This window comes from Alexandromys fortis, unplaced genomic scaffold (genome assembly GCF_014885135.2).
Source record: "Alexandromys fortis isolate MF-2015 unplaced genomic scaffold, M_Fortis_MF-2015_v1.1 scaffold_130, whole genome shotgun sequence".
NCBI lineage: Eukaryota > Metazoa > Chordata > Mammalia > Rodentia > Cricetidae > Alexandromys > Alexandromys fortis.
Window position 1 is genome coordinate 2,327,399 of NW_026068016.1, and position 116,916 is coordinate 2,444,314.

At 42.9% G+C, this 116,916-nt stretch overlaps 3 protein-coding genes and 1 non-coding gene across 5 annotated transcripts; 2 read left to right on the top strand and 2 right to left on the bottom strand.

Annotated features, from left to right (window-relative positions):
- Positions 1-36,735: 36,735 nt before the first annotated feature.
- Positions 36,736-73,704, bottom strand: Wdhd1 (WD repeat and HMG-box DNA binding protein 1). Its single transcript, XM_050162377.1, has 25 exons — positions 73,408-73,704; positions 68,790-68,901; positions 67,011-67,162; positions 66,131-66,242; positions 65,918-65,968; positions 64,971-65,066; positions 61,867-61,959; positions 59,975-60,081; positions 59,377-59,518; positions 57,025-57,235; positions 55,839-56,020; positions 54,347-54,531; positions 52,535-52,776; positions 51,487-51,624; positions 49,564-49,720; positions 46,512-46,626; positions 45,786-45,917; positions 43,237-43,454; positions 43,025-43,140; positions 42,630-42,683; positions 41,008-41,051; positions 40,539-40,709; positions 40,259-40,386; positions 39,133-39,271; positions 36,736-37,540 (listed from the first exon to the last, which is right to left on the bottom strand). Exons 1-25 carry the CDS (start codon positions 73,482-73,484, stop codon positions 37,349-37,351), a joined length of 3,366 nt encoding a protein of 1,121 aa, XP_050018334.1. The 5' UTR covers positions 73,485-73,704; the 3' UTR covers positions 36,736-37,348.
- On the bottom strand, positions 63,723-63,827 carry LOC126513872 (U6 spliceosomal RNA). Its single transcript, XR_007595455.1, has one exon. It is a non-coding gene; the product is annotated as a U6 spliceosomal RNA (small nuclear RNA).
- A 156-nt stretch (positions 73,705-73,860) lies between the features above and the next one.
- On the top strand, positions 73,861-91,935 carry Socs4 (suppressor of cytokine signaling 4). 2 transcript variants are annotated; one of them, XM_050162379.1, is made up of 3 exons: positions 73,861-74,076; positions 85,313-86,741; positions 89,457-91,935. In XM_050162379.1, exon 2 carries the CDS (start codon positions 85,406-85,408, stop codon positions 86,711-86,713), a length of 1,308 nt encoding a protein of 435 aa, XP_050018336.1. In that variant the 5' UTR covers positions 73,861-74,076; positions 85,313-85,405; the 3' UTR covers positions 86,714-86,741; positions 89,457-91,935. The 2 variants fall into 2 exon arrangements, with proteins under 2 accessions (XP_050018336.1, XP_050018335.1); XM_050162378.1 differs by lacking the exon at positions 89,457-91,935 and having other exon boundaries at positions 73,862-74,076; positions 85,313-88,766.
- A 2,856-nt stretch (positions 91,936-94,791) lies between these two features.
- On the top strand, positions 94,792-111,638 carry Mapk1ip1l (mitogen-activated protein kinase 1 interacting protein 1 like). The gene is made up of 4 exons (XM_050162376.1): positions 94,792-94,935; positions 101,222-101,244; positions 102,421-103,113; positions 109,016-111,638. The coding sequence occupies exons 2-4, from the start codon at positions 101,227-101,229 to the stop codon at positions 109,022-109,024; spliced, it is 720 nt and encodes a 239-aa protein (XP_050018333.1). The 5' UTR covers positions 94,792-94,935; positions 101,222-101,226; the 3' UTR covers positions 109,025-111,638.
- Positions 111,639-116,916: the final 5,278 nt, after the last annotated feature.

The window sequence follows — 116,916 nt, forward strand, 5'->3', positions numbered from 1 at the left end:
GTAAAGTGGGGAAAACTTACCTGTACCCCTCAAATACCATCTGACTGCATTCTTATTCCTTTAGTTGGTTTAGTGATGTCCGTAAACCTTCCAAAGGATGTACCTATATAGCTAGGGTTTCTATTGCTGTGAAGAGACACCATGACCACAGCAACTTTTATAAATGAGAACATTTAGCTGGATGGCTTACTACATTTCTGGATGTTTAGTCCGTTGTCATCATGGCGCACATGGCAGTACGCAGGCAGACGTGGTGCTGGAGAAGGAGCTATGAGACCTGCATCTTGACTTGCAGACAACGGAAGTGGTTTGTCTCACTGGGAGTAGTTAGGGCATAGGAGACCTCAAAGCCCACCCCACACAGTGACACACTTCTTCCAACAAGGCCACACCTACTCCAGCAAAGCCACACCTCCTAATCGTGCCATTCCCTTTGGGAGCCATTTTCTTGCAAACCACGGCAGTACCGGATAGTCATAAAGACGTGAAGGCACTCCCAGAGCAGGGAAATAAATGCGTATTAAAGATGGCCTGAAATAATTTGGCTCTGGACTTGGAACACCCCAGACATCCCAGTCTTGCAGTTCTGCTGAATCAGCCTTATAAAAGGCTCAGCACAAGGGGCAGCTCTTTGCAGGAACTTTCACTCACAGACTGGAGCTCAAAAAACACGAACAAAATCAATCTTTTCCCCATCACCTTCTCTCAGGTATTTTCCTCGGAGCAGTGCAAAGTGTGATTCATAAAACTTGTGGCTTGCGCTATCAACACACAGCTGATTTTTCAGAAACTCAGAGGAAGTTTTTTACTTTAGGCGAAACTCACCAACACGGCACTGCCAATGGCTAGCGGGAGGCCGTAACTGTGTGCCCGCGGAGCGCACTATGCCACTATTCTGAGTATGCAGCCTATGAAGAACTATGCAGCTTGATTCTGTATATAGAGCATCAACCATTCAGCTTCCTTACCTGATACCCTCCCCCACAAATCAGTCTCATAGACACTCCAATCCTCAGGGAGGTGGATTTGAGACTTGAGGCTTCCTTACCTGATACCCTTCCCCCACAAATCAGTCTCATAGACACTCCAGTCCTCAGGGAGGTGGATTTGAGACTTGAGGCTTCCTTACCTGATACCCTTCCCCCACAAATCAGTCTCATAGACACTCCAGTCCTTAGGGAGGTGGATTTGAGACTTGAGGCTCCCACCCCTTCACATTTGGCACCCCATGTATAACTCTCCTTTGCAAAACCAGTCATTTCAGTGATTGGTACACTGTTAGGTTTCTGAAGCAGCTTAAAGAGACAGGAGGCAGAAAAGAGACTAGAGACCAACCTCAACAGACTTGACTGTATTTCAAACAGCGAAGGGTAGACTCTCTCCCACAAGAAAGGGACGTCTGTGAAAGAGATAGGAGAGACTTGGAGTTTCTCTAGGAGGTTTGGGATACAACTGCTGGGGCTACGTCCAGGCTTGCTTTTCTCCCTCCTTGTATTGTCTGATCCATCGAGACTGGCTACCTTGGGAGACAGGCTGACCCACTGACTGCTGTTTGAGCAGGGCCAGCCAGCCTTGCCAGAATTCTGCTTTTACAACCGAGGCATCCTATCAAATACAACGAAGCAGGCAAAGCACCATTTGGTAACAGCAGTGCCTTTCTGACAGTGCCCAAAGACAATACGGGGAAGGAAGCTTTGACATCAGCAATATTATGTAACAGTTTTGTAGCAACATGTAAACCATGGACAGGGTTGGTTTTAAGTGGTAATGGGAGAAAATGGAGGCATAGACTAACTGAAGGTGTGTCCCACAGACTTCATTAGCACAAGGTAGTTCAGTACCAAGCTGTAAGCATTTATGTACAGGAATTGTAATGACAACAGTATTTCTAGCCCAGAAAGAGACCCAGCAACAGGTTCTACCCAGTCTAGTAATTTCTTTCTTCTAAAAGGCCAGGAACTTATTTCTTCCTATCATTTCTAGGGCACAGGGCAGAAGGAGGTAGATAAGAGAGAGACACGGTGTCAAAGGCTGATTGCGGCCAGACTCGGTAGACAACACAGTCAGCTGCCAAGCCAACAGACGAAGCGGCATTAGATACTGATGGTTAGAAACATGCAAATGTCTTCAGGTAAACTTGCTGAAGGAGCTATATTTGAAAGTCAAGCTTTGGGGGAGACTGCGGGTCACATTGGCAAGGTCCTGTGCTGGCTAGTTTTATGTCAATTTAACCCAAACTAGAGTCATTGGGGGAGAGGAAGCTCGAGTGAGAAAATGCCCCCATCAGATTGGCTGTTCTGCTTTTTCATGATTAAAATTGATGCATGAGGACCTATGAGGGCAGTGGCCCCTAGCAGCTGGTCTGGTATTCTAGAAGACAGCAGGTTAAACAAGTCACGAGGAACAAGCCAATTAGCAGCTCCTGTCCATGGTCTCTGCTTCAGTTCCTGCCTCCACATTCCTGCCTTGACTGCGCTGGATAATGGACTGCAGGCTGTCACATGAAAGAATGCTTTTTCTCCCGAAGTTTCTGTTAATATGGTGCCTTATCACAGCAGGAGAAATCCTAAGGTGTGTACAGGAGAAAGCCGGCCTTATTTCACCCTGACACCAGAAGCAGGACTGTGGAGTCAACAGGTCCTAAAATGCTAACCCATCATATGCAGGATTCAACTGAGGCCATATTCTCTTCCGAAGGAGAATGGAGCAACTTTGGGGGAGAATAGGAGAAAATAAAAGCTCTGAGTTAATGAAAGAGAAGACACATGGGCTCCATACTGAGTCAGGAGCCCATCAGAAGACTAACGATCCCTTCACAAGGGAAGAATAGACAAAATTCAAACATTGCCTATTCCAGGAGAAACACTTCTCGGAAGACATCTCGGAAGGATGATTAGCAACAAGGTTGCTATCTTTGGACTCCACCATAGCTAAACTCTGTCCTGACCTTCACAATCCCTCCTGGAAGAAAGGCTCAAGTGCTAATCTCTACCAGAGCCAGGAGGTAGGGATGGAAAATGTGAGCATGTCACTTTCAATAACATCAAAGCAATCAGGGGTTTATAAGTCGTTACCCAAACACGGACATAAGACAGGAAAATAGCAAGACAGCAGGATCAACATCCCGTTGTTGTTTATTTGCTGCTGCCTTTTAAGCTACAGTTATTCTAGTCAGCAACTGCGGCTCCGCCTCTGCCAGCAGCAGGTAGGCCACAAGAGCCGCAGCCAGAGAAAAGTCTGTTCCCTCAGGCACCAACTCTTTCAAAGCTACAACAGGAACATATCTACATCGCTATCCCTCTAAAGAACTCAAGATTCAAAGGTTGAGGTAGACTGCTGCTCCCCAGAGAGGCTGAAGAGCAAGCAGCTCACCTCTTCTAGTCCCCCAGGAAATTCTCAGTTTGTCTCCTTGCCCCTCTTTAAAAACCTTGCTCCACCTAGCTCCTCCCCACAACTTCCAACCAGCTAGTTTCTGACGCAACCTCCTGACTGCAGGTGGATGTTATTTAATTAAACACATCTTTTTTGCATCATTAAACAAATGTGCCAGAACATAAACAAAAAATAACACACTTTAAAATAATATTCTACAACAATATCTAATAGTCAAACAAAGCTAAACTAAGAAGTGAGCTTATTTAACTCGAGTGTCTTAAGTTTCTTTTTTTAAATTGATTATTATTGAGCTTTACATTTTTCTCTGCTCCCCTCCCTGCCTCCCCCCCCTCCCCTTTAACCCTCTCCTGAGGTCCCCATGCTCCAAATTTACTCAGGAGATCTTGTCTTTTTCTACTACCCATGTAGATTAGATCTATGTATGTCTCTCTTAGGATCCTTATTGTTGTCTAAGTTCTCTGGGATTGTGATTTGCAGGCTGGTTTTCTTTGCTTTATGTTTAAAAACCACTTATGAATACATGTGATAACTGTGTTTCTGGGTTACCTCACTCAAAATGATGTTTTCTAGCTCCAACCATTTGCCTGCAAAATTAAAGATGTCAGTTTTTTTGATTTTTGGGGTTTTTGGGGGGGGTTGTTTTGTTTTGTTTTTGCTGTGTAGTACTTCATTGTATAAATGTACCACACTTTCCTTATCCATTCTTTGGTTGAAGGGCATTTAGGTTGTTTCCAGGTTCTGGCTATGACAAACAATGCAGCTATGAACATAGTTGAGCACATGTCCTTGTGGTACGATTGATCATCCTTTGGATGTATACCCAAAAGAGTATTACTTGGTCTTGAGGAAGGTTGTTTCCTAATTTTCTGAGAAATTGCCACACTGACATCCTAAGGGGCTGTACCAGCTTGCATTCCCACCAATGCAGAAGTGTTCCCTTTTCCCCACAACCTCTCCAGCATAAGTTGTCATCAGTGTTTTTGATCTTGGCTGTTCTTACAGGTGTAAGATGAAATCTCAGAGTTGTTTTGAATTTCATTTCTCTGATGACTAAGGATGCTGAACATTTCCTTAAGTGTCTTTCAGCACGGTGATGGTGATCAAAAGCAACTTGGGGAAGAATGGGTTTACTTATCTTAGAGCTCTCAGGTCACACTCCCCCTGGAGGAAAGTTGGTCGGGAACGCAAGACCCTGGGGATAAGAACGGAAGCAGAACCATGGAGGGATGATGCTTACTGGCTTGCTCCTGGTAGCTTACTCAACCTACTTTCTTATACAAGTCAGAACCACTTGCCTAGGGTTGAAACCACCCACACTGACCTGGGTCCTCTCACATGAATCATTGACCAAGAAAATGCCGAGCAGGCTTGCCCACGGGCTAATATTTCAGAGGTATTTTCCTCAATTGAACCTCTCTTCCCAAATGACTCTAGCTTGGGTCAAGCTGACATAAGACTAAACAACACAGCTTGACACACAAACACAACACTTATCATAATCTTGTTTATTATTATACACAAGACCCCAAGACCTCAAGTTGATACTAAGATAATATCACCATGTAAAGCACAGGCAAACTTTTCTCTCAACTGTGGGCTACTATAAGATCAAAAACATACTAAATACTTTCTCACTCCGGGAGGGAAAAACCCAGGGCACAGTCACAATCAAAGCAAAACAAAACCAGATTTCAAAACATCAATGGCGTTAAACTTTCAGTGCTTGGCTTCTGGTACCCAGGCACAATCCCATGAGCTCCAACGGGTCTGAGCACCTTCTCTGGTTCTGCCATCCACAACATATACAGCCTGTCTCATAGGCTCAGACTGGCTCGACCCCTTAGCTGCTGCTGTCCTTGGTGGTCATTCCCTGGTATTGGTATCTCCAAAATGCTGGGGTCTTCACTGCAACTGAGGTTTCATCCTCACCAAAGGCCTCTCCCTGCCTCTCTTCAGGAATTCTGATCTTGCCACATAGTGCCAAGTCTCAGCTTCACTTCAAGACCCTTTTCCTCCTAAGGCTTCTACACCGGAGGCTGCACCTTTACCAACGGCCTCTCCTGGCCTCGCACAGGGCTGAGCCTCAGTCGCTCTCCATGACCTCTTCGTGCCTTCAAAACCGGTGCCATCTAGGAAACATTAACACATTGCCAAGTCCAGCTGCCCCTCTGGATTATAGCTTTTGTGTGCTAACCCTGAGGAAACACTTCCCAGAAAATTTCACCTCAGTAAAGCTGGCCTTCAGCCCGGGCAGACTCACACAGACTGTCTCAGCAAGGCAAAGGTTTCCCTCCATTGGGGTGAGTCTCTTGCTAATCACGGCTGATTCTTTGTCTTCAGATGACCAGAAACCACAGGTTCTTTTTGTGTTTTGTTTATTTTTCAAGACAGGGTTTCTCTGGGTAACCCTAGCTGTCCTGGAACTAGCTCTGTAGACCAGACTGGCCTTGAACTCATAGAGATTCACCTGCTTCTGCCTCCTGGATGCTGGGATTAAAGGTGTGTGCCACCACTGTCCAGATAAACCACAGATTCTTAACACACACAAAACAATCATACTTTGCCCTCTGAAACTTTACAAATCAGACCTCTATCATCTGCATTTCACTTAGCACTCTTATCTTCCAAGCTCCCATAGAATGGTTTATTTGGTTTTGGAAACTTGTGGAATATTATTTTAACTAGGCAAAGATGTGTTACATTTGTCTGTGCTGCAGAATATTAACTATTTGAAGGTGCATTGCACTTGTTTCTACTGCCTTTGTTACTGATATGCAGGTGTGTTACGTTTGTTTGTGCTGTATTTGTCTAACTATGGAAAAATGTGTTGCCTTACCTGCCTTAGGCACCTGATTGGTCTAATGAAAAGCTGAATGGCCAATAGCTAGGCAGGAGAGGGATAGGTAGGGCGGGTGGGCAGAGAGAATAAGTAGGAGGAGAAATCTAAGCTTGAGAGAGAAGAAAGAGGAGAGAATAAGGGAGAAAAAGAGGAAACATGCCCAGGTCCAGAGCCAGGCAGCAGACAGACAGACAGACAGACAGACAGACACAACACAAGAAGCAGTGAAAGTAAAATATACAGAAAGAAAGGTAAAAAGCCCGGAGGCCAAACATAGATGCAGGGAAACAGGTTAACTTATACGAGCTAGTGGAACAAGCACAAGATAAGGCCAGGCATTCATAACTAATAAGAAGTCTCCAAGTCATGGTTTGGGAGCTGGTTGGTGGCCTAAGAAAACCTGCTACAAATATTCAAAGTTTTCTCCTGCCGAAAGATCCAAAAATTTCTACGGTATTTCCCAAAAGAAGATAGTCAGGTCTGGCACAGAAATACCCCATGATCCTGGTACCAATTTCTCTCTTAGGTTTCTATTGCTGAGATAAAACACCATGATCAAAAGCAACTTGGGGAAGGAAAGGGTTGATTTTATCTTGTACTTCTCAAATCATACTCTCTCCCTCTGAAGGAAGTCAGGACTGGAACTCAAGGCAGAACTGAAGCAGAGATTATAAAAGTTTATTGACTTGTTTCTCATGGTTTGTTCAGCCTGCTTTCTTATGCTACTCAAGACCTCATACCTAGGTTTGGCAACTCCCACCATGGATTGGACCCTCTCACGTCAATCTTATCAAGAAGATGTCTAGCAGACTTGACTACAGGCTAATCCTGGGGCCTTGTTGTCTCCGTTGAGGTCCTTTTCCCAAATGATCCTGGCTTGCGTCAAGTTGACATAAGATTAATCACTGTATTAAATATCTCTCATCTGCAATAATTAGGGCAGAGGTGTTTCATAGTTCAGAGGTTGGGGGCTGGAAATACCTGCATGAGTTTCTCTGAGTTCTCTGTAAAAATCTGAAATCTGAGCAGCTGTGAAATCAAAAGCCAATGTCAAAAAGTCTCAGAGCACCTTGGACTTCAGAAAGATGAAATTGGACTCTCAGTACCATGAGTTTGGTTCTGTTTGATTTTGTTTGTTTGTTTGTTTTTTCTCTGTATCGTTCCAATTTTAGTATATGTGCTGCCGAAGCGAGCACGATTTTGTTTGTTTTTTAACACACTTAGTAAAATACCTGATTGAAGAAACAGGGAATTATATCTCAGAAGGTATAAATACATTTCACTGAATAACACTGACTACTAATGTCCATATACTACATTCCCAGGCAATGTGCAATTTAACAGTTGAACAAGAAAACTTGTCTAACTTATGTTTGATTAGGACAGTGGTCAGGATCTTGCCTGGGATGCAGTCATGAAGACAGAGGTGGACACCTATGTGTAAAAAGTGATGCCTCCAGCTAACCACTGGTAGTGAGGCCACACACACCTGACCTGGGGCTGCCTTCCACCCTCTGCCTGACCTGTCAATCAGACAGTGTCTGTTTGTGGAGAATCTCTGGTTTACCAAGAATAGAAGATTTATTTTCTAGTCAACAAATGCTTTCAAGTAGTAATTTAACTGTCGATGAAAAATAGAAAAGGTGCTGCAGGATTTTAGCGATTCCTGGAAGCTCTCTCGTTATTGAATGAAGCTTCCTCCCAGTTGCCTGGGGAACTGATTTTAATGTCACACATCAAGCAGTTCTTCCCTGAATATAATTGTAGTTTATCTGATGCCTTGTTTAAAGCTGTTCAAATGTTTGGCCCCTGGTAATTATTTTTGGCATCGCTCATGACAGTGATGGATCTGAAGTAATGTTAATACATTTTTTTCTAAATTCCTACTAATTTGTTGAATAACCAGAGAAAGAAACTTAAATAAATTGTAAATGTCTATATTACCAGCAGAACCAAAAAGGAGCCATATAAACTTGTGATAACCCAATAGCTTTTTCAGGAAAGCATCTTAATGTCCCATTCACTGACATCCCATCAGGGATGCTGAAGAGTGAGGTGGCCCTCTGCTTTGTGGGCGGCAATGCTAGATGCCCAATCAAATATTTTTTATTTTTTTCTTTTACTAAAAGATTTTCAATTTTGCTTCAAGAAGTCATGTTCCTGTCCTTGACTAAGAAAACAAACACCACCACCAACAACAAACCCTACACCTTACAGATCCCTTAAAGCTATGATGGTCGTGGACATAGTTCATCCTACAAGATATTATGTTGCCAGATGGTGACAGACAATACTGAGCTGATAAATTCAATCACAGCCTCACGGTCTTTCTCTGCACAGGAGTACAAAGGCTAGACTAGAAGTATATTAGCCTTTCTGTGCTCAGGAGACCACAAGCCCAAATTCAGGGTTACTGAGCAGAAAAACAGCGAGACCCCAATCCCCAAGAACAGCCCTGGGCATCTTCCTTGGAGGATTCCCATTCCTTCAGAAACATAAAAGCATTTACTGAGCCGGTGGTGTTCAGGCCCTTACCTTCAATATGCAGATGGTAAGGACAACATAAAGACTTTGCTGTGAACCAGAAATTTCACCCTGGAATACACTTTGTGATTGCCGTGTCTGTGGAGAATTGGCCCTTGGTCCCTCAGCCCTTACGAAGAGCATCACATCAGTCTGTCCCTGTGTGCCATGTTAATATCAGGGTGACAGAAAGAACAGTGCGAATGTAATAATTGTGAGGAGGCCTTTAGATGGTCCTCTCCCTCCAAAACGTGAAAACCCACACCAGAGTGAAGTCCTATGAATGCAAACAATGTGGGAAAGCCTTCAGCTGTCTCCAGTACATTGAGAGACATCCACTAAGGCACAGTAGAGATAGATCTCATAGAGATCACCCTGGAGAAACAGAGGTGAATGCAAGTAGAGAAGCAAAAGCTTCATTTATCTCCGGTGTGCCCAACTGCACACGGAGGTTAGCCTTTTCTCTTCCTAACCCTTTCGCTCATGCATGCAGCAACTCCCACTGTAGAGAAACACTATAAATGCAGCCCTATGCTAGTTTGTAACCCTTTTGTTTCTATGTAAAATCAAGGACACATTCACACTGCAGAGACGTCTAGTAAGTTTAAAGCATATCACAAGGTCACAACCTGGCTCAGCCTTGATGATCATGTAGTTTTCACCCTAAGGTGATATTTTGCTCACCAAAGATATCTCTCCTCTAAGAAGAATACTATATTAACTCAAATGAGCATTTCCTCTATGCTATATTACGTCAAAATCTCAAAGTTTCTTCTCGGTGGAGAATAAGACCAGAAAATAAAACCACTCTCACTCCCACTTAAAGCCAAATTCAAAGCAAGCTTTATTTAAATACTGGCCAAGTGGAAGAGCTCCGGTCAGGTCCATATCCAGATTCCTGAGAAATGGGCCCAAGTTACAGCTTAAAGCAGCTTAAGAAGGAAAACCCAATAATTCATTGCATTTCCCATCAGGTCCAATCAGGGGCAAGCATACATCCTGACACATTTCCTGCCTGTGAACCTCCCGCACATCCGGTGCAGATGGGTCACATAAGCTTACTTAGGGGAATGAACACATGTGGCTTGTTGTCTCTCATAAACAATAGCTCCAGCATTTCAGGAACTTTCTGTCCTTGGGCAAAGGGCTTGCAGATCAGAGGCATTTTTTTTGTTTCATGGATCTCTTAGGCATATTCATTAAAACTTAAAATGTAACTTTGGCTCTCACACTTTTAATATCTGTGGAAAAGTTTGACCCACAAAGGGAACTCCTAACCAAACTCCTGACATGCAGCTTGAGTTGACACAAAGCCCCAACAGCTTCTCTGTGCTTTAACTATACAGCACAAAATGTTTTCCTAAGTCTGAGGAATCTGCTAATTTATGCCAATGTGATACGTATTTGTTTAGAGTCATCTTGTTCTTAGAACGTGCAGGACTGCTCAGATATCTAATTCAAGTTTTCAAAAACGAACATAAAAAAGGGAAAGTATCTGATTTCTAAGATGGTAGTCATTTCTGGCTGGGAAACCTGGAAAAGACAATCCCAAACCTTGTGTCTTGTAGACATGGATCGCGAACACCCACTGAGGTGTTGACCAAGCTGTAGTAATAGGAGCAGCAGGGCTGCGTCCCCAGCATCCCAGCTGCTTGGCTAGCTTATTCCCGAAATAACAACACACAAACTGTATTCATTTAAACACCGCTTGGCCCATTTCTATCTATCCTCTTCTCGGCTAACTCTTGCACCTGGACTAGCCCATTTCTAGTAATGTTTATAGGCACCCCAAGGTGCGCTTACCGGGAAGATTCTAGCCTCCCTCCATCCTGGGTCGGAGCTGCCTGGGAGAGCGGAGCCTGGCGTCTCTGCTCCAGAGAGCAGAGCTGTCGAGTCTCTCTGGGAACAGAGCAGAGTCTGACCTCACTTCCTCTTCCGCCCAGCATCCTATTCTGTTTACTCCTCCCACCTATGTTCTAACCAATAAAATGGGCCAAGCCAATTTCTTTATTAGCCAATGACCTTCCTCCATCACCAAGTTGCACAGGAGATGGTCAGGCTTGCTGCAGCTATTGCATGCAGCAACCAGTTTGGGGTTGACCCATTATTCTGTACGGGTGCTGCTCCTCCAGCTGGGCTTGCCCGCCCCACCCCCACCTCCCTAGTGCCTGAGGGCTCAGGTATCCTATGGAGATGCAACTACAGGTATTATGCCCATGTCGTCATGGGCCCCACAAGCAAGACCACTACAGAGTAGAGGAAACCAGCCCCAAGGCTTCAGGGTAAGGGATTTTAAAGGGGAAACCGACAAGGCAGGGTGGCACAAGCCTTGGCGTTTCGGGATTGAGTAAAAATATACAACTTTCTGATTTGTTGGTTGGGGTATAGAAGAATTTCAAAACAGTGGTTAATCAGATACCTACAAGGACATTTGAAGCAAACAGATGTAAACAGATGTTGTTTGGATGTTGTTGAGGGGTCACTTTCACCAGGGCCGGCACAGTTTCTTGGGAACATTTATGACTTTGCTGGGGGGCATTCACCACCCCTAACCCCAACACCCCCCCCCACCTAAAATGGAGTTCTTTCTCAAAATGGAGTTTGTTCTGCTCCTTCACAGGTGAAGCATGTATTTGTTGCTATTGCAAAGTCATCCTGTTAAAATGGTGGACCTAAGCTCTGTGATGGCAGGATTGGTCCTGCTAGTGGCTCACCAATATGGTCTCTGTCCAGCTGTGTTTGGGTGAAGAGCGAAACCTGTGACTTGTAGAATTTACAAGGTATGTGCCTGGAGAGCTGGGTATGCCAGGAGTGTCTGCTAACAGTGCAAGGATCTCTGAAGGTGAGCCTCAGGGACTGTTACAACTGTCTGTGTCCCTAGGTGCTACCCAGCTGGGAGGTCAAGGCCACACACTTGGTTCAGGCCTAGCCAGGCTAGATGGTAAGGCCTTGTCCTGTGTGCTCCTGGACCCTCCTCCCATCTACTCTTCCTACAGCTCCCTAATTGGAATACAAGCTGCAAGTACAGGTACCTGCAGGGGTCTGTGTGGTATCTGGGTACTTCCTTCTTCCCATCTGACCACCTGTAGCTGTGATGGACAAGAGCTGACCCTGCGCCCATGAGGTCCATGGTGCAGGGCCAGCGGGGTCTTCTTGGGGAATGTCCCCATTACTGACTGGATACCATAAAGACTCTGTAGCTTTAAAAATATTTATTTATGCTGGGCGGAGGTGGTGCACGCCTTTAATCCCAGCACACGGGAAGCAGAAGGAGGTGGAGCGCTGTGAGTTCCAGGCCAGCCTGGTCTACAGAGAGAGTTCCAAGACAGGCTCCAAAGCTACAGAGAAACCCTGTCTCAAAAAAATATATACATACACACACACACACACACACACACACACACACACACATGCTGAGAGGTAATAGTGCATGCCTTTAATGTCAGCAGTTGGGAGGCAGAAGCCGGTGACTCTGAGTTTGAGGCTAGCCTGTTCTACAGAGCAAGTTTTAGGACAGCCAGGGCTACACAGAGAAACCCTTTCTTGACAAAACCAAAATCACAATTATTATTACTAATTATTAAATATGTAATCATATAAAATATATCTAATATACTTATTACACAATATCCCCATATGTTATATATATGCATATACATATATGTGTATATATGTGTGTGTATATGTATGTATGTATATATTCCCCATGTAGTCTCTGAACAGAGGCAATTTTGACATCCGTATAGAATGAGGTACCCCTTTGGTTCTAGCAGGACAGTCTGCTTCTAAATCCACTGAGACATGAGCAAGCTGCCTTGTACTTCTGCTGCTGCAGAATTGGGCCTCCCTTTCCACGGCGGACTGTATCCTGGGAGCTATAACACTGGCCTCCCTTGCCACAGCGGGCTGACTGTATCCTGGGACAGAGCTGTAGCATTGGCCTCCCCTGCCACAGAGGACTGCTTCCCTGGAACCATGAGCTAGGAGAAACCCTTCCCCACTAAGGTGCTTGGCAGAGTTTTGTCACGGAGATGAAAACAACGTGCACACAAGCAATCCCATTTTCTTGCTCTAACTTCTCTAACTAATGAACCTGCTTCCTCTTTGTTCTTCTACAATGTCAAAATTGGTTTTTACCTTTTATGACATGCACAGTATTAATTATATTGAAAGAACTAAAACCCAGGGCTGGAGAGATAGTTCAGTAGTTAAGAGTGAGTACTGATCTTACAGAGGATCAAATCCAACTCCCAAAACCCTATTACCTGTTGCCCCAGCCCTGGGGGACCCAATGCCTCTGGCACTCACATACGCATGTGCAAACACAGACACGCACTTATACACATAATTTAAAATATTTTTTAAACAAAGATGTGTAAACTTAGAATCCAGAAGAATGAAATTTAAGTAAGAACTGGGGCTTTGGTGTGAGGCTTGGAGGGTATGAGATCTGAGGAAGATCCATGGTAGCCTCCCAATGGTAGAAATGCAGAGAACAGTGATGAGAAGGGCTGGCCCTTTACAAGATAGCTGCAATCACCCCTCCGTGACTCTGGGGACATCAAGAAAGAGGGCCTGGAGGGATTCAGTAGTCAGAAGCTGGGGAGGAGTGAAACGACGCCATGGCCATTCTCTTCACAACATCACCGCAACTGTGGTTTCCTATCCAAACTTTCACCGCACCCGCCACCATTTAATCTTCATTCGTGGATGGTGGATGAAGGGCTTATGATGCCCCACCCCTCAATGAGAGACCATGGGCAGCTGAAGGATGCCATGAGAAGGTGTGCCACTTTCTTCAGTGGTATAGCCACTGACAAGTTGTCTGTATTCCAATTAATAAACCCCAACTCGTGCTCATTCAAGTCACACATTGAAACTCAGTGAGGAAAGGGGGCATCAAATAGTAGGGGCTTCCTAGGAAGGAGGAGGGTGATAAGAGAGGGCAGTAGGGGTGAAAATTCATTATATTCATGTATAAAATTGTCAAAGAATAAAACACTACAACTCTCTGCCTTTCTCCTCTCTTCCCTCTCATTTTCTCCCACTCTCTGAAACCATGGTGTGTGGCCAAGTAACCGGCCTGCCATGCATTTGGAAACCTGCTCTGGACTGGAAGAGCCCCTCTGGGTCACAGAAGCTCTTAGTTCATAAGGCTGAGTAAGAATTCCAGTTCAGAGAGCATGTGGAAGTGCTTGCCTTGCGAGAGCTGACTGGCTTGGCCAAAGAGCATTTCCTGTGTCCAACAGAGGGACTGAACAGCAAAGACCATTCTATGTTCCATCCACCCCAAAGCAGGCCTCTAACTCTCCACTCTGGTACATCACACACACACACACACACACACACACACACACACACACACAAAAAGAGAGAGAGAGAGAGAGAGAGAGAGAGAGAGAGAGAGAGAGAGAGAGAGAGAGATTTAACAAATAGGTATTGGGTATTGGAGTCTGGCTAAACTCAACTCAAAAACAGTGCGGATCTTAGCCCCAGATTGTGGAAGTTCAAATCTCTCAGACACACCTGCAATCTAGGTGTCCTAATCCTGCACAAAGGTGAAGCTCACTCAGCCTGGGAGAATCCCTCAAGGTCACATAACCACCAAGTGGGTGTGGCTGTTCCTGTCTCTGGGGTCTCCACACTGCCTCCCTTTGCAGTGTGTCAAGAGTACGTAATTGAAGTGTGCCGTCCACACACTTGAAACTTAAATGGAAGCACAAATATTTCCCATAAAATGTATCAGATAACTCCAGAAAACATTTTTCCTGGCAAACATACATCTGATCCCCGCCCCCTTCCCTGAAAAAAACTGGAATTCAAAGCCATGATCAACATCTTTCTGCCCAAAAGAGAATTTTCTCATATTTTATTTTATTTGAAAATATTTTCTTCTGGCTGGGGATATAGCTTAGCTGCTTGACAGGGATGAAGCACTGTGTTCAATCTCCAGTACTACAAAAAAAAAAAAAAAAAAAGGTTTTTCTTCTGCCTACAAAAATACGAACATTTGGCCACGGTAGTAAAGAGCCCAAAGCTGAGGTCAAGAGCTCAGACTGAAGCCCTGCAGACTGGGATTCCCAAGTCCTTCACTCTGTGGCCTTGGAGGAATGTCGTTTCTCTGCTCTGTGATATTCTCACTGGTAAAAAAAGAAAAACGACTTGTAAAATAAGAAATAACATCTACAAAAAGGCTCTGGTAAACGTGCCCGAGCAGTAACGGTTAGGATGCCCGCGACAAAGACACATCTTGTATTCTCCTCATCCTCTGTGGCATCTGTCGGCTTTATTACAGAGCGGCAGAAAACCTTTCGTCTAAGATCTTTAAAAACAAAACAAAAGGCTAACCGCTGTTTGTGCGGCTGCACCTGTCTGCACACTTACTTAGCGCCACCATATCCTGGAGATCAATGCGGTTGTTTGCCTCGGGACACAGTATCCCGGCAACACAGATTTAAACCAAGTCAGGCTCCTCCATCAAGTGGCTCTTTGCAAGCCTCCATAAATATTAGTATTATCCCTGCTTAAGGGAAATGAGCAAATGTTATGTTTACTCACTGCCTCTCTCCTGGGATTTTATAACGCTGAGCCAAGGGTCCTTCCTGAGCTGCCGTAGACCCTTGGAAGTGCAACAGTTTGCACCATGCAAATAGGGCAAGTGTTCAGATTTCCCCCACACACACCAGGAAGACATGCAGCCCTGTGAACCCTCAAACTCATTTGCTGATAGTCACAAAGGCCCCAGGAAGTCTTCCGGCTTTCCCGCACCAGGGTCTACCCTGATATTCTCTCTCTTTCCATCGGACAGACTGGCATGCAGCTTTAAGATAAAATAACACTCGGGTTATTGCCAAGACATTTAGCAAACAGTGTATAAGTTTTCCATGTTTTAAGTGTAAATATATTCTTCATCCTAGAATCCCTTTATCCTTTTCACATCTGATTGGAAAGGAAAGCAAGCATGTCTGCCCGAATCCCTCCAGACAGGACATTTACTCTGCTAGCCACTAAGTACGGGCTTTATTTGGGATTGATAAACAAGCTTACCATATTTTAATAATGGGGGGGGAGGGGAGAGAGAGAGAGAGAGAGAGAGAGAGAGAGAGAGAGAGAGAGAGAGAGAGGATAACATGTGAGAGTTGGTTCTCCCCTTCCACTGTACGGACTCCAGGGATTGAACTCTTTATCACATCTGGTGGTAGCCATCCATATCCGCTAAGCCATTCTCTGAGTCATTTCCCTGGCCCCTGATAAGAGGCTGTTATTAGAAAAATAACAATTATCTTAATAAGATTTAAATCTCCCATAATTTCACCTTTTACAATCATTTTACTGTACTTCTGTTTTCTCTATTCGTTTTTTAAGTTATTAAATTTTTTAGCGTGTGTTCATGTGTGACCTGAGGCAGAGGGCACATCGCCACAGCATGTGTGTGACGGTCTGGAGCGGCTTTGCTGAGCCAGGTCTTTCCTTTCTCCTTACATGGGTGCAGGAGGTTGAACTTAGGTCACCAGACAAGAGACAAGAGCCTTTACCCTGAATGCTCAGTCATCTGTGTCAGCCTAGTCTGGGGATTTTTGTTGTTGTTGTTGTTGAGGACAGGGTCTTCCTGTGTCACCCAGGCTGGCCTTGAATTCCTCAAACCGCGGCTTCACCCTGCAGAGTATTTCGATCACGGGTGTGTACCACAGCCCACCATGCCTCACATGCTCTAGTTCTCCTTAATGTTTTCCTATCTCCAGACATTTTCCCTTACTCTATCACCTTCCATTAATAATCTACATTTCATTTCACTGTTATATCTCCCATACCACAGCTAAGCTTTCTGTCTCGTTTCTATTTTATTTTTATTTTTGTAAATATTTCATAAGGCAGTCACTTTGCGTTTACACATTGCTTGTTTGACTGGTTGATAGGTTTTTGTTGTTGTTGTTTATCTTTGGAGACAGGGTCTTACTATGTAGTTTTGGCTGTCCTAGAACTTACTGTGTGGACCAGACTGGCCTCAGAAGCACAGAGATCCGCCTGCCTCTGCCTCCCAAGTGCTGGGATTAAAGATGTGCACCACTATGCCTGGTCTTATTATTAAATTCTAAATAAATTAAATTTATCCTCCAATATATAAAAACAAAGTTTGTACGTATCAAACAGGTAGAACATTTCAATGCTTGTGTACATTGTGTAACATTTAAACCATGTGAACAAGATGTCTTTGAATATTATTTCTTCCCCTTAGACATGTATTATTTCTCACTATGCAGCCCTGGCTGTCCTGGAACTCACTGTGCAGATCAGGCTGGCCTACAGCTCACAGAGGTCTGCTTGTCTCTGCATTGGGAATACTAGGATTGGAGGTGTGCACCACCACCACATCCGTCCATGTGTTATTCCTTTATAGTGAGAATTGTCGTAACTTTCTTAGAGCCTTTTAGGATCTATGGTCTGCAGCCACGCCACAGCCCTGAGGAACTTACCGTTGCCGTCCAGCTATAACCGACACTGCATCACTGAAGACCCGTGAAGAGGATGAACACTCTGGTCTGGGGGAATGCTAACATTCCAAGCTATCCAAAACAAGGTAATGCATCTGGGCAGGTCAGTCACCTGGCCAACAGAACACCCCCAGGAAGGCAGACCCACTTTAGATCAGCAGTTCTCAACCTGTGGGCGGCATCTCCTTTGGGGATCACATATCCTAATCCTTCCCAAACAGTTTCTCCAACTGTGGGCCAAGTATTCAAACACGAGCCTCTGGGGGCATTCTCGCTCAATCTCCACAATGGGTGAGGTCATGAGGGACTTGCTTCCTTTCTGTGTCTGGCTTATTTCACGTTACAGAATCATCCCCGGTTTCATACCTGTATCAAGTGGTAAGATTTCCTAATTTTCTAAAGACAAGATCTCCTGAGTAAATTGGGGCCATGGGGACCATGGGAGAGGGTAGAAGGGAGGGGAGCAGAGAAAAATATATAGCTCAATAAAAACATTTTTTAAAAAAGATTTCCTTATTTTCTAGAGGCAGATACTGTTCCTCTGTATATAGAGCCCACACGTTCTTTATGTAGTCAGTTTTTAAAAATGGCTTTTGTCAGTTTTGATGGTTCACACCTTTAAACCCAGCACTCAGGAGGCAGAGGCAGGTGCTTCTTTGGAAGTTCTAGACCAACCTGGTCTACATGACCTGTTCCAGGCCAGCCAAGGAAACACAGTGAGACTCTGTCTCCAAAGTAACGAAGAGCTTATTACTATTACCCAGATCATTTGGTAAAACACCATAGCCACAGAGACCAACATTTACTGTCACATTGGGACAATCGCTGAGACTACCCGAATTCTGAATGTGTACTACGTGTAGACAGACAGTTTAGTTTTTGCATTAAGACACATTCCCTTACTCTGTATTTATAAAAATCTAAGATAAAGAGAACATCATAAACGATTTGACCTTGAGAAAACTATGTAGCTTTCTAGTTTTTAAAAAGGGTAGTTTTAAACCAGGCAGTGGTGGCGCACATCTTTAATACCAGCACTAGGGAGGCAGGTGGATCTCTGTGAGTTCGAGGCCAGCCTGGCTTACAAAGGACTTCCAGGACAGCCAAGGCTACAACAGAGAAACCCTGTCTTGAAAAATCAAAAATAAAATAAGAGGGTAGTTTTGTTGTTGTTTTGTGCGTGTGTGTGTGTGTGTGTGTGTGTGTGTGTGTGCAGGTGCTGGTGGACACCAACCCTCTGGAGACAGATTTACAGGGAATTGTTAGCTATGTGTGCTGTGAATTCTGATCTTTCTGAAGAAAAGTACGTTTTTTGTTTTTGGGTTTTTTTTTTTTTTTGAGGGGGTATTGTTATTTCATTTTTTGTTTTTGCTTTACTGAAAATTTATTAGTCCAACAGTGTATTACTGTTTCTTTTCAACATCTTGTTCTGCAGCTTCCTGGCTCCCTCTATCCTTTTTGCTTGGATGCCAACGAGCTAGGCCCCAAAGCTAGCAAAAGCCTGAAATCCATCTCTCTCCCTCAACGCTGAGTCCGGTTTTCTCCCTTTGGAAGACATTCGGGACGGGCATCACAGGTCCTCTCAGCTGGCCTGGGTGGCCAGTGTGAGTTCTCTAGCAGAACTGCCTCCGTTCTTGGAGCAGAAGGCTTCCCCGGGAAATGTATGGACTTGGAGCCCTTCTCCTTCAGACAGGGCACATGGCCGGGAGTGATTCGGTGGGTTGGTTTCGGCTCCTTAGGTCTACAGAGCTGCCAGGGGTGCAAGCCACTTTCTTATGGATACCAGCCACCCTGAGTTTTTGCAGGCTAAAGCCCCTGCCCAGCTCGGACTTTGGGGTGGTATCTCACTGTAGGGCACCTCACTACAGGCCTGATGGGACAGGAGGCAGGGCAGGGGGCAATGTGGAACGCTTCTCTCGCCAGATCTTGCATTGGTTCATCTTGTGCACCGGGTATTTGAACCAAGTAGCTGCTTCCTTGAGGAAGTGGGGCCTCAGGATCCAGCCAATCCGGCTCGGCGCCGTGGCTGTCTCCTGTTAGGAAGCAAGAAACACTGTTCTCGCTGGCTTCCTTACAAATATCGTGGGCTTTGTGGGGCTGGGGATCAAACCCAGAGTCTTGCAAATTCCAGACAAGTGCTTTACCATTTAGCTATATGCCGGGCCTCGCCTTTTTAAGCAAACTCTTTATCTGAAAAATGATAATAATTTAATGGTTGCTTGGATTGAGGAAGTAGCTCATTTAGTAGAATGCTTGTCTAGCGTGCATAGATCCCTGAATTTGGTCCCCATCCTGTACAAACCAGATATAAACCAGAAACCAGGCACATGCCTGTAATCTCAACACTCAGTTGGTAGAGACAGGAGGATCAGAGTTTCCAGATCATCTTTGGAGTTAAACGGTGATTTTGAAGCTAGCCTGGGCTACATGAGACTCTAATATATAAGTACAAACACACATGCGCGCGCGCGCGCGCGCGCACACACACACACACACATACACACACACACTCCAATGGTTCCAGTGCCTCTCACTTGCTAAGCAGTCAGCAAATGCTACTGCTAATGGAGGAATTGCTTGGTCTTGGTTCAGTGGTGTTGAGGATCCATTGCTGGGGAAGGAAATGGTCACCAAACGCCACCCTCAGCCCTGCAATGTATAATGTTTTCAACAAGATTACTCACTGGTCAAAACAAGTGAGAAAGAAAGTATTGAACTTACACTAACAGCTATCAAATTAGCTTATACTATTAGGCAAAGGAAAGGGGCAGCCTGAAGAAATATGCCGAGCGCGATCAATAAAAAACATTATCTGCTGGCCAGTGGTGACAAGCTCGCCTCTGTCAGAAACTGCCAGCATCTCTTCGGAAGAGCTCCAGACAGGCGACAAACTGCCTCTGACCGCCCAGCTCACTCAGTGCCCCTGGGCAAGGCCTGAACTTCTCAGCCTCCAGGCAGTCTCAAGCTCTAGCAGACGACACCCGGGCAGGTCACTCAAAAAGCAGGACATCTGCTTTGTTAGTCCTAACATGTCTAAATACTGTTTCAAACATGATTTTGAAATGTAAATTGGCTCTAAGTTGTTTTTCACTTTATTTAGCCAAAAGGCAGTGAAGCAAGTTTTTAAATTTATTTTATTTACTATTCCCTGATATCTCTCTCCCACTCCTGACGAACTCCTTCCTTTCCCAGTAAGCCCTCCTCTCTATTTTTATGTCATTTCATCGTCTTCCGACCTGCAGAGTTGGTTGGTTAGTTTTTTTATTTTTTTTTTAAGATTTATTTTATGTGTCTGAGTGTTTTGCTTACACGTGTCTGTGTACCATACATGTCTGAGGCCTGAGGAAGCCAGAAAGGGGTGTCAGCTCCCTGGAGCTGGAGTTACAAAGGATTACGAGCCACTGTGTAGATGTGGGAACTGAATCAGGGTCCTCTGCAAGAGCAGCTGGTGCTCTTAACTGCTGAGCCATCTCTCCAGCCCTGATCTGCTGAGTTTATTTAGGGTGAGGAAGGTTATTTGCTGGAACATGGGAACTTAGGCTAGGCCAATGAAGAAAATGACTCCCTCTGTCCCACAACCATTTACCACCAATGGGATCCACAAAGAAGGGTGGAGCTTGTGAACCCCTTATGTAGTGGTTTGATTAGTAATAGCCCCCACAGATTCATATGTTTGAATGCTTGACCCATAGGGCGTGGCACTATTAGGAAGTGTGGTCTTGCTAGAGTAGGCGTGGCTTTCTTGCAAGAAGTGGCTTCCTGGGGTCTCAGAAGCTCAAGCCTGCCTAGTGGCTCTCAGTCTCCTGCTGCCTTCAGATCAAGATGCAGAACTCTCTGCTCCTTCTCCAGCACCGTGTCTGCCTACATCTCTCCCTGCCATGATGATAATGAACTAAATCTCTGAAACTGTAAGCCATTCCCAGTTAAATGTTTTCCTTTATAAGAGTTGTCACAGTCATGCCGTCTCTTCACGGCAATGGAAACCCTGACTAAGACCCCTTCTCTCGTTCCTCCCCACCCGCCAGCTCTTGCACTCTCCCCCCCCCTTCTCCACAATTCTCAGGGTCATGGGGAGGGTGAACTGGAGGTCTGCTCCAGGGCTGAGCACTCAACGGTCACTTGTTCCCAGCATTTTGGCCAGCTCTGAGTCTCTGGATTAACTGTTGTCCCTTGCAAAGAGAAACCTCTCTCACCAAAGCTGGGCTGGCACCAAGTGCCTGATCGCCAGCCCTCTCTTCCTGGCCTCGCCCAGCCACTGCCAGGCCTCAGCTGTGGGCAGCCCATTCTCCCCTCTGACTCTTCCTTTGCATGACCAGATTATTCTGGTTTTCAGAGATGGTAAAATGCTCAGTGCCGAAAGGGAAGAAGAACTAACATTTGTAACTTCAGATTTAAAGAAAACTTGAAAAAAAATTTCCACACACACTTGTAATGACATGCAGATTCTGCAAACATTAATGCTTGCTTCATTTATTTCTTGTAAGTCAATCAGTACTGTGTATAAATTTAATGTGTTTTTATTATTGACTTTTATTTATTATTTTGTGTGTATGTGTGTGTAGATATGTATGTGTGTATGTGTGTGTTGTGGTATGTGTGTTTGTGTATAGGTGTAGAGGGGTGTTGGATCCTGTATGTATATGTGTGTAGGTGTGTGCCTATGTGTATGGTTAGGTGAGTGTGGGGTGTCTGTATAGACATGTGTGTAGGTGTGTGAATATGTTGTGTAGGTGTATATATGTACATGTAGGAATGTGTGGGTGTATATATGTGTATGTGTGTAGGTATATGTGTGAATGGGTGTGTAGGGTGTGTGTAGGTATGTAGGTGTGTACATATGTGTATACAGATATATATGTATATATGTGTGTGCCTAGGTATGTGGTGTGGGTGTATGTAAGTGTGCATGCTATGAAGCACATGTGGAGAATTATGGGAAATGGGTTCACTCCATCCACCTTTATATAGGATTCAGGGTCAAACTCAGGTCCTGGGCTTGCACGGAAAGTGTTTGTACTACTGAGTGAGCTGTATCACCAGACCTCAATGTGTTTTCTCTTCATGGGAACTGAGATACTCCCTGCTCTACCAGTTCTCTCTAACTCACACCTCAGATATATTTTTAAATATGTACTCATGGATAGTTAGAATATATACTCATATAAAATGATATAAGCATGTTCACTACTACTCAGGTGATGCACACATGTGGTCAAGCATCAATGTGAGCATTGGTGTGAACAGTGAGCTTGTGACTGAAAGTCACAGTTCCAGTGTGAGCACCAGTGTGAACAATGAGCTTGTAACAGAAAGCCACAGTTCCAGTGTGTGTGAGCATCAGTGTGAACAGGGAGCTTGTAACGGAAAGCCACAGTTCCAGTGTGAGCACCAGTGTGAACAGTGAGCTTGTAATAGAAAGCCACAGTTCCAGTGTGAGCATCAGTGTGAACAGGGAGCTTGTGACAGAAAGCCACAGTTCCAGTGTGAGCGTTGGTGTGAACAGTGAGCTTGTAACGGAAAGCCACAGTTCCATTCCTTCTTCTGCTCCTCTAAAGCACCAGATCTTGTTTGCTTTTTAAAATAGTGTGTGTGTGTGTGTGTGTGTGTGTGTATTCATGTGTGTTTGAGTGTCCATTGAGACCAGAAGAGGGTGGTAGATCTCCAGTTACTGGAGTTCCAAGTAGCTGTAAGCCACCATGTCAGTGTTGAGACTGAACCCAGGTCCTCTCCAAGAGCAGCCAGTGTTGAGCATCATTCCAGCCACATAAGGTACCAGCTCTGAACTAGCGCTTCCTGTTTGGGCTTTCAGTGGTGACCACAATGTCTTTGCTCCCGCTTCTTACTAATTAACTTAGCACACTGACTTTTAACTTACTACTATGAACGATGGGAATTTAGCACACTTACTCACCTCTAACCTCTATACCAATACCACTTTTCTTAGCTCTTCTGAGGGCAAATATGTCAATCAACACATGAAGTCTTAACATTCCTCCAGTCACTGCAGGAAGCCAACTGATCTCCTGTTTTGTAAGTGAAGAATGTTAGCATTCAAATTCCTTGCCCTTCCCTTGCCACTTTACTTGGACACAGTCTGTTTAGACCAATTTCATTCTGACCCATTATCACAGGGAACTGAAGCTCTCTGAGGAAGCTGTAACTGGCTCTAGTGAGCTGGCTCAGGGGGTAAAGTCACTTGCTGCACAAGCCTGGTTGATCTGAGTTCAACATCTGAGAACACATACAAGTGGAAGGAGAGCATCTGCTCCATAAAGGTATCCTGTGGCCTCCACATGGGCAAGGGGCAGCGTGGCAGGCATGCCTGCACACAGACAGACACACAGTAGCAGCCAACTGAAACCTTTAAAGAGCAGGCAGGGTAGCTCTGCGGGTAAGCATGACTGCTAAGCCGGAGTTCGACTCCTAAGACCCACATAGGAAAGGGAGAGAACCGACTCCCACAAGTTATCCTCTGACCTCTACAGACACTGACATGTATGTGCCTCCCACACACAAAATAAATGGGTATACCTTTTTAAACTGTTTTAAATAAACGTAAGTACATCTACACTCAGGCTCCTGCAAAAAACTTGGCCTTGGCTTATTAGAACACGGCCGTTGTGGAAAGATGGCACAGCACAGGTCAGGTGCCAAAATTATCTTGGCTAATTGTCTTAGGCCCTTGAACTTTTGCATTTGACCCAACAGTCTCAGAACCAACAGAGCAGTTTCTTGGAAAGTGTTGCTAACTTTCTCTGCCAAGCCTAAAGCCAAGAATGCAGTGTGTGCAGCCGCAGCAGAGCCTTCCCTGCTTTGCTGCTTTGCTGCAAGCCCCCTGCCTTCTCTCCCTACGGGTGTTCTAGCACACCGCTGCAGTGTTGACAAATTATTCACTTAGGACTTTCATTCTGTGTCAAGAGACATTTGTGTCACCTCTCCGGATGGAACACGTCATTCAGGACAACTTGAATTCTAATGTCTGGGCCATAGTCACCCTTGTTTGACTCAGCATAAAATGCCTTCTTTAAAGCAGTCATTACTTTCCATTGGCAGTTTGGGCAGCCAGCATGGTGCCCAGAGACGACCATCCATTGGAATTTGCCTTCTGGCTCGAGTACCACCACAGGTCTTTTCTATCATTGTAACCTTATCTCATTTTGCATTGATGGTCCCTGAGCACCAGATCATGCATTCCCTCCAATCCGAGAGTTTGGGGGACCAGGGGGACTTCCCAGGGTGTACAGTGGCCTCACAGGAAAGTCCTGAAATAGCAGACCCAATTCCTGGATCAGAAGCAACCTTTTTGGCTCCTCTGGTAAGATATATGTAAAGCGTGCCCAGCAGTGTCTGGAACACACACATGTTCGCAAAGTCAATATGCAGGACCAACCCGAGAGGTAGGGTAACCAGCCTTGGGGTAAAACTGAGGAAGCTGCCTTCAAAATTCCTACCTAAATCAATCCAAAATCCATTCCATGAATTAGCATAGACATGGAAGCCCTGCGAACTTGAGAAAGAGCAATTCAAGAAGGAAGTATCTAGGAAAAATCCTTTGACGCTCCTGCTGGGTTCATGTTTGATAATTATGTTGTACCAACGTTCAGATACTCAGACACTGAGGTGATTTAGCTGGCAATAGCTGGGCTTTACAAGTTCCTTAATAGGGAACATTTGACAGTCCTAATCTCTTCTGTTTGTTGTTCTTCGAGACAGGGTTTCTCTGTGCAGCCCTGGCTGTCCTGGAACTCGCTCTGTAGACCAGACTGGCCTCAAACTCACAGAGATCCTCCTGCCTCTGCCACTCCAGTGCCAGGAGTAAAGGGGTAAGCCACCAATGCCCGGCCAGCTCAGTTTTTTTTTTAATTTTTTATATTTTTTTTAAATATTTATTTATTTTTTATGTATACAATAGTATATCTGTATGTATGTCTGCAGGCCAGAAGAGAGCACCAGACCTCATTACAGATGGTTGTGAGCCACTATGTGGTTGCTGGGAATTTAACTCAGGACCTTTGGAAGAGCAGGCAATGCTCTTAACCACTGAGCTATCTCTCCAGCCCCATCATTTTTTTTTTATACTTACATTTTGAGCTTCACTTTTAAACTGCCTTAGGCTGCACAGCCGGTGGCTGCACCTCCTGCTGCCAATTCCACAACTTGTAAACTGACAAATGAATTTAAATGAAAGCTGTGCCGTGTTTGTTTTCTGTTTTGGCATGTTTGTGTGTGCTGCACACTTATGTTTGTACATTATTTACACGGAACAAAACTGACTTAGAAACATTAGGCATTCCTAACCTAGAAGCAGGCGCTCGAGCAGGGCAGAGCAGACTGCTTGTGATTCCAGCACTCGAGAGGGTGGAGGCAGGCAGATCCAGACTTCAAACTCATCTTCAGTCACATAGGAAGAGCCAGCCCAGGAGTGCCTGAACGTGTTTTGTTGTTGTAGCTTTTTTTTTCTTTTGCTATGTAGCCCAGGCTGGACTTGGACTCACCATATTGTAACACAGGATGATCTTGTCTCAAAATCTCAAAATAACCCTTTGCCTTAGTCCTAAGATTATAGGCACAACCATCATACCTGGCAACTTGGGTGAAATCTTAGGTAGGTCGTGGCACATGCCTTAAATCTCAGCACTTGGGAGGCAGAGGCAGGAGGATCTCTGTGAGTTCAAGGTCAGCCAGATCTACAAGTGCTAGTTTCAGGACATAAAGCTGTGACACAGAGAAACCCTGTTTCAAAAAACAAACTAACTAAATAAATAAATAAATTTTTTAAAAAAAGATTCACTTAGTAATAGATCTGGAGAGATGGTTCAGCGGTTAAGAGCACTTGTTGTTCTTGCAAAAGACTTGAGTTTGGATCCCAGTAACTACTCTTAGTGGTTCACAGACACCAAAGGGATCTGATGCCTCTGACCTCCACAGGTACCACACTCATGTACACACACCCCGGCACAGAGATACATGCATGCACACACATGCATGACCTCCACAGGTACCTATATTTATGTACACATCCCAACACAGAGACTCATGTATGCACACACATGCATGACCTCCACAGGTACCTACACTCAGGTACATATACCCTGACACAGAGATACATGTATGCACATACTGTCCTAAATCTCTCCAGCCCCCAAACTCACCTCCCTGCCCCCAGCTTCTCTGATCCCTATATAATCTTAGCCATTATGGCTACCCTGCCTCTTGACTCTCTCAGTCTTTTGGCTCCTGGCTAGCTCCACTCCAGAATCTCTCGTGCTTTGCTTGCCGCCTCTCTTCTCTCTTGCCCGCTCCATTGCTGGGTTCAGTCTGCTGACCATGTTCAATCTGGACTCTTCCAGATGCCTCTGGCTGTTCTCTCCCTCATATCTACAGATATATAATAAACCTTTTCCTCAGTCATACCTAGGAGAGGTCACGTCCTCATTTTTTCATTCAAAAAGTAAGAGGTGGATAGTTGGGAAGAGGAAGGGACAGGAGGGGGCAGGGCAGGGGCTCCCCAAGGGATATGAACGTAATCACAACACATGATGTGTGTATGTATGAAAATACGATACTGGAGTAAGCTGTGGGCTACACTCGGGCTCACTGGTTAAGAGCATCATTGCTCTACTAGACTAGAGTTCAAACCCCAGCACCCACGTGAGGCTCACGGACGTCTGTAATTCCAGCTCTGAGAGACCCAATGGATCCTATGGCCTCTGTGGGCACCTGCACATGTATGTATGCATAAATACACACATAAATAAAATACTTTTGGAAAAAGCCATTATTATTTACAACTAATCTATTTAAATAAAAGTTTTTAAAACTGTGTGTGTACGTGCAGGTCGCGTGGGCGTGGCACATGGGTGATAAAGAGCCCCTGTGTCATCAGGCCAACAGGGCATCCACGCGCAACTTTACAGAGTCAAATAAAGATCGCTAAAAGATATATGGAGCAGGAAAAGGTGCTGCGTTAGAGTTACTGGTTTTGTTTAATGTTTCAACATGTACGACAAGCACCTCAGACAATTGCTAAGAATGTATAAACCGGGGAAAGATTGATGCCCAAATATTTATTCATTACACCTGGTGTCACGAACCTGTTGAAATCATAAAGCTATATAATACTAAATCTAGTAATAATTATTAAATGTCTAGGTTATTTCTAAAATTAAAAAACAAGCCAGGTGGTGGTGGCGCACACCTTTAATTCCAGCATTTGGGAGGCAGAGGCAGGCAGATCCCTAAGTTTGAGGCCAGCCTAGTCTACAGAGAGAGTTCCAGGACAATCAGGGCTACACAGAGGAACCCTGTATCAAACAAACAAACAAACAAGGAAAAAGTGTTATGTATGAGAAAGAACATGCTTCTATAAAAATTACCAATCTATACAATAACTAAGGGCTGATAACCACACCAAGCAGGAAGAAGAGGAACAGCTGTGTGGGGATATGACGCCTACTCTATTAGAGCACACAACGTGCTGAGGGGGAAAGCCCAGTTCAGCACTAAAGATGACAGTGTTTCTCAAAAGCATGTGAGGCCAAGGACTGGCACAGCCCGAGAACAGGCTGGGGAAGCATGGATAGGATTTTCAGATGGACCAGAACTTGTGAAAGACTGCAAGTGTGACCAACTTGGGGAAACTACTTACAGATTTTCTTATCCCCTGTGCACGAACAACAGCGTTCACAGAGCATCGCTCTGCTCTGCACAGGAATGTGTGAGTTTCTGGCACTTTCTATTGTCTAGAAAACAATGAGCCCATCTTTCTTGTGCTTTGTGCGTGCATGCGTGCGTGCGTGCGTGCGTGCGTGCGTGCGTGTGTGTGTGTGTGTGTGTGTGTAGCCCAGTCGTTAAAAGCACTGGCTGCTCTTCCAGAGGACTCTGGTTCAATTCCGAGCACCCCCACAATTCTCTGTAACTCTAATCCCCAGGGATCCAATGCCCTCTTCTGGCCTTTACAGGCACTGCATGTATGCAGTGCATCAACATGAGCCTATGGGGGTCACTGTCACTCAACCACCACACCAGGTGAATTGTTCATCATCAAAGGAAGTCAGGATAGGAATTCAAACATGGCAGGAACCTGGAGGCAGGAGGCGATGCAGAGGCCATGGAGAGGAGCTGCTTACTGACTTGCTCCTCATGGTTTGCTCAGACTCTTTTTCTCTCTCCCTTCCTCCTTCCCTTCCTCTTTCCCTCCTTTTATTTTATTTTTTTCTCCCTGAGACAGAGCTTGTCAGTATAATAGCCCCGACTGTCCTAGAACTCTCTGTAGACCAGGCTGGCCTCAAACTCAAGAGATCCGATCTGTCTGTCTCTGCCTCTGATTGCTAGGACTAGGCATGCGCCACCATGTCCATCTCAGCCTGCTTTCTTTTAGAATCCAGGACCACCAGCCCAGGGGTGGCACCACCCACAATGGTCTAGGCACTCGCCCACCAACCACTAAATAAGAAAATACCCCACAGCCCCATTTTAGGTAAGCACTTTCTTAGCTGAGGCTCCCTCCTCTCAGATGGCTCCAGCTTCTGTCAAATTGATATAAAACTAGCCAGTCTAAGCCCCTTGGTCAAATCCTCATGGTTCTTCAGATCCTCAAGACAAACTGGGCATCTGGCACCTGCAAATGTGTCACCTCAGCTTGCTCCCTCCTCCTCAATGCTGTGAGCAGACAGAAACCCAGGAGCGTCAGAATGCAGCTCTGGTTCTCCCTAGGAAAATCTGCTTGTCTTTAACACAGAAGCCTTCCGTCTGCTGCCAAAAATAAGACAAAGTCGGGGTGCTTCGCAGAAAGTTTAGATTTTTTTAAATTAAGAATGAATAACTCTGAACCTGATTTCTACAAAGCAGATTTGTGGCAACTTTGTCACTTCTGTGTCCTGTGTGCTTGTGTGAACGGGTTTTCAGACCCCACATCAGAGCTGCTATGAATCTCCATGGCTCCAGCCCCTCTACCCTAGCCCCATCGTAGCCTCACTCCCTCCTCTCTGCCTTTAGTCCCTCTCAGGTTCCAGAAGCAGACCACGCTTGTAGCCTGCTGACCACGACAATTCTGGTGGTGTCACCTGCAAGGAGCTAGCCACGGGGCTCTCTTGCCCCAGCCTAGACTGACTCAGTCACAATCTGCATTTTGTACCAACATTAGGGACTGATCCAGACTGCTAGAGTTAGGAGGCCTTGCTCACTGGCTCTGGTTTGCTTGTCTCCCTAAGTTTACTGAATTCTAGACAAGGCTACCTTCCCACTCCTCCCTGCTTTTTTTTTACACTTCTTTATTAATTATGTAGGTTTCCTTGTAAGTTTTTATTTGTTTCCAATTGCTTGATGGGGCCTCTAGAGGGGCCGAAGGAAAAGTTGTGACTGGGCAGCAACTCAGCAAGAGATTCGAGTTTTCAGTCAAATCAGAAACACTGGAATGACAAACAGTTCTTATGGTTGTTTGTTGGCTGCTTGATTGGTTGGTTTTGGGGACAAGGTTTCTCTGTGTAGCTCTGGCTGTCCTGAAACTCACTCTGTAGAGCAGGCTGGCCTCAAACTCACCTGCCTCTGCCTCCTGAGTGCTGGGATTTAAGGCGTGCGCCAGCACCGCCTGGCCAAGTCTGCTTGTTTCTCTGTTGTTTGCAATGATCCTCTAAGTGCAGAAGTGAAAAACCATGGCAGATGTTTCAGAAGCTAATGGAGCAGGTCCTCACGCCGGTATCTCTTGGTGGTTTGATTGGTTGCCCAACATTTGGAAAGGACAGACGCCGCTGCCTCTGAGTCCGAGGGCCAGCATCCTGCCAGAAACACTGCCACTCACAAGGCAAATGAGAAGCTCCAGCAAGGCAGAGGACCAAACTGTGTCTCTGCGTTATTCTGGCTGGTTCTAATTTTAGCATTGCAACTTTGCTGTACATTTGTCCCAGTCAGCCATCCAAGAATTGTGGAAATTAATGTCAATGTTATGAAAGTTCCACAGATGGCTGAACCAAAGCCGATGGGGAAATGAGCTGGTTCTGATCTTTCCAATTCTCAAAGGCCCAACGTTCTCTCTCTCTCTTAAAATAAATGTCCTCAGTAAGATGCTATCCCAGGTAATCTTTTTCCCTGCTAGAAACTGGATACTCATTAAATTCGGCTTAAATCAATGGTTCTCATAGCTAGATGCACACGAGAACCCCAGGAAATCTGCCTCTCTGCTGGAGAGATCTGATTCCATTTGTGGGAGGCTGGGGCATGCAGCAAGTCTCCTGCTCTGCAGTGCCGAGTGTCAATGCTTGAACCATGTACCCTGGACATGGCGCTGTAAGAGTGGCTTGGGCACTCAGGCTTTGAGCTCTTAGCAAATTTGCCCATCATCATCCTCAGACTGTTGCCAGTGTCTCCACTCTCTCACTCAGATGACTGCTGTAATTCTGGGGATTAAAAAAAATCAGTGAAGGAAGTGAAATCAAAATCACTTCTCTTTCAGCTGGCAAAATGGTTCAGTGGATAAAGGTGCCTGCTGCCAAGCTCGATGGCCTGAGTTGGATCCCTGGAAGGAATCCATATGGTGGTAAGGAGAGAACCAATTCCTAGAAGTTGTGTCTTTCCTAAACATATTCCAAGTCACACATAAACACACACACACACAACATGCACACACACAAACTTGAGAATGAGTGAGTGACAGAGTGAATAAATGTAGGGGCTGGAGAGATGGTTCAGCAGTTAAGAGCACTTGTTGCTCTTGCAGAGAACCTGGGTTCAATTCCCAGCACCTACATGCAGTTTACAGCCATTCCAAAGTCCTCTTCTGACACCAAACATGTAAGTGGTGCACACATATGCAAACAGGTAAAACACTCATGCATATAAAATAAATCTAAAAAATTAAAATTAAATTTAAAATGTTTTTGTTTGTTTGGTTGGTTGGTTTTTTGAGACAGGGTTTCCCTTTGTAACAGCACTGGATGTTCTGGAACTAGCTCTGAGGACCAGGCTGGTCTGGAACTCACAGAGATCCACTGGCCTCTGCCTCCCAAGTGCTGGGATTAAAGGCATAATTTCTTTTTTTTTTTTAAGAATCTAACTTTCAGTCAGGCGATGGTGTTGCATGCCTTTAATCCCAGCACTCGGGAGGCAGAGACAGGCAGATCTCTGTGAGTTTGAGGCCAGCCTGGTCTATAGAGCAAGTTTCAGGACAGGCTCCAAAGCTACAGAGAAACCCTGTCTCAAAAAAACAAAAACAAAGAATCTCACTTTCCTTCCCTAGGCTAAAAGAGCCACATTAGGGCTTCTTATCATTGGATGTAGGACATTCCCAGCAATTCTCTCCCTACCAGGCTTCCTCAGCATTAATCTTCAACAGCTATAGCACAATATCAAAACCAAAAAAGTACCTGCTACAAACCATCGAACCCCCATTTTACCAGCGTAGACTCCTTTGTGTCTGTGCAGGGTGTGTCTGTGTGCAGTTCTACATGTGCAGCCTCTTGCAGCCACCCTCCTAATCAAAAGAACCCCACTCTACTACTGCTATGGTTTCAGTGGGGATGGAAAATGGGGTCCCCAGCTGGGGGTACTATTCTGTGATTTTCAAAAAGTGTTTTTAGATTTACAGGTATGAATGTTTTGCCTGCATGTATGCACACACATCATATGTGTGCCTCATGTCCCCAGAGGTAAGAAGAGGTATCCCGTCCTTTGAAATTACAGATGGTTGTAACCCATCATATGGGTGCTGGAAACTCAACTAGGGTCCTCTGCAAGAAGCTCTAAACTGCTGAGCCATCTCTCCAGCCCCATTTTGTAATTTTTTTTTTTAGGAGGTGAGGCCTAGTGGAAGACAAGGGCCACTAGAAACTTGACCTTAGGGTCATAGCTCATCCTACGGTCCTCTCTCTGCTGTTCATCTCTGTTCATCATTACTGATATTCTGCTCCCACATGGGGCAAAGAAAGTTTGAATTGAGCCCTTTGAAACCGCAATGTAGTGTTAGGAGCGGCGAGGCTGCGTCCCCGGTACCCGGCCGCCTGCATGGCTAGCTTATGCCCTGAAATAATTACACAGAAACTGTATTCTTTTAAACACTGCCTGGCCCGTTATCTGTAGCCTCTTATTGGCTAGCTCTTACATATTAATCTAACCCATTTCTAATAATCTGTGTAGCCCATGAGCTGGCTTACCAGGAAAGATCTTAACCTGCGTCTGGAGTGGGAGAATCATGGCGACTCCTTGACTCAGCTTCTTTCTCCCAGCATTCTGTTCTGTTTACTCCACCCATCTAAGGGTTGGCCTATCAAGGGGCCTAGGCAGTTTCTTTGTTAGTAAGAAATCACTCCCACATCACCACAAGCAAAATAAATCTAAGTGGCTTTGGTTATTTAGGTCAATGCTACTCAGTAAAAACTAATCCAGCGTCGTCACAGGGTCCCCCTTGTTGCTCCTTCACCCCATCTCATCCTCACTCTTTAACCATTTTGGTTTTTTTTTGTGCCTGTGTTGTTTTTATTTGTGTGTTTATGTCCGTGCGAACATAAGACACGCATGTACAGGTACCCAAAGAATCCAGAAGACTGTATGAGGAGTTACAGGCAGTTGTGAGCCACCCTACATGAACCCTGGGAACTGAACTCAGGACCTCTGAAAGAGCATTGTGTTCTTCACTACTGAGCCATCTCTATAAGAATGCTGGGTTGTTTTGAATTGTTATATTGCATATATCCTTTGAGACTGGGATTGTCACACAGTATAATATTCTTGTGGTTATACAAGGCATTGATAGTACAGAGTTTGTTGTAGTTAGTTGCACGGTATCCTCCTGCATGCAAACACCATCATGTTTAAATAGTCACCCACTGAGGGATGTTTGCATAGTGCCTGAGTGTGCTTCCTGCTGCTGTGATCAAACGCTGGCTAAAAGCAAGTTGGTGGAGGAAAGGCTCTGAGTGGCTTACAAGTTACTGTCTATCATCAAGGGAGTCAAGTGAGGAACTCAAGGTAGAAATCTGGAGGCAGGAGCTGAAGCAGAGAACATGGAGAAAAACTGTTTACTGGTTTCCTTCTCTGGTTTGCCCAGCTACTTTCTTACATAGCTGTGGTTTGAATGAGAATAGCCCCCATTGGCTCATATGTTTGAATACTTGGGCTCCAGTTGGTGGAACTGTTTGGGAAGGATTAGGAGGTGTGACACTGGGGCTGGGCTTTGAACTTTCAAGACTCCCAGTTAGCTCTCTGCACTGGTTACAGATTAAGGTGTGAGCTCTCAACCTCTGCCCTAGCGCCATGCCTGCCTGCCTGCTGCCATGATCCCTGGCATGGCGGTCAAAGATTCTAGCCCTCTGAAACTGTTAGCCCCCGATAAATTGTTTCCTCTATGAAGTTGCTTTGGTCACAGTGTCTCGTTACAGCAACAGAAAAGCAACTAAGATGATAGCCAAGACCCTTCTGCCTCAGAATGGCACTGCAGTGAGTTGGGCCCTACTACAACAATAAGATTCCACCGACATGCCCACAGGCTAATCAATATGGGGTAGGCAATCCACAACTGAGGTACCTTCACTCAGATGACTAGTATCAAAAAGCATGAGTAGATTACAGGTTTTGGACTATCAGAATTTATAAATTAAAATTAATTTCTCTGGGGTAAATTCAGAAGATGCTAAGTTACACAGCAAGCTCACTTTAGTAGGGTTCTGTATCGTTGTTTGCTTGTTTTTGATCTGTTTCTACCTCGAAAGGGCTGGGATTACAGGTGTGTACCACACCTGGTTCTATGTGGTGTTGGGGATTGAACCCAGGACAAGGCACATATCCTTTGGTCATTTTATTTTTTCCAAAGCGGGTTTCTCTGTGTAATAGCCCTATCATGGAATAAGCTCTGTAGACCAGGCTGATCTCGAACTCACAGATGCACCTGCCTCTGCTGGGATTAAAGGCTACCACCACCCAGCTGTCATTTTCTAATTGGGAAGAAAGTTCTTTCAATGACTGTAAAAAACAGTCTGCCTTTCAACCACTTTCAATATAGACAGATAATAGATTTAAATCCATTAAAGTAAGAAAGCTTGTTTAACAAACAAAAAAACCCTAGCTCTGAAATCACCTTTTAGACACTGAAAGGTTGGTAATGGCACATCTTTCAGTTTAAGATAGAGATGGGATGGATCTATTGTAAGGAAGAACTGGTTCTATGCAAAGGGGTTGCAGCCCAGGTCTGAACCTGAGTCCACAGGACAGCTCTTCCAGTAGAGCAGGCTCGAGATAGTGGGCATGAGATGATGTTCTTGGTGACCCAGCCAGCCCCTTCCATTTTCTAGAACATTCTCCCTTATACAGTCTCTTAATTATTGGCTTTAAACGTGCTCCATGAACAACACAGATTGGCATTTGAATACCACTTGTAGCCTTGCCAAGTTGACACATAAATTGAGCATCACCGGTCCCATATCTGTACCATTTATAGCTAATAATTTCCTTTTTCAGTCACAGATTTTTTATTTGTATTTCTCCTTTTCTATTTCTTGTCATTTTCACCAGGGATTTTTCTAAAGTATTGTTTTTTCTGGCTGTTTTATACTATTGTCTACTTTCTGTCTATGTTCTCTCTCTGTAGACTATCATCAAAGATTAAGGAAAAATTAGATCAGCCACACCTTCTGCCTTTTGTGGCAATGACACACGTTGAGTTTCAGGCTTGTGTTGTTTCAAAATGACTACTTGTTTTTGTCATTTCCTATATGGAACATGAGTTTATACTAAACACTGTGAGGCCAGTTAGTTTCTTACTACAGGATCATGTATCAAAGAATAAATCCCCCTGGAGCTGGAGAGATGGCTCAGTGGTTAAGAGCACTACAGCACTACTGCTCTTCAAGAGGACCAGGGTTCGATTCCCAGCACCCACATGGCAGCTCACAGCTGTCTGTAACTCAGTCCCAGGGATCCAACACCCTCATACAGACAAAACAGGCAAAACACAAATGTACATAAAATAGAAACAATTTTTAAAAAAGAGATACCCCCAATTATGTTTGAGATCGAGTTGTCCACAAAGTTTGTGTGGGGATGGGAGAGGCAGAAGATGGGAAAGCAACATACATACTTTGGATTTGATTTTTTTCTTTTTTTCTTCTATTTTGTTTGTTGAGACAGGGGCTTACTATGCAGTCCTGGGAGTTTTTCGAAATAGGGTCTCGCTATATAGCTCTGAACGGCCTCATACACAGATTCCCCGGGCTTCGCAGCGCTGAGGTTAAAGGCATGCACCACCATGCTTGACCATACAGCTCAGCATTCACTCCATGAGGCCATGTAAACTGTAGCTCTCTCAATGAGCTCCAGTCCTGCAGGTGTGACCTGGCTGGTTTTTGCTGTCTTACCATTACAGCAGGTACAGTTCCCCGCACAAAACCCTCACAAGCCTGGGCCACTGACATTCCCGCATGAAAGCGGGGTAGGTCTCAGGGCTCAGCAAGTGAGTGCCTCTGCCCAGGGTATGTGTCCTCTTTAGTTTCTTGTCAACTCGACACAAGTTAGATCACCTGCAAAAAGGAATCTCGATTGAAAAGGTGCCTTTCAAATTGGTCTGTAAGCAAGTCTGTGAGGTATTTTCTGATGATGTGACTGATGTGAGCGGGACCAAGCCGCTGTGGGCAGAGAGTCCTGGGTGACATAAGAAAACACGCTGAAGTCATGGGGGGTAAGCAGGTAAGTTTAATGGTCTGTTTCAGTTCCTGCCTCTAGGCTCCTGCCTTGAGTTTCTTCATCATCTTCTCTTCAAGGTCTACTATAAGGTGTAAAACCAAATACACCCTTCTGTCCCAAGTTGCTTTTGGTCATAATCTTTATCATGTCCTTGAGCTGCAGTGAGTCCTTCCTAACCTTGGTCACTGTGGGATAAGAACCATCCTTTGGCTCCTGTACATCTGAATTTTCAATTTATTTGATCCTTTCCACCTATTCCTACCCCGATTGTGAGTCTTCTCACCTTATAATCTGCACTCACACTTTAGCTGTGTGTTCTGGTTCATGCTAATCTCTGCTTAGAACAAAGTGAGGGGCCGAGGAGACGGCTGAGGTCCCCAGAACCCACGTGCAGCTGAGCACAGCACACATCTGCAGTCCCAGGGCTCCTAGTGAGATGAGAGCAGAGATAGGAGAATCCCCAGCTGCTCACGGGGCCACTGCAGAATCCATGCAAAGCCGAGGCTATGACTGAAACCTAAGGTACGACACCTTAACCTGCACTCACACATCAAACACATGCACGTACCACCCCAAATGTACAGAATAAACTGCCTGTTTAAAAGAGCAGTTAGACACTTCCCTTTTCTCTAACACCTTATCGAGCTTCCAAAGACTCAGCAGAGCCCTGCTGCTGCTGATAAGAAAGCAGCACCCAGCAGCACGGATGCTTACACAGCCACAATCTCTGAGTAAGGCCTTCAGCCTTTCTCAGCCGAGCAAATGCTGTGGCAGAAGGTGGGACACGGAAAGACGATGTAAACACCACTGTGCAAATGAGAAGGTTTTATTTATTTAACAGACCCAGGCTGTACAAACAACAGAAAGCCATACATTAAAAAAGTTCCTAGGCACACAAATTAACATACCTCATTTACAAATTATTTACACTTTTGGGGCCCATATTAAAAACCACAGTCCCCAGGTAAGGCTGACAAGAAAGTAATCCATAATAACTCACTTGGGAAGCCGATGACCATGGCACTTCTACTACGAAACATAATGGAGGAAGGAAACCCTGGAAGGTTCTGTAATGCACAGAGGTCTTAAGATGGAGACTTTTAATGATTTTTAAAGAAACAGTAAAAATGGCTTGCCCGGGGACATGATGGCATCCCCGGCAGAAACTGCAATCATGACATTTCTGTCTGGGGAAGGCAAGTGATCTACACAGACAGCTCTTACGCTCTTACCGTTTGGTTTTTGCGGCACTAAGAATGGAACCCAGGGCCTTGCGCCTGCTAGACAAGCACTCCAACTCCGAGCTGAGCCCCCGCCCACTGCACTGTCTCTAGACACACAGGATAATAACACGTTCCCTGAAGACTGAAACAAGTCCAGGGTCCACCAAAAGCCAGAGCCAAGTTTGAGTATTTCCTGACTCTTCCATTCCTTATTCCTGCTTGAATGCAAAAGCTGACAGTTTCTGGTTGGCAGAAAGATCTAACGCTTTTTGCTTTTTAGACAGATCCAGATTCTCCTTGGCTGCTTCCTCCTGGTTTTCTGCCTCGCAGATCTCACGTTTTCGCTTCTTTGCTTCAGCTCCATCACTGGCAACCTCTCCCTTGGCCTTGTTGGTCCATGCCTTTGTAAAACATTTGGGTGAAGAGATTTTTATGCACGAAGGAAAAAAATAGAATGAAAATGGTCTATTTACTTCCATGAGTAATGTTCTTGTATACAGAACAGTAATTAGCACTGAATTTTTAAGTTTATCATTAAAGGTTCTAATTGTTGACGGATTTAAATTTCTTATTCTGTGGGAGAAGATATTTGCAAACTAACCATCTGAACAAGGGTTATGTATCCATAATATTTTAGCAACTTTGAAAACTCAATAGCAAAACTCCAAACAGTCAGGTTAAAAATACACAATAGATTCTATGCAAATATTCTCAAGATACACAGAAATGGCCAACGGGCACACAAAAAGGCTCAGCCTATCTAATCATCAGGGTCCAAATCACAACTCACTGAGGTAATGTCCACACAGGTGTGATTCTAGACACTTGTAATTCTGGACACTTGGGGGGCTGCTGAGACAGGACTGTCAGGAACTCAAGGGAGTCTAGGATAATTAATTAGATACTGGCTCAACAAACAACAACCATATATACTCGGGGGTTGGAGACCAAAGAAAAATGTATTTTCCTTGGGCACTAAGGACAAACATATACATGTGTGTGTGTATATACATATACATACATACATACATACATACATACATACATATATACACACACACACATATATATATATATACATACAGGCAAATATACATACATGTACTTTTTAAAAAACAATTAAAACAAAATGTAATCAGCAACTAGGTTCAACAATGTAATCTCAGTACATGGGGAATGGGAGCAACAGAGGCAGAAGGACTGCCCAGAATGTGAGGCTGGTCTTACTTTAAGTTCCAGGGCAGTCAGAGCTACAGAGCAGCCCTGTCACAAAACCAAATAATGCCCAAAGCCACAATCATGGGATGAAAATGTAGTTCCGTGGACGAGTGCTTACCTAACATTCACAAAGCTCTACATTCTATACACAGAAAAACTCCCCAAATTAAAAAACAAATACACAATCACAAATTTTGTCAAGTCTCTTCCTCTTTTCATTCATGTCAATCTGTACAGGAAAACAGCAATGCTAAGAAGGTTGTAAATGCAGCTAGAAATGCTGTTTTCTAGCGTCTGGACCATGCGATACCCATCACCCACAAACCCACTCAGTACCCAGTGCCTACACTGCACACCGCCTCCCCGAGGAAGGAAAGCCTAAGGTTTAAGCCTAAGGCACACCACCCACATTCCAGCCTAATTTTTGTGGGAAAGCTGGACCAGAGCACCAAAATTTTCCAACAAAAGGAAGTATTCTCATGTGAGCAGATAGCATTACAATTTTTCTACTTTAATGGGCTTGAAAGTAGTTTAAAGTTTAAATTAAATTCATTTTTGCTTACTAATCCTTTTGTTTTCAGTTCATAACTAAAGCATCTTTTGGGGAGAGTAGGTCCCTAACTAAGGACACACATTTACAGAGGTAACTTCTAAAATTATCCATGGGTACTCAGTAACAACAAGTCTATTTGTCAAAATTCACCCACATCTAATTTCTTCTCCTTTCAAACCTGGAAAGTCCACCGAGCTTTCATCTCAGCACAATAGCCCTTACCTTCCTCTCTTCAGCAGACAATACTCTAAATCGAATCATTCCCTCTTTTATTATGTCCGCTTCATCTGAAAAGTCAGGGTTGTCACTCAAAATATGACTTCTGTTTTCTTCCAGCCACATCTGGAACCCGGTCTTTGGCCTAAAATAATAATTATAGGAAAAAAATTATAGGAAATATACTGTGTAAAGTGTCTCATGATCTTTGAAACTAGTAACTAACCAGCCACTCACGACTCACATAAAGTAAGGGAGACACACTATATTAGTCAATAATATCCATATTTCTTTCAACAGCCTAGGCACTGCAGGATCATTAGTGAAGAAGCCTTTGTATGGTCAAGTCATCTGTCAGAGCAGAAACACGGACTCTGCATTTTCAGTTCTTGTGTGTTTATAGGTTCAAGGTTTCCAAACTCTCTGAGCTTCCTGAGGCCGCGTGGCCTGAGAACTCCTCCAGCTGTCATTCATAGGCTTGTTACTCGGCAAAGCAGCAATCTGAAACCCTGCTGACTTCTCAGCCTTCCCATCTCCACACCCGCTCACCACTGACCTGGGTTCTTCCTGCACCATCTTTAGGGAAAGCACCGACAAAGCACACTTGTAAATTTAACTGAATTCTATTACACTTTTTGTATGCTTAAACGGTTTAGGTCATCAGAAGGTTTAATGGAAATATTTAAGTTTCTGAGCACTTGGTGTCATGCATCCTAAATGCTTTATGTGCATTGCTTTAAAGCAAAACCCTATGATTCAGAAATAATTAGTATCCCAACTGATAAACCAGGCAACTGAGACTTAGAGCGATCACAGAATAAGAGTAGGACCCGATACCAAACAGTTAAGCACTCTGACAGCAGAACCCCTATATTTAGTCCATCTGTTAGCTCCACTGTTTCTCACTAAATAATTAGCCTGAATGACAAAGACTTACAACTAAAATTTTTATTTTTAATTAATTAATGTTGAAACAAAGTAGCTCTGGCTGTCCTAGAACTTGCTTTGTAGACCTGCCTGGCCTTGAACTCATAGAGGTCTGCTTGCCCGGCCTCCCAAGTGCTGGGATTAAAGGGATGTGCCACCACACCCGGCTGGGGCCCAGCGTCTTCACGCTCCTCTGTACACTGACCTTTGGTTTTCAGAGTCTTGAGGGCATGCAGCTGGAGTTTCAGATGATAAATTTTTAGGATTTTCTTTTACTTCCTCAGTCTTATCGCCCTGTGAAGCTCTTTTCTGGAAATAGGAAGCTGCAGATGCCTATGAAACAAACAGATGTGTGAGTCTAGGGACACACACACCAACATTCAAGAAGATTGTGGGGCTAACCCAGAACGGAACACATTCCCTAGCCACACAGTGATAAACCACAGGCCTCTACTCCAGAGTGCACAAGGCCACCAAAGCAGTACCTGCTTAGACTTTGGCTTGAGCACAAGAGGCTTTATAACTGGAGATTTTTCATTATTTGCTGCTCGATTGAGAGGGATGGGCTTCCTGGACGATTTGTTCATATTGTCTAAAATATTAGTTGAACGTGTTGAATTCATTGATACAGCTGGCTCTTTGGAATTGACTAGCACCTGAAGAGGAAAGAGCATACTGTAGTTGAAAAAGAAAATAACCCCATTATAGTATGATTTTTGGAAATGAATTCATGGAGTAAACCCAGATTAAGACTGAAGCATATTGTCTCAAATACCACACCCTAAAGACAAACAGGGAGCAGCTGTCAACATCATGAGCACTCAGCACAGGGGATGAACACCTAGCAGCTAGCTGTAGACTGTAGTGATATGCCTTTGATCCCCCAGAGCCTAAGGAGGTTATTTGGAAATACCTTTTAATGATATTATTCAAACAGAAAACATCATTGGTTACCTTGAAGGGGTTTACCCGTCCTTGGCTGCTAGAGAAAACTGCACCTGTTATAAGAAGAAAACTCTCAATAGTGTTTGGTTTTTGTTTTTTGTTTTTTTTTTTTTAAATAACCTTTGATTTTCACAATACTAAATAGAATATTTTAATCTGTATTATACTGAAAACAGAGGTACTGTGTAACTCCTTTTCTTTTCTTTTTTTCTTTTGTTTTTTTAAAGGCAAGAGTCTCTCTAAGTCTGAGTGACTGGCCTAGAACTATTTATTATGTAAACCTGACTGGCCTCAAACTTACAGCAATCTCCAGTCTCTGTCTCTCTAGTGCTCGTATTGAAAGTGTGTGCTGCCACACCCAGTCCACATGGAACTTTAACAAACACAGACCTCTTTCCTTCTACTAACTAACAAACACAGACCTCTTTCCTTCTTCCAAGACAAAATAACATTAGATGGGAACTATCCCGATTTGCTGCTGTGAGACACACTGTGACCATGTAACATGGCGTTTAGGTTAGTAATCCCTTGAATGTGGACACCCACGTCCACTACCAAGGAACAACCTACTGATGCCTCTTTCCCCATCTTCTGACATTTACCCCTTCATCTGCCTCTCTCAAGAACAAAACAAACTCTTTACACTTCCAACTACCATCTTCTCTTACAATCCCACTAACATCGCCTCCTTGCCCATACATCCTCCACAGGTCCAGCCCTCCTACACGACAGCTAAAGCCCCAACCCATTTCTATGTGACCAAATGTGGTGGCTACTGCCTGCCTTTATTTGACCTCTCAATGCTTTCTATAGACTGGATTCTCCCTTCAGTATTTCCTCCCATCGACTCTTTAGACACTCCATCCCAGACCTGGCCCTTTCTCTCTGGACCAGTGGTCTCCCTCTCAGTGCTTCCTCTCCTCTCTCCTGTACTTGATGCTTAAAGGCTAGAAAGTCGCTCGACTGAGGCTCCTGGTTCTTGCTTTACAAACTCCCTAGTGTGTGCTCACCTATGTCTAAGGTATACACTGCTCTACTTTTGCCAGTGGTTTCAGATTTATTCCAAGAGTCTTTGAAGCAAACGCCTAACCCTGTGACCTACTTAGCTAATGTTAACACACCAGCTTCCCCTATAAACCTGTTTTCTTCTCCAGTGTTTCTGATGCTATACTGTTCTTCACTTTAGAAACACCTCAACTACGCTAGCTTTTCTTTCTAGCACCACCGCTTGCCCAAGCCAAACTACTCAGTCTCACTCGGCTGCTCCAGCAGTCTTATGTCCGCCCCACATCATCGTCGTGTGCGATGGTTCTGCTGGGCTTAGAGCTACCGTCTCCCAGGGGCTGCACAAGGAAGACCGAGATTCTTAACACCATCTAGAAAATCTTTAACATTTGCCTGCTGCCTATCCCTACAAGGCCCTACTGAACTGTTCTTTTTACCTTTTTCCTATATCCTTTTTCTGCACTCTTCAGAAGTACTGTTTCCTCTGCCCCTGCTGCCACCCACAAAAATCTCCATCTGGGGCAAGTCTGCCGTCAGCGTTCTCTGAGAACGTTCTCTGGTACCTAGCCTCTTCTGACTGGATTACAGCCATTGTTATATGCTCCAAGTTTACATAGATTTCTCACCTGATTTAAGAGCTGGCATATCAGGTGAATTTGCACTTTGGAATAAGTTCTGTCCTATAATTAAACAATATAATGTCAGTGAGGAAAATGAAGTCATCCTTGATATTCAACACCTAGACAGCAGAGATACTTTGAAAAAACATGGACATTTAATTTACCTTAGTCAACCATGGAAAAGCCAATGCTCACGATGCCTTTCGTCTTTTATTTATTTAATTTATTGTTGTTGTGGAAGGCACTCTGCACATAGAGGGCAGAAGACAACTTTCTACAGGCAGTTCTATCTGCCTTTTGGTGTGCTCTGGAGGTGGCACTCAGGTGGCCAGCATGGCACGGCAAGCGCCATCACCTGCTGAGCCCCCTTAGCTTTCATTACTTGAAAAAAAATGTCTCACCGTGGTTGTGTGGCTCTGGCCTTTCTTCTGGAACAGTCTCTTCTCTTTCTTCAGTGTCTTCTTCAGCTTGATTTCTGGCCCGTGGCTGACTCCATTCTGTAGTGGTATGACTGTAACTGAAGAGTAATAGAATGATTCCATAAGCGACAAACACAAGACCAATTCATACGCAGGACAGTAAAAGAAAAATCAAATAGCTGTTGTTCTTTTACCCAGCATTCAGTTTCTTTCTGAAATCCTCTTCTTTCTCCTCTTCTGTCTGGGTTTCTGCCAACTCAGCTGCCTTCTCTGCAGCGAGCTCACTAAGTTTTTGAGCCAATATTAATTTCCGAGAGCGAGAAGCATACTTAATGGCTAAGTTCACAGCATTTTGAGTCATTAGATTGGCCAGCTCCACACAGCGAAATTCTCGTTCCAGTTTACAAGAAAGCTAATGGGGAGAATCACAATCAAATCATGGTTAAGTAGAACTCAGGAAAACAAAAAGCTGGCAGGACTGGCAGACAGAATGTCTTCTGAGTGCACTGCCTCACTGCCTCACGTCCACAAAACTGAAAAGCGTCTTGTATTCACGGTGGGCTGGCCTGACGCCCACAGCATTTCTCAGTGGCGTAAATAAATAAAATAGTAGTGCATTTACCACAGCAGCTTAGACGCACCGAGACACGACACATTTCAGGTGTTAGCTATACTGGATGGCAGCTGTCCTTCAAAATTCAAATGTAGTTCTCCTGCACCATCAATCCCAATAGGGCAGGGAATTTTGAAGAGCGAATTAAAACAAAGACCGGTTATTACTTTGCTCAGAACTAGCAAACAGATGCTTCCACGTGAATTTGGATGGGAGAAGTAGGCATCCTTAAGATTTCATGTATGTCTACGATCTTCAGCCACCAGAAACAGCCATACAACCTCTAAATTAATATGTGCAATTCTTATGCCTTTTATACAAACAGGGGGATGGCTCAGTGGTTACGAATAAAGAGCTTCAGTAGGCCTGCACATGGCAAACACAGCTGTCAGGCCTTGCCCTTTCCCCTTTCCTCCTCCTCACTAAACCACAGATTATATTTCTGAAGCTAGTCACCAAGGTCTAGCCCCTTATTTTGCCACTTCCTCTTCCTGAGCCTAACTACCAAGGTACAGCTATCAATGTATTGAAGGTTAGCAATCAAAAGCCCACCTTTTGGCTACCCTAATTAACATGCTCAATTAAAATAAACCAACTCACCCTAACACAGGGCTTCCCTTTTTTCACTGATAAACTTATATTTGACTATGAGTCACGACTGTCTCCTTCTATCCAGAGGTGGTCCTTTGTCCCACCAGGACAAATATACCTTCCCCTCTCTCTCATCCTCTGTCTCCTGTCTTTGTCTCTTATTCCTTGCCCTTTGACCCTCTGGGGCAAATAAATCTCCTAGGTGATGAGAATTTGGTCTTGGGGTATCCTGTGTCAATTCCAGTTCTTTCAAAGAACACTTGCTGCTCTTAAACGAATGTTCCTCCTCTTCCTCCTCCTCCTCCTTCTCCTCCTCCTCCTCCTCCTCCTCCTCCTCAGGCCTTTATGATCACCAGGCACTCACACGGTGGTACACATGCACACATGCAGACAAGTACTCGTTCGCATAAAATAAAAATAAACATTAAAAAGGAAGACAAGGAGGAAGAACAACAACATTCATGTAATACATCTTAGAAAATACCAGTTCTTCTTTTTGGTTTGAATTCTGAAAATTCAGCACATGACAACCCAAGCTCAAAATGAGCTCCTGACACTCTGAAGGACACTAGAAGTCTTGGAACTCACGGTGCACGAGCATTTTATGATTTACACCCCTGACCTATGAGCATGAAGCTCTACATATTCACCTGAGCCTCCCCAAGAGTGCTGGTACATAAGCCCAGAGTAGTACTTCTAGTCAAGGTGGAACTCTGACTCAGAGGGCAGTGCAGTTCTCCCTCAAAGGTCAGCAGTGCACATCCAGTGGAAAGACATGGATTACATACATGGCCATCCAGTGGAAAGACATGGATTACATACATGGACATCCAGTGGAAAGACATGGATTACATACATGGACATCCAGTGGAAAGACATGGGATTACACACATGGCCATCCAGTGGAAAGACATGGGATTACATACACGGACATCCTGTGGAAAGACATGGGATTACATACACGGACATCCTGTGGAAAGACATGGGATTACATACATGGACATCCAGTGGAAAGACATGGGATTACATACATGGCTATCCAGTGGAAAGACATGGGATGTCCAACCCTGGAGATCTAGAACAGACCACACCTAAAGTTGTGTTGTGGCGCAGACAAGCAGGAGTCACAATGGCTCTCAGGCTGTGAGTCATGGGGAGCACCTGCTGGAGCACAGCACCAGGAAAGGCTACTCTCCACCTATGGCCTTAGCTACAGGGCAACATTTCAAATATTTCAACTGTGCCATCAAGAGAGAGATGAAACTTTAAGGAAAAAATAAAATCTATGAATCCTGGAGGATAAATTTAGTGTTTATCTAAGTATCTTTAAGAAATATTACCTAGGGCTGGGCATGGTGATATACCTTTGCTCACTCGGGAGGCAGAGACAGGCGGGTCTCTGTGAGTTTGAGGCCAGGTTGGTCTACAGAGCGAGTTCCAGGACAGCCAGGGCTACACAGAGAAACACCCTGTCTTAAAGTATAAAAAGATCTCAAGCTAAGAAAATAATTAAATTTTGTTTCGGCATATTTCACTCACCGCAAGCATTTTCATCAGCAGTTCCTGCTGCTCTTTTACCGCCTGATGTTTAGTGCTCTCCTCATACTCATAACCATGTTTAGCCAGGTAGTCGAGGTAGTTGTGAAACAGGGCCGAATGCCAAAACTGTTCCTGTAACACAGATCCAAGTGCATCAAACCACCATTCCCTTAGCACTCAACCCACCCCTCAAGGATCAGGTCCATCTTAAGATAGTGGTTTTAAAATATTTTCTGAAAAACTCCTTTGTATATATACTTATTTTACAACTCTAATTTCAATGTGCATTGTAGCTTAGCTTTATGGTCTAGTTTTTATTTTTTTAAAAAAAGGTGTCTATGTGTGTATGTGTATAAGACTGTGATTTCTTATATTAGTACTCAGAGAACTTGGAAAACTAGTTCCTAGACGACTTGCTTTCTAACTCGAATGACTAACTGCGAGGTTTCAAGTCTTTTACGACAACGGGCTAGGTCTAGAGTCCGATGAGTTTACGGTCAGAGTGCAGCAGGCTTACCTGACCCTAGTGGGAAGGTCCCCCCAGTCATAACCCAGGCCTTAGCAGAGAGCCCTGGAAGCTGTGGCAGCAACCACAGGTGGCCGTGGGATCACAAGCAGTGCCCTACTGCATTATTTAGTTAGTCAACACTGGCCACTGTGATGACTTAAATCTCCTCTGTCACAGGCATTAACTATCACATGTAGAGTATTAAGGCATCCACATACCTCCATTTGGCCTTTCTCTGTGGCAGTCTGACAGTAAGGAAGCTTAAAGGATAATATGGCCACGGCGGGACGTGGAAGGGTGGGAGGGAACCGAGAACCTTTACAAGGGATGCACCTGTCAGTGAAAAAAGTTCCACCTTAAAGACGTTCTACAGTATCACAAAATCCGCTAAACTAAAAACTTTTCAGGAATTTGGAACTATGAGCAGTAATACTATTCTAATAGGCCTGGAGATTTCAAATGTCTTATAAACAATTCTAGTACTACTAAAAGTCCACCGGAGAAATAAGAAGCAGCCACACTCACAAATGTGTTAATTTACACGATCTATGCCCCTTTGCCACAAGATGTCATGATATATGCACACAAGATGTGTGACAGTCGGTACAAAAGAAACACAAATTTGAGCCAGGTGGTGGTGGTGCAGGCCTTTAATCCCAGCACTCGGGAGGCAGAGGCAGGTGGAACTCTGTTTAGTTCAAGGCCAATCTGATCTACAGAGTTAGTTCCAGGACAGCAAGAACTACACTGTCTACAATATCTCAAAACAAAAAATAAAAAAACACAAACTAATTTTTATCCACTAACAGTCAATGGACACTACTCACTGGTGACATGGACTGGTCTATGTGCACAAAACCATCTCATCTTCCCAGCAATTCTGGGATGGGCACTTTCTGTCTGAGAGCTGAGGGGAAATGCCTAAGTCTGACAGTGTGACCTGGCTACACGGCAGGCAGGCGGCATGACTCATGACTCAGAGACTGAGCTGTGGACCTTGACACCACACTGCCCTTCCAGAGTAACAACCCACACCTTCTTTACCACAAACACCAAGAGCAAACCGAAGCCCTGAGAAGTTTTAGTGAATCTTTCTGGTACAAGGGCAGTTAAGTTTCCTTAAATACAGCAGGAGACTACCGCAGAAAGAAAGCTGTAGGATTTCTTCTCCGGTCTGCAGTTATCTCCAGCCACACAGAGGGAAACAATCACCTCTAATGAGTGTAAATGAACAGACAGGATGGTGGCACACAGTTATCCTCTCAGCACTTGGGAGCCCGAGGCACAAAGACCACGAGTTTGAAGCCAGTCAGTCTCAAATCCTTACGAGGCTCTCAAAAAAGAAGAGGGGAAGAGGAAGCAGCAGCAGCTATGACTGAGGAGCAGTATCCAACCTCTGATAAAACCAAGGAAAGTATGAAAAGAGCCTGTCTCAATGCACAAAACTAAATACAATTTCACTTTCTTCTTTCCTTTCTATTCTTGAGCCACAGTCACAAACACATAGCCCAGGCTGACCCTGAAGTCCCAATTCTCCAACTCCACCATGCTTGTAGAAATACATTTTTCATAAGCAAACTTTTCATTGCTGGGATTAAAGGTGTGCACAGCCACCACCTGGAGTGTTTGTTTTTTTAAGCTGTATTTATTTTGTGTGTATGAGTATTATGTACACCACCTTCATGTCCATGGAGTTCAGAAGAGGGTCTCCTGGAACTGGAGTATGGATGGTTGTGAGCCACCATATGAATGAGCACTGGAAATCCAAGAGTCCAGGTTCCCTGTAAGAGAACTCTCAATGGCGGAGCCACTTCTCCAGCCCCCAAAGGCAGACTTCTTAGCACCTCAGTGTTTCAGATGTGTACGACTATCCTACATGTGGGAGCAGACCTGCAGTTCTAGCACTCGGCGCAGTGGAAAGCAGGAGTTCAAGGCTATCCATGATTACAAGGTGATCCAAGCTCCGTTTGGGCTACGTGAGATTCAATTTCAAGAAAACCACAATCATTGCTAAATTCAAAATTTTTATTCTAAATTGCGAGTATGGCCGAGTGTGAATTTGTGCAAATGTGTAAGGTGCCCAAGGAGGCTAGAAGACTGCATTGGATCCCCTGGAGCTACAGCTACAGTTGCGAACAGCACATCTTCAATCTTAGCACGTTAGAGGCAAAACAGGTGCTCTCTGGGTTCTGGGCCAGCCTGGTCTACACTGCCCCAAATAATAAGATGAAACATTCAATAACAAAATGAGTCACCTTAACTTTAGTAACTAGAGAGGCTAGCAAAATCCCTCATGGGTTCAAATCATAAGCTCCTGTTAATAGCTTTATGTCCAGAAATGGAAACATAAGAAATTTTCAAGGACAACCACACATCCTAACACCAATTAAAAAGTTAACTAATGCAGTCTCAAAAACACAACAAAACACAGCGTCTCATTACGTAACCCTGACGACCTGCAACTTGCTTCGAAGACCAGATTGATTCAAACTCAGAGATCCAGCAGCTTCTGCCTCCTGAGTGCTGTGCCACCACACCCAGATTTTTCTTTAAAAAAAATAGCATTTTTCCCTGTACTGAAGATGAAATTCGGGGTGTCTCCTACATGTTAAGCAAGTATTACTACTAAATCATATCTCCAGCCAACTAGTATAGCTTATAATACTAAGTATATCAACAATGGAATTCTGAAGATTCTAGGCAAATATGGAAATAAGCACTGAAACCTTTATGGTTTTCTATTAAATTCAATTTTGCATTGTCTGAAAAGACTGTATTTTATCTTCTCAAATCCCCATAATGTGGACTACACCCCACCTCAAACACTCCTGTTTTTGTCTCATGATCTGCCTAGAGATGCCAGGAATAGAATATAGGGACTCCTGTCTCTAGAGATACCTTATTCTGGATATTTTGCAAGTGGAATCAAACAATATATAGTCCTTTAAGACCATAATGTTTCCCAGGTTCATTTACATTATAAGTATGTATCAGTAATTTATAACTTTCTACAGCCTGATAATATAGATAGACCACATCTTAATTTTCCCTTCAGCAGTTAGCAAATGAAAAGCAAATAAATACACTGGTAGATGTGCTTGCTTCGGCAGCACATACACTACAAATACATGTATAGAGTCTCATACAAAGAGGAAGCTGGAGCCAGGCACAGGCCTGTAAGTGTGGATCCCAGCACTCAGGAGACAGAGGTGGGAGGACTGCCTGAGCCAGAGGCCAGACTCAGTTTCTCTACACTCTGTGATAGCCCACCTCAGCTGCTGGGGATGCTCATGGATCCCCACCACCCAGTAGTGATCAGATTTCCCTTTGCAGTGCTCTCGTATGTTACAGACGGGAGTCCACGTGTTCCCAAGCCCTCTGTTAAGCATTCGAACACAGCCTTCGGAATCCACGTAACAGGGGGTACCTAAACAACCAACAACAAAGAAATCACTTGAAAACACAGCTATGCACTGTTAAATAAACCTCCAAAAATACACACCAAGGATTCAACTTTCATTTCAAAAGCAAAGGTGGAGGAGATAATTCAGGGTTGCTTTCTGCAAGATTTTCATTACCACACAGACCCAACTGAAGAGAAATCCCGACTCTGACTAAAATTTATTTTAAAAAACAAAAACAAAAAACAACAGTTTCAGTGAAAACTATGCCCCTGCTGGAATATAATAGTAATTATTAGTATTATTATTTTTTTTTTTTTGGTTTTTCGAGACAGGGTTTCTTTGTGGTTTTGGCTGTCCTGGAACTAGCTCTTGTAGACCAGGCTGGTCTCGAACTCACAGAGATCCGCCTGCCTCTGCCTCCCGAGTGCTGGGATTAAAGGTGTGCGCCACCACCGCCCGGCCAACAGTAATTATTTTTAAGTCAATTCAACTTTTTAAGAAGTTCAAACATACATCTGAAACTCCTGGTTACGAAAGATACAATAATCAGCACTTGCTCTAAGGTGATGCTTTGGTTCTGTTTTTATGCCTCTTTTCTCTAACGGTCTAACTACTGTTCTGTCAAAAGCTCCCAGGTACGTGGTTCTTAGGAAGAGAGAACATCACTGTTGCCCACCTACTGTTGCTCCTCAGAACGTATGTACCCCTTTTGTTATCTTCAATCATTTCCATAGGTGCTAGACCCAGTTGGCACTTGGGGAAAGGAAAAGCTAAAGAAATGGAGGCTACTTGGAGCAGTATTATTCCGGCATAAATAAACAATAACATTCCAACAGAAACGGCTGATAAGTTAAAGATGAACCAAGGTTTTCAAGTAAACCAAATGGCCAATGAAGGACATACATCCCTAGTAAGCTATATTTAAGTCCTTGAGAGAGCTAGCAGATGCTTAAATAAGGCACCTGTCATAAACCACTGAAACAGGTCAGTAATAGAACTCCAAGAGAAATATCATGTGATCCATTAATGTAACTTTTAATCATATATAGTACTTGTTTGTTTTTGTTTTTCGAGACAGGGTTTCTCTGTGTAACAGCCCTAGCTGTCCTAGAACTAGCTCTTGTAAACCAGGCTGGCCTTGAACTCACAGAGATCTGCCCGCCTCTGCCTCCCAAGTGCTCGGATTAAAGGTATGCACCACCATCACCCAGCTTTATGTAATACTTTTAAACAAAAAATTTTAGCATTTAATCATATATGGCCAAAATATTATGACTTAACATGTATGTAGTCAATGTAAATGAAATACTCAGTTTTTTAATATTCCCTTTTTTAATACTAGTCTTTAAAATTCAGTATTCTATATCTATATCTCAATTCAGACTGGCCACATTTCAAGTGTTCAAGAGCCACACATAGATTAAACACAATTGTTGAAACTTTCTAACTTATGTATAGAATTTATTGGAAAAGACATAATTTTATTAATGATCTGTATCTTCTACTTGCTATGTAACAAATAAATACTAGGAAACATAATTTTCCAGAGTCGAAGAAATGGCTGACTGGGTACGAGCACTAGCTGCTCTTACAGAGGACCACAGTTTGGTTCTCAGGGCACACAGAGGTGGCGCACAACCACCTCTAACTATTGCTCCTCTGGATTCCATGGGCACACACATACACATAATTAAATTTTAATATAAACAGTATTTTAAGTAAACACTAAAATAATAAAGTTATTTTCTTCTTGAAATGTCTTTATTATAAAGAAAGGAAACGCTCTTGCCTTCAGCAGAAAACCCCAGCCACGCAAGGTGGGACTTCCTTGTAAGAGGAAGAGGGTCGCCATGCAGAACCTGTTTTTTCTTTTGCCCCAACTCTAGCAGCTGAACTCCAAGGCACTGATCTCCATCAAACCCTGTACCTAGAGAAATGCACCAGAGGTTATTCAGCCATAGTCAAGTCTAAATTATATTCTGGAACTAACTTACAACACATTCTTAAAACAGCACTATCTTTATAGTTAACCCACATGAGGAATCGTTCTGATACATTAGAAACAGATTAATAACTACACTGACTGTGTATGACGTGGTACTCGCTCACTCAAGAACATCTGTGGAGAACATAATCGGTACCATTCCCTGGTCACGATCTTGGGCTATATAATGTAGAAAGGAAACTGAGCAGCACGCGTCCATCACTTTCTGCTTCCTGACTACGGATATAAGGTAACCAGGGAATATAACACCCTTTACACCCCACCATGACGGACTGTGCCAGAGGAAACCCTTTCTCCCCCGAGTTGCTTATATCACGTGCTCTATACCATTATCATCATTATCATTATTATTATTGGTTTTTCAAGACAGGGTTTCTCTGTGTAGCCCTGCTATCCTGGGGTTCTCTGTTGACCAGGCTGGCCTCGAACTCAGAGATCCACCTGCCTCTCTGTCTCCCGAGTGCTGAGATCAAAGGCATGTGCCACCACCGCCCCACTCAGGTACTGTATCACAGCAACAGGAAAAGAAACTAAAACAGGGCCATTCAGAAATAGTTGGATACTCTGTCCCAAAACTCCTATCAGACCAGGCTGGCCTTGGCTCTTAGAGATCCCCTGCCTCTGCTCCCAAGTGCTGGGACTAAGCATGCCCCACCCCTGCCCGGCTTCATTCACCACTTTTTACAAGACTAAGATAGCAAGTTTTACAGTCAAGCATCCTGACACAGTCTAACCAAAGACACTTATTTGAGGAAGGAAACAAAAGGCGATCAGCTCAAGTAGCTTCCATTTTACTCAAGCTATATTACCATATAAGACAAGGAAAACCTACCTCTATGGTAAACAATGCAAAGCTGTTCTCCGTGTCCTGCCATTGACACCACGGGTCCAGGAAGGCAGAAGATTTCTTTCTGAACGCCTCCAATAGTAAACAATCGAAGGAGCAAGGCAGTAGTAGCAGCAGCAGCCCACCCTTGACCAAGACATATGGCTTCAATATCTTCACTCTGAGGCATATCTACTATCCACTCCTTGCTTGAGTCCCAAGAACTGAAGTGCAGGCAATGAAGCTTGCTAAAAAAATAAAACAAGCCAGAAACAACTAAATTTTTATATTCTTTTACTTCCTGAAACAGGATTTGTCTATGTAGCCCTGACTATTCTACAACTAGTTCTGTAGACCAGGCTGGCTTCGAACTCACAGAGACCCGCCTACCTCTGCCTCTTGAGTGCTGGGATAAAGGTGTGCAGCTATGTGCTATTTTTATATATAACTAACCATGATGCCTAAGTTTATTTTTCTTATCTTATTACTACAATTAATTTTAAAGAAAATAATCATGAAGTTCATTTGGGGGAGGGGAGTGTGCACATGTGCATGTCTGGTGCCAGGGATACAACCACTGCCCTGAAGGTGATAAACACTCTGTGACTGTGTTTGCACCCCAAACTCATGAGATAAGCTTAAAATAATTTACATTAAATCTGTTGACTCATATTTTGAAGGATATTTAAAGACAGAAGAACATATTTATAAGATATTAGATGTAAAATATGAGGTAAGGGCCATCAAGTGTTTCTGTTCCATAAGGTGCACACAGAACAACAACTAAGACTTTAAACAAGTTAGAAAGTATCAAAACTTTTTAAGCAACAGTTCTCATTAAAACAAGAATTAACATGTATGACCAAAGAAAGAGAAAGAAAAAAGCAATCAGATATCACCAGTAAAACTATTAACACTGCTAAAAGCTGATATACTTCCTGTCTCTTCTCTCTATGCATTCGGAATGCAGGCAGCACCCAAATTTGATATCAGAAGAAATATTGATTCTCTGAATACTAATTTTAAAACAAAAAGGAAATATATAGAGCTGTGATATCTGTCTATCAAATCACGTAAACTAGTTAACAATCCATTAAACAAAAAGAAAAACTTGCTAAATACTACATTTTATTTATTTATTTATTAAAGATTTGTCTCTTCCCCACCGCCGCCTCCCCTTCCCCTCCCCCTCCCCCATAAATACTACATTTTGATGTCATCTTCCTTTTAAAAAATTATTTTTCAAAGAAAGATTTCAAATCTAATCTATGACAAAGCAAACAAAATACTGAGGCCAGCAATAATCCAAGACTAGGACTGAATTAATTATAAGAAATATAAAAAAATTTTCAGATAATAAAAAATAATCTATACTCTGAAGTAGTAGTTACTCACAAGTATATACCAATCTGTCAACTCATCAACCTGAAGTATGGTTACATTTTCTTGTATATAAATTATTGAAAAGGAGGGTTCATATAAAACGAGGTCAAGAATACACACCATATTATTAATTCTAGGAGAATTCTAAAGGGAATTCAGGGGAACTAAGGGAACTGTCATTTTCTGAATGTTCTACAAATGTTACATTATTAATAGTAATAGCAATAACAACATAAAACATAATCTCATCTCTCTTGTATTAGAAGTCACACCCTATCATTTTCATATGCAGAAGATGCAACGAGGAGATAACTAAGAGCAAAACATATTCTGAGCTGTACTGGTGCTTACACCCAAGCCGAGTTTCTGGTATTCCGTAGTATAAAAGACACAACTTGATCTAGCAGTTCAGCAATGCCAGCTTCTCCCCCATACCTTGCCAATTCATCAGTGCTTTCACATGCCAACAGAACAGCTTCATGGGAAAGAGTTCCCATGGTGTAGTTGAAAGCGTTCGATAGGTGTGTTGCATGATGGATGGAGGTGTCGTGGAATTCCACATCTATGGCACTGTCCTGATCATCATTATAGCAACGAATAATCCCAACAGAGTTCCAAACCTACGAGTACATAAGACCAGTTAAGAAAAGCAAACTCCTAAGGCCATGTTACAAGAGCACTGACCAAGGACTATAGCTCAATCTGTATCCAGAGTTACCACACTTTATCTAACTCAGCACAGCTTCAGAAAACAGTGGTAATTTCGGAGCTATAATGACTAATTATTCTTTCCTTTATAAAAAGTCACATAATCAATTAGCAAATGGAACACTTAACATTTTAAGAATTACATAACACAATTGAAAAAGCACTTATCCAAACCATTAAATTCTTAAAAATAAATACCTCAAACTTTGAGTTTCTACACAAATAAAGATATAAATGCAACATTTCTTTTTCTATTCAAATAACTGGTTACAGAATAAATATACAAACTGTAAAACAACATAAACTGGTACCATTTGGAAAGTTTATCTTCTACTGATGTACACTACAGGCTCACATTTGGTCCTGTCAGTCTTTCTTTTTAATGTATTTGAGTGTTCTTCCTACATGTATGTATATGCACCATGTTCATGTCTGGTGCCACCAAGGCCAGAAGAGCATGTTAACATAGCTATAAATAAAATATTGACACTAAGATGTATTGCTTGATGATAATTATTAACAAAGTTTTATGATGAAATACCTCCTTTTGTATTTATACTAAAATGTAAGCCAAGACCAGGTCTTTGATAAAAACATCTAACAACATTTGCAGAAAGAAAAACATCAAATAAATAACAAATAACATCCTGAACTTTCAAGCTCTCAAACTTGAAGCAAATGCTAATATTTTCATTAATCAATTCAAGAAACATCTTAATGCTCACTGTGTTATACCTTGTTTTAAATACTAAGATATTAGGTTCTCTATTCTAATTTTTAAAAATTTAAAAAGTTTTATGTGTGTGGGTTTTTAATCTGCGTGTAATGTCTGTGTACCACTGTAGAGGTCAGAAGAAGATATTCAATTCCCCGAGACTGGAATTACAGACAGTTGTGAGCTGCCACTTTGGCTGGGCAATTGAATCTAGCCAGCACTCATAACTACTGAGCCCCTAAGATACTAACTAGTTTTAAAAAAGAATAAGCTCACTGGGCGGCAGTGGTAGTGGTGGTCACACCTTTAATTCCAGCACACAGGAGGCAGACGCAGGTGGATCTCTGCAAATTTGAGGCTAGCCTGGTCTACAGAGTGAGTCTAGGACAGCCAGGATTGTTACACAGAGAAACCCTGTCTCAAAAAACCAAAAAAGAAAAAAAAACTGTAGGGGAAACAATGCTTGAAGAATTACTTGAAAGTCAGGTGTAGCTGAAAGCTTACCATGAATCTGTGAGAGAGATGCAAGGGTGTAGAACCGGGCTGGAATGGCTTCTGTCGAGGTGTTGGCATGGGCCCATCATAGAATGGCCTTTGGGATTTTGTAAGGGGGAGATTATGAATACTGCCTGCCTGGTCGTCTTCCCCTTCCTCTTTGTGAAGACCAGTGTTTAGCATTGTTGCATCTACAGAACAAAGAAGTATAAGACAATCATAATTAACAACCTAGAAAAGGAAAAGCGTTATGAAGAGCAGAGGGCGTTCCTACATTTCTCAGGCATGGCTGACACACTACTCGCCTCTTCCAGCACATTAAGAAATGGAGCAACGATGCAAACGTCCAGGGAGACAGAACACACGGTGCCTTACGTCAGTCTAGGCAACGACACCAAACTCTGTTAATAGTCTCTGCATTGCTAGCTACCATCCAGTTACAGTAAAAATACTCATTTTGCCAATTCTTGATTTCTATAAATCAGTTTCTATTTCTTTTTTAAGATGTTCTGGGTGGACCAGCAAGATGACTAAGCAATTAAAGCTTCTTGCTGTGCAAACCTGGTAACCTGACTTTGATTCTGAGAATCCACAGAAAGGTAGAGGGAGAGAACCAACTCCATGCATGCTGTGACATGCACACACACGAATCATAATTTTCTTTAAAGTCTGGGGCTGTAGAGACGGTTTGGTGGTAAAAGTGTTTGCCGCATATTTGTGGGTCTCAGAGACTGAACCCAGACTGTTAGCCTTAATAGGAAGGCACTTATACCCAATAAGCCATCTTGCTGGACCAGGTTTGTAATTTAGTTGTGTGTGTCTTTGAGTGCAAATACACATATGGCATGACGCGTGTGGAGGTCAGAGGATAACACTGGGAAGTGAGTTCTCTCCTGCTGTCTTGTGGGACCTCAGGTGGTGAGGTCAGGCATAACAGCCTCTATCCTTAGAGCTAGTCTTCTCTCTAACTTTATTGTTGTCAATGTCATTGAGTTCATCTCTATTATTTCCTATTTGTTTGGAGTATAACTTATCTTATAGTTTGTTAGAAAGACTTAGAGGGCTGATTTGAAATTTTTTTAACATAGGATTTAGAATGCAGTTCTAAACACTAATTAAGCCATCTGATAGTTTTAATAACATCTGGAAAACTAATAGCAAGGGGATTATCACACGCGCAAAGTCAAATTCATACCAGCTGAGTTTTCATCATCTCCCAGGACATGACTTCTCCGTCTGAGACGATCCGCAGCCAGCATGAGGTCATCGTCCTCATCCTCATCATTTATAATTCCTTTTGAAAAAGAAGGCATCTCAACCGCATTGTCATTTAGAAAATCGCCAGCGCTACTTGTATCGTCTCCATCAAAAAGATCATTGTAATCCTTTTCCACTCTACTAGACACCTTGAAAAATCAAATTAGAACATATTAGTAAATGACGTAGAAAAACACAATCAGGCAAAAGGAGGCTCTTTTTCTTTTGCTGTTAATGTGGTGCCAGAGATAAACCCAGTTCCTTGCACATAAACGTACAGCCTTGATTTCCAGAGGCAATCTCTTTGTGATTTTGGGTTTTTGAAACACTGTCCCATATATCCCATGTTGGCCTCAAACTCACTATGCCACTGAGTGATCTTGCTGCCTCTACCTGGCAAGTGCTGGGACTGCAGACAACCAAACACACCTGGCTCCTAAAGACATGTTCAAACTCTTTCAAGCACGTTCCTATGATTTAAAGTGACTAGCCAATACACTTATTCTAGGTGCTGTGTTCTCTGGGGACAGGCCAGGTGTAGGGACAGTCAGCAAACACCATTCGCAGGAAGCCTCCTGAAGAGCTATCACCATGCAGCACTGCTAAGTCGGCCTGCTCACCCTGCACCTCTTTTCCAGACACTGCTGAAGGACGAGGTCCTTCCCCTGACACTCCGGCTCGCTTGGCTGCTCTCCAGACCCCCAACCACCGTCACAACCTCCCATAGCTGCCTGCTGACCTCCATGCCGAATTTAAAGGCCTGACTCTCTTCTACATCTCCCTCAAGGTTCCCAGCAACTGCTGGGAGTTCCCACTATTGTTTTCCTTTCTAACTCTAATAAGATAGTCCTCAAACTTCCTTCTAAGTCCATCTTAATTTGTTTTATTAATAAAACTAAGAACCCACAAAAGGGAACCTCAATTTCCTCAATAACATGTAGAGCCCATGAAAGGACATGGAGTCCACGAGATCGCCTGTGGTAAAGGAGGGCTAGAGGGGCAGAAAAGGGGAACATGTTTTGAAGTTCAGCACTGACAGCACCCACCCTGCAGAAGAAAGCTGGAATCTGGGAGAAGAGCTGTGACACTGGGAGGAACAAGAGCGAGGCCACTCCAAACGCACTGGAAATATTCCACCACACTATCAAGGGAATTCTTCCTATGAATTCACATCACAGTCCACTCTGTGAAACCTCAGAATGTTCTCTCAAAGTGTAACATTTTCAATGCAAAATGAATCTTTAAGTGGGCAGGGTCCACATGTGATTCAATGAGGACCCTGAATTTTTGTTGTTTTGTTTTTGTTTTTTGAGACATGGTTTCTCTGTGTAGCCCTGGCTGTCCTGGAACTCGTTCTGTAGACCAGGCTGGCCTCGAACTCACAAAGATCCACCTGCCTCTGTCTCTGAGAGCTGGGACTAACAGTGTGTGCTGCCAAGCTGCCTAGCCGAGGGCTTGAATTTTAAACTGTGCTTTCTTTGAATGTTCTTATAGGATGCAGTTCTTTTTAAGTATAGGGTAAAAGAGACAACTGGACCAGGAAACCAACCAATCACTGAGCACCCTGACTCTGAACCCAGAGTCAGAGAAAGAAACACCCCCTGTATTTGAGACCTGGGCCAGGGAGAGAAACATCTTTACCCTTGAACCCGGGGTCACCAGCTCAGAGCAGGCTGGGAGCTCAGAGGACCAAGCAGAGAAGCCAGGTGAAGCTTGAAGAGCAGAGCTAATTCCAGGCAGAAAAGGTTGATAAGCCAGTTGAGACCTGTCTCGGTAATTAAATCTTATTTTTTATTTATTTGTTTGTTGTTTTTCGAAACAGGGTTTCTCTGCCTATCTCTGGCTGTCCTAGAACTCACTCTGTAGCCCAGGCTGGTGTCAAACTCAGAGATCCGCCTGCCTCTGCCTCCCTGAGTGCTGGGATTAAAGGCATGCACCACCACCATCAAGCTCAGTTATTAAATCTTAAGTCTTAGTTCTAAAACATTTAACAATTCTCATACAAAATGCAAAAGTAGTATTTTACAAAAAATTACAAAGTAATAAAAAAGAAAAAAACAAGAAAATCATTTAGAAAAGCATTCAATGGAGCAAGCAAAGCTTCCTTGTGAAATATGTGAGAAATTTAGGTTGAACAGATGTAAATAGCTTTATTACAGATGATTACTGAACATCTAAGATAGAAACAAAAGCTGTAATTTCACAAGAAAATAAGGCAGTTTACTCTGTTTCCTAAATCCACACCACTGCAGAAACAGTGGAAAAACTGTTCCAGCACAATACACATTACCTTGCTGCTCGACACCTTGCCACTGAGGTCGCAAACATTCTCCAGGATCCCAAGGTTCCCTTCTATATCAGTGTAACAGATTCGACCACAGGTAGGATGCCAGGCCAGGCCACAAACTGCATAACCTTTCTCATGTTTCACCCTAAAAGTGAAAAAGGAGGCTCTTTTAAAGTCACAGTCACTGGACTGGAGAATGTGATTCAGTAGTAGAGTCCTTGCCTAGAAGCATTCAATCTTCAGCACCATCCAAAACCAAATCAAAACTACATTTCTTTACTTTCTAGGTAAATTTGAACATAAAGAAATTACACAGTACTGGAGATGGCTTGGTGTGTAAGGACTCTTGTCACTAAGCCTGAGTTTGACCTCCAGAACCCTCACGATGCAAGAACCGACTCATGCAATGTCTTCTGAGCTCTACAGTACACTGCAACACGCATGCTCTCTCCAGTGCGCGCGCACACACACACACACACACAATGAGTAAATAAATACTTAAAAAACTAAATGGTTTTCATCATCTAAGAGCTATTTTCATTTTGATTAACAGTCAAAATGGGCAAATATTTTCTAATAAAACAAAAACAATAAATTGTACCTTTCCATGCAGTCTTTGGTTTCCACATTCCAAACTACAATTAAGCCATTAATAGTACCTGCAGCCAAATACTGCCCACAGGGAGACCAGGTAACTATATTGAGTGTCTACAAAGAAACAGTTAATAATAATGTATATTTAGAAACTACCCACTTTATTACCCCCAAATAGCTTTAATTCTCTAGTCTATATTATTCTAATTACATTTTAAATGGCAATAAAGTGTACTTATTTTTAACCTTGTAAATAATCTTCAGCTATTAGCATATGTTGTTTTGCTAGCCAAGAAGAAATTAGTACCTGCCTAATTCTTAACAATGAAATATAACAGTATAAAACAATGTTAACATCCTGAAGAGAAAAAAAAAGAATCCCCTCTAAGATTCACCACCAAATGAAGACACCAGTAAATGAGGTGAACTTTAGCAAGTCACTGTTGCTACCCTAAAGCCTTGAACCGCAAAAACATACATAAGTATAAATAGTGAATGAATATACATCAGTAATTTTTGACCTAAAATTTGATAGAAATGAGGAAATGAAAGACAGAGACAGAATAAGAAAAATGACAAGGTGTTAGAGAGGTGGTTCAGTGGTTAGGAGCACTGGCTGCTTTAGAAGAGGACCAGGCTTGGCTCTCAGCACCCACATGGCAGCTTACAACCATCCAGAACTCCAGTGCCAGGGGTTCACAGCCCTCTTCTGGTCTCCTCAGGCACCAGGCAAATACACAGCCCACTTATACATAGGCAAAAAAATAACAAAAACAAAAAACAAAAACATTCACTTAAAGATTAAATTTAGCCAGGCATGGTGGCAGACATTTCTAATCCCAATGAGGCTGAGGCAGGTGGATTTCTTTTCTTTTTCTTTTTTTCTTTTTTCTTTTTCGTTTGTTTTGAGACAGGTTTCTCTGTAGCTTTGGAACCTGTCCTGGAACTAGCTCTTATAGACCAAGCTGGCTTCAAACTCACAGAGATCCACCTGCGTCTGCCTCTTGAGTGCTGGGATTAATGGCATGCGCCACCACCGCCTGGCAAGGTGGGTAGATTTCTATAAATTAAATGCCAGCCTGGTCTGCACAGAGAACTCAAGGCAGAAAGGGCTATGTGGTGAGACCCTGGGGCGGTTTTAAAGAAACAACCCCCAAAGCAAGTGGCACTATTGGGTTTGGTCTTGTTAGAGGAAGTGTGTCACTGTGGAGGCGGGCTTTGCGGTCTCAAATATACTCAAGCCACGCCCAGTAAGACAGACCCCTTCCTGCGAGTTGAGATGTAGGACTCTCAGTTACTTCTGCACAGTGTCTCCTGCACGCCACCATGCCACACCAGGATGGTAATAGACTAAACTGAAAATGTGGGCCACCCCAAGTAAATGTTTTCCTTTACAAGAGTGGCTGTGGTCATGGTCTCTTCACAGCAACAAAAACCGTAAGACAGGTCCTGCCTAAAAATAAATAAATCTAAAAAAAAAAAAACCAACAATCTCTCATCAACTAAAATTCTAGAGACTAGATTCACAAGTCTTATTGAAACGTAAAATAAAAATTCAAGAATAATTTAGTCTAATATCAAGCTAAGGGTAACTTTACTTTCTATAAATTTATTTATATGCCCATTTATTTTTACATGTATGGCGATTTTGCCTGAATGTTTGCCTGTGTACCACAAGAGGGCATCAGATACCCTGAAACTACAGTTTCTTATGGTTGTGAGCTGCCATGTATGTAGGTGCTGGGAATCAAGCCTGGGTTCTCTGAAAGCAGTCAGTGATCTTAAGCCCTGAGTCATCTCTCCAGCCCACATGCTTCCTCTGACAACTGTTTTAGTAGAGCATGCATTCAATTCTTGCTATAGTTACTGTTCCACGACATAGTCAACTTACAAACCCACCTGAGAGATAGAACTATCTGAAAGATCAAATGGATTAGTCCAAGTTTCTCTTTTGTACAGCTTTACAGATTTGTCCACAGGAACTGCTAATAACTATTGGGAAAGACAGACAAAGTTACATAAATTCAATTTGCAGAGCTAATTGCAAAGCTAATCTAGGTAAACTCACAAGACATAAGAGCAAATTTGAATTTCAATTCCTATTAATAAAACTCAAAATAAATCACATGATTTGAAATTTTGATAAGAAAAAATAAAAATGAGTGACCATCCATCTATTACTTTCAATGAAAAACAAAGCACTAGCATAGTAGCTACTACATATAATAAATAACATGCTTGTATGAGAGAGAGAGCAAGCCACCTCGGCGCACACAGAGAGGCCAGAGGACAACCTGTAGGAGTCTGTTCTCCTCTTCCACCGACTTAGGTTCTGTGGTTCAAACTCAGGCTGTCAGGCTTGCCAGCATAAAGACATCCCACCGGCCTCTGCCTCCTGAGTGTTGGAATTAAAGATGTGTGCCACCACAGGGGGAAACAAAGCTAGTCTATTTCTAAAGACTAACTTTCTTGTATTTTTAAAGATTTATTTAATTTTATTGTATGTGCACTTTATCTATTTGCATGTCTGTGCCACTCGCATGCCTGACGCCCATGGAGGCCAGAGGCGAGGGTCGGATGCCTGTTAACCACTTTGTAATTGCCGGGAATTGAAGCTGGGTCCTCTGAGAGAGCAGGTAGTGTTCTAAATTGCTGAGCCATCTCTCCCGCCTCAGAATCTACCCTTCTTATATCTAAAAATCCATCTCATTTGTTGCTAGGAAATAAAGTCAGAGTCCTCAATTTTTTTTAACTTTTAAAATTACATTTACTTTTATTAATTTATTTTGTGTGTGTGCATGTGCAGCAGTTGGTCTTCTCCCAGGTGTGTCTAGAGGATCAAATTCAGGTAGTCAAACCTGGCAGCAAGAACCTTTACCTGTTGAGCATCTCACTGGCTCTATAAAACTTTTAATGTCTTGAGAAGAAAATGAAACCAACTTCTTGTTTGGTCTATTCTTCCAAGAAACAGGTAAATAGAAAAAATAAAACCATGGAAGGTCTGGGAGATAGCTGAGTGGAAGAATGTGCTTTAACTACACAAGGTCCAGGGCTTAGGAAGAAAAGCAACCACAAAAAAACAGCACTATCAGAACACTGAAAAAACAAAAAGTGTACTAGGCAGGTGGTAGCGCACACCTTTAATCCCAACACTCGGGAGGCAGAGGCCAGTGGATATCTGTGAGTTCAAGGCCAACCTGGTCCACAGAGTGAGTTCCAGGACAGGCTCCAAAGCTATACAGAGAAATCCTGTCTCAACACCCCCTCCAAGAAAAAAAAAAAGACCCAAGCATTTTTTTCCATATTTAAAAAAAGGTTAATAGAGTGAGACTGAACTGGGCAGTGGTGGTGCACGCCCTTAATCCCAGCACTTGGGAGCCGGGGACCGGAGGATCTCTGTGATTTCGAGGACAGCCTGTTTACAGAGTGAATTCTGGGACCACCAAGGCTATGCAGAGAAAACCTGTCTTGAAAAAAAATTAAAATAAAAGTAAAAAATATAAAAAAGTGGGGCTGAAGAGAGAGTGCAGCAGTTGAGGGTACTGGCTGCTCTTGCTGAGCCTGGGTTTGATTCCCAAAAGTTCACAGCAATCTGTAACTCCAGCCCAAAGGGATTCAGTGCCCTTTTCTGGTCCACTCAATCACCAGGCATGCAAATAAAACATGCAAACAAAGAAATTAATTAATTAAAAATCTAATAACATATTTTACTTTTAAGTAGTATAGAAGATATCATCATGGAATTATTTTTTAAAAAATACATAGAATGCTTCATAAGTATGCATGTCATTCTTGCATAAGGACCATCCTAAAGTTCTCTGTACCATCCCAATTTTAGTAAATATGCTACCAAAGTGAATTTACACTCTTAAGTGTTCACTCAACTCATGGAGGCTAAGTGTGGTTAGCATGGAGGCCAGCATTCAGAAAGAGGCAGGAGACTTCTGACTACATAGCCCTGTGTCAAAGGAAAAATATCTTCAAGATTCAAAAGGAAGGGTCTGTCCTGAAAGTCTCTCCAAATCAGAACCAGTTCTACCCATCATGGCAAATAGAAGCAGACTATAAAATTCATGAGCCGGCTGCATGTGAGCCTGTAATCCTAATACTCAGACGCAGAAGCATGAGTTTAAGGTCTTCCCTAGCTACACAGCAGCTTGATCATGAGCCCCTTCCCAAAATAAAACAAAAAATGCATAAATATATATGCATGTGTGTGAATATATATAAGTATACATGTATAGTGATGTCTTTATTAATAAGCATTAACAGTCTAGCTATAGTTACTACTTTGTAGTTTGATAGTTTGTACTTAATACATTTTAAAGTCTGTTTCATAAGAACACGGAAGATAGTCCTCATTCTAATCGTTAGAGAGAATCTAACTTTCAGGACTACCAACATTTATCTAACCAGTTGCCTAAAAATAAATCCCTAAGATATTTGCAATCTCATTGGACGGTATAATTTTTGTTATACATATACTGTAGTGCACAGGTATAAGTATACTTATAGAATATGCCTAAAAGCAGCACTGAGTCATTATTCTGAGAAAGACTTCCATATCTCTTCAACCCTGCAAATAATCCTGTTTCAGAATTGTTCCATTAAGTGTTAATGAATAGGAAAACATAGGAATAATTCATGTAAACATATAACTTCAAAAGATCTATCCTTTCACTTTTACGAGATTCCAAGGGAGTATTCATACTCGTGGCAAGTGTTATTGCTCGTAGAGCCATCGTGCCAATCTACACCCCAACTTTTCATATTCTTTTTAAAAATTGTCCGCTGTCCTCTCTGCAAGCATGTTATGGCATGCATGCATACACCCAAACATCACATTCATACACACAATAAAATTTTTAAAAGTTAAAACATTTCTTGAAGCACTTCAGTATTATTTGACTTAGAGTTCTAAATGATATAATACAAATAAAATTATAATAAAAAAACCGAACTTCTCACATTAAAAATTAACAAGGACTGAAAGTGTTGCTTACTTTCCCGGCTCCGGGCTGCCACGCGAGTCTGCAGATGGACCTGGCATTCACAACATCATTGCACTTTTGTAGGATTGGCCAACTAATAGCACATGTCTGTTTTTTAAAAAAGAAAATTTACTCCTCTTCATCAAAATTTCTCTCAAAACAGGTAAAACAGACTTAACAGGTGGTTTCTTCCATTTGTTATGTCTTGAGAATATGCAACTTAATACACTTTAACTGTCACAACTAATTACCTATTCTGTTTTAAGTCCTTCAGATACACAAAGAGTACAAACTTACACAGGAGCACTCTCTATGAGCATTAAACAAACACAACTCTCACAAATCAAAAAGCCCAGAAAGGCCTTCAATAAATTAAACATGTCAACAAAAATAAATAAATCTTGAAAGGTCTGCCATAAAACAGTAAGACATCAAAGTTATCAAAGTCAGAACTACTTCCTTCAAGACTTCAGGCAGAAACTGTGGCTACTGAGGCCTACCTGTGAAGGATATTTCCCTTATCAGCCATAGTATGTGTATGGTCACAAACCCACTGACTGCCTCAGGGAGACCACACTGTTCCTTCTGCCCAACCAGACAGTGTTTTAAAAAACGTGTACCAGGCGTGGTTCTATGTCACTCTCCAAGTCAAGTGTGGCTTCTGTCTTATTTATTTCTCTATCAGCAACATCTAATACAAGGCCCCAGGCAGAGTAGCTATCCTCTAAATATATAATGACCTAATTGCCCCTTTTACTATGAGTTAGTGTAAAAGAAATTACTGTTCAACATATTTATGTATATATAAGATTATCCTGGAATAATGAAAGCAATGTTTAATGCTACTCATAGGGAACAGATTACAAAGATAAATAATTACTTGGATCAATAAGATACTATAACACCAAAAATACCATAGAAATGGGCAAAATGCTTTAAATGTAAATTTTCTAATTTACCTGATCAGAAACATTCCATACTCTTACAGTTCCATCACAACTAGATGATGCCTGCAGAAATAAACAATGTATTTCTCTATAATTAGTCATACCACATAGAAACTGGTTCAAATGATTTAAAACAAGCCTTTGACCAAAAGGGTAAATATTTCTACCAATTCTCCCATAGCTTTAAACACATTGAAGAAAATGAAAAGGGAATGAAAGGCTTACCAGAAAGATATCCTTAGGATCAAAAGACAGACTTAAAACAGGGGCATCATGTCCTCTAAATGCTTGCTGCTGGCTGTTATCCATCACGTCCACAACTTTGACCAGAAAATCACTACAAACAGTTAAGAGGAATCACATGAGTAAACACAAAAGTGTCTCGTACGGCGTGGCTTGAGCATTTCAGAACAAGAGTGAATGCTGGAACAGTGTTATAACAACAGAGTGTCACCCACATTCAGTAACTTGACCTTTCATTTCATTCAATAAAAATGCTGAAAATACAGTCAAAACTTCTTACCTTGTTAAAATAAAAGCACTGCCTACGTGGCTTCTCTAAATACTTCTAAGGTATTATTGTAATCTAATTAACAGTTGCAACCATTTTAGAAAGTTCTATCACATCCCATCTCAGCAATCCAACAAGTTGGGTTTTTTTCCCCCTATAAGGAGAATTAAAAGATTCTTCAGAAACCAGGTATGGTATGGTGGTACATACCTTTAAACCCAGTAGAGGCCAGCCTGGTCTACAGAGGGAATTGGATTGCAAGGGAGAAGCCGTGTCTCAACAAACAAAGATATAGAGATAGAGATAGAGATAGAGATAGAGATAGAGATAGAGATAGAGAGAGAGAGAGAGGGAGAGAGAGAGAGAGGATTGACTCTGCAGAAATCTGGATTTTGGTTCTACCTAAAATAATTTTTTAAATTTCTAACAAGTTATCACCTTCCTCTGATCTTTTTCAGCACTAGAGGCAATATATATATATATTAAATCACAAGTTTTATTAAATGCTTTATTAAAGACTTGGCAACAACAATAAAGGTGGACAGTATCCTGTAACTCTCACCCTTAGGAACCCTGTGTGAGAGCTGAACTTACCTGGACCCAGCAGCAATTTTAGTGCCGTCTCTATTGAAGACCACGTGGTTTGCATTTGTAGTGAAACGTGTTAATATGCCATCCGGAACTCCTTCAGGGAACGTGTAGACTTGGACAGTGTTGTTAGAAACTGCAGTGACCAACTTTCCGTTCTTAAAGAAAAATAAAAGTTAGCCATGCTGGCATAAGAAATTCAAATCAGTTAACAGTATCTTCATAATGAAAAATCCTGTAAAAACCGCAAAGCCTTATAAATGTAGTTCGTGCTGAGAGAGAACTCATCAGCATACTATTTGCCTAAAGTAAACACTAGTAAGAAAAATCTCCTAGCTTTAGAAAACTTAATTCTATCTTCACCAGCCAATCTTTAGCCTGTACTTTTTTAATATGGTAAGAAAAAGTTATATTTTAAAGGATGCCATGTATCATAAACACGAGGAGACCCAAAAGAGGTTATCAGAGAAAACAGTTTCCGTGCAGAAGATGACATCAAAAGACAAAGCTGCTGCAGCAGCCCCGCGGCCTTTGGGACAGAATAAAGCCTCACAGACCCACGGCTGAGACGGAGGGACATGGAAACATGGATGGAGTCAGACAATGACAGCTGGAAGGCAGGCAGATAAGGAACTACTTCCTTTAGAGACCAGCAGGAGTCAACTGTGCTGCCACCTTAAATCTCAGGCTCCTGCCTCCAGGATTGTGAAGCAACAGTGTTCTAGGTTTTAAGCCACCAAGTTTGTGGTACAATGTTACACAAGGGCTAGCAAACTAATATATAATCCTCATTTTGTTTTCCTTCCTTATACACTTTTAATAACACAATGCGTGATTATTACTGGAGAAAAAAAAACACAATATAAAAGTGCCCTGGGCAAAAAGTTTGCTACTCGTATAAAGTAATCTCTATTAATATTCAGGTTATGTCATTTTAACTTTTTCCTAAACCCATGAAATACATTTGTATATTTAAAACCCTTAAGCATCACACTACACAGATATTTCTACAACTTTTCCTATTTTTCACTTATTACAAACATCTTTTCTGATGCAGATATACAAAAGCTATCCTGTTTTAATAGTTGCATATCTATTTTATGGCTCTATCAAATTATAAAACAAATTCTCTGAGAATTTCCTCAATTGCTTCCAACTTTTGCTATTACAGTGGTCCTGGGCTGTACATTTCAGTTGGTAGGATGCTCTCTGGCGTGCACAAAGCCCTGGCTTTGATCCCCAGCGCTACATAAACCCAGCATGGTGCTGCAGCCCTATGATCCAACCACTTGATAGATGCAAACAGTTCAGGTTCCAAAGAACAGGAGTTCAAGGTCACCCTTGGCTAAGTGAGTCTGAGGCCAGTCTTAGCTGAAGAAGACCCTCTCTCAAGAAACAAATCATAGAAATGGGGGGTTGGGAGGTAAAGAAAGATGCATGCAATATAGTCAAAACTTCTTTAAGAAACATTCTCATTCTTGGACTTAGCAGTTAAGAGCAGTTACTGCTCTTCCAGAGAACCTGAATGTTCAGGGTTCCCAGCATGCAAGGCGGCTTACAACCACCTGTAACTTTAGCCCCAAGGGAAGTGGTGCCCTCTGCTAGATTCGATGTGCAAGTGCAAACACATACATAATTTAAAAATAAATTTTTTTTAAATAAAAAACTAAGTGCTTCCCCTAAAGATATAGTACAGAGTAAGGGAAATTAATATTTTTCTATAATCTTTCACCCAAACATAAAAGTCACACGCCAGCATTACTTCCCATCGAGTGAGTTAAGTACCTTCAAAGCACATGAAAATGCCTTTTCTCCAACATTGATAGACTTGGGATCATCATCGTCCAAATCTTCCCACATCCTCACATCACCATCACTTCCACAAGTCACAATGAAACTGTGAAGGACAAACAGCATGAAAATGTCACCCAGTTTCAGGAATACTTTTTATGGAATGCTACTTTTATATATTCTGAAACAAAATCAAGACATTAGTGAATATTTTTCTCATTTTTTTCAGATAAACATCAATAAAAGACTACTAACTTCTCATTCTATAAAATTAAGATAAGTTTGATGTTCTCTACAGTTCTTCCTGGCATAAAATTATTCCTTGTAATAATGAAGAGACTATTTCCACACTGATCCATCATATATATCCCCAGGACCAATCAACATATGACACAAACTATAGCAAATGTCTGTTGAATAAAAATATGAGCTCGACTACCCCAAAATAATTATTCAAATAAATAACTAGATGCATCTGTTATAGCTTGTTTTTCAAACTTCTCATCTCCCCAGAGCATTTATCTATCTATCTATCTATCTATCTATCTATCTATCTATCTATCTATCTATCTATCTATTGTGTATGCAGTGTTCTGCCTGCATATAAGTCTGTAGGCCAGAAGAGGGCACCAGATCTCATTACAGATGGTTGTGAGCCACCATGTGGTTGCTGGGAATTGAACTCAGGACCTCTAGAAGAACAGTCAAGTGCTCTTAACCACTAAGCCATCTCTCCAGCCCCATTTTTTTTTTAATGTCCTACCTGGCTACATATAAAACTGCAAATTAGCCAGGCAGTGGTTATGCATGCCTTTATTCCCAGCATTCAGGAGGCAGAGCAGGTGGATCTCCATGAGTTCAAGGCCAGCCTGGTCTACAAAGCGAGTTCCAGGACAGCTAAAACTACAGAGAGAAACCCTGTTTCAAAAAACAAAAACAGGGCTGGAGAGATGGCTCAGAGGTTAAGAGCATTGCCTGCTCTTCCAAAGGTCCTGAGTTCAATTCCCAGCAACCACATTGTGGCTCACAACCATCTGTAATGGGGTCTGGTGCCCTCTTCTGGCCTGCAGGGATACACACAGACAGAATATTATACACATAATAAATAAATAAATAAATAAATAAATAAATAAATAAATAAATAAATAAATAAAAAACAAAAACCAGCAAATTAAATAAAAACAATATAGGGCAAATGGCCAAAAAATTTATAAATTAAAAAAAGAGGAAGGGAGAGAAAGGGGAAAAAGGAAAGAAATAAAGAAGGTGAATGTTTAGGAGAAAAGAATGATTAATTCCTAAACAGAAAAATCAGAAGGGGTTCATAAGAGTGTTTAGCCGGGGTAATAGCACTGACTATAATCTCAGTGTTTGGGAGGCAGAGTCGGTCTCAGCTACATATTAAGTCTGAGACCAGCCTGTGCTATATGACTTGTGTGGACATATGTGGCATGGCAGTTATGGGGGTAACCAAGTGCTGTTTGGATTGAAGGCCTATTCCACAAAGGGGAACCCACTCGTGGTACAGTAAAGCCTTTCAGAAGTCCATACCGTGCCTACCATAGTTTGTGTTTTTCAATTCAATATGATGAAACTTCTTCCTGACACACCAGCTATGACCCTGCCATCTACCTCACACTTCCATGGTCACAAGCTTAGACTGTCTAACCTCTACAATATCGAAACTGATTCATAATTTCAACTTCCACTGTCCTAATCACTTAATATTTTACCTTATTACCCTTAGCATTCTAACTCAAACAAGTAAAAAAATGTTTTATATGATGTGTATGAGTCTTTTGTCTGCATATGTAGTCTGCGTACCATATGCCTGCCTGGTGTCCAAAGACCAGAAAAGGGCATCAAATCCCAGAGTTGCAGATGGCTGTCAGCTGTCATGTGGGTGCTGGGAAATAGATCCAAGTCCTCTGGCTACTAACCACTGAGACACCACTCTAGCCCCTCATACAATTTGTATTGTACTGAAAAACAGAACTATTTATTTGCTTGTTTATCTATTTTTGAGACAGACTCTTATCATGTAACTCTGGTTGACCTGGAACTTACTATGTAGACCAAGTTGGCCTCAAGCTCACAAACATCTGCCTGACTTTGCCCCAGCGCTGGATCAAAAGCATACACCATCATGCCCAGCCCAGAACCCAATGTATTGAGACAACCTTCTCTTTCTCACTTCCTTAAATTCTCAAATCCCTTCTAATCTATCTTAGATCCCCACGGTCTGTCACTAATATCTGTCTTCTTCTCATTGACCTCTGGCCCTCCATCGCTCTGGTACCCACGACGACACTCCCAGGTTTGGTTAACCCGTCTATTTTCAAGTTTGCACTGTTAGAGCAGTTGAAGAATGCACATCCAGATTGTCTGTTCTCACTTCAAGCCCAGGGAAGTGTTAGTGCTGCCCTCAATCCAGCTACGTTTCCCTAGTCCATCCAACAACTCTCCCTCTCCCTAGACTCACGCCAACTCCTCTTCTTTCAAACAACTGCTTCCAGCTTTACTCAAGACAGCAAAAGAATCTATTGTTGAGCGCATTTACTCTCCATCCTACCTGCACTTCACTTGTGAATCTGACCACGACATTCATTCCTCTCTAGGTGACGTCATGTAAACTAATGCAGCAGATATATCTGTACATAGGCTGACAAATCCATTCATGTTCCCAGTCAAGACTTTAGTCCTCAATACTGACAGACATCAAGCAAAGATACATCTATTTCTATCCCTAGTTCATTTTTCTGATTTCCAAATGTTCTCTTTACAGTTCTAGTTGGACATCTGAAAGAAATCCTGTACTAACCTTGTCCAAAAGATAATTCATAATCTCTACTCCCTGCCCCCTCTAAACCACGCTCTTCTTCAAGTGACAAGTATTTCCAGCACCTACAAATAACAGCCTAAGTCCCTCAACTGTAACATCCAGATATGCAGACATGATCAGACGTCCTTCTCTCTGTCCTCAGCCACTGATCACCTGTTTTCTCCAGGCCGACCTCCACTCTAGTGCTCACTTCTGCTAGTCAGCTAATAAAAGCGCCTCCTACTAAGTCATCCTCCATTCATCTTCTCTACGAATAGCTGCACTGTTTCAAACATAGTGCCTTCCCACTGTGAGGACAAAAACCAGGTTCTTATGTGTGGACATGCAAGCGTGTATGTATATTGTTTGTACGCCTGTGTTTATGTGTGTTCACATGTGTGTGTGTGTGTTCATGTGCAGGCACAAGCATATGAAGGCAGATGTTTTCTTCTATAGCTCTTAAACACTGAGGCAGGGTCTCTCCTGAACCCGGAATTCATGAATTCAGCTAATCTAGCTAGCCTGCTTGCTCTGAGAATCCCCTGCTTCCACCTCCTAATCACTGGTATTGCAGGCCCCTCTGAATTCTGGTTGGTCATCTCCCCATCTCCAAACAAGATTAAAAGCAGAAGGCCTTGCATAGACACCCCATCTACCTTCGCATATCCATCTCACGAATCTCCACATTACTTTACAGTATAGCACAGATAACTTTTAATTTTTAAGCAAGCAGGGCGTCTGGGTCCACTGGCCTTTTGAATATACTCAGAATGCCAACATTACCACTCTACTGCCATGCCCCCAACTCTTTAGACTTCTTGTTTCTTTCTTTATCATGTGGCTGGAGACTGTATTACCACTACGCTATATCCCTGGCCTATCTTTATTATTGCTTAATACCCACTCAACCTTCAGGTCTCACTTCAAGACACTCCCTTAAGAGACACTTTCTGTCCTTTAACCTACATCGCCTTCCTGCCCATATGCTCATCACTTAGTAGTGCTAAGTATACGTCTAAATATACATTTATTTCGTAATTAATTTGTGCCTGATGCCTATTAATCCCAGAAGACCTTAACTTCAATAAAGGGAACGGTCATGGCTTGTTGTCATTATCTCTAGCCCCCAGAAAAGTAGGCTCACAAATTTTTTTTTATGGACCAACAGAGAGGGGTGGCATTGGAAGCCACACAACTTAACAGTACTTGACAGGAATGGCATTCAGAAAGATAAAAGGGAAGAAAAGGCTGCAGAGATGGCTCACAACTATGAGCGCTGACTGCTCTTTCAGAGGACCCGGGTTCGGTTCCCAGCACCCACAGGGCAGCTCAACAAAAGACACGAACTAAAGAAAATAAATAGACCTTTTTTTTCCTAAGGAGAAGGGCTCGCCCTAGTAAAATAACAGTTTAAGAAAGAAACAGAAGAAAGTCAGTTCGAAGTCAGCAAGTTAAAAAGAAAAGGGAAAGAAAGAGAACAAAGAGAAATAACATTACTAAGGCCAAAAGAGGCTACCATTGCCGACGGGATGAGCGATTTGACAAGCAGTATGCAGTGAGCGAGCTCAAAAACTGAACGTGACACCGAATGAAACTGTGGGTGGCGAGAAGACGCTCCTCTGGGGAAAGGATTTTTAACTTTCCTGAGATTTGGAACTACCACGACAGTTGAAAACAAACAAGTCTCAGGAAACCGACGCTCCTGTTATCCCTGCCTCTCCCTCCGCCTGGGTCATCTCGGTTGACATTCACACCTGGCTAGTTCTTTTTTTTATTTCCCGAGACGCTTACCTTCCAGAATCATCAAAACAGACGTCGGTGTGTCCTTCCGTGTGCCCGTACCTCATGGGCTTCTGTGTGGCCGGCATCTTTCCCTTTGCCTACCTGAACCGTTTTGTAAGAACTGGTATTTTCGTGCGCTCCACGCAGTCCTATTTCCCTCACCCGAGGAGCAACGGCACGTCACGGCGGAGAGTCTGTCACACCACCCGCCGGGGAGGTGACAAGCTTCTCCTCTGCAGGCTCAGGCAACGCGGGCAAGCAGCAGCGGGGTGCAACAGCTTCGGGGCTGAGGAAGGAGCAGTCCGCAGCGAGCAGCTTCCCGCGCTCGGGCGCGCTCGCCCTGTGCGCATGCGCGGCCCGCCGCCCAGCGCAGGTCCCGGCTGAGGTCGCCGGATGCTGGCGTCAGCGGCGCGGCGCCGCAAAGCCAAGAGCGGTGGCTAGGGCGGTGCTGAACCCGGAAGTGGTGGCGGTCCCCGGAGAGCAGGCGGAGACAGAGGCGAGTCGGACGCCGGGCTGACTGAGCGGGGCGGGGGCTGACAGAGAGCATCCGCCTCGCGGGAGCTGCGTGAGGTGCGGGAGTGGCCGGGCCTGCCTTCCGCGCTTGAGCGAGTGCCCAGTGATGGCGATGGTGATGGCGGCAGTTGCTCGGACAGCCCCAGTGAAGCTGCGCCCGGAGAGGTGAGAGGCGGGGAGGGTGGCCGTGAGGGCTGGGGTCTGGCGCCCACCCTTCCAGGCTCTCCTCCCAGGCAACCACATTCGGCTCCTCGAACCGATCGAGCTCCCCGGGGCAGGGTTAGAAACGGACCTTGTCGAGCCTTATTCTTCGTGCCCTCACTTTGTCATCTCTGTCGTGATGAAGGATGGAGTCGTTCTTGTTTCTTGTAAATCTAGCTAAATAATGCTTAAGAGAGCTAACTCGGATTTCCTATTTAGTTCTCACCCAAAGTTTACTACAGTGCATTTAGATCTGAAAGAGACTTCTCATTTATATTGTTGGACGCTTCTTTTCATCCTTGCAGCCCATAACGCATCCTGTGCTAAGTAAGGTCTTGAGCCCGTCAAGTTTATGCTTTTCTTGTTTCTTCATGGTCTCCATGTTAGTAAATTGGTCTCTGTTGAAAACTATGATTTTGTGGGGAGGGGGATTAAGATTTATCTTACGGAATTTCTCAGAGTTTTTGTGGTACCCACCATACAGTTTCAATCACTTACTTTTATCACCTGAGACATTTTTCCGTTGTAGCAGTATATTTCCCGGTTCTTCGGTCCGGATTCATTCCGAAAATTTACAAGCTTAGTTAATTCACGCCGTGATATTCTTGCTCTGGTAACATTTTGTAAAAATTAGGGTTCCAAGTAGACACCCAGGTTTGTATAGGCATAAAAAGAAAGAGTGGTTGGCTCAAAAAGAACCTGAGATTCTTTTGAAAATCCCAATTGTACCAGTTGTACCACAAGAATGCAGGTATCTGAGATGGTGGTTTCTGAGTAACTTAGTTTTATTTTGAAATTATTCAGTTTTTAGATGGACCAATTTATAATTCTTTTGCCCAAGTAACCGGGCACTAAAAATTGTTAGGTATAGTGTGAGATTCAAGTTGAGCTGATGCTCATTTAGATATTGTCTGTATCAGAGTGGGATTTCGAGTAATGCTATTCAGACCTCAACACTCAGAAAACTGCAAAGAGGAGCAAGAGTTATAGTTGTAAATGCTTTATAGTATCTGTAATACCGTTTGATTTAAAACTGTGAACGGTGTCAGCATACCTGCCCATTCTCTCTGCCCCAGCAATCAAGCCATTATTCACAGGTTAAGACAATATTTCCTTTGCTGCTCTCACAAGGATGAATAAGCTTAAGCCTGAGGATTAGACAGCTCTAGTTTTTAATTTTATCTCTAACCTATTGTATGGCCTTGAGTGTGAGTGTGTCTTTCCTGAATGTCAGATTTCTCACCTCCAGGATGGATTTGATACTTAGTTCCATCAAATTATGGAAGGGCAGAGAAGTTAATTACTCATGGAGGTCTAAAACTGTTAAGACCTCACGTTATTTATTAGTTAGGCACTTTAGGTATTTAGTGGTTTTCTTTAAAGTGGGGATTAGCCTGTAAAACCTTCACATGCCAGATGCCTCCAAAACTGAATCCTACCTTCAGCAGGTTCATGGCAGATTGAGGACAGTAGATCTTCAAGCAATATGTACAGAATATAATGCAGTAATGAAATTTGCATAACTAAAGTACTGGATTGCAAAATCGTCAGGCTATCTAAAAATCATAACTTAAAAAAATAAATCAGTGTACCTATAATTCTGATATGAGTACCAAAATTTCCCAAATGAATTATTTATTACCAGTGCATATCTCATTTGAGTGGGTATCTGAATGAACTCGCTGAAAACAATGCCAAGATTGGAGATCCAGTTTCACTGAAGGTTAGTTTGCCCTACTGTGACCATTTTAATATCCTGAGGTTCACAAATAGTGTTGATCTCAAGGGCAATAGGATGAGAGAACATAGATATATACCAAAGGTAATATCTATATAAATAATGTTATATAATCCTACACAGTTATCCAACAGACAGTAGCAGAATTGCCTACATAAGATTTTTTAAGATTTTATTTTTAATTGTAAAATGTGGGGGGAGATGTGCTTGTGTGTGTGTGTGTGTGTGTGTGTGTGTGTGTGTGTGTGTGTGTATGGGAGAGAGAGAGCATCAAGTCCCCTGGAGAGCAACAGGCAATTGTGAGCTGCAAGATATGGGTTCTGGGATCTGAATTTGGGTCCCTTCCAAGCACAACCAGTATTTATAGCTACTGAACCATCTCTCCAGTCCAGCCCCTAAAATTTCTTTTTAATAGAATACTTTTTTTTTTGTTTTTGTTTTTCTAGACAGGGTTTCTCTGTATCTTTGTAGCCTGACCTGGAACTAGTTCTTGTAGACCAGGCTGGCCTCGAACTCACAAAGATCTGCCTGCCTCTGCCTCCCAATAGAATACTTAATTAATATAAAAATCATCATTACTATGGAAGATGAGGCTGGAAGAGATGACAATAGCTGAGAACTAAATATTAGAGAAAAAAAACAAAATTTTTTTCATCTCTCTAAATGTATTATGAATGAATGTTAATAACATTTATTCTGGGAATAAATAATACTTGTAGAAACCCAATAAGATATAAAAGAGAATATAGTCAAAGTCCCTCTGCTTTTAGCCACCTACTTCCTCTAGCTGAAAACAGCAGGTATTTGATTCTTATAATACCTTGGCAGTACTAGATTGATTTTTCTCATAGCAAGACAGATAAATTTTTAATATAATTTTATTCTTTGAGAATTTCACACATTATACTTTGATCTCATATTCACCACCACCTCAGTGTTCCCCCAACTCCTCCCAAATCCACCCCTACTTCCCCACCCTCTTTCAACTTGGTGTCCTTGACCCACTTTAATAACCTACCATTGGGGGGGGGCTGGAGAAATGGCTCAGTGGTTAAGGGCATTGCCTGCTCTTCCAAAGGTCCTGAGTTCAATTCCCAGCAACCACATGGTGGCTCACAACCATCTGTAATGAGGTCTGGTGCCCTCTTCTGGCCTGCAGATATACACACAGACAGAATATTGTATACATAATAAATAAATAAATATTTTAAAAAAATAACCTACCATTGCCTAATGCGTTACTCATATAATTATGAGTATAGGACCATCCACTGGAACATGGTTGCCACACACAGATCCAGAAGATCTGAAACCCTCTTCTGGCTTCTGGGGGTACCTCCACACACATGCCTGTACTCAGTCACAGACACATGAGTAAATCTTAAGAAGAAGCAGAGGAGAAGAAAGAAGCAGCAGCTGTGTAAAGGAGCATGTTTAATTAAATAGTAATGTGCTTTATGTATGTACATATAATTATGATATTTTAGAAATACTGGAGCTTTTTCAATCTCAGATTTATTTATTTGGTGTTTTGTTTTGTGATGTCAGGCTCTTGCATAGCTCAGCTGATCTTGAACTCCTGCTATTCTTGCATTCACCTCCCAAGTGCTATGATGTGGGAGTGATTTCTTATTAATAAAGAAACTGCCTAGGCCCCTTGATAGGCCAACCCTTAGGTGGGTGGAGTAAACAGAACAGAATGCTGGGAGAAAGAAGCTGAGTCAGGGAGTCGCCATGGTTCTCCCACTCCAGACAGATGCAGGTTAAGATCTTCCCTAGTAAGCCACCTCGTGGGCTACACAGAATATTAGAAATGGGTTAGAACAATATGTAAGAGCTAGCCAATAAGAGGCTGGAACTAATGGGTCAGGCAGTGTTTAAAAGAATACAATTTGTGTGTTGTTATTTCGGGGCATAAGCTAGCCAGGCGGCCGGGGTGCTGGGGACGCAGCCCCGCCGCTCCTATCACAACGGTGCTAGCATTTCAAACACATGCCACAGTGTCTAGTATATGCTCAGCTTTTCGTGATATATTTTTGGGCAGTTTCTAGCCTTAAATACATATCTATTGGTGCCTCTCCTTCCTTTTTTACCTTCAATTTTGCCACTTTTTCATCTTTCATTTTTAGAAAAGTTCTCAGTTATCCTTATTTTTGTTAATCTCTTTGAATGTTGCTTTCATGTACGTTAATGACAACCGTGTAAAGATGTGTCCTGATTTACAAGTGAGAAAACCAAGTTAGAGTTATACTTTCTGGAGCTTTGCAGTGTTGGAGATTGAACATGGAGCCTGATGCATGCTAGTCCAGTTCTCTACCCGGGATCTGTAGCTCCTTTCTGTTCTGAAGCTTATTGAATGTTCCATATGTTAGTCAATACACACCGTTTTATAATTGGAAATTACAAATTGGAGGAAAATACATCAATTTATTCCATAAAGTGTTTTAATAAGATATCTTAAATATTCTGGTTTCTAAGATTCTGTTGTTCTTCTTTCCACTTCGGGGAGGCCAGGTTTTGTGTGGTGGTCAGGGGCTGAGGGCCAGAGTCCTCATTCTTGGCCCCTTCTTCAAGGAATTGAAATAGAAGCTCCCATATATTTGCAAAAGTAGCAAGGAAACTTTACTTAAACAAAGCAATATAAAAGATGCATTGTTAGGAAGCAGTGGGCTTCATGAACCAAGGTACTCAAGAGCCACCGTTATCATTTGGGGTTTTTTTCTATGGGTTCAAGAGAAAAGGGGATTTTTGTTAAAAGGGGGCACGATGAGGATGGTTTCCTATTTTGATTGATAGATTAGGTCATATAATCATTTTTCTACGATACATGTTTCTTCCCATAATGCATCTGACTTTAATCATATGCACATCCAGTTATGCACAGGCATAATTAGATAGTAAATAGGGGTTCTCTAAAAATTAACACAGCTTTTTCTTTACTGCACATGTACCTAAAGTCAGTTTACACTGGATCAGGACTAGGAAGTATTGTGAATATATTTGGATAAAAACTGTTCCTTGGTCCATATGGGAAGAGACACCTGCATAGCTGACTGAAAAAGGTTGTAAGCGTAGCTTGATGCTGGTGGGGGCCCTGTATTGCTAGCAGGTTGTAGGTGCATTGTTCAGAGAAGGGTATGTTCATAGCTCTGACGATAAGGGGGCCCAAACTACCAAGCACATTATTAGAAGATAGGGGTGTGTAACACAAACCCAAGAAAAGTCCCAGGTTGCTAAACTATTTATTCCCTGGGCTTGCCTGCATCCATGGACTCCAGCCATTAGTTCTCTGCTTGCCCTTTATATAGAGTAGCTGGCTTCAGTTGATAAATATTTAGATATATCTCTTTATCTTTGGTTCATAAGCTCATGGAGTATACATTCATTTTAATGTTTCCCAAATTCTGTGATCAGTGATTTGTGGTCAGTGCAGAAATCTGTGCCTTAAGCAGATTTCTTTACTGAAGGGCCTTTGAAGAACTTTGTTTATGGGGGTGTAGTCTGCCAGCAAGCACTTCTCAAACTTGTTTGACAAAGGGTCCCACCTTTTTCCCCCAGAATAAGTATTTGTATTCTTTTATTTTGACAAATAGTAATTTCATGTTATTTATGGAGTACGATATGATTTTGATGGATGTAGACATAATGAAATGATCCCTATAAGTTAACATTTGTAGTAAGAAGGTTAAAAAGTCTATCTGAGCATTTTGTAAATATACATTAACAGTGCTCACATGCAGTCTAATAAAGTACTGTACTGACTCCTCCCACACAGAATTTTAGGGCTTTTGTTTAGTGCAATATAGATTAAAGAGTCTAGCATGACCAAGCCATGATCAGAAAGGAAGAAGAAGGAAGTGAGGGAAATGGCAAATGAAAGTAATAGTATTAAGATAATGATTTATTTGGGCTTTTCCTTTTTGTTTATTTGCTTGTTTTTTAATTGTCATCCAGTTCAGCTTTGTGAGTCCTGACTGGCTAACTCTTTAAAGGATATGCTTTTAAATACTTACTAGAAAATAAATACAATTTTTTTCTAGAACAAAAAAAATTACTAGGGAAAGGATAATTAAAGAATAACTTTTTAATCTCAAAATTTTTTTTCTCATATACAACCCGTTTTCATTTTTTTGATCTACTATTCCGAGGAATTCCTCTGTTGTCCACTAGCCAACTTGTGAAGCCTAAATGTTTATTTAGCATCCAACTTAAATATCAAGCTCTAATCTGAATGCTCTGGGGACTGGGGTGGGTGCTGTGGGGAAACTTGCAGTCACAAAACTTGCAGGAAAGATCATAGGACTGAATTGCTGTCATGGTTATAATGCATTTGTGAATTAGATAGTATGTTGAATTACTCTTTGGATCATCAAACTTACTTTTGGTTAGTATTAGAAATTAGAATTCTAGCCTTAAATGTATGTCAGGATTGTAGGCATAAGTAGTTCAATGAATAATGTACATTCACAGATATAAAATATACTCTATTATCCAGCAATATAAAGACTACAAATTCGTTTTCCAGATGTTTAACCCTGTGATTAACTTTTATTTCCTATAAAACTCTTGAGTTAAAATTACTTTCCTAGCCTTACTCAATAGAAATATTAGTTCCATCTTTCTCATTAGTGAAGTTAGCATGTGGACATTGATTTTTACATCATGTCATGCCAGGTGAATCTGGAAACTTGCTTTCTTAAAGTAACGCTTACACAAACTTGTTTTTAAACATTTGCCTCTTGCTTATTAAGAAAGAAAAACTGTCACTGTTCATTTCCCAAGGCTGTGGGTCACATGGCTCCATTCATAAAAAATAGTACTGGATCAAGAGCCAAAGCAGCTTCTCCCGAATGAGGCTTTTCTCTTCTTGAAAAAGGAAGAGGGAGGGGAGTTTCTCCACAGCCCTGTCTGAACTGCCGTAGAGCCACCCAGCCATTCCGTAACTCCTCTTTCTCTAGACAAAGCTGGGTAAATTCCAAAGATCAGCTTGGGGTAGAGCACTTATCCAGCATGCATGGAGCCTGGGTTCTAACCCCAGCCTTGTAAAGAGTAATAATCATGACAAGAGAGGAAATTTTCAAGAGCTAATGACTGGCTATTTGGAGCTGTGTTAGTCAGTGTTCCATTGCTGTGAACAGACGCCATGACCACAGCAACTCCTAAAAAAGAAAGCATTTAATTGGGGGCTGGCTTACAGTTTAGATGTTTAGTCCATCTTGGCAGGAAGCATGGTGGCATGTAAGCAGACACGGTGCTGGACAGATAGCTGAGTTCTACATCTGGATCTGCTGGCTGCAGGAAGAGAGACACTGGGACGTGGCTTGGACTTTTGAGCCCTCAACGCCTGTCCCCAGTGACACGCTTCCTCCATCAAGGCCATTCCTCCTAATCCTTTTAAATAATGCCACTCTTTGTTGATTTGGCATTTAAATATAGGAGCCATGGGGGGCATTCTTACTCAAACGACCCCAGAAGCCATGTTAGTTTTATTGAAAACAGTATGATTGAGTTTTTATATTTTTAAGAATTTGGAGCCAGGCATAGTAACACACAACTTTAATTCTATCATTTGGTAGGCAGAGGCAGGCAGATCTCTGAGAGTTCAAGACTAACTTGATCTGAATAGTGAGTTCCAGGCTAGCCAAAGCTATATAGTGAAACTGTACTCAAAAATAAATAATTTTTAATGAATTTGGAGTGCTAGAGATGTACTTCATTAAAAGAGCATATGTGAAACCTAGGTTTGATCCCAAGCACCACAAGTCTATTGAGACTTGTGAACAATATTAGAAAAATCCCTCCCAGGTCTTTAAGTGGGAAGATACAAGAGGGTTTTTTGTTGCTATTGTTTTAACATGGATTGTTTGGTTTGACTGTTTAAGACAGGTTCTTATGCAGCACTGGCTGGCTTCAAATTCACTATGTACCCAAAGATAAGCTTCAAGTCCTGATCCTCCTGTCCCTACATTTGTGTCACCATGCACAGGTCACATGATGGATTGTTATTCTTTCTATACAGTGGAGGACATTCTGAATACAACATGATCTGGGCATCTCACCGTCTTTTTTCCAATATGATTTTACTGCAGCAAAGGGCTTTTCTAGTAATTGTTAAGAGGTTACCTATGCTATGGAGTAAACTATTAAAAATCTGCTGAGTAGTTTTGGAGAGTCACTTGTTAGCTCAGCAAAAGTGAAATTAAAATACTTGCTATTTTATGAAAGAAGAAAATTTGATTTGGATTCTTCTTAAAAATTTAACTTACTTATTTTAAAAATATTTTAAACTTTTATTTGTGTATATGTGTGAGAGAGACACAGATGCAAGAAGAGGGCGTCAGATGCCCTGGAGCCAGAGGTGAGGGCATCAGATACCCTGGAGCCAGAGGTGAGGCAGTTGTGAGCCACCTGATGAGCTTGCTGCCTGATTCTCGTCATCTGGAAGAGTAGCAAGTGCCCTTAACCACTGTGCTGTCTCACCAGCCCCCAAAGCTCAACTAATTTATAAATACTGTTTCTTGAGATAACTTGTAACCCTGGAGTTTAACAAAATTTTCATAGTCATATCTCAATATAACAAAGATTCTTTTACTTCAAATATTACAGTTCAAAAAACCATCCCCTTGTCATAGACACATGCAGTGCACTACACTAAGTGAATAGACATGGAGCGGGCAGGCCTGACTCCAGCATGTTAGGACTCCCGCTTTCCCCTGCAGGGTAGCATCAAGGTTACAGATGACAGTGAGTTATGAAAGCTTTGTCAGCCGTATAATCAATTTCATACATTTTAATTTTTAGGAAAACAGACAATGCAAGGTAAATTTTTTTTCTTTTTTGAAAACTGTAACAATTACATGATACTCTGGTCCACACATTGATATAACAAAAATCACTAATTATAAAATTAGGGTTCCTTAGTCTACAATGATCCTATAATCTTAGCATTCGGGAGGCAGGGGGATTGAGAGGTGGATCCCACCTGGGCTGCATAGTACAAGAGAGCTGGGGGTGTAGTGCAGTGGTAGAGCTTTCCAATCAGGAACAAAGCATTGATCTTTGACCTTGGCATTGTCTGTACTGTGTGTCAGGAGACATCTGTCCTTCTGTCTGTTCCCAGAGTCCCCTCTCGTGACTGCGTGTCTTTCTGGTTTAGACTTACATCCCACTTTTAGAAAATATCCTATCCATGATTCAAGTAAGATTGTTGATAAATAGAAGGGTTTATTTTCTCCTCTCTCTAATGCTTTGGCTCATTTTCCTTCAAAGTAAGAAAGTTACCTTTATTTCCCAGTGGTGTTGAGAACCATTTTTATCTGTAGTCTTTTGTAAAGCTTTCCTTCTCGGGGTTACTTCAGTTTCTTTTATCTGATATTCTTGGGACCATAAGCATTTTTATTTTTTATTTATTTTTTTAAATATTTATTTATTATGTATACAATATTCTGTCTGTGTGTATGCCTGCTGGCCAGAAGAGGGCACTAGACCCCATTATAGATGGTTGTGAGTCACCATGTGGTTGCTGGGAATTGAACTCAGGACCTTTGGTAGAGCAGGCAATGCTCTTAACCTCTGAGCCATCTCTCCAGCACCAGAAGCATTTTTAAATGTTGTTTATTTTCCCAGATTTTGGAATTTTTACATATATGTAATGAGATCTCGTGGAAGAGCCCAAGTCTAAAACCATTCATTCAGGTTTTATGTATATCTTATTCACATAGCCTGATAGTAATTTTACACGCATTTTTAATTTGCCTGTGTTTTGCCTGCAGCCCACCACGTAGTCAAGTGTAGAATCTTCCACTGGTGACACCATGCTGACCCTTTAAAAGTTTGACACTTTTGGAGCATTTCAGATTTTACATTAAGGAGTCCTCAAACTATCTTCATTACTTCTAGGAGTCTAAGGTTTTAGAATGATGTACTATTTAGCACACTCGTTGACTATGGAAACTCATCCCTCTGTTCTGAGGGGGAAAATACTGTTGAAGATAAAGACAGCACGTGGTATGGTGTTGCTTGGAAAGTTAGGAACAATTAGGATTTTATTTCTAAATGTATTAGTCTCTAACCAAACCACTTGATTGTTGCGGTTTTTAATATTCTGAAATTAAGAAACTTAGTCATAATTAGCATGTTGTGTGACTGATTTTTTGATACAAAGTCCAGCTTTCAGGTGAAAATATTTAGAAAAATAGGACCCTGCCTCTCAATTCCTGGCTTAACTTTTGCTTCACTTACAAACACTTAGGTAGGCTGGAGAGATGCCCAGAAGTTAAGAGGATTTATTGGTTTTGCAGCAGACCTACATTTGGTTCCCAGCAGGCTCACAACCACCTATGGCTGCAGTTTCAGGAGACCTGATACTCTCCAGCGTCCTCGGGTACCTGCATGCTCATGGCACACAATTCAAAATGACTAAAAACATGTTTTAGAAATACTTGCATAAATTCATTAAGAATTCTAGTATGTGTAGCCAATGAAATTTACCTGCTTGTTTTCAAATGATCAAGAATGTTAGAGTAGATCTGGAGAGATGGCTCACTGGTTAAGAGCGCTGACTGCTCTTCCAGAAGTCTTGAGTTCAATTCCCAGCATCCACATGGTGGCTCACAACCAACCATCTATAATGAGATCTGGTGCCCTCTTCTGGCTTGCAGGCAAAACCCTGTATACATAATGAATAAATCTTTTTTTAAAAAGAATGTATGAAGAGAATACCTCTAAAAACTGCAAAGTCTGATAATGATATCACTACTTACTGGAATTACTAGACAAAACTCATTTAGAAGTATGTACTTGGCATTCCTATTGCTCCGTGGTAATTGTTTACTTAATAGATTCTAAAAACTTTCAACTTGAAATTGTTGATATTTTAATCAGTAGAAATGGAAACAAGACAAGAAATAATACAGGTTATTAGTTCTAACTACTAGCTCATAGATTTGTAACTATCTCTTCTCACACAGAATTTATGAGAAATAAATTGTGTTGTGAAATAAGAAAAAGAAACTGAAAGTCAGATGTGATGACACATGACTTTAATTCTAGCATACAATTGGGGGAAGAGGGAATGCTGTAAGGTTAAGGCCAGCCTGGGCCGTACAGAGCTTTCCGGTCGGCCAAGGCTACATTGCAAGACTTTGTCTCAGGAAACCAGTAAAAGAAAAATAGGGGACGGATAAATAAGCACAGGTATACTGCAAAACTGTGAACTATTCCTATCCAAGCATTATTATGGCTGAGAGAGGACATACTGAAATTCCGCTATGAGAAAGGAATCCATTATGTTGCCTCCTTGGTATGAGGAAATATATCCCAATGTGGTGGAGCAATGCATTAACGTGGGCACAGGACACCTGGGGCTGCCTGGCAGTATGCATCCCTCCTTCATACTGACTGCTTTCACCTTGTGTCCAATAGGTGAGCAGGTTACTAATGACTTCCTTCTTTCTTTCTTAGATTCATCCAGAAAGCACCCAGAAGAATCTTCCTGTCAGAAAAGCTAAAAATGCGGTATTTATAACACTGGGAGTTGTAAGTAATTTGTTTAAAATGGCTGAAAACAATAGTAAAAACGTAGATGTCCGGCCTAAAACAGGCCGCAGTAGAAGCGCTGACCGAAAGGATGGCTATGTGTGGAGTGGAAGGAAGCTGTCCTGGTCCGGAAAGACAGAGAGCTGTTCTGAGTGGGAGACCATAGATCCTGAAGAGAAAGCCAGAGCTCCTCGAAGGAGCCAAGAAAGGGACAGCTGCTCGCCCATTGACTTGGACTTAGACAATTCCTGTGGGCATAGATTTTTAGGCCGGTCCCTTAAACAGAAGCTGCAGGATGCTGTGGGGCAGTGTTTTCCAATAAAGAACTGTAGTGGTCGGCACTCTACAGGGCTTCCGTCTAAAAGGAAAATTCATATCGGTGAGCTCATGCTAGACAAGTGCCCGTTCCCACCTCCATCAGATTTAGCCTTTAGGTGGCATTTTATTAAACGACATACTGGTCCTGTAAGTCCAAAATCAGATGAATGGGTGAGCACAGACTTACCTGGGAGTAAACTGAGGGGTGCTCAGCTAAAACGAAGAAACATGGAAGAAGACATGCCCTGTTTTTCACATACTAGTGTTCAGCCTTGTGTCATAACTACCAACAGTGCTTCGTGTAGAGATGGTCACATAACTGGCTCTTTGATGAACTTGGTCACAAATGACAGCATAGAAGATAGTGATATGGATTCAGAAGATGAGATCATAACACTGTGCACAAGCTCCAGAAAAAGAAACAAGCCCAGGTGGGAAATGGATGACGAAATCCTACAGTTGGAGGCACCTCCCAAGCACCACCCCCAGCTGGAATACGTTCACTGCCTTGTACCAGACCTCCTTCAGATCAGCAACAACCCGTGCTACTGGGGCGTTATGGACAAATACGCGGCCGAAGCTCTGCTGGAAGGAAAGCCAGAGGGCACCTTTTTACTTCGAGACTCAGCACAGGAAGATTACCTATTCTCCGTTAGTTTTAGACGCTATAGTCGTTCTCTTCATGCTAGAATTGAACAGTGGAATCACAACTTTAGCTTCGATGCCCACGATCCATGTGTCTTCCATTCTCCTGACATTACCGGGCTCCTAGAGCATTATAAGGACCCAAGTGCCTGTATGTTCTTTGAACCACTCTTATCCACTCCGCTAATCCGGACTTTCCCCTTCTCCTTGCAGCATATCTGCAGAACAGTTATTTGTAATTGTACAACTTACGATGGCATCGATGCCCTTCCAATTCCTTCTCCTATGAAACTGTATCTGAAGGAATACCATTACAAGTCCAAAGTTAGGTTACTCAGGATTGGTGTGCCCGAGCAGCACTGACGGAAAGGCTAGGAGTGTGGACTTGCAGGTGGATTTTCATTTATTCTTATTTTTCTTATGCCTCTTTGAATTTTTCTACAAAGGCAGTTAGAATCCAAAATAAAACTACCCTAAATTTTAATTCCAGATTAGTTTATTTTCTTATGATACACTTGTTATATATTTTTAAGCGAGTTTTTTTTTTACTGTGTAAATTGTATATTTTCTCCTTAATTTACATATGGTCTGGGCATATTGAAATTTCAAGGCATTGCAAATGCATTTAAATATTGTGATTTTTTTTTTTAAAATAATCTTCTGCTCTTCCCTGCATGTGAAATGCTTTGCTAATCTATGCTATCGGTATTCTTGTATGACAGAATAGTTACCTTTCCCACTTTGATTTTAAAATTCCTCAGTAAAGATGAATGTTGTAGTCCGTCCATGACAATGTAATGGCAAATAGGAGTGGTAGGCAACAAAATGGTTTAAGATGAAACTTAATGTGTCTCCTTTTTAAATACTACCTAGAACAGGTTGTTTGTTTTTTAATTTGGCCAATGGAAAGAGAGAATGTTATGTTCTAGAAGTGCATTTGTTCTGCACTTCATCAGCAGGATCATCAATAAATCCAAACACAGCAGCCACTCAGCCTGGAAGAGGTGACTGATATAATGTAGCTTGTGTTCCTTTCTTACGGAAGCTTTACAAATAAAATAGCATTATTAGAAACTTGGAGTTGCCAAGGCAGCTAGAGTTTTTCTGTATTAATTTGTGGGCTGTCACATCTACTTAGCTCTTTCCTAGGAACTCTGGTTCCTATGGGAAATACCGTTTCTAAACAGCTCCCATATCCACCAGTAACAAAGAGACCTGAATAGTTTCTCATTATTTGAAACTGACCTTAAGTACAAATGCAAGCAAAAAACATGGTTCAATATTTAGGAAGTTTAATATTCATTTTGGTCTTCACAACCTAAATAATGATTTCTGTCTTCAGACCTAACATGTATTTTACGTGGCTTCAAAAGGGGGAAGACATGGCAATAGCTTCACGACATAACGTACTGGACAGGAGGGCAAAATAATATTTCACATTTACTATCGTAAGGGCAGCACAGCATTTTAGGACCATCACTGGCCTGAAGTAACCAGTAAGAAAGACAAGCAGTCTGTGCCCTATTTATCTACTTGGTGACAGACCTACACAGATCGCCCAGAGGTCCTTGTGGTAGGCTGTTGGAATACTGTGTTATTTATTTCGTGTGTGTGTGTGTGTGTGTGTGTGTGTGTGTGTGTGTGTGTCTGAGTGAGAGTGACAGTATCTCTCCATTAGCCTAGGCTGACCTCCGATTGGGGACTGACAGCCTGAGTTTTACAGGTTTCTTTTTCTTGCTTTCCAGTTCCTTATTTCCTTTCTCTTTTTTTTTTTTTGTTGTTGCTTTTTTAAATGTTTTGGTTTTTGTTGTTGTGTAGATTATTTTATTTTTGTTTGTTTAAAATAGAGCTTCTCTGTGTAGCCCTGGCTGACCTGTAGCTTGTTGCATAGACCAGGCTGCCCTTGAACTCACAGAGATCCTCCAGCCTCTGCCTCACAAGCACTGGGATTAAAGATATGCATGACTTCGCCTGGCTAGTAATTGATTTTTTTGATGCTAGTTCTGCTGGATTAGAAAACTTGCTTCAGGCTGTATTGAAAGAACATTGACTCCTAAATTCCAAGTCAGAACAAATGTTTCTTGCTGGTATACCACCTCTAATCCCAGCACTTAAGAACCAGAGGGATGAATATTGCTGCAAATGTAAGCCAGTTAGAGCTGTATGGGGAGAATTTGTCTCAAAAAATTTTTTTTCCTTAATTCTTGTTGTATAATATGTTAAAGAAACTTTTTCTGATCTTGAAGGACTGTTAATGTAAAGAAAACATTCTTCGGTATTGTTTTATTGGTCATGGTAGTTCATCCCTGTATTCCCAGAACTTGGAAGACTGAGGCAGGAGGATTCCCATGTGTTCTGGAACAACCTAGGCTACAGAGTGAGACCCTGTTTCAATACCCCCCCCCCAAAAAAAACCCAACCTAATAGCTTCAAATTTTTCAACCATTACAAAATTCATGTGTGGGAAATCTGTTACCATTCTCTTCTAGAATTTTTTTCCTTAGCGGTCTAAAGATGGTCTGGATCTATGAGAGGTAGCCACTCAAGACATGCCTCTTACAGATGTAATGAGCCTCAGGCTGTGGACACTTGTGGGGTGACTGCATACCCTCTAAAGATGCTGCCCTTCCTAGAAGTGGAGTCTCCGACTACCTCACCTTTGCTATGGCACTTTTGTAGTTGCTGAGATGATGCTCCTCTTACTAACTGGTGTAGCATTTCCTAAGTCTCCTTCTCTGGTGGCAGAATCTATAGTGTGGGAAGACTCCACTCACGCTCACAGCTCCTTATCAGAATCTATAGTGTGGGAAGACTCCACTCACGCTCACAGCTCCTTATCAGAATTTGTAGACCTGTTGCTGTGAAACAATTATTTTTAATATTTTTCTTCTAAAAGTAACTTTTTATCAGTACAGAACTATCTAAGGGATGACTAGCTTATTCTGTTAAAAGGTAGTTTTATAAAGAAAAGTAAAATATAATCATGTCTTTTATAGTGGTAAAATTAGTGTTTATATGAAAGTCAAGATTTGATTATCTTTTAATATACTTCAGACTGATTGCTTATGATATATTTTCTCTGACTTCTATTCTTTTCAATTTCAAGGTATTAACAGCTGTCAATATTTTCAAAATACTGCCATATGTGTAGCTTTGAAGTGTGTATTAATTGAGGACAGGAGAGACTCCTGTTCTCTGAAATGTTTTGTGTTTCCTTTGGCACTACAACGAAAAGAAACTGGACAGCAGAGACACGGAAGGACTTGAGAACTGTCTCCTGTGAAGGAAAGAAGAGTGACAAGAAAAACAGGGAGCCGGGGTCTAGAGAAATGACCCACTTTCCCGTGTTTGTAAAGAACAGCAGAACTTAGAAACTAACTCATGACAAAGGTTAAAATGTATTTACGACTTAAATAGCTAAAAATGAATAAATTTTATGAAGTACCCAAAGAAGTCTAAATTAAATGGAAATGTAACTCTTAACTTGACTTTTGAAACATTCGAATAGTGTCAGTTATAGCCGAAAAAGTGTCCAGTGCAGGACTTGATGCGCACACCTTTGATCCCAGCACTCAGGAGACAGAGGCAGGCAGGTCCCTGAGAGCTGAGTAACAACCTGGTCGACATAGTGAGTTCCAGGCCAGCCAGGCTACATAGTGAGACCGCCTTAAAACAAAAAGGAAAAAGAAAGAAAGGCAGTCGGTATGGTGGAAATGTGTAGTTTATTTGTGAGAGAAGATGGAACTAAAAGAAACAACAAAATATTAAAATTAAAAATGTAGGCATTATCTCAGGGAAACGCCTTGCCAGTGAAAGGGAACTACTTTCTCACTAATAGCTCTCTGGACCAGACGCCACTACCTTGGGAATCATCTTGCACAACCAGAAGGTGAACTTGACTTTTCCATCTCTCTTGAGGCTTTTCAGGACAGACCCATCTGCTCGTTGTTTAAACTACATCTTGAGTCATGCTGTGATTCCTGCAATAATGCTGAATGCATTCTTTTTAGTTTCCCTGGGTGTTTTTCCATGAAGAGTTATATGTTTATATGTGATCTTTCTGATACATAACCATGTTATTGGCCTAAATAATTATATGGCGAGAATATTAATTTAAAGAGGACCGGATAGGAATATTAGAGGAAGCTTTTAGTCAGCCTGTGGCTAGATTTATTGATTTGGTGAACAAGCCTGTATTCTTTGCTGACTTTCAGCTAATGGTGAACTGTGGTCAAAGAGTGGCTTTCACTTAATGTTTTGACTTATTACAAAGAAGATAAAGAATGTTTTAGTGATTAGAAATCCTTTAAAACGTAGAACAAATGTGCAAATAAGACTCATCATCTTTTTATAAGAAAAACACATAAGCCTTTATCATTTATTCATGAGCTAAAGCCATTAAGCTAAATCAAATTATCAACTTCCTGTCTCTGGAGTTTGGTCGTTTTATAGATCCACATAGCAGAGCACTTCTTTCCTGTGAGACAGATGTTTTGAGATCTCTTACTCTCTTTCATTAAAAGTATTTGTCACTTTTAACTATAATCAGAATCCAGGAGACAAGCATATTTTTATTTTGGCAGGGCAAATTTCACAAACTATAGACTTAATTATAAGACAATTCTGAAAACAAAACAATGATAAAAAAAATTTTTAAAAAAAAGCTCATTTAGCCAGGTGTGGTGGTGCCCACCTTCTTCAGTCCCAGCATTTGGGAGGCAGAGGCAGGTGGATCTCTGTGAGTTCCAGGCCAGGGCTACCTTGTGAGAGCCTGACTCAACAAAAAAGGAAAGAAAAGAAAAAGAGAAAGGAAAGAAAAGGAAAGGAAAGGAAAGGAAAGGAAAGGAAAGAAAAAAAGTAATAGTTATCCAAAGGAAAGGGCCTGTGACAAAACTAACCCTGAGATAGTGTTTCTAGTTATAGTTGTGAAGGGATTAGTCAATCCTAAGTCCTCTTTTGTCTTACTGTCCTGTGAAATGTAGGTAATGGTCCTATCCCTTGGTTTCCTGAACGTTCATTCAGTAAGAGGTGTCCCTTGGAGCATAGTTGAAAATAATTGCAAGTAGCTATTCAGTACTAATCGAGAATGATCAGTTCTCAAAATAGCACCTTTGTGGAGCATACAAAAATCATTCACTGAATCTGTAATAGGTCTTCTTGACTTGATCTGACAGTGGAAATAACAGAACAATTTGGGTCTATGGTTCAAACTCTACATTTAGATGATTGCAATTTCCTCCTGCCTTTCATAAGGTCTGTGTAAACGGATGTTCGCCTTATTTGATTACATTTGCAGGAATAAAGATAATTTTTGCCATGGCTATAAATCAAATCTAAGCTTTCAGACTTGAGCCATGGTGTAAAACTCTGATCAGTTTTGTATTAGCCAAGTATGAACTATATATACTTGAATATACAGAGCCTAATGATTTAATAAAGCTATGTTGTCAGTCATGATGTATGACCCATACTAGCTCCACTTTCTAATCTTGACAAACATTTGTGTGTGAGTTTAAAATTTTTAATCTAAATAAAATTTTGCTTAATTAAATCTTCATATATAAAATCCAAAAGTGTTGTTCTTGTTTTTTTTTTTTTTTTTTTTTTTTAAGATGTGTGTTGTGTGTTAAATTCAGGAGCGTACCTTGATACACTTAGGAGGGTCAGAGCACAACTTTTTGCAGGCTGGTTCTCTTGTGGTTTGACTTTGAGACAGGGTCTCTCCTTATTTGCATCCAGCCTCACCAGGGGAGTGCTGGAGTTACAGCTGCTGGCCACAGCATCTAGGGTTTCACATGGGTTTAAGTGATCCTATTCAAGTGGTCAGGATTTTCTGGCAATCACCTTTACCTGCTAATCCAAAACCTTGGCCCTAGCCTTGTGGTTTTATTTTTCAGCTCTTTGTTATTATTGGGACCTGGAAGGCAGGGAGTGGGAGGGCCGAAGTCAAAGGATAATTTATGGAGTTACTTATCTCTACCTTTACCTTCTTCATTCCAGGGGTCAAACTCAGATTGCCAGGCTTGGACAGCAAGCACTTAACCGACTGAGCCACATTTCCACTTTTTAAAATTGATTTCAAAAGCATTTCTACCTTTGAATGAAAAAGAGGACATGATCATTCCTAGTTCCTGGTTGATGGAAGGGGTTTTACTGTAGATACGAAGGTGAGAATTTCCAGAGGCATCTGGAAGGGTCCAGACTTGTAGCAGACTTTCTTGAACTGCCAGCCCCCAAATCATGGCACAGAAACTTATTATGAGAGCTTGGCCTTAGCTTAGGCTTGTTTGTACCCAGCTCTTCTAACTTAACCCATTCCTGTTCATCGACGTGCTGCCACATAGCTCATGGCTTTCACCTCTCCTGCATATGCTGCTCCCCACACACACCTAGATTCATCTTTTCTCTGCTCAGAAGCTCCGCCTTTCCTTCTCCCGTCCAGCTACTGTCCATTCAACTCCTCGGCAAAACACATTTCCACAGTATATAAAAAGATTATTCCACAACACAAACTGAACTGGACCATGGGGAATGGACCAAGAGAAGAACCGAGGACCAAACGGCCAAGAGCAGGAGACCAAGAGAGTATTTAGTCAAAATGGCAGGAGTTATATAGGTACCAGAGGCTGGGGGAAGGGAAGCCCAGCCACTGGGCTGGAGAGGTTTAGGGTAGGAGGCAGGATGAGAAGGACTGGGAAGAACCACAAGTTCTGAGTGAGACTTGTCCCGGGTTTCATTGGGACCTGATATATATTCAAATCAAAAGAAGTCTGGAAAGGAAAAACTTAAAAATTACAGATACGTTGCTTTCTGGTATACTAGTTTTGAATCCACAAGAAACAGAAGCCAGTAATGCTGCAACCCACTTCATGCTGTGGTGACCCCCCAACCATAAAATTACTGTCATTGCTACTTCATAACTATAATTTTGCTGCTGTTATGAATTGTAAATATCTGATATAGAACCCTGTGAAAGGGTCATCCCTCCCCCCCCCTCACCAAAGTGATTGCAACCCACAGGTTAAGAACCAGTGTTTTCAATTTAAGACTTAAGAGATGACTCATGCTGGAGCCGTTTTTGAGGGATGGTAGCCCCAAAACACAGATTTAGGTTACCTGAAGTTCCATGTTCCAAGGGAACCAGCATCACAAAGTTATAGTTTTACAGAACAGAGAAAGTCATAAATCAAGGCAAGTTTAAAATACACTGGTGGATACACTTGAGAGACGGTTACATCCAAGACCAAGTTTTTCTATAGGTCTAAGATGCTATCTGATGACATACTCAGCTTTTGTACTGGGAGATGCTAGTGGCCTCTTAAAACGTTCTGAAAGGTTTTTAATCTATTGCCACAAGATGTTAGTTTTGATAGAGTGGGCAAGTGTTACTATCCAGTCATTTACTGGTCTTCTCTGAGGGACCTAACAGAATATGTCAGCAGAAACAGCCAAGATGTAACACTAGCTGCTATAGCCACTAAGTAAAGCACTCTCCCTAGACACGTGCTCTTTCCTTCTGCTCTCCTTCCGACCTCTGCACCCGCCCCGCCCCCCATACACCTCCCACATGAGCTCTGTTGCACTGTGTGACTTTGTGGTATAGGGGGAAAGGGCCAGCCAAAGAAAACCTCCTGGTCCTGAAACCAGAGCCAGTGAAAGAAATACTTTAGTCACAAACCCAGAACCAAAGAAATACACCCTGACCCTGAAACCAGTGCTGAAGAAACACTGGCCCTAGAATCAGAGCTAATGAAAGAAATTGGCCCTGGCCGGGAAATCAGGGCCAAAAAGCTAAAAGCCCTCTCTTGCCTGACTGGGGAAACCTTTCCCTAGAGCAGGGCTGTAAACTGTTCCGCTTTCTGTGACCTGTGCTATTCCCTGACCCCTGACTGCCAGAATACTTTTCCACGGAGCTGAAACACTCAGTATTTCCTGACCCCCTGACTGCGAGGATCCCTTTCCCTCTGAGCCACAAAGCTCCAACCCACCAAGGTCGCCTACTGCAGCTAAACTAGTACAGCAAGGAAGAGCCGCTGTTCTGGAGAGCTAGCCCAAGATAAGCTAATTAGCATATGGCAACATTCCAACCTTCCAGGCCACTGAAATTCCAACTAGCCACTTAGTCTCTGTGGCCATAGATTGCATTCAAAAGCTTTCATTCACAACACCTTTGGAACGTTTTCCCCCTTCCCTTATCTTTTTACCCTCAATTTTGGCTGGACTGTGACTGCCAGCTTGGAATTTGGCTGCAAAAACCGCTGAGTGTAGGGAGTCCAAAATCGGCTTCTAGTCACGGGCTTGCTTTGAGCATCACCAGCAGGCCAACAGGTTTTCTGAACTCAGGAAAACACCCCAAGCTCCTGGAGCCACGCGGGCCCGCTTGCAATCTCGTGGACTGCCGGCTGGGGGCGCCGGGCGGCTGGGCGGGGCAGGCGGAAATAAAGGGGAGCCAGGCGGGCCTCCGCACTTCCCTTTCCGGTTCCAGGAGGAGCCGCGTCGGTGCCGCCTTGGTCCGTCAGGCCTCTGCTCATCTCTCTTGATTCAGCACCGCTGCTGTGCCGCGCCTAGGGCTCGGATCCCGCCGGGTGAGTCTGCTACGGCGCCCACGGGAGATAGGGCGCGGGGCTGGCGGGAGACGGCGCGAAGACGCGGGGTCTCGGGGCCTGGCGGCTCTCGAACCTTCGGCGGCCGAACGCTTCGGAGAATCCTCCGGGGACCAGGCGACCGAGGGGGCTAATGGAGCGCCGGTCGGTTCCGGGGGAACGCCCACGTCATGCCGGACTTGGGGAGTAGGGCTGGAGCGGGCGACCCTCCCCCACGCTCCCGCCGGCGCGACCCTCTGGGGGGGGGGGCTCCTTCGCTCCGGTGGATCCCGGGTTCCCTTTGTTCGCTTAGCCCTAAAGGGCATCTTGTCTGTCGCCCCTCACCCCTTGCCCCACCGGATCCCAGCCACTCCTTTCTACTCCAAACGCGATGGAGGAGACCCGAATTTGCCTTTACAGGAAGGAAGGTCTGGCGCCTGAAAATTCTGTGTGACAAGGTTCTCGCAGTTCGTAATTACCCATTTGTTAAATGACTGCCCGGGACAGAATGTGCCAAGGGCTGAGTAACGTTCTCCCTGTGGAAGATTTAGGCGCAGATAGAACGCTTCTCTGCCTTGAAAACCGAAAGTAATGTTTTCACTAATCCTCGTGTTGCCTCAAACCAGACCCCATCCTCGACGTTACAGCCTACTACAGGAGTACAGACGTGTGCCCCCGCTGTGCTAAAGGCCTGTTTTGAAGCCAAACCCTCATTACCAGGGTCGCCATCGAAAGTCTTTGTGTAGTGGCGTTTCTTGGGGGGGGGGGGGGGGGGGGGGGGGGGGGGGGGGGGGGGGGGAAGAGTCGTTTTCTTGGCCATGATGTGTAGGAGCCACTCCGACAAACTGGTTTGCTTCATGAACTTTCATGCAGTTGCAAAAGTTTGGAATGTTCCTTTTGATTACAGAAGGAATCACGACGTCCATCGTCATTCTCTCACTGAGGTTGAGGCTTGCTTGGGGCCAGTATGCTTAGGAATTCACAATCTTCAGATTCTGTAATTTATAGACTGTTATTTCAGAGGAGAGGTGACACCCCAAGACTCGGGGGGCTGATATTTGTACAGCCTGTACATTATTGATATTTGTACAGGCTGGGCCTGTAGTTGAGTAATTGAGCACGGCCCTGGCCTGCTGTGAGGCCCTGAATTCAATCCTCAAAGCTTGAGGGAAGGGGAAAAACGGGTATTCAGTTATAGCTGGGGGTGGATGGGAAATGAAGTGGATAGTGTCAGGTCAGCTTCTGTCACCCAGTGAGTTTTGTGCGGTGCTTAGGAGATTGCAGTTTCTATGCTTTCTAGTTTGGAAATAGACAAAAAGGTGTGTGGTCATGTTGTAGCGGTTGTAAAAGCTAACGTTTATTCCGGTTTTGACTGCCAGGCAGTGATTATTTATAGATTTATTTAATTAAGCCTCAGCAAATCTCTGAAAAATACCCACTTACCCTCGTTTATGAGACTCAACGAACTGGATTTGACCAGCAGCCCTGCAGGCCTCTACTCCTCTACCTTTGTGCTACCTTTGTGCCGTGTGTCAGTATGTGAAAGAGAAGAGGGCGTGGAGAGTTAGAACAAGTTAAAAGCATGCACTGTTTTGGGGAAGTCTTCTGTTCCTAGCGTTCACACGAGGCAGCTCCCAACTGCCTCTGGGAAATTCCCAGTAGCTTCCTTGGGAACCTGCATTAGTGAACAAACCCATAACATTTTTTTTTTAATTTAAAAATAGCAGGAAGGAACATTGGCTTGTTGCTTGTCTGCTATTTCCCAAGCATTGCTTTAGTTGCTTGGTCAGATGGAGTCCTGTTTAGTTCCCACGTAGCATTATTGACTCGTTCTAAATACATGAAGACACTGAAGTTGACTCAAGTCATCGGTAAAGTGTTTGGATCCTTGTCTAGACGCCTCTCCTAAAATCTGTTGTTGCTTTCTTTCTGTGTTCCGACCAGTCTGAACTGCTGCTTTCTTTCCCACAGACTGTTCATTCTCCCTCCCAGATTTACAGACTGTTCTCTCCCTGGAGCCTGTCTTTAACCTAATACTCCCTTACTCTTCTTCCAGACTACAGACACAGCACGTCTCAAGAATGGCTGTGTGATTAGCTACCCTAAAGTCCAGCAGTGAGCCACACTTGGGTTCCAATAAATATGAGTAAATTATGGAAGAAACTACTCGGCATCTTTAAATGCTCAAGAACATTCCATGCTTTTTTACTTACTTGTGAAACTGAATATAATCAGATAAGTTAGCCAGTACTAAAAGCTAACATAGATTCTAGTTCAGAATCTGCGTTCTGATCTGTCTTGTTGAGGGGGTCACACAAGCATGGTTATTGGTGGCACTGTTTTTAGTTTTGATTTTGCCTGAATGGTGAAAATCTGCTTTTTTGTCCCTTTTACCAATTTTAAGGTTTAATCACCCGGCTTATATTCATTCAAGGAATTACCCATCTCTTCCTCATGATTAATACTCTCCTTATCTTCCTTAAGTATCTTGATGACACTCTGAATTAATGCCCCAGGTGACCCAGACTTGGACAGGGATTTTCCCCTTGTTTGTGTACCTTACTCATTATTCTTGGGACTCTGGTCAGTATTCCTTCCCCTAAAGCTTCTTCTGGAGACCAGGGACTCTTGCCAGCAACCTAACAGTTAGGATTCTCATACCGTGCCCCCTCCTTTCTTTAAGTGATGTGCAAGCTAGACATCAGGCAGAGCCTGCCCTGGGAGCAGGGGGCTGTCTATGAGTATTGCCTGCTTTGGGAACCTTTTAAGCTCCTACTGGGTTGCCTTGACCAGCCTTGATATGAGGGTGCCTTGTCTTACTGTGACTCTTGTGCTGTATTTGGTTGATATCCCTGGGAGGCCTGCTCTTTTCTGAAGGGAAACAGAGAAGTGGATCTTGGGAGAACGGGGGAGGAGGAGAAGGAAGGGAAACTGGTTGAGCTGTAGTATATGAGAAAAGAATAAATGCATATTTGAGGTGGGCTAAAGTCTCCGTGCAGTAGCTCGCATTTTTTCAGGGTCTCAGACATTTTATACTCTGAGAATTAAGAGGATTCACGTGAGTAAAAAGTGTCCAGTCACAGGGAGAAGCTGCGTGTGACTTCTCGGACCATGTGTCAACACAGTATAAACAGAAACTTCTTTAGTATGCTTTTGTTGTTAGTAATGCTGATAGGTTCTTGTTTTGTTTGTCCCCAAATCTCAAACTAAAAACAATAATCATACTTAATGTTCCTGAAAATGCTTCTGATGTTTAAAAACAAGGCCCATGTACGCCGTCACTGTTTAACCTTCTGTCATTTGAATCCTGGATGTCACAAAAGAGAAAGGAGCCATTGGTATTGGGAAATAAAATAAAATTGTTGCCTGGAAACTCTATGGATTCAACTGGAAGACTTTTCGGGAATAAAGTAATCACTAATGTCATAGCTTGAAAAGTGGTACTCTGCTCAGATATGGGTAAGCAGTCAGAGAATCTGGTTCAAGGAGACTATTTATATCCCCAGGAAAGGGAGCTAGGAACCTGAAAAGAAAGGTACCCCATGGTGGGTGTGGCGGCACATGCAGGTTCTGGCTACTCAGAGTGCTTGAGCAGGCACCGATTCAGTTCCAGCCTAGAAACAATGCCACCCTGTCTAAAAAGGAAAGTAAATATCAGCATATGCCTATACCTTGCTCTTGGGTGAGATCTAATGTTTTAAACACATCAGCTATCTCCCAGTTCATCGATAGACATTAAGGCATTTCTCACCAAAATACTGGGCGTTGCATTCTTATTTATCAATCCCCCCCCCCAAAAAAGAAATCCTGAAAAAAATTAACCATGAAATTCAGGAACATCAGAAGAAACTACAATGGAGCTAGCAGAAGTGTCTACTTAGAATGTGGAGGTGCCCAGTGAAGTGTGAGCGAGCACAAGTGTCTGCTTACAATGTAGAGGTGCCCAGTGAGGTGTGAGAGCGGCTTGCGCATCAGAACTGCCCTGCACCTGTGAGCAGATTGCATCTAGTGCCTGGTCACCTGGAGTCAGGCTACACACACGTGTGTTTGAACCTCTCTGCTTAAACAAGCTGACCTGTAAGCTGGGGTGATAATAAAATCTGCACTGTAGACAGCATCTCTGTTCGCTGTAAACCTTCAGTAAATACTAGTGTCAGTGACAGCCCAGTGTTTTTAAAGGGAACTTGCCCTATTAATTGAGAAGGACTAAGTTAGTTATGAATCCCTACTTAAAAGAATTGAGAAATAGTAAACTTGTTAAACTATAAACATACTCAAAGTGGTTGTCTTTGTTGGTCATAAAATTGAGATATCACACGTAGAGACAGCTCTACAGGTTTGGGCCTAGTTTCAGTGACATGGCTAAACACACCAAGGTTGGGAAAGACGGGGCCCACTGTGCAGCCTCCTGGAAAATGGTGAAGAAAATTGAAATCAGCCAGCACACAAAGTACATCTGCTCTATCTTTGGAAAGACCAGGATGAAGAGATGAGCCATTGGCATCTGACACTATGGTTCCTGCATAAAAACAGTGGCTGGCAGGGCCTGGACCTGTAACACCACTTCTAAGGCCACAGTGAAGTCTGCCATCAGAAGGCTGAAGGAACAGGAAGACCAGAAGAAGCACTGCTGCCATTTGAGACTTTCATAGCCTGCAACAGACGGGTTAATTTACTTAACAGAAGACCATTAATAAATACCATTTAAGAGAGTTAAAGGGACCTTCCCACAAAGTTTTTGTCTCCTATAACAGCTAGTGTGCTTGGCATCTAACAAAATGGTGTAGGTGATTATTACTAGGTAATAAATAAGGAGAAAAAGAACACCTGTTGTCTTCTAGTCACAAAGGGTCAGTGACCAGCAGGGATCAGGTGACCAGAAAGGAATGGAAGTGTGTCTTATTTGTAGTGGCCAGAGATTAAGGTGAGCACTACCTTTGCACTTTATCCATTGTTGATTACACTTCAACTTGGAAATTGGTAGGGGTGGGGGCACCACATAAACCAGACGTCATCGTGGCAGGAGGATCAGAAGTTCAAGGCCAGCCTGATTCACACAAAATCCTGTCTCAAGGAAAAATAAAAAATAACAAAGCGTTGGTTGGGGCCCTTTCCCCTGGATTCTGTGTCTGACCCTGTGGCTGACCAGTAGAGTAGGTGACCCGCCCAGTGCTGGCAGATCATTCACAGGAGGTGGGCAGCACTGGGCCTGGAGTTTATAAAGCTGGTTAGTCTGCCATGGTTTAAAGCAAGTTAGAAAGGTTTAGTAATATCCAGAGGGTTTTGTTTTTGTTTGTGCTCTTTTTTTTTTAAGTTTAAAGGTTACAGCCTAAGTGTGCATAGGTTGTACCAGTTAGATTTAGGCGAACTTGTATGTTTGACCCTATTCCACTTCTGATGCTTTTTCTTGATTATACATAGACTTAAGAAAAAATGAGTATATATTTGTAGTGCCAGTGCTTAAAAGAACCTATGCTGCCACAAAAGTCAGCATTATACAGACAGAGCAGGTTATGGTTAGGAATATATATGTATGTACATATATATATGCAGCAATAATTGATTATGAAAAGAGCAAGAAAGTGTTTAAGGGAGGCTTTGGAGGAAGGACAGGGAAGGGGGAATTGATCTAATTATAATCTTAAAAAAAAAAAAACTTAAAAAGCTGAGCAAGCCAGTAAACAGCATTTGTCTGTGACCTCTGCTTCAGTTCATAACCCTTGGTTCCTGCCTGATTTCCCGCAGTGATGGACTGTGATAAAATAAGGTACACCCCACTCTGCTGCCCCCCCCCCCAGTCAGAATGTAAAGTAAGTTAAGCTGAGCTGGAAAGAATGCACTTGCCCATGTGTGAGGCTGAAGGAGTTTCTACCAAGGGTCTCTTGGCCATGCAGGATCACTTGAACCCAGAAGTTTGAGAGCTCACTGGTAACATGCAGTCCTAACAAGAAGTGAAGTTGGTATGGTTATCTCAGTTTTACTAGAAAAATTTTCCTATGTAAAAGAAAACATAAGTGAGAAAGGTTCCATGTAAGTAAAATATATGTATACACAAATTCCTTTTAAAATATATAAAAATAACCGGGCAGTGATGGCACACGTCTTTAATCCCCGCACTCAGGAGTCAGAGGCAGGTGGATCTTTGTGAGTTTGAGGCCAGCCTCGTCTACAAGAGCTAGTTCCAGGACAGCCAGGGCTGTTACACAGAGAATCCTGTCTTTAAAAACTTTGTGTTTGTGTGTGTGTGTGTGTGTATAAAAATACTAATTTTGACATTTTCTTTTTTTAGGAAAAATGTCAGATGAATTTTCGGTAAGTTGAACCTTGCTAACTATTTTATTTTGTTTTGTTTTTGTTTTTTGTTTTAAGGAAAGTCCTTCCAGAGAGGGTGGTGCATACTTGTAATCTCAGCCCTAGAAAGGTTGGGGCAGGAAGGTTCTGAGTTCCAAGCAAGCCTGAGCTATACAGTTGAGACCCTAGCTCCTTATAAATAGTGAAAAAGTTAAAAAATAAATTAAACAAACCTACAAACCTACAGGGTCCTAACTAAGACATCTCAGTTGCTGGACTTGTTAGGCATGTGTATTATTTTGGTTTTTATGTTTCCTTTTATTTATGTTTATGTATAAGTGCATGTCATGGGTACTCCAGTGCTAGGGGCTAACACCCTTTTGCCCCTGCCAGCCCCAGGCATGCATGTTATGTGTATAAACTCTTGAAGGCAGTTTACTTTCATATTGCTGTGATAAGAGTATGACCAAAAGCACCTTGGATGGAGAAGCCTGCTCTCGTCTGACAGCTCACAGTGCATTGTGAAGGGAAGCCAGGGCAGGAACTGGAACATAAGCCATGGAGAAACACTGGCTCGCTTTTTTGAGTCACATTCAACTTCCTTTGTTAAATTTCCCAGGGATGGTACCTCCCATGGCATTAATCAATAGTTTTGCGTATCTGATAGAAGCATTTCCTCAGGTGGAGTTCACTTTTCTCAGCTGACTACAGCTGTGTCGGTTGAGAACCCACGCAGCATGCACACCACACATACATAAAATTAAGTTCAGGTTCCACCTAGGCTACATGAAACCTTGTCTCAAAAATAATGTATTTTGTTTTGACTGTATTTACAGTGTTATGTAGATTGCCTCATTTAATGCTGAACTTAACACTAAAACTGTTTTTGAAACTAAGAAGGTAAAGGTCAAGAGTTGAATGTAGAGATCGATCCTATCCTGTTCCCGCTGCTCGGAAATAAAACACAGTAGAGCTGCTGTAGTTAGAAGAGTTGAGCTTTGGAGAGTTTGCACTGTGAGGTTAATGTTCAAGATACCTCAAATGCTTTTTTAAGAAAAGCTTCTCCGGTGAGTAGTTTAGTCTTTGAAGGTGCCACTAATCCCCAGCTACTGTGTCCAGTTTGCATGGGATTTTCATCATGTTTATTTGACTTGCCCCTGGATAGGACAGATATGACATACCTGTTTTGTATTACAGTTGGCAGATGCGCTGCCTGAACCATCCTCTGCCAAAACGTCTGCTGTGAGCAATGCAAAAGCCGGCCAATCTCCTCAAGTCTGGCCAGGCTCCAACCCTTGGAGTAACCCAAGTGCTCTACCTGCTGTGCCCTCTGGACTCCCGCCAAGCGGTGCAGCGCCCTCTCCTGTGCCTTTCGGACCAGCGCCAACAGGAATGTATCCGTCTATGCCTCCAACTGGACCACCAGCCGGACCCCCAGCACCCTTTCCTCCTTCTGGACCATCATGCCCCCCACCTAGTGGTCCTTATCCAGCCCCTGCTGTGCCAGGCCCTGGCCCAACAGGGCCATATGCTACGCCAAATATGCCCCTTCCAGAGCTACCTAGGCCATATGGTGCACCCACAGATCCAGCTGGTACTTTAGGTCCATGGGGATCTATGTCTTCTGGACCTTGGGCACCAGGAATTGGGGGGCAGCACCCTAATATGCCATATCGACCTCCAGGGCCATACCCCACTGCTCCACCTCCAATGTCAGGAGCACCGCCTGTTCCATGGGGCACTGTGCCACCAGGAGCCTGGGGACCACCAGCACCATATCCTGGCCCTGCAGGATCGTATCCCACACCAGGACCCCATCCTACTCCAAATAATCCCTACCAAGTGCCTTCTGGACCTTCTGGTGCTCCACCAATGCCTGGTGGCCCCCACGTAAGTGTTCAGCTTGTTGTTGACAATAGTCAAAGTCACATTGATACACTGGAGGATTGGAGAACTTCTAAACTTAAATAGTGATGAATCTATAAATTGAGTAAATTTGAGGTTCAGGTGCAGCATTTTAAAGAACAGAAGTATTCCTGCCATTAAAAATAGAAAGGGAAGGTCTCAAAGATCCCTAAAGACTGTTAGGATATGCAGAGTGCTCTCGGTACCCTCAGATGACTAAGATGCATATCATGGACTGTGTTGGGGGACCGGGGTCGGGGGGGGGGGCTGATTTACAATTCTTGGAGTCCTTCTACTACGTCCACTTAACGGCAGCTTGAGGAGAGGCCTATGTGGATTGGTGCAGGGAACATGGTCAATGAGCATATAACAGACATTGCCCATCTCGCACGGTTCTCCCTGGGTTTTTGTTGGTTTTGGCCTTTTTGGATTCACTCTGTAGACCAGGCTGGCCTTAAAGTCACAGATCCTCCTGCCTCTGCTTCCTGAGTGCTGGGATTAAAGGAGTGCACAACCTCTGTCTGTCCCCCACCCCCGGTAATTTTGAGCCTGGCACTATGCCACTATTCTTGTAAAGCAACCTGTTAACTCTAACCCACCAGATAGCTAAACTAAGCACATCTCTCTATAGAGTAGTTAAATCCCTGTCTTAACTGTGACGGGAAACAGTCTTACTAAAATGCCCTCTGACATCTTATTAGTGTAATTTCTTGCTATATATTTTCCCCCCATTTTTTTTTCTTGCGAAGTATGGCACAGCAAATACCATGACTTGGTGTTTGGATTTGTTACACAGTAAGTTTATTTTAAGCCACAAAGAGTTAATAACTATACATGTTAATTATCTGTGTGGGGCACAGAGGTCCTTGTGCTCTTAGATAAGCGCTAGGGGAACCAGGAATGTTACATGTTAAACGCACAGGGCTGTCTCTTCTGAGGAGGAGATGTAGAACCTGTTTCCTGTCCAGAAGAGCGGGAGCAGATGTGTGGCCAAGACCACACTGGACCCTTACCGTGAACTTGCCAGTCTGTAGGATCCGTCTTTATGCCAGAGTGTTTCTATGTGCTCCTGTCTTAAGTCTCATTTTGTACTTGGGCTTGAGTTATTTTTCACCAGGAAAGTTTTCACCAAATTGTGCTCTACTTAAATATGCCTTAAATAAACTACTGAGGGCTGGCCTCCTCAGTGTGAACTGCTGCTGAGTCCTGCAGATTGTCACTGTAACCACTGCATGCAGACAGACCTCATGTGGGGGACAAGTGGCGCATGTGGCGGGCACATCTGCTCGTGGTGGGCAGTCTACATGCGGCAGCCAGCCACATGTGTAAGTGAGCTGCGCGCAGCAAAAGCGTGTTTTTCCATAGAGGCATATCCAGAGTGCTTTTGTTTTGAGATGTCGTGGATAAGTCTAATTGTCATTTGATGCATGAGTGTTCTATAAACCCACAAATTGCAAATATATTCATATTAAGCAGTGAAAAGCATTGCCTGTAATACTCTGCCACCAAGAACAGGCATCCAGACCATGGCCGGTGCTGTTGGTTATGTTATGTTGGTCAGAAAAATCCAGAAAATACCTTGAAAAGAGACTCATACAACTAGTAGTTCTGTTATTTTGTAGAACTTCAATGGGAACACAAATGTTACAGTGTCCTATGCAAATAGAAAGTGATTTAAATCCCTAGGAAAACTTAAATGCAGTTCATCAGATGAATGAATGAGTCTGTTTCTGTCCTGTGGTCCAGGCGCAAACTCAGAGTCATTAGCAAAGATAACAGTAGCTGGATCTGTCCAGTCTACAAGTTGGGGGGAAGGAGAATGAGAAACATAAAACCAGTACATGTGCTCAGAGGCACTCATCATAGATGATGCCCAGGTCAAAGCAGCTAGCATCACCAGGAAGAAATTGCCAGGCAACATGGAGCTCTGTGTGTTTTGTAGAATAACCTCTCCCATGGTGCAAGGGGTCTTAACGTGGCCCAGGTGGGCGCACTTGACTTTTGATGTATTGGTGTCTAGCTGGAGGTCCTCTGCCCTCATCTTTGATGCCCCAAGGCTGGATTCACAAGGTTTCATTTGGATCCATCTACAATGACAGACTCTTATCCTGATGTTTTTCAGCCAGCCAGGCTTCCAAGTCTCAAATTGTTTAAGCCGCACAGGCCCATCTGAAGGCAGTTTAGAATGTTATGTAGGTAAATTTTAAAAAATTTAGAATGTTCTGGGGTAAATTTTAAAAAATTAGATGTAAATAAGCCAGGCGGTGGTGGTGCACACCTTTAATCCCAGCACTCGGGAGGCAGAGGCAGGTGGATCTCTGTGAGTTAGAGGCCAGCCTGGTCTACAGAGCTGTTTCCAGGACAGGCTCCAAAGCTACAGAGAAACCCTGTCTCGAAAAAAAAAAAAAAAAAAAAAAAACAGTTAGAAGTAAATAAGGAAAGCGCAAGAATATGATGCTCCTCTTGTTTTCTTTTTTAATAATTGTCTTAATGTTCTATGTTTGCTTTCATTTATGCCCTGGCCTTGAGATTTAAAAAGAATGCCTGTAATATGATTAATATTCATTCCTTATGATTAATTTGATTTATTACTGTAGACTGACTCATTGTCAATTTTGTAAGCACTGCTGTAACAGCAAAATTTGTATCAGAAGAGCATCCTGCAGAAGCCTTCTCTGAAGCTTAGGTACAGCCTGGAGAAATGTAGAATATCTGTCAATGCAAGCGTGCAGGTGCCACACCGGAGGCACAAAAGCAAAGTGAGGGACATCCGTTGCCGTAATTCACTTTTCGCCTCTGGGATTCACTCCAAGTGTATGACCATGGCAGTGTAAGGGGGCACACATTTGTCACACGGGCCTGCAGGCGTGTCCCGCTGCACATGAAGTCTGCTAGCGTTCGCACATAGTGAGTGCTGATGGACCTGTTCTGGAGAGGCGGTACAAACTGCCCTTAAACAAAGCAATACTCAGAATCAAGGCGCTCCTGGCTTATGTCCTAAACACAATAAAGGAAAACATGGGGCTAAGGAAGCTGACCTAAATTTGATAAGGACAGAAATACACTGTCTAGTAACAATGACAGTACCAGTCAACAACAGGGAAACAGATTAAGGCCCCTTTAGGCAAAATTAGAGGACTAAAATAGCAAGCCAGTAACACTTGTGCCAGCTTCACGTGGTAATCAGTCTGTCTTTTCAGTAGAAGCTGCTACTCATAAAAGCTGCTATGCTTTTCTTTGCCCTAAAGAGATTGCCATTCTCCTTCCGTGTCCCTTATGGGCTATTGGGGACCTATGTGGCAGTAGTTCTTCATGAAAGGAAGCATAGTTTATACAGAGTTATTGATAAAGATTGGAGTGGGGAAATCGCAGCCGTGGTCATAGTGCCCAGTGACTGGCAATTTAAAGCAGAAGAAAATTGCATAATTACTGCATCACAGGAAAATGTGCTTTGCAAGGAAGGATCTGGTAGTGCCAGGAAAACTGAAGTTAAAGAGCTTTCTGGCAGAAAAAGGATTCTGTGTATCCATTCTCCAAGTATTCTCTGACTGGTGAAGAATCTGTAACTTTTCTTTAAAAAGGCCATTGAGGTGTCCAGGCAGACTTACTGAATTGCCATGTTGTTTCAAGAGGTGTGTTTTCAGTGACCCCTGTGGTCCAGTAGATTCAGGCATCCCTGCCACTCGGCCCAGTGCCTTTCCTCTCTGCTCTCCTGTTCCTTGCATTAGCCGTTGCTCCTGTGAAGAGGCCTGAGAGTCTGGGTCTCGTTAGCTTGCAGACAGAGTAGTGGGAACAGCATAACATAGGCTGGGGGACTACTATTATGCCTTCTGTACTTAAACATTTTAACTTTGTGCCACTTTGTTTAATCTTGCTAGAGGTCATCGTTTTCAGTCCTGTGGGGTTGACTTTACCTCCACAGGCCATTTGGAGGGCCGTTTTTCTGTGATTATAGTAGAGACATCAGTCAGCTCCAGAAACAGTTGATCATGTAAAAGTTTTTCCTTTTATGTTTAAGTTCAGTACTGGTTTATCATTGATTCTTTAAGTAGCCAGGTCAGCTATACTTGAAACACCTGGTTGAGATCTGTTTGAAGAACATGGCTTTCAAAAGCAGCTAATTTGCTCTGTGTGGAAGTCCCCACATTTCTCTGAACTTGAGAAAGTCCATGATATTTCCTATCTCTCTCTGAGGTCTAATTATTCCTTGGTGATCTTCACAGGCATTATCAGAAGCCAGCCATTTAATAATAACCTTGAACCTGTCTCCCTTTAATTGTTTCTCAGTGGCATCTTTGAGTCTCTCTATGAAATCAGCATAAGGCTCAGAGGGATCTTATATGATTTTATACACACACACCGCACACACACAGTCAGATCGCCTATTAGTTTTCTTCCAAACAGCCATAGCTTCATCTGTACTGTGGGAGAGCAGCTGATCTGTTGGTCCTCATGCACCAGCCCCTACCAGCATTTCATATGAGATGTTTCCCAACTCATCCCTCAGTCCTGGTGGCTAAACTTCTTCGTGGGCTTCCTCTGTAAGCCACATTTGTCATTGAAGAAATAGGGAAGTCCTAGAAGCATTTTAGCAGTCGTGTGAAAATCATACAACAACCTTGTGCATTAATTCTCTAACCAAAACAATATTCATAGCAATATGGAACAGTGAGTTCTTAGGCAGTTCAAGCCTCTTTAAAACCCATGTCTGATCCCTGATAACCATTTTGATTTTGCTGAGACTCCACTGGGAATGTCAGCTCACCTCACGAGGCTGGGAAGGAACTGAAAATGAATTGTTGCCCTGCTCTGCCCTAGCTTGTCTGTATCTCTCCTAAATCCTTATCAGGAAATGGAATAAGATTACAATAATGATCTGATTTCTCACCCTCTGCTTCAGGGTAGCGCATCTAAATGAGGCTTTCTTGGGGGAGCTGCGGGGATCATCACAAGCATGGTTATGGTGGCAGTGTTGTTTTTAATTTTGATTTTGCCTGAATGGTGAAAATCTGCTTTTTTGCCCCTTTTACCAATTTTAAGGTTTAATCACCTGGCTTATATTCATTCAAGGAATTACCCATCTCTTCCTCATGATTAATACTCTCCTTATCTTCCTTAAGTATCTTGATGACACTCTGAATTAATGCCCCAGGTGACCCAGACTTGGACAGGGATTTTCCCCTTGTTTGTGTACCTTACTCATTATTCTTGGGACTCTGGTCAGTATTCCTTCCCCTAAAGCTTCTTCTGGAGACCAGGGACTCTTGCCAGCACCTAACAGTTAGGATTCTCATACTGTGCCCCCTCCTTTCTTTAAGTGATGTGCAAGCTCGACATCAGGCAGAGCCTGCCCTGGTTTCTGTCCTGTTATTTCACCTCCTGTGAGCATCCCACTCTCCAATATTGTAGTGACTTCAGGCCCCTGTTTTGGGAGGCACTTGTCACTGCTCTAGAGGCCGTGGGACGTGGGAGGGTGGAGCCCATAGATGAGGACTAAAGTCGCATGCAATAACTACTTTATTTAGAGCCTCACGGACATCTTATACTCTTGTGGTCAAGAGAATTCACGTGAATAAAGTGTCCAGGCACAGGTGCAAACCTCACACGACGGGGCACACTGAACATAGCAAAAACATGTTTTTCCTTAGAAGCACATAAACAGTAATAGCCAATTGTGATGAATGATCGGAAGTAAACTCACTTCTGTCGGGTGCCTTTGGGAGAGACACAAAGACAGTCCAAGAACAAGTCTGTGTTAGGAAGAAATTGAGGTCACAGAACTCTTGGTTACTTGGACTGTTCCAGCAGTTCTGTTCAGCTGGTTATTGTTTTCACAGACACACCCACAATTCTAGAAGTTGATTTTTTTTCTCCTTTTCTGTTGCAGTACCATTAAGTTGGCAGTGGATAAAGAGATGGTGCGTTGCTCTTTGAAGTACATGGACATGCACATGAAGGCGTATATACAAATGGCTGCTTCCCTGTTGGTAAAGGGCGCTCATGAACGAACTTTTGTACCTCAGACAGTTCCTGCTTCATGTGTTTGGATATGTAGAACGTTATGTGGGTACAATCAGATAAAAATGTAAAAGCAAATCATTTAAGTGTGGTTAATGTGGTTATGTATAGTGAATAACTTTTGATAATGTTTGTTTAAAATATAACTATACCCTCAGAATCTAAAATGAAGTGGATTATTGTTAGAATATGTAACTTAATTGGCAAAGTAATTCAAGTATTTTTTTATAATCATCCCCACCTCACACCTATATAACTGAAAACAATCGCTTAATCGAAACATGACTCAACATTTTGAGGTCCTCTAGCTACACAAACCAGGGCCTCTTGTTAATATTTTAGCTACATAAAAGTATTGTGTATGTGTTTACTAAGTTGAAGCCAACATTATACTCAGTTCTGTCAAAATAAGATAATGTTTTTAATCACAAAAGCATGCTCGAAGGACAGGTTTCTTGCTCTGACAGCTCTAGGAAAATGTTGGTGCCAAATGTACTTAGACAAGTTAGGGTTTAATAGAGTCAGACTGCCGTGTTCTGAACCCAGCCTCAGGACAAGACAGCAAGGAGATGAGGAAGGGACCATCACTGCAGGACCCCATAATCTAGCCGCTGTCCAAGCTTTCCTCTCACTAGCGACTGCCGGGGCTTACACAGAGATAGAAGATCCTCTTGACAGTGTGGAACCCATGAATCCTTTTTCCTTAGGAAGCATTTACAAAAGTTGGTTCATTTTTAACATGTTATTTCCTTATCAGTTCTGGTTACTGGTGGGACTAAATAAAGGTCATTTATGCCATTTTTTTTTTTAAAGGTGGAAAGTGCTCTAAATTCTAAATGACATTCTCGCAGTGACTGAACCACAACCGGTTTGAGTCATTGCAGGATTCCATGCATGTAATACATGTTTCTTGGCCTCAATATACCAGACAACTGAAAGGGAAAACTCTTGGGTTGGCAAAGCCATGGTTAGACCTCTGAATAGACCAGGTGTAGGAAGCTGAGCTTGGCAGGTGGCTCGGCAGACACATAACCATCTAGCTCAGTGTGCATGACTGCACACATGTTCCTTTCTAAAGGACAGTTCTTGTACCGGTACATGCTCTGAGTCTGCAAGGCAGTCTGCTCTGCAGCTCTCCCAGTAGCTACAAGGCCTGTGAGCAGTCAGTCCCACATGTATGACAGACCCTAATCCACCTCAACTTACAGGGTTCACAGAAGTGATGGAACATTCAGGAGGCAGAGGCAAACGGATCTCTGTGAGTTTGAGGCCAGCCTGGTCTACAAAGGAAGTTTCAGGACAGCCACAGTTACACAGGGAAATCCTATCTTGGGGAGAAAGAAGAGAGATGCTGTATTTGCCTCCTGGTGGGTTCAAAACCTTATAATGGGGAGGTCGCGGCCCCAGCCTGAGCTCCTGATTGTCAGATGTAGTTGCGGGCTTTAGCTTCTCAGTGTGGACCTTCCCTTCGTCTGCTGTGCTGCTCCAGGTTTGTCCAGCTTTGGGTCAGATTTTAGAGTCTTTGGCTTCACACAGCAAAGCTGGTGAAGCACATTGAGCATGTGCTGGGTGTGCAGGGGTGCCGTGGCAGTGACTGGTGACCTCAAATGTCCCTAGTTTTGCCAGGTGGGTTCAAACATTGATTCACCAAAGATATCTTCTGTATTAAAGCCTCATAACCGTTAGGTACATTCAGTGCCAACAGTTTTCTAGAGCTCTGGCTGAGCGGGAAACCTGTCCTTAAAGTGTAATGCAATTTTGAAAGGAACATTTTGTTATTTTGGCAGAACTGGGTATAATAATTGGATTAAGCTTAATCACAAAACAATTTCTGATTCTTTTCCCAGGGCTTCTTGGGTCTGGAGCCCGCCCTGCTAGTCTGGGCACCTGGGCCCTGGAATAAACCGTCACTGCCCTGCCTACCTACCTATGAAATTTTAAGCCAATAATTATCAGCTGCCAAGTTCATCAACTGGTGTGTTGTGTTGATGATGATGTTTTGGGGAGTGTCGTTAAGAGAATCTAATGGTCCATCCCACATGGTGTGCAATGGCCGGCACTTCCATTTTGACCGCTGCTTTATGGACTTTCCGACTGATAATGGGGACTTAGTGAATTTATTATTATCTAATGGAAGAGCAGACTTCAAAGGGATAGCAGAATTTTCTGTTATTTTTATTTTTTTCTGAACATTTCTGCTGTTGCCCTCAGGATAGAGTATTTCTGGGTTCTAGATAGAAAAAAGGAAAAGCAAAATTAAATAAAAAACAAAAGGTAGCCAAATGAGGAAAAGACTCTGGAAAAGGTTTTATATTTTTGTTTTTGTTTTAACCCAAGAAAAGAATAATGCTGTTTTCAGGATAGTCCATGCTGGGCCAGGACTGGTCTACTAAAAAAAAAAAAAAAACAATTTGTCAATAAGTGGTTGGTTCAAATGACAATTTGTTGACGTGGGATGACAATGTCTAAATAAATACAGCAAAAACAGCAAAGTGTGTGCAAGAGTAGTGTTCTGACGCTGAGGTCTTAGGTGTACCGTGTGCACCTCTTTATCCAAGAACTCCCGCCTCTGTAGAGGGTGAGGGCAGGCAGCAGAATGTTCTAGAAAACACGATGCCCCTCACACTGTCTCTTAGAGGTGGGAAAGCCTAACCGAAGGAGCTGCTGAGAGCAGTGGTGCCCTAGGGAAGACCAGTCTTAGAGGAGCAAATGTCACCCTTTATCTTCAGAGTTCTGCCCAAACAAGACGGGTAGTAGTGACGGGGACTGGGATTGTGTGCACACCCTGTGCACGTCTGTGATGGGCTCTGTGCTGGAGAGTTGGCCACACCCATACCAGGCACCTGAGAAAAGGTAATTAAGAGTAGATGACAAGATAACAGATCTGGGGCATTGGATCTTTTTGTTTTTTTCTTTTCTATTAGGGTCTCACTTTATAACTTTGGCTAGCCTGGAGCTTTTTCCCCACCCCCTCGCCCCGCATCTCCTTACCCCCTTTCCCTTCCCCCCCAAGACAGCGTTTCTCTGTATAACAGTTCTGGCACTTGCTTTGTAGACCAGGCTGGCCTCTAACTCCCACAGATCCTCCTGCTTCTGCCTCCTAGTGCTGGGATTAAAGGTGTGCGCCACCACCGCTCAGCTTCAGCTTGGAGCTCTTTAATCTAAATGAGGAACTCACAAAAATCTTCCTGTCTCTGCTTACCAAATGCTGAAGTTAAAGGCATGTCCCTGGTTTGTTAATCTGTGTGTGTGTACATAGATATTCATATATATGAATTTCTTTCAAGAGCTAGGTGGTGGTGGTGCATACCTTTAATCCCAGCATTTACAAAGCAAAGGCATTGGAATCTCTGATTTCCAGGACAGCCAGGGTTATACAGGGAAACCCTGTCTGAAAAAACAACAATAAAAGCCAAAGAATATCTTTCGAGATTGTAATACTGATCAGTGCAACTATTCAAGTGTGGAAGTAGCAGGATGTTTTCCTCTGCTTGTCTGAATAAATGGTCATGGCAGACATGGACTTGTTGCCATTGAGTAGATTTGACTGATATGTGCTCCATAAAGGTTTTTTGTAATACTTTTTTTGAGATTGTGGTTTTCCACTTATTGAATATTGATAAATTTGGTGTGTTTTACAGCCTTATGCATTTAACTTCAGCTGCCTGTCCTGTGGTTTGAGACATACACATTTGTACTGTGAACTTTGTAAGCAGCGGGGGTTTTATCACCTGCTCCTGTATTTGCAAACAAAGACAAGTGTTGCTTGAAGTAGTAATTATATTTAGAAATAGGTTATGGATGTGAGACTTGATATTTTTAAGGTAAAGTTGTTTTTGTGTGTAATACCTGAAAGCCTTTTTAAGAAATTTACTTTCGCCAGGCAGTGGTGGCGGCGCACACCTTTAATCCCAGCACTCTGGAGGCAGAGGCAGGCGGACCTCTGAGTTCGAGGCCAGCCTGGTCTACAGAGTGAGTTCCAGGACAGACGGAGATACACAGAGAAACTCTTGTCTCAAAAGAAAAGGAAGGGAAAACTTATTTTCATGATTTCGTGGTTTCTTCGTGTATCTTCTTCCTGGGGTTCTCCCCAGAAAATTCTAGGCTTCTCCCCAAAGTCCAGACCCATTAAGTTCCTGTTTGTAGTCCTAAAGAAAACAAGGGACTGCAGTTCCTGTTTGCATGTGACCTGCAGGAATTCCACCTGCTTGCCTAGGACTGCCCCCACGGCTAGGCCACTCTGTAACCAGGTTATCTCTTCCTGAAGTCAGGGGACCATCCTCCACCCTGCAGCCCACCACCCCAACTCTTATAAACCGTAACTCCTTTTCCTCTGTCACACGTGGTGTGAGGGTCACATTAAGGTTAATGAGCCAGCCTTACAGCTCCTATGTGAGTGAGCTGACAATGAAAATTTGGGGAAAGATTGCAGTCTTTCCCTTTTAAATTAAATTTTAGGGTTACTTCTGATATTCTGTATGCCTGAAAGTGCCCACCTGAAATCTGCTAAGAAATAGTGAAATTGAAATGTAAGACCGCCCTGGGGTGGGCCCAGGTGGTCGACTGACTTTCTCGTTGTGAGATGGCTTTGCTCTATCAAGCACATGCTACGTTTCCTGGCCAGGCAGGTCCCTTTACCACCGTGCTAGTACTCCTGACTGGTCACCTCTCTGCAGTAGACGTCCAGAGCAGGACTCAGTCCTAGCATGCGCACGTTTGTTCACGTGACACAACTATGGGAGCCATCCCCTGAAGTTTATTTCTGTGGTATTTGCTGTTTTATTTGCTTTTATGTATATGTATGCTCGTACCTGCGTGAGTGTATACCTGTGCAAGCCAGAAGAGAGCATCAGATCCTGAACTAGAGTTATAACTGAGCGACCTGATGTGGGTGCTGGGGATCAAACTCGGGTTCTCTGGAAGAGCAGCCAGCGCTCCTCATCACCAGGCTGTCCCTCCAGCCCTTACATATCGTCTCTTAATTGAGTGAATGAAGCTGTTTTTCCTGATACCCTGTGGCACGCTGGCGTTCCATAGACGTGGGAAGAAGTACTTGCCCATAAATTCTTCATAGTGGGAGCAAAGTGAATATGTTTAGGTTGTGAACCCTGACTCCTGGTTGAGATTTGCCTGAATCCTAACTGCAGGTCCTAGGAGTCACGGTGTGATAGAATCCTAGACTATCCAGCTTTCTAGCCCCACTGAAGCCTTGACTTTGTATAAGCTGTAAGGATGCTAAAGGGGTTGAGAATGGGGGTTGGGGTGGTAAAGCTCTCCGAGTTGGAATCCCTAGGACCTAGAAAGGCAGTGTAAGTGCATGCTCTGTAATCTCATGGAACCTACTGGGATGCAGTAGGATACCTGGAACCTTGTGGGCCTGCTACCCTGGGACACACAGCAGCAGCTAGGCCCAAGAGACTTTGAAGATGGAAGGTGATGGACATCCAAGCTTGTCCTCTGACATCTACGTGCGCATCATGACACTCAGATACATTTACACACGAATGCATGCACACAAAGCTTAAGGCACTGGGAAATTTAAATTCGTTACTGTGTTTGTATTCTTTTAAGCGTCATTTTATGTAGCAGTTATTTAAGCTAGTATTGCTTAAAGATGATTTAAGGTAGTTTTAAAAGGTAGCTTTTGGGGGGCTGGAGGTAGCTCCACAGTTAAAGAGCTCTAATTGCCCATCTAGAGGGCGTGGTTCAGTTCCCAGCACCCATGAGGCAGCTCAGAACCATCTGTAACTCCTGTCTCAAGTGTTCTGATATCCTCTTCTGACTTCTGTGGGCACCAGACACAAACATACTGGTAAAACATCCATACATATAAAAATAAATAAGCTAGTTCCAGGACAGGCTCCGAAACCACAGAGAAACCCTGTCTCGAAAAACTAAATAAATAAATAAGTGGTTAAAAGAAGGAGGAAACTACTTTAGAGCTAAAAAAACCAAGTTTAACAGAGGTGAGGTAAAAGCCAGGCAGTGGTGGCGCATGCCTTTAATCCCAGCACTCATTCAGGAGGCAGAAGCAGGTGGTTCTCTGTGAGTTGGAGGCCAGCCTGGTCTACCGCAGCCTTTAATCCCAGCACTCAGGAGGCAGAGGCAGGCGGATCTCTGTGAGTTCGAGACCAGCCTGGTCTACAGAGCTAGTTCCAGGACAGACTCCAAAGCCACAGAGAAACCCTGTCTCGAAAAACCAAAAAAAAAAAAAAAAAAAAAAAAACTAGTTCCAGGACAGGCTCCAAAGCTACAGAGAAACCCCGTTGGGGGCAAGGGGAGTGAGGAAAGCCCCAAGGCCATCCCTCAAGGTTGGAGTCAGCGGTCCTGTCAGGGAGACAGCCTGCCTGCTGGGTTAGCCACTCAGCTATGCACTAAGCTTTCGTATGGTTCCTTCATAGACAGTTAACTTGATGTTTGCCATGCACCATTCTGTCTTCATTTTGTCCTTAGTGGACCTTGTATGGATGCCAAAGCTCTGGGGATGCTTTTCAGGGAAGAGACCAGAGTCTGGATCTTCTTCCCGTACTACCCTCACGCTCTGCTTCCTATCCTGGGAGCCAGTGGTAGCTCTCTGCCTGCCAATCAAACCTTTGGTCACTAACGCCTTGGGAGAGAAACACCGCCTCTGCAGTTCACATGCAGGATCCCACTTAGCGCCGCACGTGAAGACAGAAAGGTTCCAGCCTTGTTAATAGATGAGAAAATGAAGGCTCTCACAGATCCTGTGTTGTGGGACCAGGATTAAAGTCCTGGGCATGACTGTTCGAAGATTATGTCCTAGTAGGATGCTGTCTTCCAGAGGTGAGTTTCTGTGTTCTGTCGCTGCCTACCTTGGCTACCTAGTGCTGTCTTGAAGAACTCCCAGCAGGTCAGTCCATCTAGTATTTAGTGAGTAGCACACACACACATCCCTTTTCTGGGTTTCGTTGATTATAGAAAGCACTGGTTTTGAAGCGCATACTGAGTTGCGGTGCCTCTAGTGCCGATTTATAACCAAAGCTGTGTTCGTGAAGACAATGCTCAAAGGTTGAACGGCATTTAAAACGTGCATCTGAGAACAGTGTATAAAAGGCAACAAAGGGTCAGACCCACTTGTTCCAGTCCATAGTCACCAGTCCTTAGAAGCGCAGTGGATATCCAGGGCTAAGGGCTGAGCCAAAGGTGACCTAGCAGATGGAACGTAGACCACAGAGGACAGTTCTGCCATATGGCTCGATGATTTTTCCTTTAATCTCACCAGTACAGGACATAATACTAAGTAAAGACGTCTTAATGGTTGCTGGATGACACACTGAGTACTGCCCAAATGTTTAAATAACAATTTTTATTAAGCTTTTTTTTTTTTTGAAAAATAATTTGTCTTAATCATTCTAGAACTTTAAAACAGTTCCATTAGAAGCCAAAACAGTGTGCGTACTTCCACTTTCAGTTGTGAAAACTGACGTTGTACATTACTTCGCTGGCTCCTGGTTGGGGTTTGCGAATCCTAACTGCAGGTCCTAGGAATGGTGTGACAGAATCTTGGAATATCCAGGCTTCTAGCCCTACTGAAGTCTTGACTTTGTATAAGCTGCAAAGAAGCTAAGGGTAGCGGGGTAGTGGTGGTGCACACCTTTAATCCTAGCCTTCAGGAGGCAGAGGCAGTCGGATCTCTGAGTTCAGGGCCAGCCTGGTCTACAAGAGCTAGTTCTAGGACAGGCTCCAAAGCTACAGAGAAACCCTGTCTCAAAAAACAAAAGCAAAAAAAAAAAAAAAAAAAAAAAAAAG

What these genes read in the sequence shown, in the direction of transcription:
- Wdhd1 (XM_050162377.1), bottom strand. Translation starts at nt 73,484, where the DNA reads ATGCCGGCCACACAGAAGCCCATGAGGTACGGGCACACGGAAGGACAC. An exon ending in CAGATAGTTCTATCTCTCAG is followed by an intron (nt 60,082 to 61,866) that starts GTGGGTTTGTAA and finishes GTTTCTTTGTAG; the next exon opens with ACACTCAATATAGTTACCTG. An exon ending in CAAGACTCTGAAAACCAAAG is followed by an intron (nt 39,272 to 40,258) that starts GTCAGTGTACAG and finishes TTATTATTTTAG; the next exon opens with GCCAAAGACCGGGTTCCAGA.
- Socs4 (XM_050162379.1), top strand. Translation starts at nt 85,406, where the DNA reads ATGGCTGAAAACAATAGTAAAAACGTAGATGTCCGGCCTAAAACAGGC.